General features: G+C 38.4%; 1 protein-coding gene across 1 annotated transcript; it reads left to right on the forward strand.

Annotated features, from left to right (window-relative positions):
- The first annotated feature begins 5,377 nt into the window (after window positions 1-5,377).
- Window positions 5,378-106,711, forward strand: tafa3a (TAFA chemokine like family member 3a). The gene is made up of 5 exons (XM_056270624.1): window positions 5,378-5,849; window positions 68,391-68,503; window positions 98,918-99,067; window positions 101,852-101,976; window positions 106,491-106,711. Exons 2-5 carry the CDS (start codon window positions 68,392-68,394, stop codon window positions 106,500-106,502), a joined length of 399 nt encoding a protein of 132 aa, XP_056126599.1. The 5' UTR covers window positions 5,378-5,849; window position 68,391; the 3' UTR covers window positions 106,503-106,711.
- Window positions 106,712-144,179: the final 37,468 nt, after the last annotated feature.

Genomic DNA, 144,179 nt, shown 5'->3' on the forward strand with positions numbered 1-144,179 from the left:
ATATAAAGTTTATGGCATGCCTGTTCTCATTTCATTTACAGTAATTTACGATATGTATAAATACAATTTTAAACTCAGGGTTGTGTGATTACAAAATAAAATAAAATAAAAAATAAAATAAAATTTAATAATGATATGAAATAAAATAAAATAATATAATATAAAATAAAAAGATTGATTTTCTACAATAAAAAAAAATCTATTTAAAACGATCTACTTTTCTTTCTACGTATATTTTGTTCAATAAGAGTTTATCAAATGTATCAAATAATACTCAGAAATTAGCAAACATTTTGTCCTAAATTTGTTTTGAGCATATTAACTCTTATTTGAATATTTGAATAAAATAAAATACAAATATTGATTTTCTACAATAAACTGAAGTAAATGATCTACTTTTCTTGCTATATATATTTTATGTTCAATAAGGATTTATTAAACGTATCAAATAGTTCTCGGAAAAATGACGTGTTTCAGTAAGTATACAAGGTTAGAGTTATTGGCCTTAAATCTTGCTCTATGTATTTCCACACACTCAAAAACACTATGTCCCAGTCAGCCTTCCACTTACAGTCACAATTGCTTCATGCCCTTGCGTCTCCACACAGTGATGGACCGCTTGGCCCTGAAACGAAGGAATCTCAGAAAAACTCTCTCAGAGGCTCGAGTTTCATGACTAAATGAGATATGCACCAAAAGTGCTATCTCCAAATAAGGACAAATGTGAGCAGTCCTTATCCTCAGCATCACGCAGATGTGAGCCGCTTGTCACTTAGTTCTCATGCGCCTTCACTATGTTTTGTAACCCGTTAGAATTCAGAATTTGTGCAAATGACCCAAGGGCATGGCATTACATCAGCTGTTATTTCACAATCATGTCATGTATTGCAACCTGGATATAGCGGCGTCCTGCCTCAATTTTGTTTTGATGCACTGCCATCAATTCTTTGGGAATATTACACGACCAGCGAAGATGAAGCACCTTCAGAGCAAAGGTTATATAACGCAGGCCCACAGACACACATCCATCATGATAATGAGGACAGATTACTCCAGAATTCAGCTCTTCTGTGCTACAACACCACAGCTGAGGACGGGAATATTGTGTTTCTGTTACTAGTCTTGGATCAGTTTTGCTTGTTAATTTCATATAGCACATATAGCAAAAAAAAAATCAGCTGTTCATCTGAGCATAAGAGCTGCAAATGTTGGTGGTTTTCTAAATCACATCATCACTTTACATGGCTAACATGTTCATTTATTTGGGTGAATCAAGAAAACTGTCAAGAACTATAAAATGTGAAAAGAGGGCTATATTAGGACCATATATTTTTTTAACATTATGACAGTATATAACACATTCCTCCTTATACCCCCCGCCCCCAATTCTCATTACTGTAATGCAAAAAAAAAACTTATTCAATTCCATCCATCCATCCATCCATCCATCCATCCATCCATCCATCCATCCATCCATCCATCCATCCATCAATATACTTAAACATGATTTATTGTTGTACTGCTACACTGTATATATATATATATATATATATATATATAGGGTTACACTTTATTTCGATAGTCACTTTAGACATTCTACTAACTATAAGTAACTTTTCAACAACATGTCAACTACCTGTCATTAGAGTATTGGTAGACTGTAGTAGACTGTCAGTAGACTGGTAGGTTATGGTTAGGTGTTAGGGTTCGGGTTAGAAGAACAAGTTGACTTGTAGTTGCTAAGTTACTTATAGTTAGTAGAGTGTCTGTTGGCGGACCAACAAAATAAAGTGTTAGCAGATATTAAGCAGACAGTCTACTAATCCTCTAATGACAGTTAGTTGAGATGTAGCTGCTAAGTTACTTATAGTTAGTAGAATGTCTAAAGTGGACTATCGAAATAAAGTGTTACCATATATAGTTATATATAGTTACATATAAACTCACCTAAAGGATTATTAGGAACACCTGTTCAATTTCTCATTAATGCAATTATCTAATCAACCAATCACATGGCAGTTGCTTCAATGCATTTAGGGGTGTGGTCCTGGTCAAGACAATCTCCTGAACTCCAAACTGAATGTCAGAATGGGAAAGAAAGGTGATTTAAGCAATTTTGAGCGTGGCATGGTTGTTGGTGCCAGACGGGCCGGTCTGAGTATTTCACAATCTGCTCAGTTACTGGGATTTTCACGCACAACCATTTCTAGGGTTTACAAAGAATGGTGTGAAAAGGGAAAAACATCCAGCATGCGGCAGTCCTGTGAGCGAAAATGCCTTGTTGATGCTAGAGGTCAGAGGAGAATGGGCCGACTGATTCAAGCTGATAGAAGAGCAACTTTGATTGAAATAACCACTCGTTACAACCGAGGTATGCAGCAAAGCATTTGTGAAGCCACAACACGCACAACCTTGAGGCGGATGGGCTACAACAGCAGAAGACCCCACCGGGTACCACTCATCTCCACTACAAATAGGAAAAAGAAGCTGCAATTGGCAAGAGCTCACCAAAATTGGACAGTTGAAGACTGGAAAAATGTGGTCTGATGAGTCTCGATTTCTGTTGAGACATTCAGATGGTAGAGTCAGAATTTGGCGTAAACAGAATGAGAACATGGAACCATCATGCCTTGTTACCACTGTGCAGGCTGGTGGTGGTGGTGTAATGGTGTGGGGGATGTTTTCTTGGCACACTTTAGGCCTCTTAGTGCCAATTGTGCATCGTTTAAATGCCACGGCCTACCTGAGCATTGTTTCTGACCATGTCCATCCCTTTATGGCCACCATGTACCCATCCTCTGATGGCTACTTCCAGCAGGATAATGCACCATGTCACAAAGCTTGAATCATTTCAAATTGGTTTCTTGAACATGACAATGAGTTCACTGTACTAAAATGGCTCCACAGTCACCAGATCTCAAACCAATAGAGCATCTTTGGGATGTGGTGGAACGCGAGCTTCGTGCCCTGGATGTGCATCCCACAAATCTCCATCAACTGCAAGATGCTATCCTATCAATATGGGCCAACATTTCTAAAGAATGCTTTCAGCACCTTGTTGAATCAATGCCACGTAGAATTAAGGCAGTTCTGAAGGCGAAAGGGGGTCAAACACAGTATTAGTATGGTGTTCCTAATAATCCTTTAGGCGAGTATAGTTACAGTAATTTGGACACATTGGACAAATAAATTGGATAAACACAGTAAATTAAGTTTCGTTTACTGAAATCAAAAAAGATTTTTACAGTGTAATTTAAGTAGATTTAAATAATAATAAATAAGAATCACCACCGTCAAGAACATGTTTTGCTATATTTCACTATACAATGTAAAATGAAGTCAATTGGACCATAAGGTTTCTTACATTATAAGGCTCTACCCAATTCTCATTACTGTAATGCAAAAAATGTCTGTTATGTGAAACAAAAATATATATCAATTTAGGTAATTATTTAACTGTGAAGTATTTCAACTTTATGGTATTATTGCTCATTTTAGCACCTCTAGATAATAATATAAAAAAAATCAGTTGTATTCCAATAAGGAATCACCTTGAAGAATAATGGACATTGCAAATAGACTCATTACGGTAATGACAATGTGTTGTCATGAAAATAGTGTCAAAAATCTTCATTGTCATAAACAGGCTTCATTTCTTTTATGCAGAATATATGTTATCTTTTCATTTTCATGTTTTTGTGAGAATAACCTATTTGATACTGACTTCATGTTGCATTTGGGTCATTAGATGACCTGATATATTGATTTATTTATTTGTTTTTAAAAATGTATATTTGTAAAAGTTATTCAAATGGACAAACCGTACAAAAGGCAACAACAACAACAGCAGCAATAAGCATTGATCGGTTTGTGCAGGGCACGAGCCATCAGCGGGAGGGTTTTGTTTATGATGCTGGTAGAGTGTCTATGGTCATTAAAGGTGAACACTAATGTACTGTGCATCATCCCTGAGCCAAAGCAATCACTGACCTCATTGATTATTCTTCCCATCTGCTTCTTATGGAAGTGGGAAGCCAGAGCAATCTGATGAAGTCATAATAGTACTGGAATTACCATATGGACCCATTTTATGAGTGAGACCTAATAGAGAATAACAGTAGGCCATATTCTGAGCAAAAACATACACGTGCAATGATGCACATTTCGTTTTGTGAAAACTGCGGCCATCTTTGCAACGCAGATTCATTCATGCAATATCAAACTCGCTTCTCAGTGCAAATCATGTTAGAATTGACTGAACAAATTAAATAAGTGAGGTTCATTATGTGTATTGATCTGTATTCCACTACTTTTGATTCCAAAAGTATTTTGCATTTTTAAACAAAAGTATTTTGCATTTTTAAACAAACTTAACTTCTTTGCATGTACAAAATCTCAAATCAAGTTACATCTGCAAACAAATTAAGCTAGAGTTTTTAAAAATGAATATGCTTGTTTTCATTTGACATTTTTCAATGATAATATTTCTTTTGAGCTAGACAAAATTGTAGCTATAATAGCACACAAGTTGTTATAAAATATGTTAATATTAAATATTTATCATAAGTATTATTATGAAAAGATATGCCTCTAAGCAAAGGTGTGGAAGCACATTTTCGCCACATAAGGAGAAAAAAGATCACGCTAATTAATAATTATGACATAAAAAGTCGAAACTATGACATACTAAGTCATATTTATGAGATGAAAAATCTAAATTATGACTTAAATCATAATAATGACATTAAAGTCAAAAGTATGAATTAAAAAGTCATAATCATTAATAAAATGTGGAAATTATTACATAAAATGAATAATTATACATACAAAGTGGAAATTATGACAAAAAGTCATAATTATGATATAAAAGTAAAAATAATGACTTTTTTTTATCTCAGTTATGTCATAATTTCGACTTTTTATCTAAAAAATTCGATATCTTTAAGAAATATATATTTTTAATCATAATTGATTATAAATTATTATGAAAAGATACGCCTGTAAACAAATGTATGGAAGCCCATTTCCACCACATAATGGGGGGTTGATGGGGGAAACGAAGTCATTATGACATAAAAAGTCAACATTTACATAGGCTACTAAGTCAAACTCATGAGATGACAAGTCAAAATTATGACTTAAAAAATCCTGATTATAAATAAAATGCCGAAATGATGACATAAAAAGTCATAATTATGACATAAAAGTGTCACATGTGGCGGAAATGGGCTTCCATACAGATGTCAATGATATTTTGTAATCCAAAGGCAATGACATTCATTTATCACGTGTAACGAGTCAGCAGCCACCAGGGGGCGCCATCTCTCCACAGCGCCGGGCGCGCACAGAATGATCTCCCATGGGTTCCTCCGGATGCTTGAAGTGCTGAACACTTGAGAGGCGAGTCGAGCACCTCACCATCCCTCTCCACACAACACAGCGAGCAGCCATCCTGAACACATGACTGCAGCAGCCCAAAGCCCTCACTTCACAACCACATGAGAAGCCTAGAATGGATATTTGAACCCTTCGTTATAATAACTGCAACTAAAGATCTCATCACCCATGCTTATTCAGATCCGTTCCAGCGCGCAAAGTTCAGACGCATCGGAAGGAACTTTGGAGAGTGGGAGTTTGAAGGACTCATTTGAGACTTTCTGAACTGGTGCAGGAATCGTTTTAATTTGATTTGCGTTCTTGTTTGAATCTGTAGGTGATGCTTTTCTCGGGATCGCTTTTGCGCAAAGGGAAATTATCAGTCTTTGGCACTGCTGGGGTTTTACTTCTGACAATGAAAAGCAAATGAGACCGTTATTATCCCTTCACTTTTATTGACGGCTCAACGACAGGTAAGTCCTAGATTATTTTATATTAGAAATTAGCTTTGAAATAAGAAAAAAATGCGTTGTAGGGCTGAGTTACTGACGGAGCATAAAGGATGTTGGAAATGGTATGAGATTTTATAATAATTGTTTATTTATTTTTAATATATACTATTGTTATAATTTTAGTTCCAAATTAAACAAATAATAAACACACACACACACACACACACACACACACACACACACACACACACACACACACACACACACACACACACACACACACACACACACACACACACACACACACAGCCTATATATAAATATATATGAACATAATTGACAGCTATTCTACCTATTCCTGATTTAAAGTGTAGTGATGCAGATTTACTATGTATTTATTTCATTATTTTGTTGAAATTTTGATTCATAAATGATATAGAGCTGTTGATATGAAGATGGTAATGAGAATACCAGAGCTGATGATGATATGATGTCGATGGATTGGGTAGTTAATAATAGAGAGATGATGATGGTGACCACTAAAGTTGGACATATGGTGGAACACACGAGGAACGTCCAGCCGACCGATGCGGAATCCTCTGTGCTGGTGGGTCTGAAAGTTAAATCGGCTTGTTTGGATCTGAATCATTGCTGACTGTTGTTGGGGTTGCAGATCAATGTCACATTACCCATAATTACTGAACAAGTATTATTATAGTCAGTCAGCATCTGTGCTGCAGGCCACAGTACAGGTGCACCTTCGCAAATAGATTCAATGACTGTGTTGGAAATCTTCAAAATGCTGCCTTGTCATTATCAGGCAGTACTGTAGGGAATAATCCATGTTGGAACCGCAAAGTTTGGCTGATGTTCCCTAACTTCTTCCCTTAAAAAGCAATCCAATCAAATCCCAAAGTCCCTCCCTACACTTTTTTTGGTTTATTTTACAGTATGTGCACTTGCAATGTACTTACAGTGTACTTACCCATACATGTGTACAGTACTGTAACTGCATGGGTTATGGGTTTTCCCCTAAAGTATGTCACACTTTACCGAAGTAAAATGCTTTTCGAACATTCCCTGTGTTCCATTCCGAAGGGCTCATCCCTGTGCCCTAATCCCTTCGAAGGGTTTACCTTTCAAAAATGAGAGCTTCGAAGGGATGAAGGGTGTATAGGGGACCAAAAAAAAAACTGTTCCTTTGAACGCACTTCTGCATCATCTTGAAGGCGCAGTGGTTGCACAATTGTGGATGTTGCTTGGCTGCTCAAAGAATCATGGGAGCGAAGTGTCCATCAGTAGTTCCCTTCGAAATCTGAAGGCTCCCATTGAAGTGGCCAGTTTTGAGCTTCAATATGCTGGCCATGATTGTTCTCACTCTGAAGTGCCCTTAAGAATTTATCTCAATTGAAACACAGCAATTGTTTCATGTTGATTTTAACATCATATTTACTGAAATTGCTCCATCTAGTGGTATTTAAAGTCATTAATATACTGTATACTGTATATATACTGTATATATATATATGTGTGTGTGTCTACTTCACTAACAGTGATTCCATAAGTTTGTGTGTGCAGTTCAGTGGTTGGTTCAAAGAATAAAAATGGCATCTGACGGAGCGGTTAAAAGTAAATTAATTTATGAATGCCACTTTTTCAGCTTGCATTGCGGTTGTTAAATATTCACTTGGTTGTCTAAAGCTCATTTTCATTTGTTCTAGATCATCAGAATTCAAAGCCTTATAAGAAATTTAGAGTTCTGATGTCGTAATTATGATACGTGACTTGATGCATGCGATGATTCACAAGTGATTTGGTTCATTTAAGAGATATTGTTTGGAAGTAAATGGACACAGTTAAGCACTCTCATATAACTTTAGCTCTTTCCACATCCTGACAAAGACAGGCTTTTTAGGAAGCCTTTTAGCGCTTAGTTCAACAAAGTGAACAGCAAAGGTTACACAACAGGAGTGTAAGTGTTTTATCTGTGTATTTTATTATTCACATGCTGCCGACAGAGAATGGTGAGAAATTAAGTTTGGTCACGAATGTTCCTCATGAACTGGCTAAATAAGTAGTGTTTTCTGGCATACCTTTTCACTATTATCCATCAACAGTGCACAAAATGCGTACAGATTTAAATAGTATAGTCAGCGGCTGTGTCTGAAAGCTGAAAAATGCTGCCTCTGCAGGCGGGATACAGAGAAGGCAACGAGGCACGTCCCGATCCAGTGTTGGTGCCACATTTCGTCTACACATCCTGAGATACTTTCATCTGATTCATTTTTGAAGGCAGCATAGATGTATCATGCGCTGCCTATGGTATCCCACAATCCTGTGTGCTCGATTCCATGATAGTTGAGTGGAAAAATAAATATGGCGCCTGAAAGTTGCAGTTGGTGGTCAGTTTGTGTGTAAATGTATACTTTTTCCACTTCTGATGTCATTTCCAGCAACAAATTACTATTGAAGTAATTAAATATTCGCATTGTTATCACCAACGCTCTTTCTAATTTGTTGTAGATCATTAAACCGTTATGCTGAATAAGTTTTGTCATTGCCTGATAGGGCAGCGAGGCAACAAGTCAGCAGCCTAAGCTTTCAGATGCAGTCAACATTTCCAAATGACAACTTAATTATTACCAATAGCAATTCGCTTCATGATTCTTTAACTGACACACCCACGACTCCCACTTAAAGGAGTGAACATTTTCACTCAAAAATGAAAATTAAATCATTTACTCACCCTGGTTTTCTTTCTTACGCAGAACACAAAAATAATATAATCTAATCATACAATGAAAGTCAGTGGGGTCCAAAGTCCTTTAAGAGGTGTCATCAAATAAACTACACTGTCAAATCACTGATTAGGCAAGTAAGCAGCTACATTTGGTTTCAGTAGTGATGGGAGAAATGAAGCTTTTTAAAACTCTGAATCAATTGAACCATTTGCTTTGCAAAATGATTCACTGGTTTAAAGCCCTTGCAACACCACACGGTAGTGGCACCTGCTGGTCAAAACAGTGTAAATGCCACGAAAACCCAGCCCAAATATACATAAAAACACCTTTTAAAAAGCACTTACATGTTTTCTTGAATTGTTAAAAGTAGGGTAGGCAATTTCAGAGAGGCTAGCAATAGCAAGCTAGCTTTGAAAACATGAGATCCCACCCTCCTACACGGGTCCAAAAATTCGTACCCGAACCCAAAGAGACCCGTAATGTGCTACACGGAACCGACCCGGACCAGTCTACTATTTCAAAAGCTGGACCCGGACCTGTGCAGATCCGAGAAATGCCATAAATGTACTACCCGGACCTGACCTGGACCCGTCTATTATTTGAAAGCTGGATCCGAACCCGGCGGGAAGACACAGACCCGACTGGACCCGATTGTCACACATTCCACACTTAATTGCTATTAACAAGTCAATAAACCAGTTGCGAAAAATACAACTTTTTGTCTTACCTAATTTTAGTAACGTTAGCCGTCGTCTCCCTTCCTTGTACCAGACTGATTGTGATGCATTACAATCCTCCGACAAGAAAGTTCTATCTATGTTATTCCTCTCGTTATTCCAAGCTCAATCCACTCATTATTTCAGCTTCAAAAGTCCACTTGATGTCACGGTGACGGATGACAAATGTGACGTTACAGATTTGCATTTCGACTCGAGTTAACTTGCACAATAACTTTAACTGATTGCCCTTTTGAACTATAATAACGATTGTTCGTTCAGTTAGCATTATTTATTTGCTATCATCTCTGTGCGCTGTGCGCCGAGTCTGATCACCAAAACTTTAAGATTAAACAAGACGGTTCATTCATATTATTATAAAAATGGGAGAAAGTGTAAAGCGTGGCTTGGCGGAATAAGTCCTGCCTTTCCAGTAAAAGAGCCAATCGTCAATTGGTAAAGTCATTGTGTAGCTCTGGTTGCCATAGAAACATGACGCGCTTGAGACTGCACATTCGCGTTAGCTGCCTGGAGCAACCTGAAATATGAGCTTTTTAGCGCAATTTGTCTGTTTTTTTAACCTTATTTCGGGCTCACACTTTTCTTATCCTAATTTTACAAGTTGCAAGTTACAAAAAACACACAAGCAGTGCTGACTAACTCTGATCCCGGCCGGATGTTCTCCGAGTCCGATCGACTCGGGTATTACACACAATGTTAAACAGACTCGGGACCCGAAGTAATAGATTGGGACACGACCCGGACCGGGCTGACCATTTGAAATAAAGACCCGAACCCGTACGGGACCCGGGTGCTCCGTGCAGACCTCTACACCCTCCCTTCAGAGCGTCTCCAAAGCCACTCCTCCTCCAAAACATGAATGCGTACAGCAGGGAGCAAACAGCTACATCATGTCTCAAAGCATATAACATTACAATAATAATGAACATAAAAAACTCGAAGAGCTCTGACTTATCAGCTGACTGCTGCAGATTCATTTTGGCGTTCATTCAGAGTCTGAGAACTTGAACAGTTCTGAGTTAAACATCTCTTAATCACCGTAATAACGACATGGCGTGAACGCAGCATGAGCTCGTTGTTTTGGTTCAGGAGGAACTGTATAAAAGGGGTGTTGTTTGTTTTCGGCACTCGTGACTGTCTGTCTACAACTCTGCATAGCCTCATAATGGAACACACTGATGATGAGCCGGTTGCTAAATACACTGGTTGACAGGCAGGTAAGCCATTCTGTCATTGCATTCGGAATGAATGCAGTGATTGGATGAAAATGTTTTGGTCCTGAGTCTTCCTCAGAAGATATATGCACATTTTTTATAGACCACTTCTATTATTGATTTCTCTGCAGGACGTGAAGAGAGTTTCAACCAGCAAAGTGTTTCTGGAAAAACATTTCCCTTTAATCTATTAAATGGAATCTAAAAATCATCAATACATTAAATATAAAGTGCCTGTATAATACTGTATGTGTTCTTTTATTAATTTCTAGGGCTTGTTTTTGCATTTTGGCTCGTCAGTCCAATAAGTGACAAGTAACTACTGCTCTTCCTTTTTTATTATACAAATGTGTCATTACAAATGTTTACAACTTTATAAAACTGATCGAACATCAGGTAAAAACCATGGTTCATGGGTTTACTGAGATCCGAAATTCTTACTATGTAGTAGGCGAAAAACAGTATGTGACAAAAGAAGTATGTCCGAATTCACAGAGCTCATAAAACAGTAGGTAAAAAGTACCCGGGTGACCTACTTCTTCCGGCGAGATTCTGAAGTGTGCATATGATGGACACTTTACTTTCCCATGAGGCAACGGGAGAGGATTTGTGAATGATTGTGAAGCGACGCAACTGACGCTGGTAGGTCCAGCCCGTTCTCATCCCAAGGCGTCATACATGTGACGCTCTTGACATTTCGTCGAAATCTTACGCACATGGCATCCTTAAGCGTCAATATGAGACGCAGATCCCAAGGCGTCATAACCGTAACCCTACCCAAGACCTAAACCTACCCATAACAGTGCGTGTTATATTGACGCTAAAGGATGCCATGTGCGTAAGATTTCCACCTATATGACGCCATAGGATGAGAATGTGTTGGTAGGTCACATGACAATAACAACATGGCGGATGTATAAGTCCAGATTACATGTACACGTGCATTCTATATAGAACATAATTTTTTTTTAGCGGTCGTGAAGTAATCACTTATTCAAAATAAGTGCCTACTCAAGAGAGTGTGTGATATCGGATGCAGCCAGAGTGTTAGTAATCAAGACCCATAGCTTATTCGCTTATAGCCTGTAATGAAATCCTAAGTGTCAAAACGAAAATGAACCATGCCGTAAAACAAGAGCAGAGCAGCAGAAATGAAAGCGAACACCCCTGCTTATCTTGTCAGCAGGGCCGTCCCTGACTTCGCCAACTCTCTGCACAACTTCTCCTCCTTTTACATCCGCTCCTTTTGTCTCCATCCTTTTCATCTGCCCTTCATCTTGCTTTCCGTGTCTCGTGTGCGGTCAGCTGTTTTTTGCAATTAGCGCTATCATCGCATTTCATCCAGCAGAACAGCGGCTGTAATAACCTTACGGCTTTTGTTGCATGCTGATACTATTCGCCCTTGATTAATTGCGCTCCCGGGAGAGCGACTGGAGAGCCGCCGTAGATCTTCCCTTTCACGCCCCATGACAAGTGACCCATTACTGTGCTTTATAGATCGCCGTCAGCAGCCTTTGAAAACGCCTGTGGGCCTGTTGGGCGATGATTTTATTGTGCCGTGTTATTTGTGGGAATTGCTGACAGACAGACCAAAGGGCAGCTGCGGAATTTCTTCCCCCCCCCGGTTTGTTTCTACTGCGAAACGTGGCGCTGCTCTGTTAAAGTCAATGTGTCTGCTGGGCAACTTAAATTGGTTACGCTTTCCGGGTCACGCAAAACAAAGGTCACAGCATCGCAATCTGTCTCGCATCTCAGAGCATCATTTGACAGTCTGATGACAGATCACAGTGCATTACAGAAACAGACGCTCGCTTTCACCCACATATTGGCGTTTCAGATCATTTTCTGCAGCGCCACAGAGAATTCGTTATCAAACAAGGCCCAAGAAAAATTCCTTGTGTGTGCAAGACAAGCACACTTTCTGATTCTGATTAATCCAATTGTTAAAGGAATTTAACACTCATAAATACAAATTCTGAAACTTCAGAATTCAATATTCATTATTTACTCACCATGTCATTGATTCAAAACCTGTATGAACTCAAAAAGAAGATCTTTTGCACAATGTCCTGGCTGCTTATTTCCATGCGTATAGTTTGAAACAATTTTCACTCAGAAATTGCTAATAAATTTCACAAATAATTTGAACAGCAACACAATGAATTAAATGGGAAATGTTGATGTTGAAAGGCTGGAATAGTAGTTTCTTGTAAAACATATTCAAGGTTTTTTTTGTTTTTTTTTTACAGTGCAACGAAGTATGACTAGATTTGAAATCTTCTGAAGGCATATTTTGAGGAAAATACCAAAAATGTAAGCTATTATTTAAGTCAAGTCACCTTTACTTACATAGCGCTTTATACAATAAAGATTGTTTCAAAGCAGCTTTACCGTGATGACATGAAAATTATGCATTTTGTCTGTTGTTCAGCTGAAGTCAGTTCAGTGTTGATTCAGTTCCGTTGAAAAGATCATCAATTATTAAATCAGTTCATTTTATAAAGCAGTTATGTCGTCGTCCAGCTCAGTTCAGTTCTCAGTCAACAGCGTCAGTACAGTCAGATCAATAATATTAAGTTTCTCCAACTAAGAAAACCAGAGGCGACAGTGGCAAGGAACCATTAGGTTACAGAATGGAGAAAAAAAACCTTGGGAGAAACCAGGATCAGCCGGAGAGCCAGTTCTCCTCCCGCCAACGAACACAGCGTGATTATGATTCAGACTGCATCACAAGTCAGAATTCAGATCGGGATCGGTAGCATTCACTGAAAATCTTTTTCAAACCTCATTCACTCCTGCATTCATGCAAAACTTGCACATCAAGAGGTGTCATTCTAGGTTTGATGATGACAGACATTTTATCTTTAGGGGAACCATTCCTTAACTAGAGGTTGCAGCAAAAGTAGCTTTCATATTTTCTCAGAATATTGCTCTTGACAAGATGAAAATAATCCCTGGCATTTCTCCTTCCTCTTACAAAGAACAATGTTGTTTTTCCACTAATGAACTTGATATCCTAAACTGAAAGTGACAGCATTTTAATGAAGAGTGCTTTTCTAAGCACTTCATCTGACAAGATGGTAAAGGCCAGTTAGATTTGAACAGATATTTCTCGTTTGTAGCCGTGGTCAAGCTCAGGTACTATCCGTTTGAGAGCGTGTGACCTTCTGATCTGTGAGATATAGATAGATGGCGGTCTAGCACGTAGGAAGAGCTCTCAGACTTCCTCTAAGGCAGGTCAATGCGGCAATCGTTAGCAGTAATAGGATGACAAGATACTTTTCTATACAGACATTTGCGCTAGCAATTATACAGGACTTAACATTTGCTTTTAAGGTCAGCAACATTAGAACAAGACTAATGGATCTGTGAACTACACATGAAGCATATCTTGATCACATTTAGTTTTCCTCTGCAAGTGTACATATGTGTAAGAAGCAGGTGCATGAATCACTATTGCACAATGATTTCAGGAATAGAAGCTTCTGGTAAGCAGGTGGTGTCTAGCTGCCTTTTTTTTTCCTACATCAGTTGTTCTCAAGTGCTGGTTCGCAAAACAGAAATGGCTTGCAGGTCTAATTCTAATGCAAATTCTAATACAATTATATATATATAAAATAATAATTAATATTTTATTATGATAATATTATAAATTTGTATTCATTTTATAATACATATAATTATATTTATTCATTATATTAATACATAATTAATAATGATATTTTATTAAAATTCATATGAATTATATTCATATATATATATACAATACATAATTACAATGCATAATAGATACATAATTAATATTAATGTTTATTATCATATTATTAATTATATCATTTTATATATATATAGCATATATATATAACAAAATTATTTGTTATATTAATACATAATTATTATTAATATTTTATTATAATATTATTAATAATATTTATTTTATATATAATATATATATATATAACCAAATTACACTTTTTCCCAAAAAATTATGTTATTGGTTGTTGGTAAATAATATATAAATATTAATTAGTAAATTGATTTTTTATATCCATACATATAAATAAACATAGATTTCCATCCATTGCCTCTTCAAATGGGTTGCATCCAGTTCTGGACATTTTATTTGTCTCGTATGTCCGACAATATGCAAAATTCATGTTTATGATAGTATTATTACATTTTACATCTTATTTTAATTTATTTTTTGTTTACTTCTGCCTCCTGATGTCTAATGTAAAATCATTGTCCTGAAGCGAAACCAGTCGAGAATGTCTCTGCATCTTCTATATTGATCCGACTTATATTTCTAGCCACACGAGCGATCATAGATCATCATTGTTTGGAGGGAGGGGTGTTTAAGATCACTCCGCATGCATGAGATGGCAGGTGATTTATTGCAGAGATGAGGCAGAAGTGCGAGAGGGCCGTCCAGCCTGTTTTGTTTCCTGGGGAACAGAACGCTCTAGTCGTGTCCTCTGCCTTTAGCCTGTCGAATTCTAGAGGCTGTAATTTGGAGATATTGCTTTGCATGCTTGTGAGAGGGAACTGCAACCGATGCGAGATAGATCTGCCATTGTCTTCCTGCCTCAGAAATGAGGCTCGGCTCGGTGCAATCACACTGTTGCTGTGTCAAATTGAAATCACGCAGCCAGTCTGGTCTCTGTTAGCAAGGAACGGATGAAACACAGGGAACTTGTAACAAGGGCTCAGCAACTAAGAGCTTTTTAGTCAAAAGACCAGTGTTTTATATGTTATCTAGGCCAGGGCATGACCAGATCTCGTGCAACGTGTTGGGTTAGGATGTTCAATAAAACCATATGATTACTTGCTTTTATTTGAACCAATTATTATTGCCTCTTTATTACATATGTATTTAAGTCATTTTAAATGCTATTGGTCATTTCACAGTTCTATTTTTTACCATAAAATGATCGACCGATAACTAAAATAATCACTAGTGACAGCTCTAGTTAAAACATTTCAAAATGCGTCTGCATTGTTTTGCATTTTGTGATGTTCAGTCGAATAAAAGATCATTATTCTAGTCAATGTATTTGAAATACTTTATGTATACTACAAATACTTTTGCATATTTATGTACTTAATATAAATACCCTGTAATTGTACTTTTAGTATAATAAATTGGTATACTTTAAGTCTGCTAAATTGGAACAACAAGCTCTAGTTATCCAGAAATAGTGCTGAAGTTCAACTAAAGATATACTTAAGTAGCCTATATTTGATTGTGCTAAAGTATAGTATAGTTGAAATATCTTGCATTTAAACACTGATATTATAAAAAATCATACTATCCTTTCTAATAGTGATATTAAAACACATTTATATGCTTAGTATTTAGAAATGTGCATTATGCGATAAAGAAATACTCCAAATAAAGTGTAATTATAATATTCATATTAGTAAGTCTAAAATGATAATGTCAGTAAAAATGTTAATGGATTTGTAGTACAGTATATTTTAAATACACTTTTTTTTCACTATGGTAAAAAGTTATAAAAACATAATTTTTTGATGAACGTCCAGTTTTTCTTGGTTACCGTTATTAAAGACCAGATAACTTTGAAAGGACGTTCTGTTAACATTATTCTGTTAACGTTATTCAAGGTTCTGAGAACATTCCTTGTTAGCTGGTATGACAACATGCCCATAACAAGAAGCCCCAGTCTTCCCATTTACTGTCTTCACTTAGCTTGTTTCCATTCATTTTAGCGCATCCACCTGGTTTTTACATTCTTGCAGAGCTAGCATGGATAATGAAGCAGCATTGGGGATTTTTCCTCCATCGAATCTTAATCTTTGGGTTTGTAATTAAAAGTACTAAAGCAGTCTCAAAACAGCATGCTTGAATTACCAATTCAGAGCCACTGCAGAGCATTGAATCTGCAAATATAGCAGCTATAGCACACATTGAGATGGATGTCACACTCCACGTAATGTGTCCAAAGCTCAGTTGCGTAGCCAATTGAGAAAGCTGTGATGGCTCATAGGAGCCGTGGCTTATCTCACTGTGTGTGTGTGTGCAAGAACAATGACAAAGCCTCTACAAAATAACAATAAAGTAACAGCACAGACCAAGAGGAAGAGAAGATGAAGCTGGTCCTAATGATGGCCACACAGATAAATGAATACTTGTATTCAGCAAGGATGCATTCAATTGATCAAACGCGACAGTGAAGACATTGATGTTACAAACGATTTATATATCAAATGAACCTTCTATTCATCAAAGAATCCTGAAAAAATGCATTATGGTTTCCACAAAAATATTAAGCAGCACAACTGTTTTCAACAGTGATAATAATTAGAAATGTTTTTTTTCGAGCAGCAAATCATCATATTAGAATGATTTCTGATGGATCATGTGACACTGAAGACTGGAGAAATGATGCTGAAAATTCAGCTTTGCATCACAGGAATACATGACATACTTTTGTATAAAAAATATGCATAAATGCATAAAAATAGAATTACAATTTAAAAAGTTATTTGTTTTAATTACCATATTTTTGATCAAATAAATGCATGCCTTGGACAGCATAAACATCTTACAGATCCCAACATTTTTAAATGGTATAGTGCATATTTATTCAATTTAATAATCATTATATTTTGATATAATATTATATATTATTAACAAAATGACTATGGCTGGCAATAGATGCACCTAATTATTATTATTCTAATGTTTAGTTTGGCATTAATGTGATAAAAATCCTATTATTCTAAAGATGTCACGGTAATGTTCCCAAAATTAACCCCCCACTATTGTAATGTTATGTTAGATATATAAACCATATATATGTCTGTCTAAACTCTAAAAAAAAAAAAAATGCGGGGTTGTTTCAACCCAACTTTGGGTCAAATATGGACAAGCCCAGCCTTGGAGAATTTTTTCAAATGACATTTTTAACCCAATGTTTGGGTTTGTCCATATTTGACCCAAAATTGGGTTAAAACAACCCAGCATTTTTAGTGTATAGAAAATCATTGTGATTAATCCCATGATTTTGTTTTTTAGACAGTCAATTATATTACCTTAAATGTGTAATGTAATGGATTACATTACTAACTGCAATTGTTTTCATGGAATTTGTAATCAGTAACAGACTACAATTTGTAAGTAATCTACCAAGCACTGACCATTCATAGGTCTATGATATCTCCTCATACTGTTTGCAGCCAGACATAGCAACCAACTCATCCAATGATGTGAGTTTGGGGGCGGAACTTTCTTTTTGTCCGACCAATAAGAAAACAGGTGAAATGATCTGGAAACCAATTCGAAAACGCTCATTGTTTTGCAATTCCGTTTGGTGACTCTATGGTGGTGCAGAAGTTACTTCACCTTTAAATTGTTAGTTGTTCACCACTTAGTAAGCACCTAGTTGGGAATCATTAGTCTAAAATCGCATAACATTGAGGATATTTTGCAAGTGCTCTTCCCTGTGCCGATGTGCTCTTTCTTGAATGCAGCTCCATGTGTGATGAGATTTAGCAGAGAGCAGGGCGGCTTTGTGAGCGCAGAGAATGTGAGTGGGCATCCTGGAAGCTTCTGTGCCACCACATAATGCCTGACTGATGTGACGAGTGAGAGACAAAGAGAGAGAGAGAGAGAGACCGAGATACTGGAAGAAACAGAAGGAGGGAATGAGAGAGAGAACGGATAAAGGGGCGGATAAAGAAAGGGGGATACAAAAACGACAGTGCATGAGAGAGGGATGAGGAAGACGGGCGACAGAGGCCGCATGTTTTATAGATGCCATTTAAAAGAGCGTGCTGGAGTGGAGGCAGACTGCAATGAACTGTGACCACGACAAAACACCAAGACAATAAACAAACAAATTGGTTGCCTTGGAGTCGTCGGCGTGCCATCCCGCCTCCCACCGGAGCGAGAGCATCCCCACATCTTGCACGGTGTGTTCCTTTGAGATTAAAACAGGAAACACATCTCTCTCTGTCTCCTTCTTTCTCTCTGGCCACCGGGTCTCGATTGCTCTTGTTTTTTTTTCCTTTTCTATCTCTCTCTCTCTAACTCCTTATGTCCCCGAAGGAAAATGTTATTGCTCAACGGTTGCTTTTTCATAGCTCATGAGATCTCAGTTATGTTTCATTCAAGTATCAACTTTAGATAAAAAAGTGAGACAATTGTTGATAACATTTCTTTTACAGTATGCTTTTAAAAGAACTCTCTTACGCTCACCAAGGCTGCATTAATTTGACCAAAATACATTAAAAACAGTGATATTGTAAAATATTTACATTTTCCCCCATTTTAATACATTTTAAAATGTCACCTTCAGAAATCATTGTAAAATGCTAATTTGGTGCTAAAAACATTTCTTATTATTATCAATTTTGAGAACAGTTGTGCTGAATAATATTTTGAGTAAACTTTTTTTTAAAGGATTCTTTGATGAATAGAAGTTCCTAATAACTGCATTTTGAAACATTGCAAATGCCTTTACTGTCACTTTTGAACAATGCATAGCATCTTTGCCGAATAGAATAATCTCTTATATATTATAATCAGGGCTTGACATGAACTTTTTTTTGCTCACCAGCCACTGTGGTTAGTGATTTTCCAAAGTTACTAACCACTCAGCATATTCACTGACCACTATTGTGACATTGATACCTTGGGGAAACACTGCCATATAGATATTTTTGATATCTCACAATTTGGCAGCAGCTATATTAGGCTGCTGTCACTTTAAGACCTGACGCATGGATCCATTATACTGTTACACATGGATTTTTTCCAACGGGTTACTTTCAAACATATTGTGTTTACATGAATACTCGTCAAGACTTGCATTTTAACATTGTTTTGTGTGTATTTGACTGTTTAAGTACTCAATTTAGTACTGAGAGATGGCTTTATGTGCACACACCGGTGAACAGATAAAATAGAAATAAAAACAGACAAAATGAGACTTAGTAGAGAGCTATAAAATGAATTGATTTCAGTCGCACAGTTAAGATTATTTTGTTGGATTGGATGAGAAATATTCGAGGTTACATTTAGAGGTTTATTTTTTCCTTGCACACTTTTTCTCAGGGGAAAAGTCTCCATTTAATCTCATTGCTCTGAGATCTCATTTGTAATTTTACTATGTATATCTCTACCTCTTGTTTTTATTCCTACTTGCAAATACACCAAATGTAATTGTAGTTGTGTTTTACTGCAGCATCTGTGTGTTGCTTGAGTCTCGAGTAAAATGCTGCCTTCATCGGAATTATCATAAATACGAGTTTCATAGTTCAAAATAGGACATGATCGCCCTCTCATGTTGTATTTACCACTGGGAATCTCTGGGATCATTTTGATACCCGAGTTCCCGAGTTGAGCGTGCCATAAACTATAAACATGACGGAGGGGAGAACGATTGCTGCTGTGACAGGTATGCTTTATTAGTTATTTCACAACAGCTACATCGCCTTGTCTTATCATTAGAGTAGTGCATATTTACATATATGAATAATCATTTGAAGCATATTGTAGAGCCAAAATTGGCTGTATTTGACCAAAATTCCAGAATCGTCAGCAAGCTGATTATCTAGACAGCGCTGTGAATGTTTATTTTGTGGTCAATGAATGGGACACTAAATATAATTTTGGCTTTAACAAGATTTTCCTCAAAATAGGGAAGAATAAACCCATCGTTTCCAAGATTCCTGTTCTTTCCGACAACAAACCACTTGTAATCACGACTTCAGAAGTGGAAGGATATTTCTGATGGCACACGAAGGCAGCATGATTCTTAAAGTCCGCGAGCTGGTCACTGTTTGTCCAGTGCTTGCCCTGGGCTCCATCAGGCTGAGTTTACGTGGCAGTCTTGTTGTGAGGCGCTGTGTAAACACAGTGAAATTGCTCAGGGCCATATTCCTCTCTCCGCACTCTCTTTTCGATCCCACCGGACTTATTTTCAATATGCCACTCTCAAAGCAAACCATATTACCATAAGCTCTCTCAATATAGCAGGGCTGTGCAGAAAAATATCGTCCCAGGCTGAAATTTTGATGAACAGCTTAGCGTGACTTTTTCAATTTTCCCGTGCCTACCTGATTTCAGATCGACCGCTCATTAGTTTTCTTTCACTTACAAGTTTGGGAAGCACAGGCGGACAAATTGAGATGCGCTTGGAATTTATGTATACATGATATTTCTGGTAGAGCCACATTGTTTCAGTCATTTGGTCTAACAGCAGTGTGGCGTACTGGCTTATTATTTTTCTCAAAGCCAGGGTGAGAACTTGTTAATTAAACTGTGAAGAACTTAGATTGAGGTCTATTCAAATCAAGAGAAAAAAAATACTTCTGTGATGGCAAAACTGAATTTTTAGCATCATTACTCCAGTTTTCAGTTTCACGTGATCCTTCTGAAATCATTCTAATATGATGATTTAGTGCTCAAGATTTTTTTTTAATTATAACCAATGTTGAAAACAGTTGTGCTGCTTAATATTTTTGTAGAAACCATAATGAATTTTTTCAGGATTCTTTGATGAATAGAAAAGAACGGCATTTATTTGATATAGAGATCTTTTGTAACATTATAAAAATGCCTTGTCACTTTAGACAACCCCACTTTACCTGGTGTTGGACATGCCTTACTATTTAACAAAACACAAGGGCTACGCTATAACACACTAAAAACAAATGAAACAAGAAACCAATACTCTTACACGCTACTGCTGACATCTGCCGCTTGACTGCTTCTCCAGTAATACTTTGTAATACTATACTATTCCCTTGATATGAAATTACTCACCTTGTTTTTGTTATACTTTTCACCTCTATTGTCAAATTTTAGCCTGAGGAGTTAAGCACGACAGCCATTAGGATCAGTATCTGACAAGAACATTTGGGTTGTATGAGGATTGTGTCCTTAAAATACCTGTAGAAATTCCTATAAATATACAATTTACAGACAACGGATTTATTGCTTCATTCATTGTATGTAATTAAACAGGACATATTTGTAATGACTATCTCATTTGTTTACAATGAGCACAACATATAATTGAGACATGAGGTGTTTGCAAATGGAGAGGATACGCAGTAGAGTTGTGCTCCACCATTACAAGTCACGGATGTACCGCCCACGTTCCTGACAGCATAATCATGGCAGTGCTGGAACTGGCCTCAGAGGCGTCCCACTTGCCCTCCCCTTCTGTGGGTTCCCGCTCCTGCCACACACCCATGCCACGTTTGTTGTAGCGTGTCGGCGTTTGGCAGCCCTTATTCCTTCTCCTTTCTGTTTTCCCAAATCTCCATTATCTCCAATGCCGCAGAACGTCCTGAGGCCTTTACTGTCAGTTCTCAACAGCTCTTAACGTTCGGTTTGGCTTTGCGGTTTCAGATAAAGCGTTGTGTTGTGACGGAACAGAAAAAAGTTGTAATTTGGTGTTTCTTCTACTATGGGAACTTTTGCCCTGTGGAAAATTAATTTTCTCAAAACACTTTTCGAGCTCTTCCCTAATTTTGTCTGCTAACATATCCAACAGTATGGGGAATTCTGTCGTTTTGCCATTTCTTATGAATGTCATATACAAATCACCATTAAATCTGTAAACGACGGCAGTGGAAATGGCATTTTATACATTTCTGGGGAAATGGTCTCGCTAAGGCTAATTTGATAACTTGCATTTTATGTATCTATCTAAATATACAGAATTATCCTAAATACACAGAAAAAAATCTCTATCCATCCATCCATCCATCCATCCATCCATCCATCCATCTATCTATCTATCTATCATCTCATCCCATCCAATCCCATCCATCCATCCATCCATCTAACCAAGTGATTTAAAAAAAACTTTATCATTGGCACAACTGATGGAAATGATCATGACGGAATTGTTTCAAAAAGAAAAAAAAAAATCGATACAATGAAATCGGCATATAGTTGAAGAGACTGCACTTTCTTTTCTCTGTTAATTCGCTCTGCACTTTTTACGTCATCTCCCTCTCTATCTCTCTCTTGCTCAAGCAGTATTCATGCATCCCAGCAACCTCTGCCAGGTCCGCCCCACGCCTGTAATCATTAGGCTGCAATTTGGGGCTGAAAATCGCAATTATAGGCTATGGCAAAACGGTTGTTATTTTTCTCTGATGCTTGTTATTTCTTTGTCTGGGCAGAAACGACCCCTCTCTGATTGTAATTAGGGGAATATGAGACAAAGCACACAATTATGTGAAAGGTTTCCATGTTTGTGCGCTTGTCAGGCAGGGCTGGGGGCGGGAGTCCCCGGGTGTAAACTGCAGCAGTGAAGAGTTGACAGATTGAAATGGGCGCCCCTGGCAGTTTTTGACCCTCTCATGTCTAATAAATAAGCTGGCAGAGCAGAGATCGAAAGATCGACAGAGGAAAGATTTCACTCTCTTTTTCTCTCCCTTTTCCACCACCTGCTAGGGCACTTTCTTCTGACCTAACATAGAAAGTCTTCAAGTTACTCATCATCAGACAATTCTTTGAAAGAACAGCGAGAACTTCAAAGGAGGTCTCTGATCATAAATTCATTCCACGTCGCCTTGTCTTGGCCTTGATCTATGACAAAGAATATGAAACAGATATCGGAATATTCGCTTTTTGTTATCTCTCCCCCTCCCCACCTCAAACCCCTCCCACCACTTGGACTTGGCTCAAGGGCAGCTTTGGGCCTTTTGATCAAGCCATTTTCTCTCATATGTATATGGGAATACGTAGAGATAAGACTAGATTGTCAGGACTCAAGATCGAAGCAATTCGCTAGTTGGAATGGAGCCGTTTGAAAACCTAACAAGCGATCACATAGAGATTCTGTATCGCTGGCACATTTTGCGGGGGAGGGAAGTCAAATCCTTCACGGTCCAATCGAGCCTGTCAGTTTTAGCAGTCATACGCAATATGTGCTTGTTTTAAGCGTTCTTATGACCATCGTGGCAGTCTAACACTGTGCTAAGATTAATTTTTTTTATTGAGCGCTGAAATTGAACGAACCTGGAACACAATCGTTCCAGGTCATTGGTTTAGGCTGTTAGTATAGTCTTCAGCTTGATAACTGTCAAGCCTAGCAAGTAAAGTCAAAGTTGGTTTGTGTCTTTTTAACAAAATGGAGGACAAATGCTTTTTTTTAATGCTTAAACTTTATTTCAGAGCCCCTAAAGGCACATGGGAATGGGCCAAAAATAAGACCGAAGGAAAAAATATATTTCAAAGCTTGCATTCTCGCCTGAGAAACTTTTGTTTGCCTTAATTCTCGATTTTCTTACAGATATTGTAGACATGGATAATGTCTAATGTTCAGCTGTGAATACATCTCTTAAATGATATAATAACTTGGTTCACATCATGTATGTGATATATTTTTATAGCAATAATGCAATGTACATGTTTTTAAAAAAAAATCCTGATGTTTTTAAAAAAGATTCCATAACAGGAAAACATTTAATGAGAATAACACAAAACTTGAAGTACTGGAGTAGTACTGTTGGAAACATAAGCAAACGCATACATACAATTCATGGTGATTTAAAAATTACTGTTCGAGAATGAATGACTTTTAAAACATTCTGACAGTGTCTCCTTCATATCTGTCATATCATACTACAAGGATTCAAGATAATGGAAAGACATTTTGTGCCCTTTTCTTATCTAATTTAAAGGTCTGAGGTTAGGTAGATATTTTTAGAAATGAGATATTCTGGAAATGAGCTTGCTGGAATTTCACAAATTTTTGCGCTGAAAGTATACATTTTACACATTCATCTCATCTCATCGATTTTCTATGGAGCCAAGAAGCTTACAAAACAGCATCAACCAGTCCAACAAACACTCTCTCCAAAAAAACTAATAATAACAATAAAAAATAGTTGTCACTAGGGCAGTTTTTCAGGCAATTCGAAAAAGGAATATTTGGCAAAACTGCAATGGAAACAGTTTTTGCGCATTCGTAGATGCATGACGTATGTTTTGGACAGAAAACAGAGTTCTTTATTAAATTCATAAAAGACAAAAAAATTGCAGGAATACTGGATTCTAAACCTCAAAGAAATGCCACAATCAAGAGCTTGAAGCTGATAGGAGGGAGAAACACCTCATATGTGCCGCTCACAAGGGGCTTTCCTTACCATTAATGCTTGGATAACACGCCTACGTCTCCTTCAATTAAAAATAATGACAATAGTGCGGTGGCTGGGATTTATATATATAAACCATATAAACCTACCAACATCCGTTGCCATGATTTTTGGAATGACTGATCGCGAAAGGAAAAAATGACGTTTTAGCATCGGTTAATGGAAACGCTGTCATTTTGCAATATTTTTTTATCGACATTTAGAAGAAAAAAAAAAAAATCGCAAAAGTTTTGCGCAAATCTGTAATGGAAACGCGCCTAATGATGTACAAAATACGGAAAAGTTTTTCCTTTGCGTTTTTCGCGTATAGACGACAACGTTGTCAAAATGATTCCTGTTCACACGGATACGCAAAAACGACTAAAAACGCTGTATTATGCTGCCAGGCCAGTAGTTGGCGATGTCACTTTGTAACGAAACACTATCCACCTATAGACTGAACCTGGACTAAACACGTAATACACATGCGCATGTCACAGTTTTCACAAATTCACGATTACAGTAAATAATGGTTTCGTTTTTAAACCCGTTTTCAAAAGTTTGCGTTTTCAGACCCCCAAAACGCCGTTGTCGTGTAAATTAACGAGAAAAGAAACGCATAAAAAAGTCAGTTTTTAGTTGAAACGGTGACGTGTAAACGGCCCCTTATTTCCCCCTAAAATGTTCATTGCAGTACCTTAAGGGTACCTTAAGTAAAACAAGGGTACCTTAAGGGCATATTACTACTCTGAGGTAGCAATATGCACCTTGTAGGGGTAGATATGGTACAAAGTTGTCCCAATGACAAGCTGCTGTACCTCTAAAGGTTTTTTTCTGACAGTAAAGAAATATACTGTACATATGGCTAATTGAGAAAAGGTGTAATATTACCTTTCCAGACTAATATTGACCTGGTGGAGGAAACTTTCCATAGACTTACATTGAAGGAGGTACAAGAATCATAGATCTATGCTAGAAAATAATATCATGAGACTGAAATGTTTGAATTGTTAACTTTGGACACTCATTGATAGATCACCAGGCAACCAAAAATGCTGCTCTTTACAAATTAAGCCCATTAGGCACATATGGTTGGACATCTTGAATATTTATGTCACAGTCACTCTGTGCAAAAAACAAAAAAACCTTTCAACCATTATTCTCCGGGTTTGCTTCTAACAATTTTAAGCACAGTCCCACGGATTTTACTCTCGATTCTCCTTTTCCACAAGGCATTGCCGTGGGTTGGATTCCGAAGAACACTTTGAGACAGTGTCAAGAATTACTATGTAAGGAGAGAGAAGACAATGGCTTATCTGCAGCGCCTCTGCATCTGTGGAGGTGACTAATTTCTCTGAGCTACGGAACCATCACTTAGAGTTCAGCGGGAAAAAAAAGGATAACGTGTGAGAGAAAGAGGCACGCCAAAATTGGATGAGCTCTGCTCTACTTTTCACAGGAAGGAAGAGCTGCCCACATCGCTGGAACCTGACATGCTCTCTTTTCCCACTCTATGGCCTCCTGTCTGTTTGACAGCCTGATCCATGTTTACTTCCTCTCAAAAGCTATACGGACAAATCATAGACGGCCATGAACGCCTCCTCTTCCTCTCCCTCAATCTTTTTTTTTTTCTGTGTGCGAATGTGTGTTCGAGATGCCAACCCTGATGTTTCCTCTCTCCTGCAGGTATTTCCACTTTCTCAATGCATGCCAGCCAAGTGGAAAAGACCTGTCAATCAAATAAAGCATGCACACAAGCCAGTATTTCCTAAATAATTATTTCTTTGCAGAAACCCTCCATGCAACCAGGTCCTAACTACATCCTTTATTTTTAACATTTGTTTATTTATAAGTACAATTAATGTTGTGAATTTAATTGATTAATTTAGAGGCATTAAAATAAAAAAATAATAATTAATATGCACCTTGACCACTACAGTACATGGCATAATAATAATGAATTTTTTTCTACCACTGGAGCAATTTGATTTCATGCTCATTACAAGTATTATTAGCTCATAAGAGTCATCTAGTTGTGTGCAGCTATCGAAGCCAATGCAATAGACATGTTGTCTAGAACATTTTTTTATGCCATCACATTCAATTCAGACTGCCAACTCACAACTCGGGAAAAACATAATTTCTTTTGTCATGGCGCTGTGTAGGAAACACTGGCACACACATAATTAAACGTCAAAGAACACATGCGGATCTTGCAGTAAAAGTAATTCTACACTTCCAAAATTACTCTGAATTTTGACAACAGACAGATGTTTCCATTGATTCATTCTTTCAACGGAACGTGTTCTCTTGAACTTACATAAAACTCATTACACAAAACTTTATAGATGGCTTTCCCAGAGGGCCACAATTAAATGTCAAATACCATTTAAAAGTTAAGTCTCTTATAAGAAGTCTCTTATGCTTAATAAGGCTGGATTTATTTGATATAAAAAAAAAAAAATACAGGGAAACAGTAATATTGTGGAAAATGATTACAATTTAAAACAACTTTTTTCTGTTTTAATATATTTTCAAACATAATTTATTCCCGTGATCAAAGCTGAATTTTCAGCATCATTACTCCAGTCTTCAGTGTCACATGATCCTTTAGAAATCATAATATCTAGTATGCTGACTTTCTCCACAAGAAACATTTATTTTTTATGTTTGTAGAAACCACGATACATTTTTTCAAGATGATTTGACTCCAAATTTTTGAACGATATATTCATGATCAGATCATCATCAAAATGAAAAACGTATTTATTTTATTAGCCTATACATAAAATGTTCAGACTTTATTGAAAATTAAAAATACACAGAGGTCTTTAACGACCACAGTGATGAATGTGTCTCTCAGAAATCTGGCCATAAAGTTGTACAATCCGCATAAGTGGGCACTTAGAGGGAAATCTTTCTTGGGCTAAATTAAGTTTTAAACAGGGCGCTGACCTACAATCCACATCTCCATAACTGAGATCTCTGCAATCATTTTGAAAGGATGCTCAGTTTCTCAGTGTCCAAACAGTTTGTGTTAGTGGTGTTTTTTTATTTGAACAAACCATTCTCATTCACTTCCATGCACTATATTTTGTTCACTGAACTCTCTCCCTTGTTAAGCAGATGGTTGCTTTGACCTTTTCTCACTTTAAAGTCTGACTATAGCACAGGGCTGTGAAGGAGCATATCATTGGTTGGACATACTGAATGAATATGCCCATTGGCCTTCTACTGAATGAGCAATAGCCTACTTTCCCTGCCGATCAGAATCAGAACACATCATTAATGAATGACTCTTTTGAGTCGGTTCACTCGTGTGAGTTGGGCAAACAACATAGCAACATTGTCTGAATCGGTTCTGTTCTATTAAGTTCAAATCTTTTAGACAGTTCATTCACGCACTGAATCATTTGGAGCGGTTTCTCGTTCCATAAAACAACGCAATAAACTGAATATTTACTTACAGTCTTTTGTCATCAAACATAGAAATCCATCCTGGTTAGAGTCGAAGAATTTTAGTTAAATCCCATCACATGTAGACTGTGAATGACGTTGACGTTGTATGATCAGGCATATCCAACCAGAAAATATATCACAAAGTAAAGTAAAAAAGGATATCATACAAATTAATTTAAAGAACCATTTTATTACAGTGTGTCTGTTGAATTCCGTCAGCTGTTTATTAGAATCAGAACGAGAGATTCACGATTCTGTTCTTTTCAATGACTTGATCAAGCGCTATAGAAACACGGTTGGAATCGGTTCATCATGAATCATGATTCAGTTCGAATCATTCCGTACAGCCTTCTGCTCTGACGCGGATTGTAGTCAGATATTTCCCCTACAATCCATGAAGTTCTTCACTGTGTCGCCACTCAATGACTCTCCAGGTAAATTAAAACTCGAATGTATGATTCACGCCATTACATTACCATGTTTTTTGGACATGTTGAATTACCTTAGTGTACTATGTAAATATCAGAGACAACTGAGAACGGGTAGGTTAGTCATTAGGCCTATGTACAAAATTGCATGGTAGACCTATTACCGTTTGAGTTCACTGTGCTATGGAAGGTTACCTCTGTTGTTTTAACAGTATAAACTGTATCGGGTGTGAGTAGTTTAGAGATAATTTGACTTTGACAGTTAGTGCACCTCGCATCTGGCTTGTTTGTTAACCACGCCTCACTTTCTCTCCTTATTAACACCAGCTGGCAACACAGGTTTTTTGTTTTAGTAGCCTACTTATTTTTTGACACGTAGGCCGATATACTCCTATGTAGTCGATAAAAACATGGTCACGAACAACTGGTGAAATTATGTAGGTTAGTTTATAGAAAGTGTCACTGAACAAATCGGTTAACAAATCAGAATGAATCTTTTTGGTGAACAGAGTCTAAAGATACAAATCTCGAAATCCCAAGTACTATTCTCCATTATTTATAGCCTTGTATTTCAGGCAAAAAATTCAGGGATGGTGTGTGTGTGTGTGTGTGTGTGTGTGTGTGTGTGTGTGCCTGTTGATGAAAGCAAGAGTGTGTGTGGATGGACATGTCGTTTTGGCCCCTCATTAATGACAGCGAGAGAGCATGAGGCCTCTCTAATGCATTCTCTTACCTTGTTCTCTCTCCTCCGTAAGCGGCCTTTGCCTTCCCCTGACAGGACAGAGCCGGTTCTCAAAACAGGTGTGATGTTCGACAGACAATTTTCTAGTGTTTTTTTCTTCAACCTCCTTTTTTACCTTCGTTCTCTCGGGTGGGAGCACCGCCTCTGTGAGATGGAGGGATGAAGTGGGAAGAGCAGGGACGAGAGTGGGCAGGAGAGTGGATAAAAAGGCTGCTGTTCTTTTTCATTTGTGTCTAATTTTTTTTCTCCTCCTCATTTTCTCTCTTCTCTCAGCCAGCTTTTTCTCTGGCTGTCCTGGTTTTTGGTTCTCCAGGGCCAGGGCCTATATTCGGCCGCCATCGTGTGGGGCTGAGGTTTCTCTCAGATTCTTTGGTTTAATCAACATTCAGCAGGCTGATAAAACAGAAAAATTCAAAGTGGAAATCCAGCTTTAGTTGCTCTCTCTTGTAGTGATGGACGATATGGCTGGTGCCGGTATCTAGAGCATATGGTGGCTTATTGCTGATATAATGCCAATGCAATGAGTTCATTTGCAACTAAAGCTACTTAGTCTATAGCAAATATTTATCATAAAGCTGTGCTGATTTTGATTGCAAAGTAAAATTATGCAACACTGTGATTACTGTAGTGATCTTAATGCACTTTTTATTTGGTCTTTAATTTTCCTGAGGAGCTTGTCATTAGACAGTTTTTGCGATCCTTTCTGATCTTCGTTTGAGAGCATATTTAATTAGTGTGCCTAATTAACACTTTTTCATTTAGTTGAATCAACCATTTTAGCTGTTGAGTTTCTGAAATGAGTTTCTTTGACTAGGGGGAAAAAAGCCCTTAGGCCACTCAAGTCAACCTGATGGCATTAGATAATGGTAAACTTAAATTTTTTTTATGGAAGTTAACAAAGCATGGGTGAATTTCATTTGAAAATGCGCATCACTATGTCCTATAGACCCCTTTTCAGTTGGTAAACATGGTGACGTTTTTCTGTGGGCGGAGCTTAGGTGGAGGCAGAACGATCCCTCTGGCCCGCTTCCCTAACGCTAGTTTGCAAGTTTTGTTAGCTTGTTTTTTACAATGACTGGAGAAAATCCAATTTTATCTTAATGTGTAGGGTCACTCACTGTCCAGGACCGCGATTGTTATTTGCAAAAATGAAATTTAACGGACGGAACCAGATTGGCTGACCCGTACTTTACACGCTGTCAATGGATGGACGATCTGACAGGATTATCGTTAACGCTACCTCCGGTTGAGTGGCCTGACTTCTACACCTAACGTTACCTGATAGAGAAACAGAGCGGAAAAAGAAACTGAGGGCATATAAATCTTTACATGCCTATAACTTAAATTGACTTTTGTATTTAAAGCCTTGCATGGTCTTGCTCCAGTTTATATCACAGACCTCATTTGTCCATACTCTCCACTAAGAACTCTTGGATCATCTTCTGAAAAATTATTAACTATGCCTCGCTCTCGCTTGAAATCGAAAGGTGATAGAGCTTTTTCCGTTTTGGGTCCGAGGCTGTGGAATTCGTTACCTCAATCTGTTAGGTTAACTTCCTCTTTATATGCATTCAAGTCAGCTTTGAAAACACAGCTTTTTTTCTCAGGCGTACTCATAACTGTGGTTATGTAGCCTTAGTGAGTTAAAATTTTATACTATGAAATTTATACGATGTTTATTTTTATTGTGTTTTTATTTGTGTTTTTGTGAAGCACCTTGGTCAGCAGAAATTCTGTTTTAAGGTGCTATATAAATAAAAGTGACCTTGACCTTGACCTATAACTATGTGCGGAATGGTCATGTACAAGACTTGTGTGGTACGATCCGCAGTTCTGCCTAGCCAGCGCAAAGAAGAAGACAATGTAAAGAGTGACATTACGGTGCAATTTTAATGATGTGAATATTTTCTAGAAATGAAATTTTCAAATACAGCATATTCATTTTTCATCGATTCTTGCACCCAACAACACAACAAGATGACATTTAATAATAATAATAATTTAAGCTCTTTATTATGTAGCCGAATCTGTGCTGGTTTGTATTGGCCGCCTCCAGTTTTCCCTTTGTTTTGCCTCCAGCTAACGCTATGACGTAACTAAGGTCGGCTCGAAATTGGTCTTTAAAGTCCCCATGAAATCAATTTAGTATGAATATGTTAGCCTTACTGTTATCTATATGCTAGTGTTCTCCAAAACAACGACAAATTCGCATTTAGAAGTTATAAGCATTCAAAACTTAGTCTCTCACTTTCACCAATATGGATCAAGCCTAAATTCAATCTGTTCATCATATAAAGCGATTGAGTGTCTTCAGAAAATTGGGACTAACTAGTCTGATTCATATGGATTAGCTTTACGATCTATTTATGAACTTTTTGAAGTGTAAAAGTAGTAGTTGTGTTGTCAATGGAGGGACAGAAAGCTCTCAGATTTCATCAAAAAGATCTTCATTTGTGTTCAAAAGATAAACGAATGTCTTACAGGTTTGGAACAACATGAGGGTGAGTAATTAATGACAGCAATGTCATTTTTGGGTGAACTATCCTTTTAAAATCCTTATGGAGAAATTTAATAAGAAAATTACTTTCTTTCAAGGCTGCTAAAAAGTGGGTTATGTTAATAAATGACCTCGCATTTCAAAATAAATTGTCAGGGATTATGTTGATCATAAACCGCACATTACTTCCTTGAAATGACTGTTACATTTCACTAATGGCCTTCGAATGCCTTTCCCTTCCTGCAGTGATTCCGAAACTGCCATTTATAATTCGTCCCATAACGTACAGAGTGAGCTAGTTAATTTAATAAATGTGGGGTGCAAGTAGTATAGATTACTGTTTACAGGGTGCAAATAGCATCTGCCAAACTTTATTTGTGATGTTTCATTTAAGGTTTTGTATTAAGAGCTGTATCTGTAAACAAACACAATGTACAGTTCCGTAGCTCATTCACAACGTGGCTGTTCTCTTTGCCACGATTATTTGCTAAATGACAATAAACGAACACAAGAGCAGAATGATCTCTTTCGCCATCGGATATTAATAAATTTCTCTTCCAGTCAGGCTGCTATAATGAGACTTATCCTTTGTAAATACCTGCAAGTATGTAAATGGCATACTGCACAATGGCTGTCAGCAGACTCTGCAGTGAGAACTGTATTAAACTTGCACAAGAAAATCAATTGGGAAAATATAGAGGCAATTATTTTGTCTCCCACACAGCCTGACAAAATAACTGCCAAGTGAAGCTGGGAGGAGAAATAAATAATGAAAGCGGGAGAATGAGAGCAAGCAGTGAAGAGACGTGACTACAGGAGACACATTAAGAATCTTGCAGCCGCACAAACACAAACCGAGGCTTTAACACGTTTATCGACATATGTAAATATTATTTAGGAACATACCTTTAAATGTAATGTTGCATTATTGTGTTTGTCCTACTAAATTATAAGTAACTAATTACGTCATAACTTATAGAATGTAAAGTTATTTTAGTATTACTGTCCTTAGGCTGAGAGTTAGTTTTTTTTAAATTTAAAGTCACCATGAAATAAAAATGTAGGCCTAGATCATTTTAAAAAATTTATGTGACCTTATAATCTTTTATCAAAATAACCTATCTCCTGCGTCTTGCAACAAAATTCTCTTGATTACTTTTTTTTGGCGCGAGGACAGGACCACCTGTCACTCACATGACATCACAGCAATCGATCAAGTCCCATCCTAAAAAATGTTTTCTTGTTCGAGAAGCCGTTTGTGCTTAGATATACGTCACAATATGGAAGAAAAGACTATTGCAACTTCGCAATATCGCATCTGATATTTTCCCCATAGTTTGCATGCAACAATTATGCCCCTACGAATACATTTTGGGGAATTAAAAAATAATAATTTGTCAACATGGAATCAAAACTGATCCCATTTGCTGTCGTAATGCGTGTTTCTGGTCTTCATCAAGATATTGTGATATGACAGTGGTCGACTGAATTTTTTGGCGACCATTGTGGCCAATACAATGTTTATAATACATGGGTGTCATTTTTTTTTTTTTTTTTTTTTGTGCCAGTTTCCCAAACATACAATTTTTTGACATCATGAAATGGTTTAGCTCATGAATATTTATGCACAATTAATTATTAACATCTTTGATAGATAAATACTCTATGGTCTTTTGACCTGTTAGTCTGCTGCTAACTTTTTTGCTTTGAGTGCAGGAGATTGGGGTTCAAATTATCCCAAATATTATTATTTATTTACTAAACCAAGATTGCATTCATATGTCATTGCATGTCAGAGAACACATTTGTTTGCTGCAGTTATCAACTGTTGTAAATGCCCTCTGAGGACTTACAGTGGTGTGAATAAGTTATTACCCCCATGCTAAAGTTGCCTAAAAAGAGGAATAAAAAATCATCTTTTGGAAATTGATCTTAATGCCTTAATTAGAAAAATGCGGAAAAATCCAACCTTTAAGGACACCAATTTTCTTTGTGTATGAATAATGTTTCATAAATAAATAAATGTTCTTCCTTAAAATACAGGGTGCATAAGTCAGGCCCCCCCTATGTTAAATTCCCATAGAGTCAGGCAGATTTTTATTTTTAAAGGCCAGTTATTTCATGGATCCAGGATAATATGCATCCTGATAAAGTTCCCTTGGCCTTTGGAATTAAAATATCCCCACATCATCACATTCCCTTCACCATACCTAGAGATTGGCATGGTGTTATTTCAGTTAGCCTAATAGCTGGTTTGATTTGCATTGAAAGATGATCTTATGGAAAGTACCCCATGCCAATCTCTAGGTGTGGTGAAGGGTGTGTGATGATGTGGGTCTATTTTAATTCCAAAGGCCAAGGGAACTTTATCAGGATGCATATTATCCTGGATCCATGAAATAACTGGCCTTTAAAAATAAAAATCTGCCTGACTCTATGGGAATTTAACATAGGGGGGGCCTGACTTATGCACCCTGTATTTTAAGGAAGAACATTTATTTATTTATGATACATTATTCATACACAAAGAAAATTGGTGTCCTTAAAGTTTGGATTTTTCCGCATTTTTCTAATTAAGGCATTAAGATCAATTTCCAAAAGATGATTTTTTATTGCTCTTTTTAGGCAACTTTAGCATGGGGGTAATAACTTATTCACACCACTGTATTTTATGGTGTGCATAAACCTTTTGATCTATACCTTGAGTCCACACAGTTTAAGCAAGAAAACAAAAATATAGTTTGAAAGCATAGGAGGAAATAGCCAAGCACCCATTGGAAAACACCAGATATTCTCCATTCATTTTATCCAATCAAAAAAACCGATTGAGATTCTGGAACCTCTCTGATTGGTGGATCTCACATCGGGTTGTGGCTAGTCGTAAATACACACAATTATACCCTTATATTTAGCATTACATGTAACCTGACACAAAAGCTTGTGCTTTGTTTTTTTGCACAATGATAAATTGCATTTTGCGTAATTAACTCCAAAATCATCGGGTATATCAGCAACAGAGCGACCTGTGACAGCAACACTCATTGAAAGAATGTGTGTTTAGTTTGGTTGGTAATCATAGGTGGAGACTAGTGAACCAACTCCAGGGTAAGTAGGGCTGTGTGTATCTGTGACAAAGTCACAATACGATACATATCCCGAAACAGAGGCCACGATACGATTTATATCACGATAGAGAACTCACTGCATACTATAAGGCCATTGCTAATTTTAGGCAAAGCAGGCAGTTGGCCTCTGTAGCAACTGTATAACAATGGTGAACGTGATTTCACCAAGTACCACATGTTCCTGGATCAACATGAATGAATTTGTTGATCCTGGATCAACTTTCCAACCAACCAATCAGATTTGTGGGACAAGTTTACAGTTTATGTCAAGTTTATGCTTAGAACCAGGGTGAAGTACTTAAACATCAGTGCTATTCACCTTTCATTACCCTCTGATTTTAGGGAAAAGTTATGGGTAGGGTTAGGTTTAGGGGTAGGGATTGGGTAAGGACTACATTTTGGGACAGGAATGTAGATCCAGGATCAACAAAATATGTTGTCTTACTTGGCAATATCACGGTGACCGTATAACAACAATATAGGTAATGGTGTAGGTTTCATGTTAACATTGGGCACTCCCCACCAGGGATATGATATATTACACAATATTCTGATTATCTCTTTTTTTAAGCACATAAATAATAATGTACTCATTCAAATAAATTGATATTGTAGTGTACTCAAATATGTATGAAGGTAGGGAGATTGTTTTTAATGTTGTAATGGGAATATTATTGTTACTGTAATCTTTGTTAATCTATATAATAAAATAATTTCAAATTACTGTAATTTTTCATGCCCATATATTTATTTAGTAAGTAACAAAATAATAAGTTGTTGTATTACTCCTCCAGAGTGCTGCTTGTTTTGAACTCTATACTCTATATGTTTCTATACTCTAAACAAGAAAAAACGGATCTGCTGTAACAGGAAATTTCACTGTTTAAGTTAAAGCATTTTGCATTTGGTTTAGTGGATTTAAAAATATCCCTACCCATGTTAAAACAGAACCCCACCTCTTTGGAATGAATTATGTTTCTGTAGAATTTCGTTTTTGACGGCATTGACAAGTATCGAGGAACTAAAAAGCATTTTGTTGAGTGCTGCACTTTTTGAAGAGCTGATGGAAATTACTTTGGACTGTCGTGTTGGACAGAGAATGAGCCAGATGAAGACTCGGGATCCATCAAGATGAACTCATTAACTCAAGCTCTACAGCGAGATGATGAATGGTTGGAAGTTTTGATTTTGGGGTGTGTCTAACTGACAGGCTCCTCCCATCTCCACAGGGTCTATCTATCTGTCTGTCTGCTGCTCTTTCTTTTTCCCTTTCTGCCTCCGTTTCTGGCCCTCTGGGTAGGCTGATGTAACCGTGTGACAGAATCGTGCAAATAGAGGAAAGAAAGAAGAGGATGGAGGGATGAATTTGTAAAAGAACGAGTGGGAGATTGTGAGGACAGGAAGACACTGTGGGAAGATCAGGTGATCTGAATCTGATTAGACCAGGAAAGCATGACTGTAGTTCTCAAGGGCTTGACTGTATTCTCAGATGGCTGATTATTTTTGCCTACATTTCAATTTGACCTCAGTGGTTAATGGTTATACAAGAATGGGAAACCGTTCATCCAAAGACAGTGAGGCGTATTGACTAAAGTGACATTTAGCGTAAAAAACAGCATTTTATTCACTAACCTTCAACAATTCAGCTTAACCAGTGACTTTATTTAGTCAATGAAGTAATAAATCAATGCAGATAGTGTCGGCAAATAAACTGGCTCATTTCATTCATGTTTAATTTTTCGCAAAAGTCGACATAACCACATTTTGTCCTCTTGTCCTCCCACATCTGCTGTAGGGGTTTTATTTTGACTGATTCAGGGGTGAATTTCTCTTTAAACTCAAATCATATGGTGTGTGTTTGTGAAGGTTGTTATTTGATTTAATAGCCAGTATGTCAGTGAGCTTTGAAATATTCATATTTTTGGGATATGACAGCTGTGAGAGCTGGAATGTGGGTATGCGTGTACACATGACAGCTGACGCAGAGATAATGATAAAGGTGACAGAAAGAGAGGTAAAGTCGGTCAGTTTTGTGCCACTGAGTGACTCTTTTATTGACTTATCAGTGTTTTTGAATATACAGTATCTGCTGTAAAACAGTTTTGATGTGAGTTACAGAACAACTTTTGATTGATACTAGAGCTGAGCAGTTTAGATAAGTCTTTCAAATATTTATATATTTTTTATTTCTATATCAAGATGTTTATTTATCTAAAGTGCTGGAGAGGTAGATTTATTGATGTATTATTGATTTGTTTTTTTCATTTATAACGGGAGGTAGACTTCCTTGAACATTTAGTGATAAATAAATGCAGATAAATCATTGAAACTATTTTGAATCAGTTCATTGCTGACAGCATCTTGCCTTCAACTGATTTGCAGAATCGAGTTTTCTAGTGCTGGTTTTGCTACTGAGCAAGGAAGATTCATTAAGCTAATCTAATAAGATGTTTTAACTTTATAGCTAAATAATAAGTGCTGTAAAATCATTGTAATATTTACAAAGTTGTTTAGATTTATATACAATATCATTATATTGAATATTCAATGTGTATCGTCCAGCCCTGAAAGATACAGTACTATATTTAATTTGATAGGAATGTAAATGTGGTTGTTAGGGATGAACATAGTTTGTGCTTTGGAAATATTTTGCAAAGATGTACAGTATTTTCATTGTTTCTTCTTTAACATACTCAAATATACTACACATCTGTCCATCACACCCATTTTTAAGTTCAATGGCTCATTGACAAACATTTAAACAGCATAATGTCATGAATTCCAATTCTAATGAATATTTAATAAATATATTAATCCTTAAAGTTACAAAAGTTATTCAGTCAAGAGCAGTGAGTGATTTTTTTTAATAGCCTCGTGGGCAGCGCACCGACATATAGTGTCGCTGATCCCGTCTACTTTCCCGATCCCGTCCCCCTCTCTCTCTCTCTCTCCAACTTCACTTCCTGTCAACTAACTGTCCTATCACAGTAAAAGGGAAAAACACCAAAAATATACACTACCGTTCAAAAGTTTGGGGTCAGTGAGAATTTTATTTTTATTTTTTGGAGGAAAGAAATCAATACTTTTATTTATCAAGGACAGTAAAGACATTTATAATGTTACAAAAGATTCTATTTCAAACAAATGCTGTTCTTTTGAACTTCCTATTCATCAAAGAATCCAAAAAAAAAAAAAAAAAACTGTACAACTGACAGACCAACAACTGTTTCAACATTGATAATAATAATAAATGTTTCTTGAGCATCAAATCCTCATATTATACTGATTTGTGAAGGATCATTTGACACTGAAGACACTGACACTGGTGATGCTGAAAATTCAGCTTTGATCACAGGAATAAATTACACTTTACTATATATTCACACAGAAAACAGCTGATTTACACTGGAATAATATTTAATACTATAACTGATTTTTGTTGTATTTTTAATCAAATAAGCGCAGCCATGGTTAGCAGAAGAGAATTCTTTTAAAAGTATTTAAAATCGTACCGACCCCAAACTTTTGAACGGTAGTGTATCTTAAAAAACAACAACATTAAAACAAAGACAGCAGCCTGTTTATAATAGGCTGCTGTCACTTTAAGAGCTGCACGAATCCAATATATAGATAGAAGATATCACTTAAGATATAACAGACTATGGCTACTAGGATACTCGTAAACTCGACCGGCATTTTTTGGCGTAATTTTGTGTGAATATGTCAGTTCAAGAAGACATGAAAGATAGCTCATTTTAGCATTCGCACGCTGTCTGAGAACTGGCTTTTTGGCACGGGCTTCGGATATGTGTGCACACAAAACTGACAAGACTTATAAACGTGCAAATGATAAACTTTCGTGATGCCTCACTGGCCCGATCAGGCAAGTGACAGTCAACTGTCCCGGTGGACGTTTACGCTGGCCCCAGGCCATCGGGTAGTCCTTATTGTCAAGCCCTGCTATCATGTCTTATGAATTATTTAGAACAGTGTTCACTATAAACTACTATTATCAGCACTTAGTAGTGAGCTGCATTTGTGTGACACAACAAATACTGAATCAGCTAAACCACACCTCAAGTAAAATATTAATACTCTCAAACTTTATGTGGGTTTGTAGGACTAGGCCATAAATACATTACATAGTATAATATTTTTTTTACCATTGCTGTATCAGGGATTTTTTTTATTTTAATGATGATAAATATATTTTGTACAAAATTGAAAGTATGCTGTGACAGAATACTGTATATCTTGGACTTTCATTTTAGCATTTAAATTAATCTTTAAAAAAAAAGTACTTCAAATGGCAAGATCTAGTGTGCAAATACAGTAAAACATCAAATGTGTTAAATTACCAACAGCAAAATGACCCTTAACACTACAGACCCTTAATTTAACTTCTGTTTAATTAGCACTAGCGATTACTCTGCAAATTTTGGTATTTATGGACATATGCTCAGCAGGCATTGCCAGAATCCACAAAAAGTGTGTTCATAACGGATATGATTCTGCACCATACTGTTGATCACCTCATCTAAAAATAGTCAATTGCGTAGTGTGGAGTTTCAATGTAGCATTTCTTTATTTTATTTTGTTTTATTTCCTCCGTTGTTTATCTTATATTTTAGTGTTGTCTAGGGACTTGATTTGATTTTAATGATGTGGCATCAGATTGTATAATGATGTGTTCATTCCTCCGTGCCACTTTCTTGTTTTTCTTCCTGTACTCTAGAAGAAGAGCACAAGAGAGGCCACCCGGTAAACAAGGCTAAAAAAAATGACTCCTAAGCAAGGTTTGATTCGGCCGTCTCTGTCTTCTTGTCCCACAGGAATTACTCTCTGAATGCACACGGCACCAGTTTTGCCTTGAATTTGCCTTTTCTCTGTCCTCAGAAACATACAAATGCCCATTCAATGGCTTTTTGTTTAATGAGTTAAGCATTTATTTGATAGTCCACTTATACATGGCAGTATTCCTCTCTCTTTACTGTGTGTGTGTACAGGCCAGGGTGCGCATGTTGTTTCTACAAATTTATTGCTCAAGTTGTTTTTTTTTGCACCCAACAAATCAATTTAGTAGCAAAGCAAAGGCCTTGTAGAGATGAAGATGCAGTATAGCAGGGCTTTGCATTATGGTGGTTTATACCATGTGACGGTAGAAATGATTTCAAATGGTAGATTTAGCTATGCTGTTTAGTGTTTCAGTGTGTACACTACCGTTCAAAAGTCTGAGGTCGGTAAGATTTTTTTTAGAACAGTAATATTGGAAAAGTATTTTTTCCTGTGATGGCAAAGCTGAATTTTCCGCATCATTACTCCAGTCTTCAGTGTAACATGATACTTCAGAAATCATTCTAATATGCTGATCTGCTGCTCAAGAAATAAATGTCGAAAGCTGTTGTGCTGCTTAATATTTTTGTGGAAACCATGAAAAATGTCTTTTTCAGGAAACTGAAAATAGAAAGTTCAAAAGAACAGCATTTATGTGAAATGGAAATCTTTTGTGACATGTTTGTTCAATTTGAAACATCTCTACTGGAAAAAAGTATACATTTATTTTAACTAAACTAACATTTTTGAACGGTAGTATGCGTTTCTTCACTAGGCAGGACTGTCTGTACAATCTGTATTGTTGGGATTGGATTGATACCAACTTTTGACGTCTGGTACTTCGGTGTCAGTACCTCGGCCAACGAATAAACAGTCTTGGGCGACTGATGAAATGAAACGTTTTAAGAAAAGACAACAAAATAACGTGTAAGCAATTCATTTAGATGACAGCTAAATACACTGTAAGTGCATATTAGACAGACCAGAGGTTTGTGCAAAACACAGTATTCCAAAGCTTCAATTTGAGCTTCAATGGTAATTTATATCCCTGATAAAAAGATTGCAAATTTCTGTTTTTGGAATTGGTTTATACAGTATATAAATTATATTGGTTTATATATAGTTATATTTGATAAATGAAGCGATATAGTTGAGTAAATGCATTAAAGCAATAGATTACCCAAAAATGATACTTCTGTCGTAATTTACTCAAACTCATGTTGTTACAAACCTGTAAGTCTTTCCTGTCCTTCTGTGGAACCAATTTCAACCAATTTAAATAACAGAAAAACATTCTTCAAAATATAATGTTTTGTGTTCCGGAGCAGAAAGAAATGCAAATGTTTTGGATAAACATGAGGGTGAGTAAATTCGCTGAATAGAAACGTTTGAAACGATTAGGCCTATATGAAAACGTGGTAAATGCTGGTACTCTGGTGCTACAAAAAAGCAGTAAATCCAAGCTTGCAACCTGCAGTTAGGCTCTATTACAGGGACACCATGGGTTGTGACATTTAGAATTATGATTCATAAGTGAGTACTACGCACAACTGTGTGGCTATAACTGTAGCTTTTGACTCAAGCTTTTAAGGGCCTTTCAAGTCTCAAGACATCCCAGAATTCTTACGGTAGACCGGCTAAAGCATTTCCTGTGATGTAAAAATGGAGCTGTAGGATGACAGAGTTTGCTTTTGTTGAAGTGACGCTCACCTCCCTGTAGGTTTGATCCATTTGAGAGCCTGTCTTGCTTGTGTTCTCCACCGTCAAATTGAAACTGCTTCGTTTCCCCAAAGCTGAGACATCCGGAGATCAAGCCGTCTCGCCCGTGTCTCTCCTGCCGGGCCTGGTCTCTCTCACAGCTCCAGCTGAAGACTTGACAATGGCGCGATGTTCTTCGCATACCTGCCGTGTCAAAAGATAAAAGCATCTCGTCTTCGTGGCGTCTGAATACAGATTGCGGTGCGGTGGCACTCTCCATTCTCTGACCTCCTGCCCAGGCATCTGCCGCGTTTTTGCGCTAATGAATTGCCTTTTCGTAATTACAAATGTCACGTTCTTCTCACAGACAGATAAGCCAAAATGACAGCTAATAAATAAAAGCCGGAGAAACAGAAAGTGCACTGGGTCTTCTGGATTAGAGAACAGATGCTAGGGCCGCTTGTGTCGTGCTGTATTTTTCCCGTGTTTGGCGGAAGCCCGTGAGGAACATTGCCAACCGATTAACAGCTTCGTTTGGCGGATTCGTTGTTTTCGCACCCTCTGATGTGAAACAAAAAGGAAGTATGACATCACAGAAAGCTTGACAGGAACATGCAGAACTGTGGCTGAAGGCTACTGTAGTTTCATCCTCTTTATTCGTGAGTTGCCCTTTCCAGCTTTGCGCCGTCTTATCCTCGCCCAAACTTTTGAGAAGAATGTCAAAGTTCATTGATCTCATTTCAGGTCTTATCCGAGTACAGCTGCACAACGTCTTGAAAGAAGAATCTGATCGTTAAAGTGATTCTATTCTAACTTGAGAGGTGCGCTCGGAGATCACCTCCAAACCTCTTCAAACCCTCAATATCATCTCGACTAGCATCACTGGTTAACATTCAGCTCACCGTCAGTTCCAGTCTGACAGGTCACAGCCTAACTGAGAATTAAAGATTTGTTTCCCTGAAAGGATGGAGTACTTTCTTTCAAGCTAATAAGAGGGGCTCAGGGCATTCCCGTTCTGAAAAATCCTTAGCATACTCATCCGGAGGGCTAGCAGTGCCTAAGGGGCGATGAACCGTATGTGGTTCCAGCTGAACTTCAAGGCTGTCGATAAATCCAAATCCAAATTTTCGTATCGTTTTTGAGAGCCTAATTACAAACTCAAAAGTTTCACCATTAAAAGCCATGCAACAAACACTTACACATAAATTATATACTGTACAGTAGCCTAGTTTGAACCAGTGTAAGTTTTAAAATTAATTACACTACTATGGCCAAATATATAAAACAATGCCTAAATAATGCAAACAAGTCATTGAACAAAATACTTGCGTATGAAGAATCAAAATGCATATGCAATGGATAAAATAAAAGAAGGCTTTAAGATATCAGACCATTTCTTATCGGACCGATAACTTTAAAAATGAACATATATCGGCCGATACCGATATGATGACCGATATATCGTGCATCACTAATCATGTTGCTTCATGGTATCTCAGTGCAAAACCTGTGTTCTTATTTACTTTAACTACAGTAGTGGCCAAAAGTGATGCCTGGAAGGGGATATTGGTTTATGTTCGATTAAACAATCAAAATATGTGGAAAATATTTGATATATTTTTTAAACATTTTAAATATGAAGGAAAAACAAAACTTTGAACATTTATTTTATGAACTAAATTGAATTGAAATCGTTTATCCAAAATGTAAATTCGGTCAATTTTACTCCAAATCCATATGACTTTCTTTCTTCAGAAGAAAGATAATGATTATCTTTTGTGTATTATTTTATCTGGTTGGGTAAATTACAGCATATCATTTACAGCAAATTGCAGCATATACTGTCACTTTGCAATCACATTTTCTACTACCTGATTTGCATAATTCCTGTTTTTTTTTTATTTGGGTGCTAAAACAGCATCAACGTGTGTGACTAAACAGTGCTGTCAGCCAACGCTGTGTTCTTGATGAATTCCCTTCTCAATGTTTGCCCATCATTCTATAATGTCCTGTAAGTTCAAAATCAAATCAAACTTCCTTTTCTAAAATGTGATAATTGCTGATGAATTAGTTGCTCAAAATGACAAATGTGCAGCTTTTCTTCAGAACAACAGAGCTGCAAAATACAAGAGAAATATTAATTATGCTAAAAATGAACCCACGGCACATAAACTGTTCACGGCGGGAGAATGCTAAATTTGCTGCAGTCTTTTGTTTATTTGATCCATCAGTTTCCCCTGTTGTTTGCAGATGCAGTTCTGGAGAAAAAAAAAAAAGAAGAAAAAAAACCTCAAATAGGTTGGGAATTTTGTTGCTGCGTGCAGCTACATTATGTTCTGCCTCCAATTCCAAAGAGTTAGATGTTATGCCTGATACATTCTAATGCTTGTATGCTAATATGCTTCGGGTTTGTTGCTGTCAGGAAATGAAAAACGGTTGGTCACACATTGAACTGTTTCCCTCACCTTATCTCTGAGCCCGGCCACAAAACAATAATGAAAACCGCAGGCTGTTCCTTTCAGAGTTTGACTTTCTTACGGTGATAAGGTAGATGTGTATACAATGTGAAAGGCTAATGGATGAAGATGTCCAACAGGTTCATGCTGTCATGCAACTGAATTAAATAATGCCATCATAAATCAAGGAACGCTGCCATAAAACTATAAGTCTTTGTCATTGTACTGACACACACACTATTGTGCAGGCTTTTTGTGTATTTCTCCATAATCATCTCCATGATTAATCATCTTCTTGATTAAAAAAACACAAGATGCTCCTAAAAATGTAATTATTAGTGAATTGGGCTAATATAAGCCTCACTATTATTTTTTGACATTTTAGCACAAACGGCGCGTTATGAGTTAAAGGAGTAGTTCACTTTTAAAAAAACTTTTGCTGATAATTTACTCACCCCCATGTCATCCAAGATGTCCATATCTTTCTTTCTTCAGTCGAAAAGAAATTAAGGTTTTTGATGAAAACATTCCAGGATTTTTCTCCATATAATGCACTTTACTGGGCACCAAACGGTTCAAGGTCCAAAAGACAGTTTCAGTGCAAACTGCAAACTGTTCAAAGGGCTTTAAACGATTCCAGCTGATGAATAAGGGTCTTATCAAGCGAAACGATCGCTCATTTAAAAAATAAATAACAAAGTTTAAGTTTTATAAGCTCAAATGCTCGCCTTGCTCTGTTCTGTGTGACTCTCCTGTCAAAATGAACGAATCTTTTTCCGAGTCAATTCGTTCGTTTCGTTCGTTAAATGAATCAAATGACTCGAAAAAAGATTCGTTCATTTTGATGAACGAGTTCGAACAGGAGAGTCACACAGAACAGAGCAAGGCGGGCATTTGAGCTTATAAAACTTAAACTTTGTTATTTTTTTTTTAAATGAGCGATCGTTTCGCTTGATAAGACCCTTATTCATTGTCTGGAATCGTTTAAAGCCATTTGAACAGTTTGCAGTTTGCACTGAAACTGTCTTTTGGACCTTGGACAGTTTGGTGCCCAGTAAAGTGCATTATATGGAGAAAAATCCTGGAATGTTTTCATCAAAAACCTTAATTTCTTTTCGACTGAAGAAAGAAAGACATGGACATCTTGGATGACATGGGGGTGAGTAAATTATCAGCAAAAGTTTTTTTAAAAGTGAACTAATCCTTTAAGTTACTGACATGAATGATACTTTAAATTGTATAGTTATTTGTGAAAAGAGTTGTGCTTTAACTGTACTTTAAGTGATCAGACTTACTTTTCTCATGGCTGACATTAAAATGTTAAATCCCTTAAACTTACATTGATAGAAAGCTTGTTTTTGGAGCATAATATTGCCACTCTAGCAACTGCAAAATAATAAAGTCAATGCTTTTTGCGCTCTCTCGCAAACTTTGTGTTTGCTCGCAAAGAGCTAGGAGTAATATATCAGTATATATCATCATTTACAATTATTTTTAAATCATTTACATAGTTTTAGATGCTTTAGAATTATAAAAGCACTAGTTCAGAAACTGTTCAGCTGATAAATTAGAAGTTTACCACTATCCAAGCAAAGTTTTTTTTTTTAGCTTTGACTATGGAAAGTTGGTGTGTATGATATGACCAAAATCTTATTTCACAATATGAAAATGTATTTTACAATAACGATATATAATATCAGGATGTATTTGTTTTGTTATTTTATTATATTTTTATTAAACATAAGAAAAGCAAAATACAAACTATAGGACAAATACAATATAACAAAAAAATACGTTTTTCAGGTACAATAGGTTTATTTTTTACATGTAGTTAGAAATAGTACAGAAATGTAATAATTAAATATAAAAAAAAAATACTGCATAGTCTTCACTGTATGAAATAAATATACATTTATTCTTATTTAAGAAAAGTTATTCAGTCAAGAGCAGTAAGATATTTTCTCTATTGTTTGCTTAACATTAATGACAGCTTGTATTAGGCTGCTGTCACTTTAAGACAAAACGCACGGATCATTATACTGATACACATCCGGTTCACAGTGTTTACTTTCACTTGAGACATAACCGACTGTGTTTACATGGATACTCCACGTGATGGGCATTTTGACACAATTGCGTGTGTGTTCGACCATTCAAGCGCAATAAAAGATGAAAGAGAACTGAATTTGCGACGGTATGTTGAGAGATGAGTTTTTCTGTGCGTGTGCTTCAGCAGTGTCTGACTGCTTTTTGTGCTTAACACTTTTTAACATCAAGCATGTCCTGCTCTTTATTGTCTTATTTATGCGTTTCATCACTCTTAAATACCGTGATACACACAATATAGCAAAATCTCTAACAATAGACATTTTATACAGTATATATCGCCCAGCATGCCGCCCAGCCCTAATGGAAAGTATTTCCGGTTTTGTGTTGTAATTGTAACAACTATAATTAAAGCTGTTGCACAAAATAATAAAATTGACTTTATCTAAGAATATTGTCCTGCTTTGCTTTATAGACGCAGCTGTATATGTCTCTTCTCATTGAGTTGAGGACATGGAGTATAGGAGGTTATTTGAGATCATGCAATTGGAGACTACATTTGTTTAGGGTTAGTGTAATTCTTGCATTTATGATAGTTGCAAAGTGAAATAAAGGGATGTTTGGGGGGGGTTTACTCATCAGTTTTGTTTTGTTTTCAGGCACTGCCTATCAGAGATTATGGATCTTAACTAGGTTTTTACTTTGTCAATAAGAATGATCTTGTGCTATTTTGAGCGTTTGCTTGACAAATGATTCGGGCATTCAATGAAATTAATTTGCTTTATCTTTTGGATGGAAGGGCTTATCGTCTTCACATTAAATGTAAAATCAGATAAGCCCTCTGGATATAAATCTGTAGAGAGCACATTATATTTATGGATTTTCAAAATACAATTTTATAGCTTCTGTCTGTACCGAAAGGTATTTATTTCAGTGTTTATTCTTGTAAATATTTGTCTGTATACTGTTTCATAGTAAGAGATCTGATGGAAGTAAAATGGACTTGCCATGTGTATCCATTTATTTATTTATTGCATTTAGGCCTGAAAGTTACTTTTTAAGTCTAGATGCACAAGCTCGATTTAACAACTCAATGGGACACAGAAGGAGTTATTTATAGCGCAAGTCCAAGCTGTTCTTTTCCACGCAACGAAAGTGAATGGTGGCCATGCAATGTTTTCAGTGAACAATGACTTGCCTATGCAATTTGATGCAAAGCTATCATTGTTTCAGAAGTCTTGAAATATAGCGCTGTAGCCATATGGACTGGAATTTGTTTTTTATGTTGCATTTTTGGAGCTTGACTGTCCCTGTCCCCATCCACTTTCATTGTAAAGTGCATTGTGGGCATCTTTTGAACATCTTTTTGTGTTCCACAGAAGAAAGAAAATCATAGTGGGGAGTTGGTAAATGATGACCATTTAAATTTTAGGGTGAACTAACACTTTAATGGCACTGACATTAACTTGATTGCCCCTGAAGTAATGAGGTTTACCACTATTAAGTATTAGCCAAGCATTTGTGTCTTTGTTTGTATATTTGCATAGAGCATGTTCTTAGACACTTTCTTACTAAATCTGCTTGCAGTTGCAATACAAGGCATGTTGCATTTAAGGCCTTAACCTCAGCAGCATGACATATTTGAGAACTCCTAAGAGCACTAAACTGTCTGTGCACAGGCACATTTTCAGTGCCACTATGGTGAAGTCTGTGTGATATTGAAAATGATGTCAAAGCTGCCTTGCAGGGGAGGGGAAAGGAACAAATGATGTGAGGAACATGTTTCAGGACCACGGACAGCAACCTAAATAGGCACTACACATTAGCAAGTGCTTAACGTCTAGAGACTCTGCTAGTTCTCCAGAATTATAGAATTGGGTGCAAATGGTTTATAATTTTTTAGTGTTCTTCAGTCTGCCGCTGGCACTTATGTTTAGTGCGGTAATGAGGCTCTGTTGACGGGACCTTGTAGTCGAGCTAATAGAGCGTGGGATAGATTTGACCAGCTCATCTCATTAATTGTGGCTGTGTGACATACCATTACCACTTCGACCCAGATTAAGTGGACTATATTTTAACATTCAGAGGTCAGTGGTGCTTGCTCACGTTCAGATTGTCCCGGTCACCGTGACTTTTTAAAGTCACTTTGAAATGTTTTTGCCTCGATAATATGACATGTTCCCAAGTAAAGAGGAAATTTAATGAAGAAAAATGTAGGTGATCAGGGCAGGGACTATAATGAAAACATTACATAATTGCGAAATATTCTGATTATTCTTTGAAATACTTGTGAATCATTGAGGTATTTGTATGAAGAAAATAAAGAGGGGCAATTTTGGTGTTTAAATCTGTCTCTCTTTCTGTTTTTGGCATGAGCTAGTGCCCCATTTTTGCATCTGGAGTGCTGAAAGGATTCCAGCCACAATATTGCCTTGAAGAGATAATTTATGTAGAGACAATCATGCAAATCAGTGTTTAACATACACACATTAATAATTGTTCTATATTAGGTTTAAAAGAATGTTCTGGGTTCAAAATAAGTTCTATCAGTAGCATCTCTGGCTTGCTGTGAATTACCACAGATCATGTTGACCTTCAGTTTGTTAAATACACTTGCACAATGGAGGGGCGAGGTGTTCTGAAATGGTTAAAGCAGTGTTTGCATTAGCATATTATTATTACAGGAATGTAAAAGACATGTTAACACTAATGCAATTGCAATTGAGGTCAATGGGCGGGGCATTCCATTGGGTTTGTGTCACAGCATGTTTATGAACTCTGTACAAAAATGATAATCGTATTTATGCTCAAAAAAGTGATATTTACTAGCCTGGGAAAACCCAGACAACTTCCGGCAAATTTAGATTTGCTCTGAAAGTTAGTCTGGCAAAGAGCTCATTCAAGCCCAAGCCCAAGCTAATGTTGTCTAAATTATTCTTTAGCTGCAATTGTTTCCTTAAAGTGTGATTTCTACCTCATTTAACTCATAAAAATGTTTTCTTGGTATAAATTAATGTAGGTTGGTTTAGTCATGTTAAATAATATTTTTGGCCTGAATAAAATCAGTTAACTCTTTCCCCACCAAACACGGAATTTTACGGGTTTCCGTGTTTTCACTGTTATACGGTAGGGGGCGCTATGACACATCTTCTGAAAGAGTACTGAATCTCCTGATCAAAACACATGCGAAGAAGTTGCAGAAACGAGCAATATCGTATGCATGTAAAATAATGTCATCACCGCTTTTTTAATGAAACTTACCTATATTCAAGTGTTGATAAAAAAAAGAATGCATGAAGCTAGAATAAAATATTTGTTTAAAAGTCTGTTCTTTCTGTTCTTTGTTTATTCTCACTCATGTCATTCCAAACCTGTGTAACTTTGTTTCTTCTGTAAAACACAACATGGTCTGAAGAATTGTACAGGTCAATGTCTCAAAAACACCATAACAGTAGCTATGTTTCCATATTTTTCTGTGCAATTTGGGATATTGCATAAAAATGAATGTAAACAGCAAGATGCACATGAATTCTAAAAATGCACATAAAAGTATCCGCTCAATAATTGCACGACGGGACATAATGACCGGACCAATCGCGTTACACAGCATCAGAAATTTTGTTTTGGTCATTCTGAAATGCCTTAGCCCAAAGTCTGTCGTCAAAGTGCTTCGGTATATAATCATCTCCCAGAACTGTCTTACACTACTGGATTCCCAAACAGCATGTATCCGCCCCTGAAAGCAACTTAAGCAAGATAACATGACACTATTTATTGTGTTTCGTCTGCACGCTCTGAGGCGCAAGTAATTTATTATGAAAAAAAAAGACCCGCAGTGGCTTCTCCTACTGCAGCGACTTCCATTTTTCTTAGTGATGTTTTGCTCTAGTTTATCAGGAAGTGACTGTTTTGTTTTACTCAACTCACTGGATGGAAACAGTGTTTTATTATGTTTTATATGATATTCCAATTTTGCGCATAAGTTAAATTTCCAACTTTGGATGGAAACATAGCTAGTGGTCCATATGACTACTTATGTGTCCAGACCCCATTTAATGTAATTGAATGCAAAACATGAACCAGTACATTATTCATAAACTGTTCCTGGAAGAAACTAAGTCACATGGGTTTGGAATGCCATCCAGAACATTCTTTTCACCGCAAACCAGTTCATTCTTTTGTGCATGTTCTTGTTCTAAAAAAGTTAAGTAAGATAGAGAGAGTGAGAGTTTGATATTGAGTGAAAGTGAGGGGACAGACAAGAGGAAAAATAATTATAAAAAAAGGAGTTGACATAAACTGAAATAAATAGACGTCTCTCCGTCACCTGGGTGGCCCCTGGGCTACGCCCCTGAACTCTGCGCTTTGGAACTGCAATTGTGGAGGCAGTGCCCTGCCCCAGGCTACCTGCAAGGGGTTAACTGGCAATTATGTCTGTTTAATGCAATGTCAAGAGCATCTATTCACAAGCGAAGAAAACGCTGTTCCCCTCCCAGCTCTTTCCTCTGTTCATTTTACACATAAGCAAGCACAGGCTCATGCAGATGGCTTGCCGACAGCACAATCTTTCCCGGAATCCCTCAGTTGTTCTCTGATATTCAAAAGGAATACATTTGTTAAAGGAGTATTAGCATTTTGAAGTCCATCAAAGGGCTCTTTGTTAGTAAAAATGAGCTGCATAGTGATGCCTTCTTTTAAAATGGCTGAGTATACAATGGCAGAAATTTGTCCAGTTCTCTCCAATACTAAATTGTTATTTAGAGAAGATAAACTACAGTGGCCTCTTTTGTGGGCAAATAGTTCAACCGTTCGTTTACTTGCTTACTTCCAGTGTGTGTACCGACTTTATTTCTTATTTTAACTCATGACTCATGCGTGGTATTCCAAGTTTCCTAAAACCATGCAGTAGTTTTGTGTGATGGGGAAAAATTGATCAATCGAAGTCATTATACACTGATAATCCTTTCCAGCGCTGCTTTCGTATCTCATTTGCATATATTCAAATATGGTAAATCAAAATGTGTCAAATGTCATGTGGTTCTCATGGGTCTCATAAGCAATCACAACATGCCTAATTTGAATATGCAGATATTTGCAGGAATAAGAGCTATGCCAGGATTTAAAAATTTTTTTTTCAGTCTGTTTGCATTTTGTCTCTCAACACAAAGCTACTGTTTTTCTTAGGTTTTTTTTGACACTTTTTTTATATTTAGCACCGTAAAAATTGTCCCTAACATCATCTTTTGTGTTTGACACTAGACAGAAACTCAGATTTGCAGTAAATAATGACAGAATTATCATTTGTGGTTGTACTGTTGTGCCTACTAAGCTGCTGTATGTTCAATCATATTTTTATTAATCTGCTATATGTTTTTATCTTTATTGACCACAGTTTCCTTGCAGCTGAATTATAGCCTATACGGTCTTAATTAAATTATGAATAATATATGGAAAGAGTGTTTATTTCTCTTGTAATGCGTTTCGAAATCATGTTGATAACAGCAAAACATTTTGTGCCATAAAAGCAGCTACCGATTTAGTGAAGCACTGCTAAACACACAGCTTTATGTAACGCGTTCGTTTATGATGATATCCAGTAATATTTTTCCATAATGCTGCGGGTGGATGTAAATTTGCTGCAAGACTGCTATAGGCAAAATAAATATTAAAATCTATGCATAGCATCAAGTCAAGACTATGTGCATACGAATAAATGGAAGGTGGAAATGTGCTTGTAAAATCGCAAAATTGCTTGTGTGAGATAAAAAAAGGAAACCAAAATCTTTACAAAAGGCCTTTAGAAAGAAGAAATGAAGCAATTAGGAAGGCAAACATGCCATTTTCTTTGTCTATCAGCTCTGGGAATTAAGAATGTCATATGCATGCATGCACAAATACTCCACTTATGGTACATAGTGACTCTATTTTCTTACAGGTCATAGCTTTATTCCTGTGGTTATCTGGCTGAGAATCTGATCTGTATGCATTTGGAGTGGCCTGCGTAATGATTTTAAAGAATTCAAGATTGTGGAACGTTAACAACTGAAATAAAGGAATAAAGGCTCAAAATTGCTCTGAGAATTAGCTTGTCTAAACATGCCAGAGAACTCAATTACATATCTAATTAATGTCAGCAGCGTCTCACAAGGCTAAGAGCTGTAGCGGTTTTTATTAGCTGCCCTTGAAAGGAATTTCACATTTTGCAAGCACATATGTTGTGCAGATTCAGTACAAATGAATGTCATCTGCAAGGCTTTGAAATTTAGTGCTGCTTGCTAAGGAACATATCATGATTACTAATGCTCATCTTAAAAAAAAAAGATTCTGAAAGTGTAACTCATCCTGTACCAGATGTGTTCCAGATGTGAATAATATCTCATATCATGTGGCATGTTGAGTAGAGGTGTGGTCTGACTTACAATTTTCACCTGGCAGGCAGATGATAAAATGGGTATAAAAAATTCCACAGGTTTACATTGAAGCAGGGACCTGAAGCAGGGACCCGAACCATATCTAGGGACTTGCGGACGGGTTCTTATGACTTTAATCGGTAAGCAACCACCCAAAACACACTAGCAATCACATAACAACATGCTAAAAAACTGTACTGTACATAGCTGTATCAATGCCATGGATGTAAATTTGATTTGAACATTTTTTAGCGCAAACTCATGCAGTCTATACTTTAGATGTATGAATGAAAATACAATTCTAGGGATATTGGTAATATTTAGTAGCCTATTCACACACACACGCGCGTGCGCTCATGCACAGAAACACATACAGTAGTACATGTGTATATACAGTATAGATAGATAGATAGCATTCTTGTTTTTGACTTTAGTGGTCATGGGTTGCATATACAGCTTGTAATAAACAAAATTGCTACTAAATGTTTTTTTGGGGGGGGGTCATGAATGGGTGCACATTTGTTTGCATTTTATTTCGTGACTTCGCCAGAACAGAGAGTGTGTTGCTGAGCGAGGTGGATCGTGCACTGCTCTAGAAAACCGTTTCAATTGAACCCTTTTGCATCCATAAACCAGCTTAAAGTATCAAAAAGAACTTGAACAAGACAAACACAAAAAGAAAATCCTTTCCCAGTTAAATGACTTGCTGATGCCAGCAATCGAATAATCGGAACATGGTGGCAAAAGTGTAGACCGTGGTAATTCTTCTGCGTTATTTTGTCATCCTATTATTCCTTGTGCTTACTCATCAAGTGGTGTTTTTCCCCATGGTAGAATGGTGCAAAAAGCGCCCCTTTAAACTCAGATTATCCTGCTAACCCTTTTGTGGACTCTCTTGCTCTCTCTCTCTCCCTTTCCCCTTTGCTCGCTGCATTGGTCAATAATGTAAGACTGCATGCTCGCTGCTTCTTGACAGCAGGGCAGCAAATGGAGCAGCCAAACCTGTCTGCTGGTACTGTGAATAATGCAAGGAGGCTGTTCACCAGGCAGTGCTGTTCCAGAGGCACACCGTCTTCTCTCCGCTTGCTGACTAAGACTAATGCAGAGAGAGAAAGATTCCTGATCCTGGATCAGCATTCTCACTCTGCAGACCTTCACAGCAGGTGTTTTAAAGAGGCCTATTACCACAGCCAAAGCAGGAGTTTGTGGTTTGCCTTTTCCTCTTTTGCTTAGCTTCAATTCCGCTGCTCTCAACCCATTAATGTGAATCATTTGTTTACTTACTAAAAGCTTAGTGCTTAATAAAACACAAGCTTATAGTAACGGCTGACCAGTTTCTGGAGAGCAAGGCAGCCGGTACATTTGAAATAATTGCACTATTGTAGTTTGACTTTAGTTTACATTAGTTACTTTGGTGCTATGGACTGAACTATAAAATGAAAAAATGTATTATTAAATATGGTCATTTTATTTTAGTGTAATTTGTAAATATTTAATTTTGTATTATTTATAATTATTTTCCATGTCCTGTTTTTTTCCAGTTAGTCTTTTGTACTATCACTTTAAAAATTGCCATTTCCTCAATTATTCTATTCTATTTATTCTATTCTATTCTACAGCATTTTCTTGCCAATAATCAAGTTAAAAATGTATAACGTTTCTGAATTTCTGAAAGTCTAGTCCTCGGTTTAGTTCAGAAGGTTCTGCATATCAGGAAGACCTGTGTGATACAATTTAATTAACTCTTTCTCCGCCAGTGTTTTTCTTTTTTAAAGTTGCCAGCCACGGCTTTTGATAATTTTCAAAAAACTTTCCTGGCCCCCAGAATATTTTGTTGTTTGATTTTGTTGCCTTTGCTTTTAAACAAAAATGAAACATCCTTTAATGTGGATGTTTCATAAAAAAAAAAACATTTTGAACAAAAAGATTTTTTAAGACTACAAGACGTGCATAAGCAATGCTAATATCGCTGGTTTCTGCTTCGTTTTAACCTGTGTTTAGATCCAGAGATTCTCTACTCTTTCTGACGTTACGTAATACCGTACCGTATAGCAGTGAAAAGACGGAAAGCTGGAAAATTAGGTCAGTGGCAGCGAATCGTTGTCTCATAAATGACGAAAAATTCTGTCAATGGCGGTAAAAGAGTTAAGTGAGACACTTAAAACATTTTTAAAAAGCTTGAACTCTTATTTTGCACAATACTCAAGAACAAGATAAACAAGAAAATGTGCATTATTGTGGTGATATTGACCATTTGCTCTGTGCGTCTGGAGTATTGGTCGACTGCTTCTTGTTAATAGAGCCTCCTGTACGGTTTTAATATTTCACGGATATGATTTGAATATACAGTATACAGACGTGTAGGCAGCTGAAACCTGGTTGTTGAAAAAAAGAATGTTTCAGACAATATATGTCATTTATTGCATCATTCTTTCATCTGTAGCTTACAGAAAAAAGTCTTGCTGTTATTGTCTGTACAGATGACAAGTGCAAGATTGAAGAAAACACAATTATCGATCAAACTCGCAGTCATAGAGTGAAATCACAACAGATCATTCTGTCGAGCACTTCTCTGATACACACTCTGCAGTGTCCAATGTTTCATGGTGGTCTGGTTGTGAAGGAAGAATATAGCTGTCTGATGTTAATTGACAGTAAAAAGTGTTTTGTGTGCGAGTCCAAGAAAGAGCCATGAGACGATTGACACTTGCAAGAACAGCACTATGATGTCAAATTATTCTCAGTTACTAAACCTCTCTGCAAAATCATGTGCTTATAATACACACACAACTTTTCATCTAAATTATTGGATGTGTACAACTGTAAGAAAACCTTTTCCGGTAGCACTTTATAATAAGTATACAGTAATAAAGTACTTACAAATCATTTGCCAACTATTAGTTTATAGTTAATATATTGTAGTCTCATTGTTAATAGGCTAAATAATTCTTCATTCATTATCACTGTAAGTAACCAAATTATTATTGTTTAATTGGCTCATATGTAAAGAGTTAGTTAATGTTTGTGATGCTTTAACAAGTTATTTACTGTAAATAGTTATTACTTTAGATTAGGTCACGAAAAATGGGAAGATTTCATCAAGTTGGTATTAGTATTAAGTGTTTCTTAAAATGTGTGTGTGTGATTTAATGTATTTTGTAAACTTTTTTAGGAACACTCATTATGGAGTGAATGGATTTTTTTCATTGTATGGTGGTTGTGTCCACACACTGCAAAGACACATTTATATGCAAACAACACATACAAGTGAATTTTGCATCCGATGACCCCTTTAATTAAATTTAGATTGGATTGTGTTGGTAATAGGCACTTACCTAACGCTTAAAGAAGTTTCGTGCCTCTAACAAGTGCTTTCGACCTTCTTTTTGATCTGAATGGTATGTGGAAAACACTTAGTTTTGCCACAGACTTGTCCCAATGCCTAGAATGCTTTTTTTAAGCGCCTCCATACTTGAAAACCGTGGAAAACTACTTTTAAACAGGAAATTGCGGACTATTTACGTACATATTTACAGCGGGTCTATTCGCACTAGATTAGCATAACCTGAGGTAATTTTTCTGGACCTTTTTACTGAGGGTAAAACTCGCCGTAATCTTTACTGACATTGTCCGTAATGACGGGACCAAAATCTCTGAGAAGCTCTGGTAATAATTTCTTTACCCCACGCTCCATGTTCAACTAATCCCGTCCGAATAGGGTTTTAGACACGTGCGTTTACTAGGTTGATGTCCTCTGATAATCTATTGATTAATAATGATACATTAAAGCTATAAGCCCCAAGAAGTGAATTTAGAACAGCTAAAGGGGGATTTTAATCCAAGAATGTCCATTTTATGGCTGTCTAGAATATCAGAGAAAACTGCAAAATAAAAAGAGCCCACTTGGATGAGTCACTTGGCACCTCTAAAGTGCCAAGCTCTTTAACTTATCTTGGCCTTGCGTATTTCTTTAAACAACACTGTAAAAATAAAGCCGTAATTTTTACGGTAAAAAAACAGCAACTGTGGTTGCCAGAACTTTACCGTTAAAAATACGGTAGGAACGTTAATGGTTTTACAAACTTAACTTAAAATTTACAGTAATAAACTGTATTTCATTTTCTGATAAAATGTTGATTGACCAACCGTTTTAAAAATGTATATCTGTTTTGTACCTGTAATACACTGGCATCCCACAATTATCACAGCAGTGATGAGAGTCACATGAGCAATCAAAGCTCATCACAAGCAATCTTCCATAAGAAGGCTAATACTTATAAAAAGAAGCTGCACTGTGTCATTCACACAAACATTAAACACCATCATGGTAACACACATGAAATTAAAAAAATGCAATAAACATAAATTTAACAACATTAAATGTAACATAAAACCCTAATGTACATAACTGATTAGAAAAAAAAACAAGAAAACTATGAGGAACCATAGTTATTTCAACAAAAATACATAAAATGTGAAGTGTCACACAGGGAATTATGGGAATGTCAATTTACGTTTTTTCACTGTAAATTATACAATGAGTTTTCACTTTCAAAAACTGTAAATTTAACGGTATTTTACAATAAAATTATATCACAGTTATTTACCGTATATAGTACGGAAACTTTCTGTTAACCAATTAACAGTTTTGCACTGTAGCATTTTTACAGTCTTTTACCGTTAAAATCATGATTATTTTTTACAGTCAACAGCATGCAAACTTGAATGCAATTAATCAGCTTTTTGACTTCATACACAACACTATAGTGCAAAGCTTCATTTTGTGCAATGAATTTCACTTCAAGACTTTTCTAATGCCTATAAGCAGGTACAGTATTTATTTCAACTCTTAAATCTAGCTCATGCCAATTTGTGGGTTCTGTCATCAGTATTAGAGCTTTCAGACTCCAGGGCTCACAGTTAGGAGGAGGAGGAGGATTTTCTTATGACTGACAAAAACAGAAGCATAATTTTCTGCTCAGGCAGACACAGTGTCAGCTGAAAAGCACTGGGGGAAGCCTGGAGATCCACTCAGCATGCCTTTGATCGCATTACGGCTCTTCTGGCCTTCAATATGCTTTCAATTTGTGTCAGATTTCCCCCTCGTGCTTTAGCATTAGCATTTAGCAATCATCTGCTTGAGTGAAATCTCAGTCGGTGGAGGAGAGAGCAGTTTGTGCTTTGGGGGAAAAATACTAGTAGTTTGGAAAGCGGGAGGGTTTTTAATAATCCAGAGCCCAATATTCAGATGAAAGAAACAGTTAAAAGCAGTCAGGGTTGCATACTGATCGCTCTGGTTATTCAGAATGCACTTCGCTGGGCTCCTAGAGACCTTTGCCTGGAAAATGCAATGGAAAATGACAGCTTCTAGCTGCATTTACATGTTTAAAGGTGTATCATTTCCTATCCTAGGTTCATGTGCAGAGACCATGACCTTAGACCATTCATAGGTTGATTTTCCCCTTTTCAACGTTGCTCTTAATCTGACATAGCCACAAGCGTTTCTTTATTTTTTTAATTCAAGAAACGGCTGAAGACGCATCTTTTTCGGCAACACTTGATCCATTAATACAAACACTTTATCTTCTATTCTATATCTACTATCATTAAGAAATAAATAAATGATAATAATAATACAGGTACTGTGTTAGATTAAACTGGGAAGGGTCATAGTAGCACTTGCATATGATTGTGCTATTGTTAGTTTAACTGCTTCTATTGTTCTCATTTGTAAGTCGCTTTGGATAAAAGCGTCTGCTAAATGAATGAATGTAAATTCCACAAATACTGTAGCAATAACAACACCTTTAAAATTAATGGGATATTTCAGTTCCTTTTGGATGTACATGCTTTCTATGATTTTTTTTTGTATTTACTCGATGGGCTTAATGTTACCTGTTGAATGTTTATGGATTGAATTCATGTGAATATGCTCTTTTAAATTTTTTGTTTTTGTAATATAATGTTAAAATAGAACGCAATGCCTGGTTGGTTTCACTGTGTGTGACATACGTGTGTTTACTGGTTTGATGTCATTTGATAATGATACATTAACCTTTTATTTTAAACTTTTTCTATTAAATAACAATACAAAAACTTGGCTAACAATTGAGTTTATACTTATAGAACATTGAATAAATAGAACAATATTATAGTGTCCTCCTTATCAAACATGACGTGATAAGGCATTAAAGGGATAGTTGACCCAAATTCTGTCATTAATTCCTCACCCTCATGTTGTTCCAAACCCGTAAGATTTTCGTTCATCTTCGGAACATAAATCTGAGAGTTTTCTGTACAAACACAACTAACACTTTGAAAAAGAGATTTAAAGAGATTGTAAATCTAATGAATTGAGCTGTTTAGTCCAAATTTTAATATCAGTCGTCATGTATGTTAATAATAGAATTATGAGGTGGTGCTGTGTAATTAGGGCCTGAGCACCAATGGAATTGGAATTGCTCCGTTTTTGTTGTTGTTGTAATTTTTTCATGTGATGTCTGGTCACAGTGTTAAGCAACTGTAAGAGATTGTGGCGGCTTTTGTGTCACTAAATACAATTATTTTGGGCTTCATAAGCGTGATTTATTTATTTATTTATTTGGGTACTGATAAAATCAGGTTGGAACATAATAAAAGTTATTTTCTTAATCCTTCTACCATTTTCATTTTTCACCATGCAACTGTTTTATTAAAAATACATTTCAGTATAACTGTTCCAAAAAAAGATGAAAGTGAATTTTTTTGTTCTCGTGTTTTTTTTTTCACCCAATGCCAAAAGAATGTCCTCTGATCTGACATTATATGTGACATATTCTTTACGTATCCTCTTTGGAGTTGTATGCTAGTCCAAGTCATTCTGAAATCTTTGACCTCTGTTCCTCAGCGGGACCAATATGGAGAGACCTGGAAAATGAGAGACACTTGCAGAATGAGTCGGGCACATCCTCAGGGCAGTCTGAGACAAGCAGAGCCAAGACAGGATGAGTGTGTGTTTGATTACATGCATGTACCATACGCGTGTGTCTGTAATCCAGGAGTTTTAAACAATGGGTCCACCGGTCAAATGTGTATTGAGTATTATTGGGATAGTTCGCGGACTTCGCACTCACTGTCATGTCATTCCAGATGACCTGCTTGCTTCTGTGAAACACAAAAGAAGAACATGAAGAGTGTTTCAAACAACATTAGACCCTTTGACTTGATTGTTTTTTTCAACTGTCCCTTTAATAATTAAGCCTTAAATCTGAATGTGCAAATCGATTTGAGCTTTTCCTTTCCTATAATCGCATAAAATGTTCTTTGGCAGCCTAGGTTAAGTAACATTGGCTTATTAAGATAAGATGACACTCAACTGGATTCTAACGTGTCTTTAGTTTTACGACTCTCCTTTGCACATCATTCCATGTTCCAACAGATGTTTGTAGACTAAAAACAGGTTTCCAGCGGCTCAGTTCGTGTTGTTGCGGAGTCTTTCATCTGGAAATGAAGAGCACAGGTGAATTTGTAAGGAGTTTCCAGTGTGCCAAAAAGTGGAAAGATCACCGGGAAAAAACAAAGAAAACCCATTGTATTCTCAGCCCGGTGAAATGCATGCAATCAGTGTGAGGTTTGACTTTTACAGAAGAGATATGCAAGACTTCGACTAGCTTCCCCCGTATTTCACAGCCGCTTCTTGAAAAGGCTGTCTTGAAGCTGCAAGGAAAATGAGGTTCAGCTCTCACATTCATACAGGTGTGTAATCTTGGAGAATTCTCTTTCTTGTACCTATATTGCATTCTCTTTCCTTTTTCTCTTCCCCCCCCCAGTCTTACAACAAATTGTTCCAGTCGTTCAAAGTTATGTGCGCCTGTCAGTAAACCATATAGCATCAGATATCGTCCTTTGAGTCGGAACCTGGTTGTAAATTAGGACTATTTTCAACGAGGACATTTTTATTAAGTCTAAGCTGTGAACCGAGACTGGCTACTTCCTACTGCCAAATCACAAGTTAGTCTGCATATTTTCATGTTGCACTAAAAATGCTCATTTACATTAGTTGAAAGGTAGTCTCGCGTAGCCAGACCTTCAGACTGACGGCTGAAGGTCTGGAATTCATAGCAGCTTTCTTTGGCCAAGGCCCGCCCATAAGGCCGTTTGACCGACATGTAAAACAACCAATTACAGTTCGTTTCGTTCAGCGTCACGTTTCGGTGCGTGGAAATGTCCCCACAACAACAGACCTGCGTGCAACAAGTCAGTCAGCATAGAAAATCAAAGAAGGAGAAGAAAACTTCAAGACTATATGCCGTGAACCTCGCATACTTTTGAGAATCCTACGTTTAGCTGATCTTGATAAATGCTCATTGTCACTCATGTAAACACAACAGTTTTTTTTTTTTTTTTATGCTTTATTGTCAACAACAGGTAGCATGTACAGTGTCAAATCTCATATAACAAAAAATATAATTCACATGCCTCAACAAGAAGAAAAACAAAACAAAATTATAATAAAAATAAAATGATGAGAGGGTACATAAGCATCAGTTTACAAATAGATATAGGTTATACATTTAACAATTCCAAAGGGTATTTAAATGCAATTTAAATACAGAAAATATACTTTACTGGTCAGCACCATTCATTATATTTGATATTTTTATATTATGTGAAAATGTTAAAGGAGGAGCATATATTAATCACTTTAATTGCTTTACTGTTTTTAGATTTTGACATCACATCTACATACATTTTAATCTCTTTCCCAAGCACCATAAACAGAGGTTTGCCTTTTGTAAACTTGCATTTGTGAATGTGAAATTTACATAGAAATAAAATTTATAATAAACACAACAGTTTTTCTTCCGCAATCACACGTCTGCGCTTTGTTTCCCGGCGGACCGAAAATTAACGCGACACTCGCGCCCCCCGGAAATCCGATAAAATTCAACCAATCAGATGACGACTTCGACACTCCTGAAGTGTTTCCAGTTAAGTGTACCATATGCATCAGACGTTTAGCCAACGTTCCGTGGGCGTGACGTCTGAGGCTGAGACTAGTTGAAAGGTAACTATAGCATCAGGATGCTTTGTTTTCTTTACCGCTCAAAACCCCAAGACTGTCATAATCATAGATACGTTTATTTATATACACTACCTAGTGTTGAAGTACTCAAGACCGTTCTTGGTCTCGAGACCATTTTTGAAGGTCTTGGTCTTGTCTCGGTCTCAGACTAAGTGGACTCTGTATTTTATTTCAAGACCGGGCAAAACACAACTGCAGGGATATCACTTGAGACATTTCCCAGGGATCTTTTAGATGAATTTAAGGAGTGTTGGCCTAGCTTTGGTCTTGGTCATATTACACTGATAATATGAAATGTTTCTTAAGCACCAAATCAGCATATTAGAATGATTTCTGAAGGATCATGTGACACTGAAGACTGGAGTAATGATGCTGAAAATTCAGCTTTGCTGCACAGGAATAAATTACATTTTAAAATATATATATAAAAAACCCAGATATTTTAAATTGATGATATTTCACAATACTTCTATAGTCTACAGTGTTTTTCATCAAATAAATGCAACCTTGGTGAGACTTTTCAAAACATTTTAAAAAATCTTACAGACTCCAAACTTTTGCATACAGATTGCTACGTTATTTATTTTGAAACAAGTTGGCTAACCATGTTAGGGACTTTTGAGACTAACCTTAAAAGATTGCTTATAGAAATTCCTTTAAAACATTGACAACTGAAAGTTATTGTTTTGCGCATCAGTCTAAACTCAAATGCAATAGAATCCATTTAAAAATCTGCATTTATTGCTATTGATTTCACCAACTGACTGCCATCAAACGCTGAGCTTTGAAGGATCCATATTGGCTGGCATTAGAAGTTTTCAAAGCGATTGAACCAAAAGGCTTGTCACACAAAGTGTTCTGCCCACCATATGTTGTCTTGTTAATTTCAACACAAATACATTTTGATAGAGTTTCTGATAAAAAAACTGCCGTATTGTTCTGTCAGTGATAACAATGCTGTCTGACAGTCTTCTATAGATAAATAGATTGTCTACATTCATTCATTTGTTCTTTTTTTTATAGATCATGAAATAAAAGATCTAGTGTTTAAATATTACTTGTTGTGGAAATCCTTTGAAGGAAAAAAAAATCACATTTGGTCGCAAGCCCCTTTGAAGTGAAAGATTTTATATGTAAATCAAAGTTTTAAATTGTATTTGTTTTTTAAAGTTTTAAATTGGCAACAGACTAATATATTATTTAGTTTGATGATCACCATGTTTTGAAGGCTAAGCACCTCCTTTGAGCATTTGTAGAAAAAGGAAACTAATACAGTACTTCAGACCCATTTTGAATCCTATTTGTGGAAAGTGCCTTGTGCCCAAACGTCTGTTTTCCCCTGCTGGCTCTTGCTTGTCAAGGCCCATCAATGGTGCTGTGGACCCGTAACTACACCTGAGGCCCTCATTTCTTCCTTTGAATACGTTCCTCTCTCTTTCCTTTCAGACATTCTCCATCTTTGATTCCCCACTTCACCCAGCAGATGTCTAGATCTTAACTTGCACTCCTGTGGTTGGCGAGCTGGCAGACGCGAGCCTCGCGTGCCCGGTTCCTTCAAGCCCTGTGGGGAAACTCGCCTACCTGGGCGGCTCTGTAATTTTGTTTTCTCTTCGCTTCTTTCATATGAGCGCACTTACATCCACGCAGCAAGGTCAAGCGAGTCTGGAGAACTTGAATGATTCTACATCTGCTGGACTAAATGCATTTACCGCCTCCGTTCGTACGAAGAGGGTGAGTTTGAGAACCAGAGAAAGGAGTGATTTGACGAGAAGGACCAAAATAAATATGTCAGACATCTTGCCATCTGCACGAGGGGCATTCCAAAGGGACTAATTAGCCAGCCGTGGTGGGCTGGATTGCTCGTTTGAAAGTGATTCGCTCTTCTAGGGGAGAACAGGTGGAGGAGTTGTTTTTTTTCCCCTTCACTCACTTTATTGCGTTTGAGTGGTTTGGCAATTGCACTTTTACTCTTAATGCCTGTTCTTCTTTGAATGTTTCATAAAATGCCTTCATTGGTGTCTTTAACGCTGCCAATCAGCTGCTGTTGTTGGTGTCCCTTAGGTGTATAGTGTTTTACACATATTGCAGCGAGATGACGAGTCTGGGGAGAAGATGCTTAATAACTTGTTGGTTCTTTCCTCCCTCTGGTTTATGTGTTTATGCGCTTTAAAAATGAGTCATACTGCCTCAGAGGGAGTGAAGAATTGTGGGTCCACAAAGGAAAAAGCAGGATTTGGAATAGCTTACTACTATTATTTCTTCAGTGTGTTGTGTTGTTTGCATTGTTTGCACATTTTATACCACTTATAAAGATGTGTGCAAAATGTGCATTTTGCAGCTAAGAATGCAAAACTGCAAGTTTTATTGCAACATATGTGACATTTATTCGAAATAGAAATCTTTTGTAATGTTTTATGCAAGTCGTTACACTCACTTTTGATCTTTGCTAGATACAAGTATTCATTTTAAAAGTAGTAGTATTAATATTAGAAGTATTCATATTTAATCCTACTGACCCCAAATTTTTCAACAGTAGTTTGTTTCTGCATTATGTAGTATGTATGTATACTGTGCACAGAATGCAAATGTTTGTACTACTGTTTGAAACGTTTACCGTTGCGAAATCACATATTATTTTAAAAACTTAGTATAGGCACTATACAGTTTATACTGGCCAAATTAATAATGAACTTATTGGATGCCTCTATCATACCCTGAATTAGATTGTGTTTTGAGAATTTGATTAGATCACATGAGGGCTTGTCAAAGGCTACATTGTTTGAATCTTAACACGTAAAAAACGCAATTGAATTGTTCTGCCCTTAAACCAAAACATGTCCGCTTAGGAAAGTGTTGTTGCATGCCCGGGTTTGTTAGGAAAAAAACATTCTGACCTCTTTGGCTCCTATTTACCAACGTCTCTCTTCAATCAATATGTGCAAGCCCTTTGGGTGCATGCAGGGCGACGTCAGCTATTTACAGTGTGTGTGTTTTCGATACTTCAACTCCAGTGACTTGTCAGCGACCTCATAAGCTTGTGAACCCCATCGGCTTTGTGCGGTTATTGCGGACAGAGAGTCTAATTGTGCTTATGGGTGGGAGAAAGAAGGCACGAGGGAAAGAGAGAAAGAAAAGACGCTGGGGTGATGAATGATACTTATGTGTGCAAAAACTTGAATTTTCTAATCAAGTTTTAAAAAGCACATATTTCATTTTTTAGTGTTGTTTGCTAAGGCAATCATCGCTGTTATTATTTCTTGTAGGATTTTGAAGTCTGTTGTAGTTTGTGTAATGGACATGAATAAAACCTCAGATTGTGTGGCTTCTTGAGGAGTGGTGTTATTACTTTTCTAGGTAATCAGACGTGACGTTTTCCACCTGGCGAATGATCAAAATGGAAAACTGTACAGTGAAACAAAAACTTAGCAACCACTTAGCAACTCCCTAGCAACAGCATTCTAAAATAAATATACTTTACCAACTGCATAACAACATCCTACCAACAACACTAATAGCATGCTTCAAACACTCAGAATACTTTTTCATCTGCATAACAATGTCTTTGAAGTATCCCAGTCAGAACATTCATAATCAAGCATCATCTTAGCTTGAAACACCTTACCAACTGCATAGGAACACACTGACAACCATTCAATTACACCATAGCAGCATCCTGCCAACACGATAAATCATTAAAAGACTGCAATCTCTATTCAAACACAGTCCATCCAGTAACGAAACACGTGAAGTATTTATGAGTGAGTCATTGAATCGTCCATTCAAACCGAGGTTTTTTAAATAATTCAGATTAATTAAACAATTTAAAGACACTGCAGCGATTAACATTTTGTCCAAAACTCTGGTAATTTGCGTTATTTTGTTTAGTTGTTTGTTCAGAATCGTGGGAGAATCGTGATCTCTGTTTGAAACAAAAAAAATGATTCCCACGTGCAGCTCTACTGGCAACCACTCAGAGCTTACTAGCATCCACATAGTGACATTGTAAAAGTCACTCTGAGCACTATCAGCAACACAGAAATGCCCTGACAACCACCAGTACACCTTGGCAACCGAATAACAAAGCCCTGGCAATCATCCAAAACACCCCAGAAACCGCATAGCAACACCCTGACAACCACCCTAGGAACCACTCATATGAAAAAACAATCCAAGGCACTCGAATATTAGTTAAAAATGTAAAAAGCCTTTATTATTTCATGGCTTAAATTTTAAAAACAGGTGACGGCACACCTACGCGTTGCGGTCAATAATCATTCATCAGGGTGTGAGTAACAAACGCAATCAGAGTTCTTTTAGCAATCAATTAGTCACACGACGATCACCTGGTCATGCGGCACAGGACAAACGGAAGGAACCACCTTTCTGAATAGAATCACACAAGCAACCACATAAAGTTGTACTAGAAGCAACTTGTATCACATTTCATACTGCAAACTGCATGATTTCCATTGCAACATACTACCCAGCTAACAAAAGTGTGTTCTGAACGCTTTGCCAACGTTCCTATTAAGTTATGAAAACGCTATTTTTTTAATGTATTCTGAACGTTCAAAACCAGTTTTTTAAAGTTTTTTTTTCTTGTTTATGTGAATGTTCCATTTTATAATTTTGAAAACATGATGAAAACGTTACTTTTGAATGTTCTCTGAATGTTCGGAAACAAGTAACATTTAAAAAACGTTACACGAAAATCCAACTAAATTTTTCGGGTAAAAACATTCCATGAACAATGTTTAAGTAATGTTTTTGTGCTAACATTTTGAGAACATTATTAACTCTTTCCCCACCATTGATGGAAATTTCCGGCTTTCCGTGTTTTCACTGTTTTACGGTAGGGGGCGCTATGACACATCTTCTGAAAGAGTACTGGATCTCCTGATCAAAACACATGCGAAGAAGATGCAGAAACAAGTGATTATCATATGTAAAATAACACGATCATCAAAATTAAACAGCATATACATCAAAACTGCCTAATGTTACTGAATGAAATGTCGACCCAGGATGAGCTACAGGACTGTGCAAGCATTAGGGGTGTTGATGGACTCGATCTACTCCATCTATGTTTTGATCATTGTTCTGAATCCGATCCAGATGTAGTCTTTGACAAAAAACGTGATTTTCTCAGCTTTTTGCTCAATGTTGCTTTTGCCACAACGTTAGCCATGGTTCTGAGAACGTTCCCTGTTAGCTTGGTAGCAACTTCATAGTAACATGGTGAAAACACCCTGACAACCACCAGAACACCCTGGCAACCGCATAGCAACTGAATAGCAAAGCCCCGGCAATCGTCTAGAAATCCCCAGCAACTGCATAGCCACACCCTGGCATCCAGTCAGAAGTCTATTAGCTGCATAGGAATGCCCTGGCAACCACCCAGAACACCCTACATTGTGGCAGTAAATTTTTCATGGGTAAGCACTACTGTAGAAATCTAGTTCTTTCTATATATATATACACATATTTATATCGATGTAGTGTTCATTAGCATGTTTAAGACTTTTTTTGGCTTGCAAAATGCAACTGAGGGCTTTTTCTCTAATCAAATAGTACTGATTCAGAAAACGTCTGCCTTAATCAAAACCTCAAATTGGGTTATTCGCATGCTTCTGCTGCGGCCATAAAAGCCAAACCAATGTTCTTTTAGTGTAGTGTAATGAGGGACAGGGAAACCTCCAGAGTCTGACTTACTGCTGAACATATGCAGAAAAGCCTCACAGTCTCTGCCAAACATGCAGGCTCACAGCCCCTCACATGGTGCCCGCCTTTGCTGTAATTTGAGGAGAGATGCTGGCAAAAGACATGAAAAGATGCCTGTGATACTGCTGTTGTCCCCGCTCCACAAGTATAAGACAAGCTTGGCATGTCGGCACGATGATTGCTTTTGTGTGTTCCGGTCTCTCCGGACCCCTCAAAGACAGAGAGGGAATTACTGGCCTGCAGCCTCTGATAGTATATCAAGATTACGGTGCTTTCCAGACAAGAGCGGACCACCACCAAAAAAGCTAGATTGTGTCACTCGCTAACACATTTGAAGGATGGCTGATATTTGAGGAAATGAATGGCTGTTTGGATTCGTGTCTGCTGCGTTCTAAACGATTTCGCATTTTGAGGATTTATGGGTCATGTTGTTTGTAGTTTGACTGACTGTATTTCAGAGTAAAATAGGATATTTGATCTGACATTTAAATGGTAAATGGGCTATTTTCTGGGTGTTTGAGGCAATTAAGGGGAATTGTAAAATTGTTTGTTTGCCAAATGGTGTGAAATGAGAATGTTTCCCTACAGAAAAGTAGCATGGTATTACATTATAATGAACAAGAAATTAAAATTGCCGTTTCATGTAAACATTTGTCACTTGTAGAAAATGATTGAAGTACCTTGCAGTGCTTGCACATACCTGATTTTTGGCTAGAAAAAGCTGTTGAACATTTCCACCCTTATTACCGAACACATCTTGACCCTTTGTGACAACATGCCCCAATAGTTTAGACAATATTGTGTTGTCAAAACGACAACAACAGGTTAGCAGGTTTTTCAGTTAAATTTAAAAAGAAAAACAATTGATAAACAATTATTAATATTACAACAAAATGTTTAATATATTATGCAAAAACATCAAACCACAGTTTTAGCTAATAGATATTGTAATCAATAAATTGAATTATGAAGTTATAACATTTAAATATATCTGACAGACTTACGGTTAAAATCTACCTCTATTATATTGTTGCCTAAATATGCTAGTGGCGTTAATGAGATATAGCCTGTGACAACTAGCCTCGTTATCTAAAATAAAAGTACTGTAGTATTACCTTTTGATAGCATTACTAAACCATAGTACTTTTATTTCCATGTGTTTGATGGTGTATTTAAGATAAATTAGCTGTTTACTGACTGTTATTTCCCATATGTCATTGAATCATATGTTGATAATTGCCTCAATGTATTGTGTGTGTGTTTGTAGGATGCGGGAGAGGGAACTGCAGCGTGTGGGCAGGAGATTGCTGCTGTTGGGCATCTGTCTGCTGTCTCTTTGGGGTCAGCTGAGCCTGGCCTCAACACATCGCAGCCATATTGGTGAGTTGCATGCAAACATATAAACATACACATTAACTTTAATGTGAAGCATTAGAGAAAACAAACTATCAACTCAGACGTTGCCCACTCAACTGCTGCATTTAGCGTAGAAAGAGCTTGATCCCCTGCTTCTGAAGTCCATTTTTCCTGGAAATTCATAGACAACTGTTGCCTTGTTGTACTTGGGTTTCAACAACCTTGCATCACTTGTTTTCGAAACCATCTGCTTGACCATGTTCAGAAATAATATGGCATTAGCTTGAATGAAAATTTTCTGTTGGCATTAGCTTGAATGAAAACAAACAAAGATCTAAGCTTAAATTTCTCATATTGGAGATGCAGGCTGCTGAATATTCAATGTGTTGGTCTTTCTAAGCTTTTGAGATGGATCTGAGATCGTGATTATGGTTCATTACAGTATCAACTTTGTCTCAGTTTGCTATAGGAGAAATAAAAGGACAGTTATTACTGTTGTTAAAGCTTCTCTTTAGTTGACAGCAGCTGATTTATAAGCAGCTCATTACAAATACAAGTTATAAGTGACCCAAATGCTTGTGTGTAAAAGAACACAGTGTCGCTCTTAACTCTGAAACATGCAGCGCATACCGGTATTCATGTAATTAAGTTGCAACCTTTGCTTTTTGATGAAAAAAAAAAATTGCTAGTAAATTTCACAAATAATAACAAAGAAATGTCAATTTATAAAAGTCTGAAATAGTAGTTTCTTGTAAAATGGATTTTTTTTATATTTACAACTATGAAATAAGCCACTAAGCATTACGGTTTTATTCCAATAGGCTAAATTGTGCAACCCTATATCTATTTTCCATTTACTCTCATTGCTCCTGTCTAGGAGAAACCATTTAGATGTAAAAGTGATAATTTTTGTGATTTCTCTTTCTGAAGTCTCTTGATGGGAGTGCAGCGTTAGGTCACTGGAGCCCAGTTGCATGCCAACAGGGGCGCCAGAAGAGAAGGTGTCAGGCTTGTCACTGAAATGTCATTGTAAGGAGAAAGCGACAACGTGAAGGAGAACCCTGGGCAAAAGGTGGAAGATGTGAATAAACATCGGAATAAGGAGACCCCGTCCACAGGGGCCGAGTGGCAAACCGTAGTTGACCAGGAGCGAAAAGAGAAAGTCGTGTTTGAGCACATACACACACAGACATTAGCTGCGTATATCCTGGTGAGGCTGTGTCTTCCTTTCTCTGTGTTCGCCGAAAGCCACAAAAAGCCATTGGGGAAAAGCCAAGCAACAGCGACAATTAATCTCCTGTTATCAAGTCAAAGGCCGACTCTAAATAAAATCATGCAGCTTTTCAGGCCCCGCGACAAAGATAGCAACAAGTTTAGGAGGCCCCATCCTTCTCACGTTGGATGTGTACGTGCGGGATGTCGGAGGTGGAAAGGATGATTGATTACAGAGCAAGTTGCCCAATCATTCACCCTGTGGTGGGGAGAGAGTGGCTTTCCACCCGATGCCGGCTCCTCAGCTCCAGGCTAGCACAGAACTAATCACAGAGTAACTCCCAGTGGCTCGGGGAGGTCAGGCCAAGGTGTTACCCAGTAAACAAACCTCTTTAGCCCCGCTATTTAAGAGAAGTGCGGGCCTCCTGCTGCTTTGGAGAGTCAACCTCTCAGAACACCCTTAAGAGAGCACAGATCAGCCCAATAACACCTCAGGGACAACAGCAATGCCAGGACTCATTAGTTAGTCATGAGAGAGAGAGAGACGGGGTAACATTGGGAGGAAGATATGGCATGAGATGAAAAAAACAGAGGCAGGGGAAATGAGGGAAAATCTGGCAACTTAAATAAATAAATAACTAAATAAAAAACTTGCAGAAATGCAATAAAGTCGTAGTTTTTGGAGTCTCCACAATAAGCATGGACAATTTAAATGTGTGCATATCTAGAGAAAATGTTGCTCAAAGGTAGGTCTTTTATATTTTAGGAAATATCTGAGACCTGTCTTTGTCTCAAATATTTGTTGAGAAGGGTACTTTGAAAATGCACTGCAAAATCCTTTTCCTTTTTGTTTGCTTTTGTCCCCAGTAAAAATATCTTAACATCATTAAAATAAAATAAAATCCCTCGAGAAGCAAAAATAAACAATTCACTTAAGAATATTCTTCAGACAATATGACTTGAATTACACTTTTCTTAACCCATTGGCAACCCATTTTGTTTTTAATGCCTAGACAATGTTCAATGGACTTGACTGAAAATTTGTTAGATAAAATACTAGTTATTGGAAAAAGCAATTTGATAATGGAAAAGCTATTTTGAAAAACCGTTGAGCTACTGTCATACTATTAAAAAAAAAAAGTTAAGTTAGCCATTGCTAATTGTGCTCCTTGTCAAGCTTATTTCCTTTCCATAGATACAAATGAGACAACTGTTGACAAGATTTGATCAAGTGGTATTCACCAGATGTCGCATAGGTCATACTAGATTGCTTAAAGGCGAGGACCCAACTCTATGTTCCCCTCTTTCTCTTAAACATATTTTATTGGACTGTCCCATGTTTCATGCAAGTAGACAACATTTTTATGTAGTAAGCTCATTTAAGGACTTTAGTAAGATTTTACCAGAAAAGATTTTAGAAAATTTTTTATCATGTGTAAACATCTTGTATAATATTAACTGCTGTATTTTTCTTTTCTTTTGGTTTGGTTTTTATTTTTACTGTATTTATTAAACTCTTCTATTTTTTTGGAACTCCATTTTTGCCATGAAGATCGCATCAGATGCTGACCTGGCATTCAAAAGCTATACTTCTACTACAGTAAGAGCTGTAAAATTTGGCATTGATATTGATAGCTTTTATCATTTGGTCTTGGAAGAATTGGTTGGGAAATAGTTTATATTGAAATTTCTGACTTTTTATTACAGACTTTGGTGTCTTGTCATGTCTGAACTCAGTTTGTGAAACTCAAAGCGAGAGAAATGTCCCATTCGCTCACCTCTTAATCTTATTGCTCTCTAAGAGAAACAATTGAGATTTTATTTATGTCATGTATTTCCCGTGTTGATTTTGAAGACGCTGATGCATCAATGTAAAATCTCTCCATAGAAATTCATAAAGCAATAAGATCATCTCTTGCTGTTGATTAGATGGAATGTTTCCCTCCTCTTCTCCTTAAATAGATGCGTCTCCATATTAATACGCAGCAATCAAGCATTTTCTGATTTGTTAGTCAGTAGCTGCAGGGGGAGATTCTGCAACGCACGCTGGAATAATGGAGGCGTGAAAACCACATTGCAAGAACTGATTATCAGATTTAATCTGACAGCTGGTTTCTTTTCTTCAGATATGGGGCTTGAAGTGATACACCATGCAGGTCATAAAGTTATAGATGTAACTGGTTTCTGGAATAATGTTCTGTTGATGTTGAGATTAAATATGGCCCCAAACTGAATTGAATTTATTGAAAAGTCAATGAGATCACCAAAACAAAAAGGTTAACTTGCACATACCCACTTACACTTTAACACTTGCACTTGTATAATACCTTCTTTGTCCAGAAAAAGAATGGTTGACCTTATTCATTAGCTTAGCCCCTGCTAGTAGATTTCATAGTTACACCATTCATATCTCACTCCAGGTATTATAGAGCTTCTTGGTGGTTGTTATAAATGTCACAAGGGTTCCTTGCTAGTATTGTTCAGGTAAATTTAATTTTAAACATTTTTAAATCTTTAAAGTTATTTCCATATTCGTTTACACGTTGGCTCGCTTGTCAAAGACTGCAGAATTTAGAGTGTGCTTGCATGTCTACAAGGGAAATTGTGCATGCCTCAGTGCACTTTGTGTAGAATACTGTAGCTAGCTTGTACCAGGAAAGAAAGGAGGAAGACATCGGTTTTTGGACTGTGACATTTTGGTGTCTGCAGGGCAGGTCATTGTTTCCTCCGGGACAATGGACCACATGGAACACATCTCACGGTATACTGGAGTTAAGACATGGTGGATGGATAGACAGACAGACAGATAGACGAATGCAAATGATACTATAGATAGATAGATAGATAGATAGATAGATAGATAGATAGATAGTAGGGGTGGCACGGTACATGAAAAAACACCCGAACCGTTCGGTTCGCTTGTCTCGGTTCGGAGCGTGTGTGTGTCTCACGGTTCGACTCATGCGCAATGTAGCCTCGTGCCCGTATGTGACCTCAGACTTGTGTTTCCTTTTCACGCGAAATAAGACGTGTGGACATACATATGAGGCTTGTTCGACTTGAACCGGCGCTGCACAGAGCGATCGGTGAATGACATCAAAGTACCGCGAGAGCGACGGCTCCGTATGCTTTTCAATCACTCTCACGGTACTCTGATGTCATAAACCGATCGCTCTGTGCAGCGCCAGTTCAAGTCGAACAAGCCAGTAAAGGTGGAGTATGGAGTGTTGCAGGTCACGTGACGTCACGCGTAGAAATGGCAAGTGGGAGAGATAAGGAAGGCTAACGAGAATGCGCCAGCGTCGTATAAGTCCGGTGTGTGGGAACATTTTGGATTGAAAAAATGTATCCTCACTCTCAGGGAATAGAAGCATTGTTGATACTGTTTTTGTGTTGAGGTTGAACTTATGTTTCACTTTATGATTATGGCCTTTGCTATTGCTATAGCCTAATTATAGGCAATTATGTTTCATGTATTTTGACTTATTTAAAAGACAGAGTTTTAAGAGTTCCTCTCTACACTTAAGTTGGCAGTTTGATAAATGCAAGTTAATATCAATCTTTGTGTGCTAAAAATGCACATAAGTTCCTGTAGAGATAGTGATACACATTCTCCTTTTTTGGCAAATAAACGAAAAGCATGTCATCAATATCTTCTGTCTTGCTGTATCAAAATCTCACCTAGCTTTCCTCGGAGATGGTCCCAATAATGTGCTTATAGTCAAGTCAAATTCAGTTTGTGCATGATATAACATTTTTTTTAATACTGTATCCTAAATTGTGGATAACTAAGCTATATATCATATGCTGAAGTACATTTCTGGAGTGTTAAAGATTAAAAAAAAAATAACAACAAGAACCGTAGAGAACCGAAAACCGTGACCCTAAAACCGTGATACAAACCAAACCGTGGGTTTTGTGAACCGTGCCACCCCTAATAGATAGATAGATGGAGTAGACAGACAGACATGGCATAAATGTCATCAAATCATTTTTATATAGTTTGACTTAAAGTACTGCATTTGACATTTAATGCAAGTAGTGATTGTTTCAGTTGTCATAGATGGCATTTGCGTTGGGTGAAGTTTGACCATTTGTTTGACACAACACTGAAAATGTGAATGAAGTAAGAGCAAGAGCAAGAGTCTGGCATATATGTGAAGTCCTTTTAATACCGTTTAAAAAGCATCCCAGTGCAGTAGCACCTCAATGCAGTACATGAGATCCATGGGGAGGAGTCGGATCAAGATCCAAGGGCTGGACATGGGTAGGATTAGGGGTGGGTTTAGGGATTAGGGGTGGGTTTAGGGATTAGGGGTGGGTTTAGGGATCAGGGGGCGGAGATGGGTAGGTTTAGGTATATGTAAGGTGGGAGGAGTTGGATCTTGGATCTGGTTCTGCAGTGAGGACCATCTCTCCCAGTGTGCAGAGCTCATCTACTGTAGATAGAGGGTACTTTTTAAGAAGCTCATAAATAGATATTTTTTGGCCTCTACATAATTAACTTCCATATTGTTATTTATTACCGCAATATATTTCTGCAAAGCTGCTTTTGAAACAATGTACATTGTAAAACGTGGTATGTAAATAGAATTGAATTAACGTTTCTTGGGATAGTTAACCCAAAAATGTAAATTCTGTTATTAATTACTCACCCTCATGTCGGTTGCGTAGCTGTCAATGGAGGGACAGAAAGCTCTCAGATTTCATCAAAAGGATCTTCATTTGTGTTACGAAGATGAACGGAAGTCTTACAGGTTTGTAATGACATAAGGGTGAGTAATTAATGACAGAATTTTCATTTTTGGGTGAACTAACCTTTTAAGTGTTGAATGGACGATAATAGTAGTAAGCGACAGCGTGGTGTGCCCAAACTGCACTGGAACTGTATCTAATTTTAAGCAAACATATAGCAACAGTAGTAATCAGTTTACGTTCAACATATTTCACTGTTCACATTTTCACTGTTTAAACAAGTTGTTGTTTCAAGTCATAGTCCATGTCATTATCGCCATCATTATAACTCATAATGATGAGTCTTACAAGTTAGACATACATTTATTTTCTTTAAGACTGTTCATAGCTTTTAAAAATCAGTTACATAAAAACGTAGATTTGCCTAATTTGATACCGAAAAGTAAGACTGACTGCCGCTGACTGACTGCTAGTGGGTCATACTAGAACTTAAAGACACTGTCTTAACATAATGGCTTTGTTTATGCAACCGGCCCCAGAGCTCATACGACAAGCCTTTACCCATGACTAGCATCTCATTAGTAGCCATTGAGACTTCCTGGCGGTCAGTCTTTGACTGAGCAACATGATTTTTTTCTATTTTGGGCAGAATAAAAGGGGATCATAATGGTTTTAACTGAGGGCGGCAATTAGCAGAGAAGTGCTGACAGCGGTCTAGCGGGCCTCGCTGAGAACAGTCGCCATCACGAAGACTTAAAAAAAAAAAAAATTAAACCTCACATGTTCTAGGACCCTGCAATTGTAGCCATCAATTTTTAAGATAAGTGTGACAGGTGCTTTTTTTTTTTGCTATTAAAGGACTGAATTAAATGCCTTAGCTTTGGATTTTTTAGATGAATTGTAACTTTTTCATTGGGTGTAACCTTTCCCTGCTTTATTGAAGTGCATGTAAGATACCTTTAATCTGGTAAAGATACCATCCACTATGTAGCCTGTCAATTATTATTACTATATTGAAAGCTATATTGCATAGTAAGGCTAAACAAGAAATCAAATGATTTTAATTGTGTCCATTGCTTTTAGATTTCACTCTGTTAACTGTGGTGCTACAATAACGCACAGTATTTTTTCCTCACGGTTTGTTTGCACACCTCCAGTAGAGTTGCATTGCATGATTTGAGCACAGTTACATTTTTACCCAGCTGAGGATATGTCAGGAAACTCAATATTTCTCTCTCAGCTCTAATAAGGAATTCCTTGCTGTTATTACTAGAACAGATTCATGGCCCCAGATCGTAAATTAAAGATATTTGCTTTAATAACTGTCCCTTTGAAACTACCCACTCAATAAGTGCACGTAATAATACGATATCAATCCTGGAAGACATTTACGAGCAGACATCCTTTGCAAAACAAGAGGTGAGAGAAGTATTGTAAGAGATGCTCCACAGGTTTTGTGGATTTCTTGGGTTGTTGGTTCCCTCCTCCCTAGCTAACTTAAACCTCTGATTTTACATAATGCATCAACATAGACTCCTGTGTTTGTGAAGTCAAATGTCTAAATATCTGCCTAAAGGGTTGTAACCCATGGATGCAGAATTTTCATCCATGCCTATTCGTTTACTCGGAAACCATCTGGATGCTAGTGTACTCCTAAAATAAAGCAGATATACAGTACGCATTTTAAATTTAAATGACTTTCTCTTCCCGGAAAATGGACCAAAAATTTTGATGACTCATCTTGTACACTGCAATTACATTTTATCCAGAATACAGGGGCCTTTTGAGTCAGATATACTTAGACATGTGAATTACCATAAATCTACATAATAGCACATGTTGGACTAACAATATTTCCTTGAAATTTGTACCAAGTGTAAAAAAAGATATATAATATTGAACAATGCAACTGATTGGTTCAGGGTCTGCAAGCTCCCAGCATGCATTATTGCAGATGGTTAGAGTTGTTGGATTATTGAGCTGTTTGCTGAATTACTATTAATTAGTCACTATTAGGTATTTGTTGTGTGGTATCTTTCGAAGTCCTAAAAAAACTAAATATAAGAAAGAAATTGACAACCCCATCATTCGCTCTCAAAAGTGGATGGTAATTTATTATGTAGCTGCGCATATCTGTTTTGCTGTGATTTAATTTAACATTCATATCGAACATGCAGTCTAATCCCTGTCTGGTGACCCACAGTGACCAGTGATACTACTAGAAAAGTGATGCTGGTTAAATTATGCAAAACAAAATGTTCAGTGTCAGGGAGCGATGTGGTGTTTTCAAATGTGAATTAATTATGACCAGCAGCTACCATTCAGTAAGTAAATGACTCTTGAACAGACCTCAGTTAAAGTAATTTAGACTATTAAGAATTCATAATTGTAATATTTCACCTCTGGCTAGCAGCAGCTTTGCTTAACACTCATTGTAATTTGACCGATTAACAATTAATGCTAGCAATATTTCACCTTGACCCGAAATGGCGCACTCGAATGAGTCAGAGCTAGTTTTTTTATGTCTTTTGCCATGGTGGTTTTGGTTGGAAATCTATTCTGGACCTTGGAAAATAACACCATACAGTATGTGTTTGGTATGAGTAATGTTTTTGGTGAACTATCCTAAAATATTGCCCTCAGAGATGAACAACCTTCAAATCAAAAGTTACATTTGAAAAATTGCACCATAATTGAACTAAAATGATTTTTTAATACAGTAATACAGTCCTGTTAATATAGCATTTGTTTTTTTTGGAGCATGCACTATATTTTATACGATTTACATACTGTACACGACAGCACAGGAAGCTGATTGGTGTTGTTTGTTACCACGGCAGCATGTGTGATGACATCTCTCCTGTCAGTCATGTTTTGCAGACTCAGAGGAGAGTGTATGTGTGCATATGTGAGATATAAAACACTACTGACACTTTGAGGGTGGGGACAGCATGCTATTTAGAGCAAACATGACTGTAGTGAGAGACAGGATGCATTCGGAATGAACAAACACACGGGAAAACAAACACCGAATTTCCTGCTAATGGAGGTATTAGGCTGAATGTGGCTCCAAAAATGAAAATGCGCCATTATAGTAGTCCACATAAGTAGCCTTTGAGCATATTTTGATAAATCAGTATGTTTCATGTGATATTACATCATGATTTCATATATTTTATCAGCTTTGGGAATTGTGGACTATAGAATGTGTTGTTAAAAGCCATAAAGTAATATCAAACCTGAGCCTTTATAAAGAACTTTGTTGTGTTGCACACATATTTCTGTCATTTTTTCATCCCTTTATTTTGCAGTAGAGTCAGGTGCTTTGATGTGAATGGTATGCAAGCTTTTAACCTCGGATGCTCCTCTAATGGATGAGGAAAGTAACTAAATATTGAAGCTATTGTCTTGAAAGCTAGACAAGACAAGAACACGCAGACAGGCAGGTGTAATAAAAGTCTCAGAAGTGAGAAAAGTAGAATTCACCCCTCAGTTCCCTACAGAGCTAGAACTACAAAGCAACCAGGGCACAATTTAACTATGGATGGATATATTTTTAGAATATATATATACACTCACCTAAAGGATTATTAGGAACACCATACTAATACTGTGTTTGACCCCCTTTCGCCTTCAGAACTGCCTTAATTCTACGTGGCATTGATTCAACAAGGTGCTGAAAGCATTCTTTAGAAATGTTGGCCTATATTGATAGGATAGCATCTTGCAGTTGATGGAGATTTGTGGGATGCACATCCAGGGCACGAAGCTCCCGTTCCACCACATCCCAAAGATGCTCTATTGGGTTAAGATCTGGTGACTGTGGGGGCCATTTTAGTACAGTGAACTCATTGTGATGTTCAAGAAACCAATTTGAAATGATTCGTGCTTTGTGACATGGTGCATTATCCTGCTGGAAGTAGCCATCAGAGGATGGGTACATGGTGGCCATAAAGGGATGGACATGGTCAGAAACAATGCTCAGGTAGGCTGTGGCATTTAAACGATGCCCAATTGGCACTAAGGGGCCTAAAGTGTGCCAAGAAAACATCCCCCACACCATTACACCACCACCACCAGCCTGGACAGTGGTTACAAGGCATGATGGATCCATGTTCTAATTCTGTTTACGCCAAATTCTGACTCTACCATCTGAATTTCTCAACAGAAATCGAGACTCATCAGACCAGGCAACATTTTTCCAGTCTTCAACTGTCCAATTTTGGTAAGCTCTTGCAAATTGTAGCCTCTTTTTCCTATTTGTAGTGGAGATGAGTGGTACCCGGTGGGGTCTTCTGCTGTTGTAGCCCATCCACCTCAAGGTTGTGCGTGTTGTGGCTTCACAAATGCTTTGCTGCATACCTCGGTTGTAACGAGTGGTTATTTCAGTCAAAGTTGCTCTTCTATCAGCTTGAATCAGTCGGCCCATTCTCCTCTGACCTCTAGCATCAACAAGGCATTTTCGCTCACAGGACTGCCGCATACTGGATGTTTTTCCCTTTTCACACCATGCTTTGTAAACCCTAGAAATGGTTGTGCGTGAAAATCCCAGTAACTGAGCAGATTGTGAAATACTCAGACCGGCCCGTCTGGCACCAACAACCATGCCACGCTCAAAATTGCTTAACCCTCTGGGGACCAAGGGTTTTTTGAGGCCCTTGGGATGTTTTGACATGCACTGACATTTGTGCTTTTTTCAGTTATTTATAAACATGTTAATGGCAAAGGTGTAAATTCACTCTATATAGCACAAACGGGGCTACCATAATCTGTGAACAACATGTATGTACATGTTTGTATTTTTGAGAGAATATTATTTATGCATGGTTATTGAAAAACTTAAAAATAAAAGTTTCTGAAATAAGGCCACAAAACACATATTGATTATTTCTTCACAAGACTTTTGAAAATTGTATCACATAGTCTAGAATATTTGCTTTAAAACTATGTGAGAATCATCCTGACTACTCATTCAGATAAGTCAATAAAGTCTTTTATAATGTGTATGACGTGTTTTGTTTGAGAAAGCTTTATGCAAGGAGGCGTGATCTCTCATTATTATGTATGGAATTTCACACCTGAGAAAGACAAAGACCCTCCCATAATGGCCCTATTAGGTGCTATCAGGCCATATCATTAGAGGAGCCTTGCACAAAGAATGAGGAGATTTAAAAAAGAATGGCTTTTAGATTGTTTGGATTTATTTACAACACAACATAATCCAAAGATACACAACAAAGGACAAAAAAGCACATTAGTAAACACACTGATCTAAATACAGAGGCTTACACAGTCACACAGCATTGTCCCATTCCTGAAACATAGTACATACCTGTCATTTCCAAGGTGTTTAATTTTTCATTACAGTCTCCTGTGAATGTTGAAGTCAGCAGGACTGATATCAAGAGAAACTATATGGCTGCACGACTTTGGGCATGCATTGTAGATTTTTCTGGTTAAAATAGCTTTTTAATTATAGGCTATATATATATATATATATATACACACACACACTGCTTAGAATTAGAAGAGAACACACCCATGCTAAAGTTGACTAAAAAGAGGAATAAAAAAATCTTAATGCCTTAATTAAAAAATTAGGAAAACTCTAACCTTTAGGGACGTGAATAATGTCCCTGAATTCTTTGTGAATGAATAATGTATCGCAAATAATTAAATGTTCTTCTTTAAAATACAGGGTGCATACGTCTGGACACTTCTATCCCCAGAAACTCCTAACAAAAGCTGATGTCTTTATTTTGAAGCTTATTTGAAGCTTATTTGATGCTTATTTGATTTGAAAAACTTTATCCAAAACTAGTCAACGAAATTTTGTCTTTTATTTCGTCTGTAACAGTGCGTATCTGTGCGTTCATTCATTCATTTACACACACACACAGAGAGAAACATGATTCACAGTATGCTATTTTTCCGTTTACAGACACTAACGTTATTCTATATCGCGATTAGAACAAAGCACAGCCATAAAACACTTACAGTTCTCAGCTGAATCTGTTGCTCCTCCTCGAAGTGAAAATAAACCAGCACTTCTGTATTAAATGTCCCAGGATTATTCCTCATAGCCGCGCAAGACGAATCTTAATCTGACAAAAAAATATAGTGCGTTTACAGCATTTGCCTGGGGGCGTTTATCTATTTTGCAAATGGCCTCAACACATTATCTTATGAATAGCGCGCTCTGCGAGTGGGTGTGAACAAATTAACGATAATGAGCTGAGACAGGAGAAACTGTACTTCTCTTTAGTTTCAGACAGATTACATTACAGGAGAATATTTGTTTTAAATGTGAATTGTTTTATTTAAAAGTAGAAATTTAAAGCGTTCTTTAGACGTATGTTTCATGTTTGTGTGATAAGTATTAGCGGAGTTTCCGTTCATTTTCCAGACATGTTTCAGAAAGATTTTTGCGGAGACAGAGTGAGCTGAAAGCGCACCCTGTTTATTTTATTTATTAAAAAAAAAACACAAGGTTTTGATGTTAATGTGAGTGTACACAAAAAAAGAAGACCCTCTATAGTTTATAATCATGTATTGATTTTATTTATATGACCATAAATGACAGAGTATTTTAAGTCTATGTTGCTGCTATGTGAAAAAAAAACAGCAAAACGTGCGGGCGCGTTCTTGGTCCCCAGAGGGTTAAATCACCTTTCTTTCCCATTCTGACATTCAGTTTGGAGTTCAGGAGATTGTCTTGACCAGGACCACACCCCTAAATGCATTGAAGCAACTGCCATGTGATTGGTTGATTAGATAATTGCATTAATGAGAAATTGAACAGGTGTTCCTAATAATCCTTTAGGTGAGTGTATATATATATATATATATATATATATATATATATATATATATATATATATATATATATATGTGTATATGTGTGTATGTATATAAACATAATGGAACTTTTGTATTACAGCACAACTTACTAACTTAGATAGATAGATAGATAGATAGATAGATAGATAGATAGATAGATAGATAGATAGATAGATAGATAGATAGATAGATAGATATCTTTATTGTAATTGTACAATTTACATGCAACGACATTTTTAGACTTTCTAACATATACAGGTTAAGAATAGTTAAGTACATATTGCAATCGAAGGCCATATTGCCCATTAATAAAGTAAAGTGCTCATAGTGTTATTGCACATAAATTTACTTGTATGTCAAGAATGTGTTGTGATTTGGGGGTGTATTTTCAGTTCAGAGTACAGTATAGTGATAGCTTTGGAATAGAAGCTGTTCATGAATCTCGTGGTGCGTGTGTTGATTGGCCTGTAGCGTTTTCCTGATGGCAGCAGTTCAAATAAATGATGGGCTGGGTGATATGGGTCCTTCAGAATGTTGTGTGTTTTCTGTAGACAACGAGAGGTGGAAATGTCATCCAGTGCAGGTAGCTGTTGATTTGTACTGTTCTGTGCGGTCTTTAGTACTCCCTGCAAAGCCTTTTTATCAGCTGCCGAGCTGCCTCCATACCCCACCAGCATACCATATGTGAGGACACTTTCAATAGAACAGCGGTAGAAGGACACCGAGAGCCGTTGTGACAGGTTTATCCTCTTGAGTATTCTTAGGAAGAAGCAATAGCAAAACACAACCATCCAGTCATTTACCAATGGACAAAATCAAGTCCCACCCTACATTTTTTCTTGTTCGAGAAGCAGTTTCACTCGGATATACGTCACAATAGGGAAGAAAAGATGATCACAACTTCTGTTTAATGCCGACTTGAGTTGTCTTAATTCTTTTTGGGGCCATTGTATATATTGAAATTATAGTTGCCATTGTTCATTTTGCTAGTTCACTAGTTATCGGCATCCATTGAAAAGCCCATAAACACAATATGGCTGCTCATAATTAAATGCCAGTGTCATTAAATTGGCTAAATTATTATAAATTAAAAAATGTACCTGCTAAATGTAAACATACTTGTACAGTTGTGCTCAAACGTTTATATACCCCTTGCAGAATCTGTGAAAATGTTAATAATTTTAACAAAATAAGAGGAATCATAAAAATTGCATGTTATTTTTCATTTACTGTAGTACTGCCCTGCAAGACAGAAGTAAATTTTTACACTGATCATCCAATTGAAAAAGTTAATTCTTAATGCATCGTGTTTCCTCCTTGAGCATCAGTGAATGTTTTCAGCGTTTGTAGTAGTTGTGTGTGAGTCCCTCAGTTGACCTGTGTGCGTGAAAAGATGGATCTCAAAATCATACAGTTAGGAAAGGGTTGAAATATGCAAAAGATGCTGGAAAACCAAAGATTGTGCAGGTCTTGGAGGATTTTTCTGAAGAACATTGGGCGGTTTAACTGCTCAGGACAAACAAGGGACTCATGAACAACCATCATATAAAAAGTAAGAAAGAAACAGTCGTGGATCATCCAGGAAAAATCTTTTTTTGTGGACCATGTAAACATCTGTTCTGTGAAACAGTGTATTCAGGACAGTATTGAACAAAAAAATAACATGCAATTTTTATGATTTATTAACATTTTCACATGGGTATGTAAACCTTGAGTACAACTATGTATCTGCACAAAAAAAAATCCTGTATTTCAAATCTCACAGCTCTTTTTCTCTACACTCAATGCCATTTCTGAAATGCTGGAATAGCCGTATTCTTCACCTTTACTTTCATCCACCATTTGCCAAGTGTGTGTCAAACAGTGACAGCGACTCTATTAGTTTCAGGGTGTTGCTCTTTTTCACAACAACTGAAATGTAATAACATTCAGAGACCATTGACTGAGATAGGTGCGTGATTCCTCAAGGGAGGACCATTGATCAGGGGCAGCCATTAATGGTGCAATGTAGAGATGGATGGTGTTGGACAGAGGTTCATTTGAGCCCTTGGCCGATGTGTTCTGAATCTGTCAGCTACTGCAATCTGTCACCAAACCTTTGGCTTGACCACTATGTGCACTCTGGTGTCTGGGAAAGGATACAGCAGGGGAAGGAAAGAGAGCCAGAGAGATCTTTCAAATGGATACCGCTATGATGAATGATATTTACAGAGGGAGAATGGTAAGCAATGATCTGTAGAGTATTTTGGAATCACTATCCCTGCCTCATTAAGCTGTGTGCTTATGTGTTGACCCAGAATGCGAAAATAATATTTCTCAAACTGTTTAAGCATTCATGTAAATGCAGATTTGTTGGTAATCACATTATGGTTAATGCGATAATTAGGAAAAAATCACTCATTCGTCTTTAAAAAGAAATAATGCCAACGGAAAACTTGGGTTGTGTTAAATGATAATGATGCCGCTGGTGATGTCTCAAGGCATCATCAGCGAAATGGAATTATTAATAATGTTGACTTGTGCTTAAAGGGTTGTAATGTTTATTTGCAGAATGCTGTCTGGAAAATAAAATGAATGTACCTTTAGAATTTGTTATTAGATTTTGTGTTTGCACAATAGAGGGTCAATCGAAAACCATAGTATTTCTGAAGAATAAATTTGATATGTTAAGGACATTTATTTAGATAGATAAAGGAAATTCAACAATATTTGTATGGAAGATTTTAGTCTGTTTTCAAATAGTGTTTCTTTACAATTTGTATTGTATAACTCAAGATATGAGCTCAGATCAATTATACAATTTTGTTGCATATTTTATATTGTAAAAAAAAAAAGAGGCATAATAGAAGCACTTTCAATAACTTGGCACAAATGGATATTTTGCCCCTATATACTGTAGGCTATATATTTTTTTTACTCTTTCTACTTTTCTACTTAATTGTTAATATAGTGAAATTCATATATTTAAACAAATTATATATTTGTTTATTTAAATGTATTTATATTTATATATATATACACACATATATATATATATATATATATACATATATATAAATAAATAAAAAATCTTAAATAATACATTTAAATATATAAATAAATAAATCCCACATGTCAGGGGAAAAATATATATTTAAATTTGGGCCAACAACTCCCAGACTAGACCGCTACCTTACAGTACCATCAAAATCAAGCCTTTTTCATTTACAGGTATTCATGTGTGATGCTACTGTGTGCTTTTCAGTTTCTGTTTACACCAGCGTAAGGCTTTGGACCTCTGCCCAGACTCACTCCTGTTTTGGGAGTGTTGACTTCATATTAGCCTTTGCCAACCACAGAGGTATACTTTAGCCGTGTATGTGTGTTGTTCCTCAGCAGAACCTGAACGGCCATATCTTGCAGGCGAAAATTTGCTGTCAGTGCCCCGGCCCGGGCTTTCCACGGCTCGTTGGTTATCACAGTGCGTCTTGTGTCAGGGAAAAACACAGCGTATTTCTGTCAAAGCTCTGACCCGGCAAAGAACATTTGATGTGACATCTATTCATTTAGAGTTTTTAGAGACCATCTCACCCCTCCTCACACCCAAACACCTCTGATCAGGTAACCAGTGCGGCGTCGAGACGGAACGTTTGATCTTCCATTTCTGCTGAACGCAGATGGCTTGCTCTCCTATCGCCTCATAACAATTTCATAAGTGACTTGCTGTAAATTGCCATGGTGATGGTATGGTAATTGGGTTGCCACTCTGCTTCACTTGCTCTCTCTGGTCAAAGAAAAAAAAAAAGAGAGAACCATTTCTCTTTCTTTTCACTGCAGTCACACTGAGTAATAAGTGTTAGGACAGACGGAGTGAAAGTGAGCTTGATCATGAAGTCGAGGAAAAAGAGTGCACTTATTTCCTGGAGCGCAACTTGGAATGTGCTAGTAATGTGCAACTCAATGTAGTTGAAGAGCATTTCCTTTACTGCCTCTACTGACCACCACCCATGCTGTCTAAAAATGTAGCTGCACAATTTTATTGTTATTTATTTTTGGTTGTTGAAGTTTGTAGCTTTGTTTCTTGGCATAAAAATGTGGTCTACAGACATAGGTTAGTAAGGAAATTTACTTAGGCAGAAAAATGTGTGTCGGTAAAATGCCAGTAAGATTTTTTGTTATTTTTTTTGAAACGGAGCATGTTAGCGAAGCTCATGTACCACTCACGCTCACCGGTAAAACAACGTTCGCTCAAATCCTGCTCCGACATGAAATTTCTCTGTACATATATTTCTGTTTGTAATGAATTTCTTGAATAAATGTCTCAATTACAGTAGGCCTATAGATAACAGTAATGAATATGTGTGGCTTTAAAGCAATATTGTGGTATAAATAAGTGACGTGATTTGACTGGATAATGCCGAATTGCAGAGCTTGTGCAAACATATCCACATTGCTATGATCAGATGCTTTCCTCTAAGCAAAGAACGACAAAGAACTTCGCTGAGTAAATCACAAAATGAATCTTTGCTAACGCAGTTTCTCCACACTCCCTTTCAATTTCTTCTCCTTCTTCGTTCTTAACTTGTGTTTGCTGTGAATTTATAGGTCTATGAGGTGTGCAACTACAATAAAACAATCTGAATTCGCGTAACCTTAGACATTGCTTATTTCACGTATTCTTGAACCAGCATAAAAGGGCATTCTGGGTTGAGTGGGCGGCCCTGAGCGGAATTAGCGAGTTGAGCGAAATCATTCCTTCAGAAATCATTCTAATATGCTGATTTTCTACTCAAGAAATATTTCTTATTATCAATGTTGAAAACAGTTGTGCTGCTTCATATGTTTGTGGAAACTGTGATGCATTTCTTTCAGGAACTACAAGGTTCAAAAGACCGGTATTTATTTGAAATAGATTTTTTGTAACATTGTAAAAATTGTACTGACCCCAAACTTAAGAACAGTAGTGTACATGTAGATAAATATTTTATATAATTTTTTTTATTTGCTATATACTGTGTGTATATATATATATATATATATATATATATATATATACACTCACCTAAAGGATTACTAGGAACACCTGTTCAATTTCTCATTAATGCAATTATCTAATCAACCAATCACATGGCAGTTGCTTCAATGCATTTAGGGGTGTGGTCCTGGTCAAGACAATCTCCTGAACTCCAAACTGAATGTCAGAATGGGAAAGAAAGGTGATTTAAGCAATTTTGAGCGTGGCATGGTTGTTGGTTTCACAATCTGCTCAGTTACTGGGATTTTCACGCACAACCATTTCTATGGTTTACAAAGAATGGTGTGAAAAGGGAAAAACATCCAGTATGCGGCAGTCCTGTGAGCGAAAATGGCTTTTTGATGCTAGAGGTCAGAGGAGAATGGGCCGACTGATTCAAGCTGATAGAAGAGCAACTTTGACTGAAATAACCACTCGTTACAACCGAGGTATTCAGCAAAGCATTTGTGAAGCCACAACACGCACAACCTTGAGGCGGATGGGCTACAACAGCAGAAGACCCCACCGGGTACCACTCATCTCCACTACAAATAGGAAAAAGAGGCTACAATTTGCAAGAGCTCACCAAAATTGGACAGTTGAAGACTGGAAAAATGTTGCCTGGTCTGATGAGTCTTGATTTCTGTTGAGACATTCAGATGGTAGAGTCAGAATTTGGCGTAAACAGAATGAGAACATGGATCCATCATGCCTTGTTACCACTGTGCAGGCTGGTGGTGGTGGTGTAATGGAGTGGGGGATGTTTTCTTGGCACACTTTAGGCCCCTTAGTACCAATTGGGCATCGTTTAAATGCCACGGCCTACCTGAGCATTGTTTCTGACCAAGTCCATCCCTTTATGGCCACCATGTACCCATCCTCTGATGGCTACTTCCAGCAGGATAATGCACCATGTCACAAAGCACGAATCATTTTAAATTGGTTTCTTGAACATGACAATGAGTTCACTGTACTAAAATGGCCCCCACAGTCACCAGATCTCAACCCAATAGAGCATCTTCGGGATGTGGTGGAACGGGAGCTTTGTGTCCTGGATGTGCATCCCACAAATCTCCATCAACTGCAAGATGCTATCCTATCAATATGGGCCAACATTTCTAAAGAATGCTTTCAGCACCTTGTTGAATCAATGCCACGTAGAATTAAGGCAGTTCTGAAGGCGAAAGGGGGTCAAACACAGTATTAGTATGGTGTTCCTAATAATCCTTTAGGTGAGTGTATATACAGTATCTCACAAAAGTGAGTACACCCCTCACATTTCATATATAGGGTTTATTAACAAAGGCAATATATGGTGTTTTTTTTTTAAAGAAGGCAGCAGTAAAATATAGCTCAAAAACATAAAATACATTTTAAAAACAGAAATTTGCCACTATTTAGATTCCATAGATGATGATTGTATGCTATTATATATTATTTATATATATATATATATATATATATAATTGTATCAATTGTACATTTGTGTAACAAAACTTTAGATTTTTTTTTAACATTGTTGTGCATTGCTGTTTTTTTTACTACTAAGCACAGTGCACGTGCGAAAAGTGAGACTTATGTTTTCTTCTTTTTAAGGAAGGTGTTCTGTGCATGTGCCAGTGTGCTCTGGTCAGTGCACCATTAATGAATACTTCATGATGTTATTTAACTCTCGGATGACTAAATCAATAATACCCTTCCTTCTTCATTGAGCATAGAACATTGATGAAGAAACAGATGGTTCTTTTCTGCCATGAAGAGTCAGTCCATCTCGGACGTATCAGACTCCTTCCATCATAACACACACACACACACACACACACCATCTCTGCTCCATTGAACCGGTGAGGCTGATATTGTCTGTCAAGTGCCTTGGGATGGAGAGACTACCAAGACTCTAGCGATGAATGTGTGTTTGGTTCCAGGATGAACCTGCCGACTTTGTGAATTCTTTAATGAATTTTTTTAAGCATATTGCATTAGGCATGTGTCAGGCCAGTGGTGTAGTGTGTAATATACGTGTAGCCGTTTGTGAACATAAAAGCTCTGCAAAATTATTCCAAAAGTTAGTGTCTCCCAAAAGAAAAAAACAATTCTTCCTGAAACGAGTTGTCAGTAATTCTTCCTGCACAAGCCTGTTTAGGTTTGTAACAGATTTGCATAATGCCAGTCTGGTCTTCATTGGCTGCCGGCGAACAATGTCTCAACCCAACTTGTAGTTGTATCTGAGGCAATGAAGAGTTGTGGACATGTCGAGAAGATGCTGTTTTCTGCACTGCGAAAGCAAATCCACTTTGGAATGCACTTCCAAAGAATGAGGACTCGGGCTGGGATTGAAATGGAAAAACCGACGGCATTGTTGACGTTCGTATCACTGCGTATTAAGTGCAGAGGAAGATCCAGAGCTGAAATTCAGATATGGTGATGGGTGTTTCGTTTCTGACACGCACTGTAAGCAGTAGACCAATCACAACAGACTGGGCCAACTGACCAATCAGAGCAGAGTAGGCTCTCGGAAAAGAGGGGTTTAGAGAGACGGATTCCTTTATCAAACCATTTTAGACACTGTAAGAAAGGAGTTGATGTTGCAGGGTTAATTATGAGAAAATGGAAGGGTTTTTTTTCTTCTTTTTTTTGCATGTATGCATGTAAGCTAATTGCAGGAGACCTCTAAAAGAAAACTAGGAACCTTTAAAATAGCAAAATGGGGCACTTTAAAAATGACTGAATATCTTTGCATTAGAAAGAAGTTTGATTTTATGAGAAATCTGCGTTAGTTTATACAATTATATAGTGCAATGACATTTTTTTACGTGAGATTTAAGTGTCAGAATGTTTTGTGTGATACAGAATCCAATCCGGTCTGCAATGGTTTATTTTTGCTCTTTGTTAAGCAAACTGTCCCTGTAGTTATTAGCTTTGAGGCTGCAAACAGAGCTTTGGAGGAGTTAACAGATATGAAGAGGCTTTGTTATTGCTCATGGGTAATTGTTGCCTGTCACATGAAACGAAAGCAGATTGTACCTTTAAGGACATCCCTTTATGCTTTTGTTCAGCATGGCAACATAATAGCTGTTTTGATGCGTCCTCGGCTAATGATGGTTTAATCATTTGTTTACTACATTCATTTGAGGTATATGGTTGTATTTTGTCAGCCTTTGCTTTAACGGTTTAGCAGCTTGCACTCATATTTTCGTCCAGCGTCTCCGTCACAGTGTTTCTAGGTGGAAAAAACAACCTTTGAATAGCAATTTTGTGAACACAAAGTCTGTCATCTCTCTCTCTTGCACCAAAGCAGAGGGTGGCTGTGTTATGCTAATTCAATAGGAGCTTAGCAGGAACATTTTATGTATTTTCCCCCCTTTTTTGTTATTTGTCAATATGCTCGCTGACTGTTTGTGGTAAAAGAGCCGCTCTGCTCCAAAAAAGCTCATCAATGACAGACTGGAAAAGCACAAAAGTAAGGCATAAGTGGAAAAAATGCCTGCTTAATGCTCATACTTGCATCTGAGGCAGCAATCTGTTCTGTTTTATTTTTAAAATGGCCTTTACCCTTGTGGAGAATGTCACACATCCCAATGTTAGATGATTTTACCCTTCAACTCACATTAATGAGAAACTGCATGGAGACTCTTAGATCCTAACCACATCTGACAAGTGCCAGCAACATTTGCAAATCCTGTGAAATAACCATATGTTTGTCATTGCTTGAAAGACTTTTTTGGGTGATTGGAATATTTTTTTTTTTATATATATATACATGTGTATATATAAACTATTGTTTTTGGAAAGGTATTTGATATTTGTAAATCATAGTATCCGGACACTTTAGCCACACTTAAAATATTATGGGCTGGTTTCACAGACAGGGTTTAGATCAAGTCAGGATTAGACCTTAGTTCAATTAGAACTTTGAAGTAGCTTGCATTAGAAAAAAACATTGTGCTGATGTGCAACTTGTGACAAAACAATGGCGCTGACATTTTTAAGATATGTCAGTTCAAGTTTCTTTCAGTTAAAACGTACTCGGTTACTAACGTAACCTCGGTTCTCTCTAGAGAGGGAATGAGTACTGCGTAATAGCTTTACGCTAGGGGAAAAACTCTTTTCCACGAGATATTGAAGCCAAAAATTATCCTTAATTTTTTATTAATGTAAAACGCTTTGCAGCAGCAAGCAGACATAGGCGAAACAGCTCGCGCGCCTATTGGTTGCTCTTGCGGCAAATGCAGCAGCCTATCGAGAGAGACTCTGCGTGACGTAATGACCAATGGGGGCAATTCGCGCCCATATCGTCACGTCCCGCCAGAAAGGGCGTGGTCTCACCCTATAAATATGCTCGTTAGGCTGGTACAAGCTGATTTTTACCTCTTCAGCGACGCACACGCATCGCTGGATCCGGAGTGAGAAGCCGCGCCGTTGAAGCAAGCCTTTCAGCGGGACGAGCTCTGGAGTCGCTGGCCTCGCCGCCTTCAACTGCCGTACCTGCTGCGCTTTCCGGCATGCTATATCCTTTTTATACTCTGTGTATCTTTACTCTGTTGAGAGTGTTTGCTCGCTTACTTGACGCGACTCACACTACTCTTCACAAAAGAGCTGCGTCTTTTTAAAGATGCCATCCTGTGGCTCGTGCCGCGCCCCGCTCAGCGACGGAGACCGGCACGTCATCTGTGTTTCCTGCCTGGGTGAGGATCACGCGGCTCTCGCGCTCGCTGACGGCGGATGCCCTCATTGCGAGCTTTTGCCTATGGTGACTCTGAGGACTCGCCTGGCATCATTCTCCGAGCCTTCACCACAGCCCGCCGTGGTGCCGCGCCGCAAGAAGCGCCGCGCCCAGCGCGCTCCCGAGCTTTCTCCAGCCCGCCAAAGCTCGCCGGTTCGCCCGCCAGCTTCGCCGGCTTCGCTCGAGTCGCTCACTGACGGACAACGGCCGCCGCCTGCCGCCGCGTCCGTCCACGAGTTCGACGAACCCACCGAGGCGTGTTCTCTTCTGGCATCCGATAGCGAGGATTGGGCGAGCTCCGTGGACCTCCCCTCCGCTAGCGTTTCCCGCCAGAAAATATGCTTTTCCTCCTGTCTCGCTCCTGCCTGCACGCATGGGCCATCAGTGGGTACCCGCTAGCCTCCCAGAAGGAGTGTTAAACACGATCACGCAGGCTAAAGCTCCGTCTACCAGGCTGAACCCTCCCAGGCCCCCTTCAGTCCCGACGTGGGACCTTTCCACGGTCCTGGAGGCCATGAAAGGCGCCCCGTTCGAGCCAATCCAGCTGGTGGACATGAAACACCTGTCGTTCAAAACAGTGTTTCTCATGGCTCTCGCTTCAGTGAAGCGCATAGGGGACTTGCAGGCGCTTTCAGTAAGCGCGTCGTGTATGGAGTTTGGGCCTAATGACTCGAAGGTCATTCTCAAACCTAAGCACGGGTATGTCCCGAAATCCCTCAATACACCGTTTAGGGCCCAGGTAATTTCCCTGTCCGCCCTTCCGGTTCTCAGTGAGGAGGAGGACCCGAGTCTCCTTTGCCCCGTCAGGGCATTGAGAGCTTATGTGTCACGCTCGTCTGTTTTCAGACAGACGGAGCAGCTTTTCGTTTTGTTTGGCGGGCGTTCCAAGGGACTCGCCGCCTCAAAACAGAGCCTATCCAGATGGATAGTGGATGCCATTGCGCTCGCTTACTCTGCAAAGGGCCTACAGTGCCCCTTGGGTGTCAGAGCGCACTCCACGAGAGGCGTGGCCTCTTCGTGGGCTTGGTCGAGCGGGGTTTCCCTGCAGGATATCTGTACGGCCGCGGGCTGGGCCTCGCCGTCTACATTTATAAAATACTATAACCTGGAGGTACCCGCCTTACAAGCTAAGCTTTTGGCGGTCTAAAATTCAGTGCTATCTGCCCCGCTGTGCGGCCCAGATGCTGAGTTTACTGCAGCCCCATGAGTGTTGACACACGTATGGCCACCCAGATCAGGCTGAAAGCTTTCACCCTGGCTGCGCGTTTTATTGTCATATGATAGCCCCGCTGGGTGCTTTTTTATAGGGAATGACGCTTCCAGCCTCTCTTCCTCCACTCTATGTGAGTTTATGGTGATTATGCACTACATGAGCCCTGGGCTTCAGCCCTTGGGACTTTGGTGTTGGATCCCTGTACGCACGGCGTGTTGCATTGTGTTCCCCTAGCGTAAAGCTATTACGCAGTACGAGAGATACTCTCATAAGAGAACGTACTCGGTTACTAACGTAGTGCATAATCACCATAAACTCACATAGAGTGGAGGAAGAGAGGCTGGAAGCGTCATTCCCTATAAAAAAGCACCCAGCGGGGCTATCATATGACAATAAAACGCGCAGCCAGGGTGAAAGCTTTCAGCCTGATCTGGGTGGCCATACGTGTGTCAACACTCATGGGGCTGCAGTAAACTCAGCATCTGGGCCGCACAGCGGGGCAGATAGCACTGAATTTTAGACCGCCAAAAGCTTAGCTTGTAAGGCGGGTACCTCCAGGTTATAGTATTTTATAAATGTAGACGGCGAGGCCCAGCCCGCGGCCGTACAGATATCCTGCAGGGAAACCCCGCTCGACCAAGCCCACGAAGAGGCCACGCCTCTCGTGGAGTGCGCTCTGACACCCAAGGGGCACTGTAGGCCCTTTGCAGAGTAAGCGAGCGCAATGGCATCCACTATCCATCTGGATAGGCTCTGTTTTGAGGCGGCGAGTCCCTTGGAACGCCCGCCAAACAAAACGAAAAGCTGCTCCGTCTGTCTGAAAACAGACGAGCGTGACACATAAGCTCTCAATGCCCTGACGGGGCAAAGGAGACTCGGGTCCTCCTCCTCACTGAGAACCGGAAGGGCGGACAGGGAAATTACCTGGGCCCTAAACGGTGTATTGAGGGATTTCGGGACATACCCGTGCTTAGGTTTGAGAATGACCTTCGAGTCATTAGGCCCAAACTCCATACACGACGCGCTTACTGAAAGCGCCTGCAAGTCCCCTATGCGCTTCACTGAAGCGAGAGCCATGAGAAACACTGTTTTGAACGACAGGTGTTTCATGTCCACCAGCTGGATTGGCTCGAACGGGGCGCCTTTCATGGCCTCCAGGACCGTGGAAAGGTCCCACGTCGGGACTGAAGGGGGCCTGGGAGGGTTCAGCCTGGTAGACGGAGCTTTAGCCTGCGTGATCGTGTTTAACACTCCTTCTGGGAGGCTAGCGGGTACCCACTGATGGCCCATGCGTGCAGGCAGGAGCGAGACAGGAGGAAAAGCATATTTTCTGGCGGGAAACGCTAGCGGAGGGGAGGTCCACGGAGCTCGCCCAATCCTCGCTATCGGATGCCAGAAGAGAACACGCCTCGGTGGGTTCGTCGAACTCGTGGACGGACGCGGCGGCAGGCGGCGGCCGTTGTCCGTCAGTGAGCGACTCGAGCGAAGCCGGCGAAGCTGGCGGGCGAACCGGCGAGCTTTGGCGGGCTGGAGAAAGCTCGGGAGCGCGCTGGGCGCGGCGCTTCTTGCGGCGCGGCACCACGGCGGGCTGTGGTGAAGGCTCGGAGAATGATGCCAGGCGAGTCCTCAGAGTCACCATAGGCAAAAGCTCGCAATGAGGGCATCCGCCGTCAGCGAGCGCGAGAGCCGCGTGATCCTCACCCAGGCAGGAAACACAGATGACGTGCCGGTCTCCGTCGCTGAGCGGGGCGCGGCACGAGCCACAGGATGGCATCTTTAAAAAGACGCAGCTCTTTTGTGAAGAGAAGTGTGAGTCGCGTCAAGTAAGCGAGCAAACACTCTCAACAGAGTAAAGATACACAGAGTATAAAAAGGATATAGCATGCCGGAAAGCGCAGCAGGTACGGCAGTTGAAGGCGGCGAGGCCAGCGACTCCAGAGCTCGTCCCGCTGAAAGGCTTGCTTCAACGGCGCGGCTTCTCACTCCGGATCCAGCGATGCGTGTGCGTCGCTGAAGAGGTAAAAATCAGCTTGTACCAGCCTAACGAGCATATTTATAGGGTGAGACCACGCCCTTTCTGGCGGGACGTGACGATATGGGCGCGAATTGCCCCCATTGGTCATTACGTCACGCAGAGTCTCTCTCGATAGGCTGCTGCATTTGCCGCAAGAGCAACCAATAGGCGCGCGAGCTGTTTCGCCTATGTCTGCTTGCTGCTGCAAAGCGTTTTACATTAATAAAAAATTAAGGATAATTTTTGGCTTCAATATCTCGTGGAAAAGAGTTTTTCCCCTAGCGTAAAGCTATTACGCAGTACGAGAGATACTCTCGTAAGAGAACAGCTCAAACATTCAAACATACATTTTAGTCTATTAAGTCAAAAGAAAGTTATTATATTTGAAATACTACCGTTCAAATGTTTTGGGGCAGTACAGAGTTTTTTTTTTGTTTTTTTTTAATACTTTTATTCAGCAAGGAATCATTAAATTGATCAAAAGTGACAGTAAAGGCATTACAAAAGATTTCTATTTCAAATAAATTATGTTCTTTTGAACTTTACAGTCATCAAAGAATCCTGAAAAAAATTGTATCACAGTTTTCACAAAAATATTAAGCAGCTCAACCGTGTGTTTTTTAAGTGCCAAATCAGCATATAAGATTGATTTCTGGAGGATCATGTGATGCTGAAGATTGGAGGAATGGCTGCAGTATTTACTTTTTAAATTTATTAAAACGGGCTGTTAAGCGATTATTATTTTTTCTTAAAGATAATTTAAAGTCATTATTGTGTTAAATGAGAAAAGCATCAAATAGACATCAGAAAAAGTAGCTTTAGAATTTTTTTTTTTTTTTTTTGATTCAACAAATAATTTTTTACATAAGCTTTTAGGCTTCAACTGCCATGAGGGTGAGTAAATAATGAGACATTTTTTGGGTAAACTATACCTTTTAATGTTTTTTTTATTATGAAAATATGAAATATGAAATTAAATGATACTCTAAAGAAGAAATTAAAACTGCCAGTAGGTGCTGGTAAATGTCTAAATTGAGTCATTCATTCATTCATTCGATTAGTTCAAACGACTGCACTCTTGTGATATTGCGCTCATTACTCGTGTGATATTGCTTAACTTCATCATGATATAAATATAAGACAAAAACTGTTACAGGTGCATTTTTGTCCTGATATCTTGAATTGTACAGGCATTCTAACTGCATTCAGGCTACATCACACAGTGAGTTGTTGCCCTGCTTCGTGTTCGTCACCAATCAACATTATGAAATGTAAGATGAACTTCATAGGTCTGTGGGCGGGGTGCGTCAAATGAGTTAATAATTTCAACACGTTATTTTTCCCCATAACTACCGTATTTTCCAGACTATAAGTCACACTTTTTTTCATGGTTTGGCTGGTCCTGCGACTTATAGCCTATATCAAAATGAATTCAGATTGAGATGAACCAAGAGAAAACATTACCGTCTACAGCCGTGGTGAGAGGGCGCTCTAGTTGGCGGAGTTGTTCAGAAGCGACAGCGATATGAGATCGCGGGAGCTTGGTGAACTTGCTTACCGGTAACTTGCTTGTTGGACTCGCTGGCTTATGTTAATTTAGCCTATTCAGCCTCCCAGGTATATATTCTTTATGCTATTGTGTAGCTGAATAACTGTTAATGTGTTACGTTAACATACCGGACACCTATTCAGCCTGTTGTTCTGTGTGCTATTGTGTAGTTGAATAACTTCCCTTTTCAGATTAAATGTCTGTTCTTGGTCTTGGATTTTGTGAAATAAATTTCTAAATAAATGCGACTTATAGTCCAGTGTGACTTATATAGCCTATGTTTTTTACCTCTTCTTGACGCATTTTTTTTGACTGATGCGACTTATACTCCGGAGCGACATATAGTCCGGAAAATACGGTAATTAATTAAATTAGCGCGTTAAATTGACAGTTTTTAAAAAAAATATATATATATTTCACTATATTACTGTTTTTACTGTATTTGTGATCAAATAAATGTATAATAATAACAATTTATATCAAATATAGCTTCTCATTTATTTTGGCTTTTGTCAAATAGCATAAACTTCGTTTATCATCCATTCCTCACCTTCCTCAGTGCTTGTCGATGTGGGATCAATGGATGTGATTGTGATGTTGAAAGCAGTGGCTATAAGAGCTATGCCAGCTCCCATTACTGTTAGCGCCCCGATCGTGCCCCCTCCTGCTGCTGAGGCAGACGCTCCCTGACTCTGCCAGACGACCAGCCTGCACACCTTAAGTGAAACATATCGATCGCAGCTATTGCAAGTCCATGGAAATTTTGCACAGATGTCCAGAGAAAGACACAACACCTTCTTAGAAAAGGTCTCACATCAGTCGAGTTTACGGAGCCAAGAAGTAACTGTTTAATTCTCTTTGTTGGTCCTCGGGCACCTTGCTGAACACTGGCCACTTAATCTTCACAGGAGCCGATTGCTCACGTACACACACATACTGCCTATAGATTTGGTTGGCTTGTTTATGACCTTGTTGAAAGGGTTATGGTTTAATCAGTAGTTTGCACTGTTTCTCTAGGCCCCGCCAACCCATTCCTGCAGTGTAATGAAGGTAGCTATTCTGAGAGAGGGTTCCCACAGTAGGTTGAGGGCTGATCCGGGATCAGGTGCTCCTGTGTCAGTGCTGATCTCTGTGGCGCTGCCAAAAACATTCTGTTCCAGGAACACAACACTTTCTTTGTTTTGCAAATTTGATTCAATTTCAGTGTGACCTTGAGTTAAGGAACACATTTTGATCAGTGCCAAACATAGAAACTGTTAATTTTCACTGCCAAAATGAAAAGCTTTTGAGTTTTCACTGAAGCTCATGAGCACACAGATAATATCATTTACATTTATGCATTTTGCATACAATTTTTTTTTAACCAAAGGCAACTTACGGTTCACTCAAAATATTTAAATGTGTGTGCTCTTAAGGATTGCACCCATGACATTGGTGTTGGTAGTGCCATGCTCGTCCACATGGGTGTCAAACTAATTAAGAATGCTAATGAAGAAAATGTAATTTTACGCTGCTAGTTTTTTTTTTTCTAAACTTGCTGTACCCATTATTTACCTAGTTTTTAAGAGCAGATTTTTAAAAAGAATTTAAAATTCTTAATACGTCATGTTACTTTCAAAAGGTGATTTACTCTATATTTGACCTATGAACTTTTATCCCATTACTTCTGTGATAATTTGAATTATTGTAACACTTAGATACTGTGTGGTTGAAAAGACTGTTTGTGAATCAGTTTCATTGATGACAACTGCTCTCTCTGGCTCAGCAGCAGCGCAAACACAGGTTTGAATCGGTGTGATCGTTCTTGTCAAAGGTTTAATAGATACTGTAGCCGAATCGTCGTCATTTAGGAATAAGATTGTGTGGGTGTTTGAATCGAGATTGCGATCTTTTAACGATTATTATTGCAGCTCTATAGTGTCAATATTCTGTTTTAAATGGCTTATTAAAGTTAGTCATCCAGCTAAGAGCAGTGAACAGCTTCCTCTGTTTCAATATTTCCCGTTTTATTATAATTGTATATTTGCTTATGATCATTTAACAGTGAATTTTTACATAGCTGAAATAGAATATTCTTAATATATCATGCCAATAAATGAATGCAAAAGTTATTTAGCATGTTTTAACTTGACTATTTACACTCAAAACATATTTCACGTCATTGCTAGCAGTTATGCGAAAGTAACTTAAAAAATTCAAAAGGTAACTCAAAATTCCCCCAAAGCCCCAGCTTGGAGTAACCCAGCCCAGTTTGTTTTTCTTATAGATTTTTTAAGCACTGTTGAAGGTACACAAATAAATAAAGGCGGTAATGCACATTGAATGAGTCAAAGCAATCATTTTCTATAAGCTGTAGGAACAAACTCCCACCATTGAATATTCAATTTGTATCCGCTCAAACTTTTTGAAATTAACTTTGGCCCTGCAGTGTGTTCAGGCTGAAAGATAATCACACAAAGGGGGTTCAGCCCTTCACCCGCCAGCGTTTGCATCGGTAAATCTCTGTTTTTCTTTTCCAAGCCCACAATCGGCCTGCCGCTCGACAGACTCTTTTGTGCGCACGTTAAAGGCTCTTTATTGATTGGAGGCAAAATGTTTTTAATGTTGTTGATGAGATTTTGAGATTGGCCAGCTAATGGGAAAATGGAGGCCCGTTTTTCAATCAATTTTAAACTCAAGTCTTAAATTGAAAATCTTTACCAATGCAATTAAGGCTGATTTGAAAGGTACACTAAAACTTTCAAAATGTTTTTTAACTCCTCAATTTAGATCTTCAGATTGATGTGTGAATACACACTTTCAGATGCTAAGTAATGTTCCTCCCCGCTGTTGTTCAGTCATAGGTGAAAGATAAACAAAACAAAAAAATGAATACATTTCCTGCAGACCCTTCTAGATGCTTGAAGGCCTGTGATTGTCAATTAACCGTTTTACTTGTAATTACTAAAGTGAATCGTAAAACCCACCCTGATGATCACAGAGACCATTTTCTTCTGATTTCTGACCTGGGACAAATAAAACTGCTTGCATTAGCATTAATTAAATTATACGCTGCCTCCATGTCAAATTCATTTCCATTGCAGCCAACGGCAGCAACAGAATATGCATTAGTGCCTCATCGTTTTCCTTTGTCGGCAAGGGGAGTTTGAAACAGCTGGTTGATTTTAATAGACTCTGTGTCCTTGTTGTTTTTCCTCAGTGCACGTCAAAGCGGGAACCTGTGAGGTCATTGCAGCCCACCGCTGCTGTAACAAGAACAAAATCGAGGAGCGCTCCCAAACTGTCAAGTGTTCTTGCTTCCCTGGGCAAGTTGCAGGGACAACAAGAGCAGCTCCTTCCTGTGTGGACGGTGAGACTGTTTTTATTTGTTGTGTGTGTATTCTTGTTTTGTGTGTGTCTGCTGTTTGATTCTATTAAGCTATAATTATATTAGCACACACGCATACGTCAACATATCAAATTAGTGAACATAATTTTAACCTGAAAATGATTTTTTACGAAATACTACATAACTAAGTTATGATGTAAAAAGAAGAACTAATGTACAACCATTCAACTTTTCACTCAAATTGGACTTCTGTAAATACTGATGAGCCAAAACATTATGACCAGTCAGAGGTGAAGCAAATATCAATAATAATCTCCTAACAAGGCCACATATTAAGGTCTGGTAGATAGTAAGCAAACAATCTAGTGATTGTTCTCGTAATCAACGTGTTTGATGCAGGAGAAATGGGCAGGAATAAAGATCTGAGCGACTTTGTCAAGGGCCAAATTGTTATGGCAAGGCGACTGGGTCAGAGTATCTCTGAAACGGCAAGGCTTGTGGGTTGCTCCCGGTCAGCAGGGGTGAGAATTTACCAAAAGTGGTCCGAGGACGAGCAAAACACAAACCAGCGACAGGGTGTTGGGCGCCCAAGGCTCATCGATGCGCCGAGCCAACAGAAGGTCTACTGTGGCACAAGCCACATCAAATTTTAATAATGGTAATGGGAGGAATATGTCACAACACACAAGTGCATCGTAGTCTTCTGCGTATGGAGCTGCGTAGCCACAGACCAATCAGAGAGCCTGTGATGACCTACAATGGACACGTGAACTGGACCTGGGTTCCATTTTCTTTTACATCAAGTGGATGGCCGTGTAGGTGTGCGCCGTTTACCTGGGGAAGTGATAACACCAGGAAGCACTGTTGGACAATGACAAGCTGGTGGAGGGAGTGTGATCCTCTGGGCAATGTTCTGCTGGGAAACACTGGGTTCAGCTATTCATGCGGATGTCAATTTGACACATGCCACCTACTTAAACACTGTTGCAGACCGGGTGCGCCCCTTCATGCCAATGGTGTTCCCCTGGTAGAAGTGGCCTCTTTCAACAGGATAATGCCACACTGCACACATTGTTCAGGAATGGTTTGATGAAGAGTTCAAGGTCTTCTAAATTCCCCAGATCTCAATCCAATTGAATATCTGTGGGATGTGCTGGACCAACAAGATGGATCAATCTACAGGACTCGAGGGATCTGCTGCTAATGTCTTGGTGCCAGATACCACAGGACACCTTCAGGGGTCTTGTAGAGTCCATGACTTTGTGGGTCGGCACTGTTTTGGTATCACGAGGAGGACCAACAGCATATTAGGCAGGTGGTCATAATGTTTTGTCTCAACAGTGTTTACATGGAAAGAACGTACTGCTACGTTCCATGTCTAAAAAACATGGTAATATCATGGTACAAAAGAACACAGTAGAAAATGTGCAAGAAATAGCCAGCTGCTTTTGTCTGTCTGTTTTATTATTTTAATTATTAATGCTTCTAAATTAAACTGTCAATTTAACGTTGGCTGTCTTTTTTTTAAAGTCTAGCTGCCCCACTTTATCTCAGTCTCATCTCTCTGGGCTGTCACATCAGAGTCAGGGTCCGTTTGAGTGTGACACCGTCATCCTCCTGTTCGCTCAAGTGCAGCGTGGGCTGCTTGTCTAATAACATGTCAACGGCCCCCTCACTGGACAGGTCAATCGATCTTGATCTTCTTTTCTGCCCTCTAATGCATCTGACAGGTGCTGCCACCCCCTGCTGAGCACCGAGACCACAGCGCATGATTCTACCTGCTGTACGAGGACAAAAGCCACTGCGCTTATGACTAAAAGACATTTGACCTCTCTGAGACCACTGAAAACTGAGACCACATTGGAAATCATGTTTTTTTCATGCCCCCAACCCCCCAAAAGACCAGTTTTCAAAGTGCCTGTAGAAAGCTGCAGAAAGTAGCATTTGCTATTGAAATGACCATAAAAATGACCATTAATTATAATTACACTTTGCTTACTGTTATTACTGTAAAATTGTAAATTAATGTGGGATTTCCTTCAAATAGTGTAAGAATATCAGTGGTGGGCAAGTGTCCAAATTATGACCATCATAATGTTTTTGTTCTCATTTTGAAAGTTGGGATGGAAGATATTAAAGGGCTGGTGCTGGTGTTATTTAGAACTGGTGTTATTTGGAACATTTTACTGCACACAACATTTGCATACATCCCTACATTCAAGGTCATGCATATTTGTGTCTGTTTTACAAAAAATATATCTGGTAAAAGTTTCAACACAAGAATTGTATCTTGTATTTGGATTTAAACCCAATAGATGTAGACTCAAAGGCAAACAAACTTTTTTTTAAACAGTCAGTCAAACCATCTTCCTCTCTCCTCTGAATTAAAAATTAAGGCCCAAAGCTTGACAATGTCTCCCCTTTACTTCTCAATTCCTCTTAACCCTCAACAATCATGCCAGCTCCCCCAACCGCAACCCTTGTCATCTTGACATGAAGGTTGAACTTTTTCTGGAAAGACATAGTGAGCCCACTGAATTGATGGATTCAAACCGTCAGCTTTGAATCAAAGACCACCTCCTTTACTAGCCTCATTGTTTTAGGGAGAAAGAGATAGAATGAGGTAGTTTCATTTCTTTGTGGACGTGACTGAGATCTTCTGAGGTTTTCTCCTCTCAATCTTCTTTGATTCATCCTTTAAAATATTGGAAACCATGGTGATTTGGGGATGTGCCTTTCCCATTTTGGCAGTTCCCACAGAGTGAGCCGAGTGTTGAGATTCTGTCTTTCTCTCTGTCTGCACAGCTTCAATAGTAGCACAGAAGTGGTGGTGTCAGATGCAGCCGTGTATGGACGGCGAGGAGTGTAAGGTGTTGCCAGATCTAAAAGGTTGGAGCTGCAGCACGGGAAACAAAGTCAAGACGACCAAGGTGAGAGGGAGCCCATCAAATCACAGTAGCCTACTATATCCATCAGAATAATATCAATACCAGAAAACACCTCCGAACCCAGAGGGTTAAGAAATGTTTCAAAATATCTGCAACAACAGTCAGACCATACAACAGAAATAAAGTGGGCCAATGAATATATATATATATATATATATATATATATATATTAATTAATATTTAAAATGAATCGTATTTAAATTCATACACAAAACTGAATATTATATACTCTTTAATTATTATTATCATTATTAATACTAATTCATATATTTTTTAAATTGGTCAAGTATTATCTGTTTTACTGTTGATTTGATTTAAAAGAAAAAAGCCTTTTGCTAACTAGTGTTATGGCCCGTTCACACAAAGAACGGTATTTATTCTAAGCTCGCGCTGCAGTTTTGTCGTCTGCCACTTTAAATGCTCAAGCTCTTCAAAGCAGGATGGATTCTGATTGGCTGTCAATGTTTTCACCAGCTGGAAAAAAACAACATTCTGAAAGTGATTCCAATGACATTGTTTCTCTGTGCCGTTATCGTTATAGTTGCCTGTGGACTCTATTCTTTTATATTCACTACGGTTTTTAGAACTATATCTTTATCATTATTGTTAGAGTTATCGTCCTTGGTGTGAACAGGCCTTTAGTCATCGCTTCCATTCTTCCACAGAATGCACTAGTTTTCTGCTTTCCTCGACTGTCATGCTTTCAGCTTGTTAGTGGTCCTTGCATTTGACATCGACTTTAAATAAAACACAATCTGGGACCCTAGACAACTTTAATGTGCTAAAAAAATCCCAGACCAAAGAAACACAATGTGGCATTGCATTTAGGAAAGTCAGCGCAGGGCAATGATGCACTTCCGCAGGCTAATGCGAGTTATTGTTTTTATGTTTGCCGGCGTGTGTTTTGCGAGCCACTGTGTATGTACGGTTGACACGCTGGGCTTGTAACCATCCATCAGACTGAGAAGTTTGACTCACCAAATGCTTGCGCTTGAGTCGAGCCCTCCATTATTCATGGGGCAGAGGGGCCTGCGTGAGGCAGACCTTTTTTTACTTTAGCCATGTTAATAATTCATGCCACTGCACTCACACGTCAACAGAAGGCAGACCTCTGAGGTGTTGGGAGCTTCTCTCAAACCTGGGCTTAATTTTGGGGCCCTCCAGGCCACCGTCCTTGCACATGGATATGCAATAAAACCGCAAGAAGAAACCCCAGAAACGATGAGAGCATGATGGGTTTGTTTAATCTGTTAAGGTCTGAACACTCTGATCATTACTTTTAAACTTTTGCAGGAGGTCCATTGACCGAATGATGTTCAATTGGACATTTGATGCATTTAAAAATTATTTAGCCATGTTCTGGTTTTAGCATTTTGTGCTAATTTTGAAGTTTTCGTTTATGTACTCAATATTATACATTTTACAGTCACTAGAATGGGGGTTATGTGCAACAAACTTTCGTATGCTCTATTCTGTAAAACAGGGTGCATCGCTTTCGGTTCTGGGCTGCGTTTCCCGATAACGTTGTCTCTTAGTGCGCTACAAAGACTCTTAAGGTACAACTTAACTAGGCGTGTTCCCCGAACCGTACCTTAGGAAGCTGCTTAAGAAATACCTTCTTACGTCCGACGTTACCAGGTGCTGTCCGTGGCGATGGTGCTGAATTGGTTGATATCGATGGCTCGAGAATCAATTCTTCACTTGTGCAGGGGCTGCTTCACTGCGTTATGTGAGAAAGCGGTGTTCTTTATAAAAGAAGCACTTCAGAAATAGTTGTTATTAGGACTCATGGTATATTATAACAAATATTCCAAACTGTAATAGCCTATAATAGGATATTATAGGCCTAAAATAAGCCTTAAATTACCACACAACCTGTTTGTCAAAAAACTGTAGGTAATTTGGCCAGGGATTTTTACACGGGTTGGGTGAGAAAAAACACTGACATTATGGATTCGCACGGCAATAAAATCACAGACTTGCACCTGTAAATGTTTAAAATACCGTACGAGCCCATGAGAAACAATTAGCGTCAGTATGACAGTATGCTTTCACTGGCCTTTGAAAGCGCTCCGCAGACGGCGCCGTCTTTTAGCACAACTATTCGCTGTATCGCTGCCATAGTTTGAGCAAACTCCCCACTACAATCATTCCCTTTAAATAGACTATTAAGCCTTTAATTGTTTGCCAGCTGATGTACCTTTGGATAATATAATTAAAAATCTAACAACAATCAGTGTAATGACTATTTTATTCTTTGCATGAAAACACTTGAATTAGTCTAATTGAACACTGTCTGGGTGTATTAAAACTTCAGAATTATATTCGTATAGACCTGCAACAGTGATAATATAAAGCTAAGAGTGTTCCAGCCCAACCTTCTGAACATATGACTTACATAAGGTATACTTAACTAAGAACGTTTCGGGAAACACGTATTAACGATAAGGTACAGCTTAAGGTGTAATTTAAGAAGGTTTTGGGAAACCCAGCCCAGGTCTATTGTGTGCTTTGTTAAATAGAGAGCCGTTTTACTCCATATACCTTCAAAGAAGGGAGCAAAGATGAGCATATGCAAGTTGATATCTAAAAGGTTTTATTTTTCTTCTTCTTCACACTAACATTTAGATATTTAAATCTAATAAAATGGCAACAATAAAAATAACTAGCTGATTACCTTAAAAGTCTATTGATATTGCCGTCAGTTCATACTGCCGTTAACACTTTCTCCGACAAGCGAATGCAATGAGATCTGTTTTCCTTTTTGCTCATGTGACAAAGACAAGAAAGCCTATTTTGACGATAGCAAATTTTAAATGTTCTATAACAATAAATATGAAAACACCACAGCAAAAATGAATATATAAACTAATTTGTAATTGGGGAAAAAAGTGGAAAGTTATCAAATGTTGCATACACCACTGTATTTTGGGGGTCAGTATCATTTTTTGTTGTTTGTTTTAGGAAAAAGTACTTTTATTCATCAGAGGTGCATTAAATTGATCAAAAGTGACAGTTAAGACATTTATAACAACAAGAATTTTATTTCAAACAAATGCTGTTCTTTTGAACTTTCTAAACTTCAAGGAATCTTTAAAAAAAATGCATCACATTTTTCCACAAAAAATATTAAGCACCAAAACTATTTTCAACATTGATAAAAATCAGAAATGTTTCTTGAGCAGCAAATCAGCATGTTAGACTGATTTCTGAAGGATCATGTGACACTGAAGACTGGAGGAATGATGCTGAAAATTCAGCTTTACATCACAGTAATAAAATATATTTGACAGTATACTAAAGTACAAAACAGTTACTTTAAATTGTAAATATATTTCACAATATTACTGTATTCTCTATACATAAAAGACTAACATTCAAAAATACTTACGACCCCAAATTGAACAGGAGTGTAATGGAATTTAAATTGGCTGATATATGGCTGAAAAATACAAACTAGAATATAGTGTTGAGCAATAAGTCAAATATGAACAGTTCTCAGTAGCTGAGTCTGATCTCGCCCACCCAAATTTCTGTTGAATTGCCTGTCAAGTGAATCCACCAAATCTCATGTCTGAACCAGAGAGGAAGGCAGGAAGTGAAGGAGACTGTGACCAGCACACCTTCCTCTTCCTCTGTGTGTCCTCCGGCTGCCTGCTGGCTGTGACCTGAAGGTGTAGATTACACTGGGCTTCCCTTAGCAGCCTGCCAGTCTGGCCTCATCCACAGCTATAGAGACCTGCCCCACCCTGGCCTCTGAACCCAGAGCCGTGCTTTTGTGTTACAGAGCTGGAACAGGACCAGACTTGCATGCTAAACCCTCTCAGATCCAGAGGAACTAACGGCTCCAATCCCTCAGTGTGTGTCTATTTCAGGCCGCTACCGCTGAGCTCATGCTGGTGGTGTGGTTAATGACACTTGTAGGTGACAGTACAATGTGCCTGTGTGAGCATGTGTCAGTCCCTTACTAACACCTCATGCCTTCGAGGAATAATTCTAATAGTAGAAATTTTCAATTTTATAGTGCTGGAGGCCCTCTGATATTCAAGAGGTAATTAGTTAACAGTCTGTGATTGTTGTTGTTACGTTATGATGATATAAACTGAAGTGTTGTAATGTGTACTCCAGCGCTGACACCTCACATTTAACATTTCAGACAGACTGAAAAGTAGGAGTGGGCTGTATATATATATATATATATATATATATATATATATATATATATATATACATACACATACACATACACATACACACACACACACACACACACACACACACACACACACACCTGTGATTCAATTGAATATTAAAGCTGCATGTTTATTAATAATATACATTTATTTATTAAGAAATAATAGTTTTTTTCCCCAGCTGTGTAGCCCATGCAAATGGATCTTCTGGTATAAATGGTTGACTGATTTTGATCCAATCCAGCCCTACTGAAATCAAATGCAGACATTTACAAAATGATAACTTGGACTCCTCTTTTTCAGGTCACACGATAGTTTGGGACCAATATACATTTGGGACTAGCAGCATTTTTTTCTTTTCTTTTTTTGATCAAAGCAATGGAAATGAAGATACATGGACTTCAAACTACTTCACAACTATTGGGATCAAGTTGTTGGACTTCTGAATACTAATTTCACTTGGAATGGACCATTTAAACACATGGAGTATTCCCCCCCCCCCCCCCTCCCCCCCCCCCCCCTCCCCCCCCCCCCCCTCCCTCTTCTACTGTATTTTCGCTTTGCCAAACTCCCATTTTTTGTTTTATAACAGTGTTGGACAAGATCATACACCATGTAAAGTAAATATTCCATAAAAATCAAGATGTGGACCAGTTCAGAGACAATTCTGCTATTTCGGAACAGTGGATTACATTTTTGAAGCGAATGTGGACTTGAAAGGTTCACTTATTACTTGAATCATATGTTCCAGAGGCACTAATATTCAGTCCCCTATCCTTTGGTGCCAATATTTTCTTTCTTCTATCTACTATGGACAGACTTTTTGATCCGTGTGAGGAGTGTGATTTTTGGGTATGGTTTTGGGGGCACTCTTCTCCATTTTGAAACGGACTTGAGCAAGAGGCGAGTATAAAGATAGGAATTACAGATATTAATAATGGATGAAAAGTTGAAGTGGTCTACGGGAGCAGCGGAAAAGAAGATAGCAAAAAGATTTATTGTTTGTTTTTAAAAGCCTTGGTGGCCAATATTGAGTCAAAGTGTCAGTATTATCTCAAATAAAAGTATCTCTATGGGAAATCTCGTCCAGTTGTAACTTTGAAGAATGATTACTTTGCCATCATAAAAGAGAAAGTGCATTTAAATGTAACATCCACCCACCAACAGAACAAAAAGAATAAACAATCAGACACCTTTCATTATCCATTACACATTCGCCAACTTTGATGAAATCTTCAAGAACATCGAGATGTCACATGACTGTGCTAATGTTCGCATTGCAATTGACATGTAGCCTCTTTCTTTGATGTACAGATTTGTGTGTAGATGCCACTTTATTAGCATTCAGTCTGTGAATCACGTAGCGCTTATGCAGCTGTCACAGAACACTTCAGACTGACTTGCATAGGGCAGGGCTAATGCTATTAGCATAATACCATTTGCCAGCGATTTTGTCTGGCTAATTTACCATTAACAGTATCAACAGTAAAACAAGGAGAGGCACTGTGAGGTTAGTCAAGATGTCATTTACTTTGACAAGTAAGTCACACAAAGGATAGCTCCGAACATGTCATAAACATAACGTTCAGGCGTTCATAATGATGGACTAATGTACTAATGTGTTTAGCTAATTGCAGACAGTGTGCAAGCTTTCAAATGAAAGAATGCGTCATTAGCCAAGACTAGGAGATAAAAGCATTTAGGAATGTGTGTGTCTGTGTGTGTTGTGGCAGTTTTGAGTGCTTTGACTGTGTTTTCAGGACATTGTGCTGCAGGTCATGGCATTAGGATGAAGATCTGTCCTCTGAAACGGAGTAGTCAAAGACCTTTCTTGCCCTTGAATCCCGGTAGGTGTTTGAAATATTCATGACAGTGTTGTGGAGTAATAACTAGAAGTATCAAGGCTAGAAACTTTTACTTCAAGACTAAAAACATATTAAGTAGTGGGACAATAATAAAGTACTTTTCCATCCAAATTTAGGCATCCAAAAAAAATATTTTCTGTAGGTGTGGCACCAATTCATGTGCAGCATTTTATGATTTTTTTATTAGTAGTGAAATGTTTCAAAAAAAATTGCGACTCAATAAAATGTAAATACAAGTTTAGTGTAAAAAAAGAGTAGCGATATTCGCGATTCATGAACAAATTGTTCTTTTGAGTCAGACCTTTTTAGTGAATGATTTGTTCACAAAATGGACTGCACAAAGTTTATTTTAAGATAGCGTAGTTACGTTGTACGTTGTTATAAGTACTGAGTAATATTAATTAACTATGTGTACTTACTATAGAGTTATGTTAGGGTTTGGTTTAGGGTTAGTTACTTGTATTTATGCATAATTTATTGTTATTACTTTAGTTAGTGCATGTAGTAACGTGTAACTACGTCACCCTAAAATAGTTTAAAGAATTTTGTCTTGTCATTTCCTGGGTTTGTTGAGTACTGGCTGAAGAACCTTTTGGACAATACAGTCCAATTTGTGAATTAATTGTTCAGTCCTGATTCATCAAAATGATCCAAAGCAAAAGTACTATTTGTTCATGAGTCATGCTTCGTCCGAAATCACATTCTGTATAGTAGGTACTACATTTGGTTTGAAACTTACTTTGCTGCCATTCTATATTGCCTAATACATCCGCCATGTTGTCATTGTCATGTGACCTACGGCGTCAGTTGTATCGCTTCACCTCCATTCACAAATCCTCTCCCGAGGCCTCATAGGATAGTAAAGTGTTCATTGAATGTGTACTTTAGTATCTCGCCTGGAAGTAGCAGGTCATCCGGATACTTTTCGCCTACTGTTTTATACTATGAATTCAGACATACTACTCTGCCCACATACTGTTTTTTGCCTACTATATAGTATGGAAGTATGGTGAGTATTTTTTGTTCTTGAATGTGCACAAATTGTAAAAAATAAATATTTTTTGATAGTGATACATTTATAAATCTTCTTAAATGGCTTCCATGTACTTAAGTATTTCTTTGTTAGTTGCTTATCCAACTTCATCTAACTCTTGCTTTCTGGAAATGGTACCTTGACTAAACTTCAGTGAATTATGTGGGGTTTGCGAAGCTTCACCAACATCTACAATTAGTATTTTTAACAATTTAGCATTTGTTGTTGTATGTGCGCATATAGGCAGCATGTTTGGAGATCTTTCAGGCTGCCTTGACTCTTTATCTCATTTTAGAAAACTGTAGGTGTGTCTGCATGTTTCAAATATACACAGTTAGCAGAGAGTGTAGTTCAGAGTGCCATGTTATACAAGCCAGCTGTGGAGTCTAATGAGTGGTATCAGGCTGAGGACAGTACCAGATATGGGACAGTGATGATAGAGAGTGACCAGGATTAAGCAGACTTTGCCATGCTGGGTCTCTCAGCTGTTAATCCATCTGGGCCAAGGGCAGTCGCAGCAGCTCCAGAATTCACAAGGCTTTCCCGAAGATCCTGAATGAACCCTTATGAATTATCACTCCTAGCATCCTTATCTACATGCGGAGCGCGCTCGGTCGCTATAGAGCAAGCTGTGAGGGGGATTGAGTCTACGGGCGTCCGGGCTCATTAGGGTGCAGGGAAGACACAGGTAGGAATCGGTTTGTTTGCCTCATGTCGCATCACCTAACACCAACCACTGCTACCATCACCTGCATCGGAATGGTAATGGGGACATTAGGAACACAGTCACATTACAAAAGGTATTGGAATTGGAGGAATGCCAGAGCATGTGCTATGAGAGTGCAAAAATGCCAGGTTTTATTTAGATTCATTTGAAATGTTTGTCGCTTCTGAGGATTTCTAGTAATTGAGACAAAGATTTGCATAATGATCAAACAACCTCAATGAGGTTAATGGATGGTGTGGAAAGGCCAGTTATGTATGGACACTTGCTGTGTTTTTCCCCCTCCTTGACCTCTGTATGATGCCAGATGAGAGGGATGAATGTGAAACTGGAGAGAAAGAGATTTATGTAAATGAAGATTATCATATTCCATGTTTATAAAGTAGCATCCAGACCTTCCCATCAATTCCGAAATCCCGGGAAAGGATTGCATTCATGCGCATTGTGTGGCTTAAGTATGGGGTTTTGGCACTAACTGGACATGAATTAGGTATGTAGCACGCATCGATGCATGTTGTTCAGTTGGTACATGGAAGATTTTAAAGGAGTAATCCTCCCAAAAAAGAACCTTGTGTCATACTGTCATTATTTACGCACCCTCTTGTTGTCATAAACTTGAACGGCTAACTTTCAGCTATGAAGCGCAAAAGAACCTACACCCAACGTTTTGGCACAATGAATATAGTTTATAGTCACCACATCTGACCAAAAAAACACAAGTAATTCATACAATTAAAACAGTTTTTGTTTGTGTACTTTGTGCAAGTATTTTCCCCGCTGTAAACGTCACTATTATTGAGTTGCAGTAGAGTTGCAAAATGTGCCAACAATTCGTTTTTTTTTTTGTGTCATTTTGCGAAGTACAACTAATTTACATAATATTAACTTTTTGATGTCAGTTGGTGCATTGATGGATCCATAATCAAAAGGTGAAGAAAGTAAACAACGTGCATGTCATCTGCACCCTAAGTGGACACACATATGGCACAGAAGGGCCAAAGCAAGGTTCTCCAAAAAGCCATTAGATCAAGGAGACACTGTAGTGGCATGAGTGTTGCAGTTCGACTTTAATATGAACGCTGTCTGTTGGCATTTCCTTCTGAGCATGACAGCGCATTGATAAGCATATCAGCATTATGCTTTGAATATGAAATCACGCATTAGAATGAATGCTACACGCTGGATGTTTCATAATCCTTGGACATCCTGATTGAAATGCACAAGCTGTCATTTGAAGGATACATGAAGAGGCAGCTAATATAATCTATTGGAGCTGTCATGTCAGTGTAGTTTTATAGTCCAAATTAACCCGTCCTCATCTATAGCATTTCTGCCCACATGCAAATTGTTATCCAAATCCCCTAATAATCCTCAGATTTATACATTATATCACGTTTATGGAGATAAGCAGTGTTGCTGCCGCCTTTTGATGTGCGCTTTGAAGTGAATCGTGTACGCAATTATATGTAAAAGCTTCGATAATGTTTCTCTTATCAATGGAATGACTCATGCTCAGTAAATCACAGCTCTCATTTAGGTCCTGTGCTGAAGCAGCCCTATGTGCAGAAGAGTTCTTCACAGAGTAATAAATAGATACTTCAGCTCACTCGGTCAATAGCAAACTTTCAGAATCTCTCTATGAGTGCACTCGTAAAGGCTTTCTTTTGTATTGTTATGTCAGTTTTCCCATCGTAATTGACTCCACGCTCCCACCACAGGGTAGTCGTGATAACGAACATAATTAATTAAGTAGAAATTAAGGAGACATCCTCCCAAAGATCAGACCCTTGAGATGCAAGGGAGGAGGATTCGGGTTACGCTTAGTAATCTAGACCGCAGTCTTGTTTGGTTTAAAGTCATTAAATTACAGTAATGACTAATTTCTTATTCGTGCGCGCAACTCGCCAGAGACCGCCACAAGTTTTTAATAAAGGAACGCGACTGAATGAGAAACATTGCGGTGCGTGCGCGAGAGAAGGAGAGGGAGCTTTGTAATTGTGCGAAGTAATTCAAAAGCACATTAATAAAACAATACAGAAACATTCTGAAATCGCTTGAGATAACTTACATTTGCATAATTCATTAAGATTAATCAGACCGCAATACATTCAGCTGCTTTGTGGTGGAGAGGGCAAACATGAGAAGACCATTCCCTGGAAAGCCCTCTTTAATCTACAAACAATGATGTAAATCTTGGTTTGGATACTGGAATTAACCTCTCTGCACCTCGTAACCCCATTAGTACTGAAACAAAGCTTCTGTGGTTCACCTTACATCTATAATAATGCGTTAATATTAAACACTTTATTCATCTGAATCCTCAGAGCGTTCCCTTATGTTCTTTGTAGGCTAATGTAGTTGAAAAAGTTGTGCAATTTACTGTATAAAGGTGTTAGACATCTGTTGATTGGGTGTTTGATACTTAAATGGTCTCAACAGTTGAGTACGTTCATGGAAATATGGCTGCTTATGTGCCTTTTTCACAGAACTCATTGCTATTTCTAAACAAATTTTTGTATTTTAATTTACACTTATTTCAATTAGTTGCCAAGGCTACATTTCTAATTTTTGAAATGTTTAGGTTTTTCATTTAATATTCATATTTGGGTTACACTTTATTTTGATAGTCCACTTTAGGCATTCTACTAACTATAAGTAACTTTGCAGCTGCGTTAATCAAGCATACGTTAGTATTTACTTGCAAAGTTATAGTCAGAATGTCTGTTGAGGGACCATCAAAATAAAGTGTTAACAGATATTAAGCAGACAGTTCACTAATACTCTAAAAACTATAGTTGACATGCAGATGCAAAGTTACTTATAGTTAGTAGTAGAATGTCTAAGTGTTATCTTATATTTTATTTAATTTCAGCTGCATTTCAATTACCGAAAACTGTTTTAATTGCTTTAGTTCTAGGTAACAGTAACAACACTAGTTTGTGTACATTTTCTAGTGATTAATCATGATCACTGGACGGAGAAGTTACAACAGGCCTGTGGACCATAAAGCATGTTACCCATCTCCCCATCTCCCCATCCCCTCATCCCCCCATCCCCTCATCCCCCTCATCCCCTCATCCCCTCATCCCCCCATCCCCCCATCCCCTCATCCCCTCATCCCCTCATCCCCCCATCCCCTCATCCCCTCACCCCCTCACCCCCTCATCCCCTCATCCCATATTTGCATTGGAGAAGGGCCCTGGGACCATAATAGAAACTTGAATGGGCTTTTTTGACCTACTCACCCTACTCCGAGCGGGACTCGAACCTGCGTCTCCGGCATGGGAAGCAGATGTGCTTACAAAGAAGCTAAAGACTGCAGTCGCTAGTGTGCCTCTTGATATCAGGGAAGTGAGGTTTACCTGCACAGCTCTCACTAGCCCACTCTGTTACACTCACCCCTAAACTTCACTCCCATCCGGGTCACGGCACCAATGTAACCCCTCCGGTCCAACACGCCCCACTCCGAGCGGGACTCGAACCAGCATCTCTGGCATGGGAGGCAGACATGCTAACAATTCGCTAATGCGTTTCTTGAGATCAGGGAAGTGAGGTTTACCTGCACAGCTCTCACTAGCTGACCTCCGTTACACCAGTAAGTAACCATCTAGAACACCCTAGCAACTGTATTATATTAATGTATGAATGAAAAACTATTCGGAACACCTTAGCAACCACTAACAACACTTGAGTGGTGACTTTTACACGGACAAGCACTATTGAACTTGGCTGCCATCTTGGCTTTATGCCACTGCTATATATAACTGGATCTCACAAACCTTCTCTTTCAGTTAAATAAATGGTACATGGTGTATTTTGAGATATCTAGAACAATCCAACAACACTTATGTTTGTTTTTCTTCTTCTGGCATCAGTGAAGCAGAGAAGATTTGCTTTGAGGCATGAAATGAGACGAGGAGACGAATGTAAAGAGGAGGCAATGGCAATCTCAAAGAGGTAATGGTGCCCTTTAAGAACCTGGTGGGCAAGTAGCAGGGTTTCATCTTACACAAACACCATCTGGTGGGCTTGTCGAGCCTGCACCTTGACAAGATGAATTAGTTTGAAATACTGTCAGATACACAGAATGAAATTAGATTTTCCAGTTAGTAATGAAACCTGACGGAGCTTAATAAAAAAGCATTGGATCCGGAAAATACTCGAGTCAAACTGGGTAAAAAGTCGCACCTGAGAACTTTGGCGTCACATTGATCTAATTGCTCAATATCCAGATAGCTTTCATCTTCACATTGTATGTTGTAACTTGGTTATGGGTGAATTTATTTTTGAGCAATTTAGTTGCATGTGCTGTTTGTCGTGAAGAGGGCTGTTTCAAGGGCTACTTTGCTATGACTTCAAGCAAAATATGATTCTCTAGAGAGAGACAGAACTTTTATTAAAGTTTTCGTCTCCACCTGAAACCTCATCTGACGACTCTGCGTGTTATTTTGCAGTAACTCAGAGAGGTTGTTTTAAAACAGGTTGTTTTTTTCCTCTCAGACTTCTCTCAGAAATCTCTTAAACCAAATGCAACTTTTTATTGTTTTACAGCCTTTAGAAAATCTAGTAAAGGACTTATTTTCTTTGTTGGGGGAAAAAAACCCAGAAAGGATTTTGTAACCTCTCTGCTTTTGCACAGGTCAGCCTTGAGGACTAATCGATTAAAGCAGCACAGTGCAACATAGAAAAGGGCATTACGTGGTTTGTTGTCAATACAAATACAATAACTCATGAACTGGGGTCTGTACCATGATGGTAGATGAACACACTCAGGGTCGCAGGAAGTTGACAAAACCAAACCATTTCAATCAGGCTTTGTTGGTACCATGATTCTGATCATCAACTTTCTCTGTCAACCCAGGCTTTGATCCTGAGTTCATGGAGCACGTGCACATGATAGTGTGTCATCAGTAGCAAACTGCCAATTGCATGCCTTGAAATATAGAGAAATGTCTTGCAAGTGCAAGTTGTGAAGTTTGATTATATAGTTGATAATATATATATATAGGAATACAGAGACTTGGACAAATGTATAGTCGCTCAAAGCCGAGTCACTTTTCATGGTGCCTAAAGCCTAGGGTTGGTGCAAACTAACCTGAAACATACCTGGCTATCTACCTAAACTGGCTTCATGGTATAAGTTACTTACAGAACGATACTTTGGACCATACAGTATTGATAAATCAGCTACGTTATGAATTAGGTTTTTCTGGCTCTGTGCTAAAATGGTTCACCTCTTATGATAGATCTTTTTGTGTGTCTGTAAATAACATTTTGTCAGAAACGACCCCTCTTACATATGGAGTTCCTCAGGGTTCGGTTTTAGGTCCTATTTTATTTTTATTGTATATTAGCCCTCTTGGTGATATAATTCGTAATTTGAATAATGTGTCTTATCACTTTTATGCGCAGCGGATGACATTCAGTTGTACTGCTCATTCAAAGAGTCGGAGTTAGGTAAATTAACTGATTTATTGGAATGCCTGTCATGCATTAAGACTTGGTTATACAACAATTATTTACAACTAAATACAAAAAAAACTGAAACTTTGATCATTGCTCCAGAACAAAAAATACCCCAAATTAAACAACACCTCGGTTCCTTGGACTCATCCGTCCAGTTGAGCCTAAGAAACCTTGGTGTTCTGTTCGACCAATCAATGTCTTTGGATGGTCATTCTAGACAGTTGGTCAGAAACTGCTTTTATCATTTGAGAAATATCTCTAAATTGAGAACAATACTGCCCAAAGCTACCATGGAGTTGATCATTCATGCTTTTATTTCTTCACGGTTAGACTACTGTAATTCTCTTTTTATGTGTTTTAACAAATTTTCTCTGAGCCGTCTCCAATTGGTGCAAAACGCAGCAGCCAGGCTATTAACAGGAACAAACAGAAGGGCTCACATTACTCCGATCTTATTTAATCTCCACTGGCTTCCAGTAAAATTTTGAATCGGCTATAAAATATTAGTTTGAACTTTTAGAGCACTACACGGACAGACCCCTAAATATATTGCAGACATGTTGACCCCTTACTCTTCCTTTCGCACTCTTCGTTCCTCAGGTCAAAATCTCCTGATGGTCCCCAAAACCCGCCTTAAAACTCGGGGAGACCGCTCTTTTCAGGCAGTTGCTCCCAAACTGTGGAATGCCCTGCCCTTGTCGTTGCGTGTGGCTGATTGTGTTGATTCTTTTAAAAAACAGCTGAAGACACTTCTATTCAGACAATCTTTTAGTTTTGTTGTATGTTTTGTATAATGTTTTTTAACTGTTCAAATTGCTACTTTGCTACATGTAAAGCACTTTGTGATTTTATCTGTGAAAGGTGCTATATAAATAAAGCTTACTTACTTACTTACTTAGGCCCCTGGTCCACGGTCAGTTTAAGGGTTATGAAAGGGGTTCTTGTTTTATAAAAACATTTGAGACACCCTGCTTTAAATAAAAAGCAGCTTGTAGCTTGGCAAACAGCAGTGCACTGTTTCCCGTCAGGTGTGCAGGTTTAGTGTCCTACGAGCAAGCAGCCAGTCTCTAATCAGATGTACATTTTTGCCCCGTTTATGCGCTCGCCACACCAGCTGTCAAATATTGTTTGCGAACATAACCCTCGCATGCCTCCAAATACCCTTTCTCCTCGATTCGTTCCTATCAGGCTTTTTCCGTCGGTAATGAATGCAGTGTTTTGTGAGGTCTGCCTGAGGAAGTTATCCTCAGAACCTCATTCTCCACTCCCTCTCTGCATCGCCTCAATGCCCAGGGGTCAGCTGAGGGGGCCGCAGTCATTTGAAAAGGAAATTATCTTTTGTGATTCTTACCAAAAGAGATGGAGAGCGAGAACGCGAACGAGGAGGAGAGATGGAGCGTCTGAGAGGGGGGGAGAAAAAACGCCTCCTTTCTTTTGCAACCTGTGAACAGGTTAATGGGAGGTGGTGCTGGAACGAGTTGATACCTATCTGCTCAGAGAGAGAGAGAGAGACAGAGAGAGATTTGATGGCTTCCTAACAGCTTCTTTCTCCTTGGCCCCATTTCTTGATATGTGCGCATTTATTTATTTATTTATTTATTTATTTCTTCTGCTGTGGTAAATAGCTTCTTGGGGAGAGAGACAATTTTGCCTAATGGGCAAGTTTCCATAAGGTGGGTCAGAACATTGATAGCAAGGCTGATGAGTTGGCAGGAAAGGTGAGTGCTCTCTTTCAACAACTCTCTCATTATAAAGCTCCCTCAAGAGAGGATGTTGATGCGAGGAAGGACGAAATGCTGGGATGAGAGTACTTTTTGATGACTGTCAAACATGTAAAGTTTACATTATCCTTAATGACACCCATCTCTGCATCTTATTTTTCAATGCATGTACACACACACACACACACACACACATACACATACGTATATATATATATATATATATATATATATATATATATATATATATATATATATATATATATATCTTGCGTTTGATTTGTCTTTGAGTGTCTGCTCCATCAATATACCAATGATATAACCTACTGAGACAATATTTGCAGAGTGCAGTGTGTGGCATTCAGAATTTAATTGAAAATGCCATTTTAGATTCCATATCAGTTTCTGGATTTGAAATGAGATAGCAAACATGATGCAGAACTGCAATTTGAAATAGAATATAAGGAAGTAGAATACAAATAATTAAATTAATAGAAATGGAATCTCTAATTTTTCAAGACAAACCTTCAATGTTGGCCTGAAAAATGCCTGAAAAGCCTTTGAAGGATTAAAGCACTTAACAGAGATTTGTGGATGGATAGGATTTTTTCTCAGATTTAGCAAAAATAACTGCTTTATTAATTTTCTTAATATATATTTGGTTTACATAAATATGCACTATATTTTTTATGTTCAAAATGATGGATGGATGAATGAAATAAAATATTGTTCAAATTATCCAAATGTATTCTTAATGTGCAATCATTTTTATACATAAAGAATCTACTTTTTTTTCCGAAGAGAGATGGGTGGATAAATAGATAATCTGTTGACAATTTAGCAACAAAACTGCTTTATTCATTCTTTTTAATATATTTATTTATATAAATTTGTACTATTACAAAATAATGAAAATTAATTTTTGTTTGAAAATATAAAAAAAATGGTCTTAAATTTACATTTAGATAAACAATTTATGTGCTATAATTTTTATACATAACATTTTTTATAGATTGGTACATTAATTTACAAGAATACTTTACCTGTGTTAGATTTCTTTTCTATTCTATTCTATTCTATTCTATTCTATTCTATTCTATTCTATTCTATTCTATTCTATTCTATTCTTCTTCGCTCTGGATCATTCATATCTAAAATTCTTTTGTTAGTTCTGCTGAGATGCACAACACACGGACACTGAATCAAACCCCTTTCGATTCGTGCCTCACTTTCACTCAGCATAATGCAAGTGTCGCAACATACTGCAGAACATACTTGATCTGTATTCGTTACCATAATCACCGTTAAGTCCCTCAACAGGCAACACGCCGCAATTCATCATCCAAAGCAATAAAGGCTACGGCACCCACCGAAGGCCAGAGGCTTACTCAAGCTCTCCGAACCCTCTGAGTTTGGAGGAACCTTCTAGAACAGATGCTCCTCACTAATTATGTGTTGTAGTGCAGTACCCAAATGCCCACTGCTGCCTTCTTGCGAGAGACCTGGTCATCCATGTCTCATATGCTGTCTCCAGTTACCAGAGGGCACACCCCTCCATCTGTGCGGGACCAGACGAGTGCCAGCAGAGGTACGGAGAGCAGGGTTTCTCCTTAAGCCCAGGGCCCTTGGTGCAGGGAAGGGGATGGCTGTTAACATTCATGGGTAATTAGCAGATGAGATCCCCGTGCCTGGAGCGGCAGACACTGCTGGCACCTCCTCCTCATCAACATCATGTTTGTCTTGTTGTGACATTGGGTTTGTGTCATTACAGGATCTTTCCTCTGCCATCTACTGCACCACAAAACCTCAATACTATTATTGCAGACTTGATGTTGTCATGACGTAGACTTATATTAGTACCAGTTTGCCACTAATTGGGGATATTAAAAACACAGTGCAATCAAAATTGAGCTCTAATGAATTATCACCCAACATGTTAGTCAATTGAAATCAATTACACCAATATCTGCGACATCTGGCACATCTGGTTTCTGGTCTACTCCTGCCTAGAAAATGTAAAAATAAAAAACAACCCAATCTTCCAGTTTAGCAATGAAAACTGCTTTATTATGAATCGTTTTTTGAAATAAATATTGTATGTAAATTATAGTGGTAACACTTTACAAGGTAGTGTTTGTTAAGATTAGTAAATGCATCAACAAACTAACAATAATAAATAAATGCTTTAAAAGTATATTGAAAATACAATTGTTCATGTTCACTGTGGATTAATTAATGTTAACAAATACCGCTTTGATTTAAAAAATGTATTAGTAAATGTTTAAATTAACATTTAGAAAAATTAGTAAGTCATAGATTTCGTTCATTTGTTATGTTAACAAGTGAAACCTTATTGTTAAGTGTTACCATTATATTTAATATGTATTTATATATATATTCTATAAAAGTGAAATAAATTTAAATATTTATATAAATGCATATATTAATATGCAATTATTTTTTTCTCTTTCTCTCATGTTTAAAATCACATAGGATAACAATCATGTATCATGACCTAAACTATGCTGCTTTATGGATCAGGTTTCATTTCTGTAAATGTAAATAATAATAATAAATAAAACCTAAATAATAAATCTAATCTTTTCAATTGAGAAAATTTTTAGGTAGTTTTGCCATGGTCATTATAAAGTCATGAAAATGTGTCATGTCTTGATCTATCCATCTTGAAATAAATAGACCAATTTAATCAGATTTAGCAAATTCTGCTTAGTTTTTAACAATTTTTGAAATATGCATTTTATATTTATATAAAATTATATATATATATATATTTTATATATATAGCTATGTCTTAATAGATTTTAAAAAAAAGTAAATTTAAATATTTATCTAAATGCATATAATATGCAATAATGTTTTTCTCCATAAAACAAATACACCTTTTAAAAATCATTTAAAGTCTCTCTATTATGCTATTTTAAAGGTTCATAATTTTTTGGAAGTAATCTACAATAGGTTTACATGCATCCAAGGTCAAAAAACACTTTATTTTTCTCATAATATACATTGCACAATTTCTCAAAGAGTCTGAAAACCGTTCTTTCAAATGTTCGGTCTCTATAAACCGCTCTTTTCCGAGAGCCTACTCTGCTCTGATTTGTCAAATGGCCCAGTCTGTTGTAATTGGTCAGCACTTACAGAACGTGTCCGAAACTAAACATCCAGTGCCGGCGCTATGGTGGGGCATTCGAGGGCCGTGCCCCCCCTAGCGGTCATTGATGCCCCTCCTACCACAGTTGCTAAATCAGAAATCAGATGTAGGCTATACAATACCGATGTCCAGCAATCTATTTAAATAGTACATTGTGTTTAATTTGTCGTTTAATGAGATCTAATATGTGTTGGTGCCGAAAAATTTCACGTGAAGAAATAGATATATCTAAACCGACTTTTTTTGCATGTGCTTTAATGGTCCAGTGGCAGGACTTTAGACAACCGTGTCAGAGGTTCTGGGTTCTAATCCGCACTCGTACAGTTTTTTTTCCCTCATTAAAACCGATTATGTTTATCAGTGGTTGTATATCAAGCAGGGACACGTGACGTTTGTGTGCATTTTACTTTGTGATTTCACCGGAACGAATAGAGATTTCTCCGCAACGGATTAAAACGCGCATCCGTGTGAAGACTGTGCGCGGCAGCGCGAGCCACAAGAGAACACTTTATCAGCACCACTGTATCAGCACCACTGATCGCAGTCAACGAGCACTTTGATCACTTGATTTCAAAAACAATACATTTCAGCGTGCTAGATCGCCTCTTATTTAATAAATGAATGCTCTGCTAGTTAACTGGTGATGTTTTATTTATTTGTATTGGTACATCCGTGCCGCGAGATGTTTAAAAGTGGTGGGGACAATATCGACCCTGGCAAAATGTAGTGGGGATATTCACTAACAATAATAATTAATAATAATAATAATAAAATTTATTTTGTTTTTGAGACTGTAATCGCTGATGACTCGTTTCAGCACTTCAGAATCAATTATTTGTTTTTGGAAACAATAACTTTACTTGTCGTGGACTTTGATCTTTGAAACTTTGCAGACCTTTTTATATTCACAAACATCTGTATTACACACTGCATGAAAGGTAAAATTGAAAAAGCATAATATGGGGCACTTTAAAATCATATAGTATAACTTAATGAAGACTCATGTCAGTGATCTAAACTAAGCTGTTTAATGTTAGACAGGGCGGGTCACATTACTGTAAATAAAAATGAAAGATCTTAAAAAATCGAAAAAAAATTAATCTAATCTGTTAATTTTTTAGGGACTTTTGTTGCAAAATCATTCAAAACTGCATGGGCTATTTCTTATTTTTTGTATGTAAATTTACATTAGGAGCCCCATCGAGTTTATGTTCCTAGCAAACTGTTAAGTGCCACCGGCATTATAAAGTCAGCAAGAAAATGTGTCATGTTTTGACAGATCTCCCTCTATGTGTGCTTTATTTTTTACATGATTATCTAAATGGAAGCACACGATTCCAATTTGACAACAAAGCAAAAGTGGCGCACTAGCTTCACAACGACAACCATAGACGCCGCTGACATGGCTTTGTCAGTTTGAAGCTGCCTGCTAAATGAAACAAAACTAAATGTGTATCGTGGTCCCAGAGCTCTCTAAGAATAGGCATCTGGATTTAAACCGAACACCAGTTTTCTCTGCTCTTATCACTGCACTCTCTGCTGAGGTTGTTAGCTCATTTAGGGATGTGAATAATTCAAGGAAAAGGCATTTTCATCCCCGGCAGCTTGAAAGAGCTAGTGGGCTCATATGCATATGTGTGTTTAACCCAAAAAAAAAAAAAAAGATAATAAGAGAAAAGGGGGTGGGTGGGTGGTGGGGGGGAAAACTGTGGACTGTGTCCGTTAGTATGTGTGTTCATGCATGTGTAAAAGTCCAAAGCTAATGCACATGGCATGAAGGCACAGGTTAAATAAGGGTGAGAAGAATTCACAATGCCACCTAACGCTGCATAAAATGGCAGTGAAAACTCAGTGGACACAATGTCAGATGTTCTCCTTTTCAGTGAGGCAGTAATATAGTGGTCAGAGGTGGTGAGAGAGCCAGTTGACAGGTTTTTGTGATGACGTAAGGAGAAATGTTGGACACACTTGCTCTGTGCTGTTTGAAACTGTAGCCTTGTTGTTGGTGGTGTGTGTCAGTGTTTGTGTGATTTGTCCTGGTAAACTCTATTATGGGGACAAAATGCCCCCACAAATATGGGATATTTTTGGTCCGAGGAAAACAGCTTATAAATCATAAGTGATGTTTTGTTGTTGTTGTTTTTTAATGTAAAAATGCAGTTTTCTGTGATGGTAGGTGGGGTTAGTGTAATGGGATAGAATATACAGTTTGTACAAAAAAAAAAAAAAAAAACGTGTGTGTGTGTGGCACACAGGATACAGGCTTGAGGGGCATAATTTTAATGAAAGGATTTTCTTGACCTTCAGATAATTGAGTTTGACCAATTTTGGAGGACAAAACTAAATATTGCAAGATCTTCATTCTAATTTCTATTCATTCCATGCACAATTTTGCTACTCTTTTTAAACCTTCAGTTGTGCAATTTTGTCAACAGATATATGGATGCATGTATATATTCAGTAAGATTTTTTCAAAGAAAGTTTTAATTCAGCGAGGACAATTTATCAAAAGTGACAGTAAAACGTTTATAATGTTACAAACGCTTTCTGTTCCAAATAAATCAGTTCTTTTGAACTTTCTGTTCATCAAAGATTCCTGAAAAAAAGCATTCCACAAAAAAATTGAACCATTTTCAACATTGATAATAATAAGAAATGTTTCTTGAGCAGCAAATCGACATGATTTCTGAAGTATCATGCACTGAAGACTGGAGGAATGATGCTGAAAATTCAACTTTGCACCTAAATTACATTTTAAAAGATATTAAAATAGAAAACATTTATTTGAAATAGTAATACTATTTCATAATATTACTGTCTTTACTGTATTTTTGATTTAAAAAAATGCAGCCTAGTTGAGCAAGAGATTTCTTTCACAAAGTTATTTATCCAATCAGTTTTTTTTCTAACAATAACTTTTGTAACAGGGATGATTGATTCCCCTCAGAAGAACACAATATGAAATCTGTCATCTTTTCAGTGCTTTAAAAACCCGCTGAAAACAATATCATACATTAATGGCATGTTTTTGGACATTAAAACATTTATTTGTTCTTCAATGACATATTAAGGGGCGTTCTGATATTTGACGCATTTTAAAATGGAATAGTTTGTCATTTTGTACCCTCTTTGTATAAAATGTGTGTGAGAGGGAAAGAGAGAAGTAGCAGAAATAGAATTGCCTCATTTTTGCCTTACCTCACACTGCCTCAATTCAGCCTAACACATTCTCAGCATGACAGTGTCCTTGCACTGTCAGTTGTTAGTGAGGAATCGAACGCAGACAGGATATCCTGCGAGTCACAATGCAAAACTGCCAGTAAACATGTTGCGTGACATACCTACATTTGGCATTTTGTAGAATACCTATCACAAAGTCAATTTTCAGGTGTGCTATTCTTCTTGTTCATGACCGCCCGGACTCCCAGAAGCCCCCTCATCCTTCTTTTCTTTTCTATAATGACTCAATCACTCATTAAATCAGATATTTGCTCATAATGTCAAATATCAACGTGATCCAAATGATGATTACTAGTATATGTGGATTGTGTTTTCACCGTACCCATGTGACATTCAGTTTATCAGACTGAAGCATATGACAGGGGCTCTATAATGACTGGAGGCCAGGGCTGTGGAGGCCTGCAGGAAAAATGATATATGTGCCTTCAAAGTCTCAAATCTATGTGACCAGACTAGGATCCCACACTGCCGAATGGCTTCTGCTGTATCTAATCACATCCTGTGGGACGACATAGACAGAAGAAAAGAGTAAGTGTGTGTATGTCTGTGTGTAAAAAAGATAGAGAGAGGAGAACGAGGTGTTTTTTAGTGTGTGTGTGTGTGTGTGTGTGTGTGGGTGGGGGGTGTATTTGTGTGTCTTTGTGGTTTTCTGAAAATGGCTGTGGCAGCAGCTCACTCTTGCTTGGCACGATTCAGTATCGGTAACCATTTTTAATTTCCCATTAGACCCTTTGCGGAGATCGATTTGCGCTCACAACGTAACTCATTAATTAGCTGTGATGCATTTCTGACTATGAGGAAAGGCCAAATGGTGGTTTGCACAAATATATGTATATTCACAGCAGAACAGATGGACACAGAAAAAGGAAAAAAAAAAACTTTTTATCAGAGGTAGTGTGAGGGGGTGTGTGTATGGCAGTGGTGACCGGGACACTGAGGAACACCTTGCATCATATTATGTGGTATCAAGACTAAATCTATGCAAAGGAATCAGTGAAAACAGTTTAAATGTCACCTTATGAAAGTTGAACAAAACTTGTGTGTGTGTATATATATATATATATATATATATACATGTAGCTTAGCAACAGTGTAGGCCTTTGTGTAACCCACTGCATCGTAGCTACTTACCGCACTCTTGGCATACTATAGTCATTAAAACGCCACCTGTCACATGACAACTAACAGTGGCTCTCAACTTAGGGGCCTCAGGATAACTTCAATATATTATATATTATATTTTTTAATATTTTTTTTTTTACATTTCTCAATTTCTGGAATTACAAAATGAATTGTAGTTAATATATCAACACTGTTTCAATTAATAAATCACAGCCAATCATAAACTGATGTTTTGTATACAGTTACCTAGAGCAGTTAACTTTAAACCAATGTGGTTTTACTGTAGGCGGAGCTACGCAGCAGCACCACAGAAACCGAAGGCAGTAGGTCTCATTTACTAATAATTGCGTACACTGCTCATATTTATACGTACATTTGAACTTCTCAAGAAAACTTTCCACCTAATTCACAACACGTGTGTACGCACATGAATTTGTTCTTAACCTCATTCTAATGTTGATGACTTCAGAGTATTCTAAATGAGCGTGCCTGAGGTACGAAATGTACATTAAACACGCCCAAGTGATGTCCATATAAGGGCATTCTGCACACCCTTTTCTTTCGACGCTCTCTAAAGACTCTCTCAGATTAGCCAGCTCTATGCGTTTATATGTGTCTTTATGCAGAGCTACCTCACAACTTGAGCTATAACATACCTTTTTACTCTTTTACTGATAGGCCTATATATGATGAAATATAGCCTATTTAATATCTATATGTTTAAAATCTCATCTTAACATGTTTATAAGGCCATAGGCCTATGTAGTTATAGTAGTTTGAAAGCGCGTGATTATAAACACAACGAGGCTGTGAAAGTGCACTAGCGAGTAGATGAGTTTACCTGTTCAGCTGATGACGTTTAAAGCAACACCAACTAACTTTTCCTCTGCGGTCGCCCTACAGGTTGGAAGCGGAATTGTTCACTACCGCTGTCGTAAATAATTTAGCCTACCGCAGCCTACTGTCACACGGACGCTCGCTGTTTATCCAGCACCGGCTTTGGAATGAACGATGTCCACAGACAAGGTAGAGTATGTTGCATGATTTCATGAAAGTATGATGTATTGCGACATCAGAAACGAAGAAAAACTAAATAATGACTATTGTAACGCTTGGCGTAAAGCAAGTCAAATTTGTAGTTTTCTTATGTCTCATTAGAACTACAGAAACGCGACCTGATCTGGCAATCTTACATAGCGTGGTTATAGCAGATATAGGACCGCAAAGCGAATCCAGAAGTGCCTTTCACCCTGTTACGACTTAATGAACCACTGAAACGATTTTGGAAACATTATTTTAAGGTAAAAAATCTTACTTAGTGTTGCTTTAAAGCTGCAGTCCGTAGCTTTTCCTCTTTGTCGCCATCTCTCTGTTCGAAATCTGTAACTGCAGTGATTCGCGGTATTATCATCTTTACGTGGGTTGTAAATCGGCATGAAACAGCGCGGATGAACACAGTGTTTTGAGGCGAGTGGTGCTGTCAGTCACCGCGCTGTGTGGATACTGTCATACAGAATCACAGATTCACTTTTTGAAAGTTTGACCAACATAAGAATTTTCATAAGAAAATGTCTTCTGAACAAGTAAGTAACATCCATTTTTGTTCTGACCAACTAAGGGGGAAAAGCATTCGACATGATAAGCTTCGTTAGATTTAATTAACGCGATTTACAGAAACCGTGCAAATTATAGCCTACTTTGTTCTCAAATTGTTCATGTTAACAACATCACATCAGCATTGCGTGACTAATGTTAAATTTAATGTGTTTTATGGTTACCTGTGTAGATCAGAATTCATATTCTCCATAATAGCAAAACGAGAAAGGCACAACAAAGGAAACTCCATAACTGTGTGAATTAAGAAAACGTACTGTTACACGATTGAAATGTCTTACTTGTTCAGCAGAAAAAAGCCGTCTCTTCTGCCGTTTTGAACCCCTTCAAAAGACGGAGTTCACGCACTTTTCAAAAGCCCCGCCGATGTTTAAATCCTTGTGTTCGCATGAGACGGTTTCTTTCTCTTTCTCTAGCCACCTTAAATCCGAAGTACGAAGTCTTTTGGGTTTTATAACTGCTGAATCTCCAGTTGACACTGATGATTGTTGTTTGGATCTTTCTGGATGCCATAAGTTTAATTATGTAAAGTGCTGCGAGAAAAGCCTATACATCTAAACACCTCGGCATGCCCAGTATAGCCGGCTAGCCGAAACTCCTTCTTTATGTGTACGGGTGTGACGTCATGACGCAAAGACATGCTCGAATTTCCCGCGGAAACCCACCAGTACCACTGGAATTAAAATCATTATTACAAGCTAACCGTTTTGAATCTAGCTATGGCAAGCAGATAGTTTTGACCACTGGCAGAATACGTTTTTTTTTTATATAATTATTTTGGATTATTTTTAACTTAAAAACTTGCGGACTGCAGCTTTAATGTCCCAGAATGCCTTTGCAGTTCCATTTAGCCACTTGAAAGCAAACGCATTTTACAAGACAAGTAAAAGGTTAAAAAAAAAAAGAGGGTATTACTTGTGTATTTTATATCATTGAATAAAAGTGAAAATATCTTAAACTTGTGTTAACTACAGTTCTTATTTCAAGCATTTACCCAAAAACCCATTCAAAAAACCAATTAACTTCAGGACGATGCATTCGGAAGTGCTAAAATGTGAACTAGTTTCTGGGTTTTCATCTAAATGCATCATCCCTGTTTGCAAAGGCTATTTTCAGTAGCTCTGCCCACCATTTCTCAGAAATGTTACCTATTTTGCAAAGAGCATAGTACTTCTATTTCATTTTTATTCATTTATTTTTATACACATAGCCTCTGCCAAAATGGAAACCATGTAACAAAATGTCCTCATTGGTACCAGATACAGTAACTAGAAAACAAATTCAGGTTTATGCGGGAAGAATTTTTTTTTTTTTTGCTTTATCACGTCATATCTGGTTATGACACCAGGCACACATGGTTAGGCTATGTTTTTTTTTTGTTGCTTTAAGCACTTACTTACTAATTTCGGCACATAGAGGACCCCTGACAGAATTAAGTTCCTTTAGTCTGATCCTCAAAAACCAGCACAACTTCACCTGAAAGGAGGGTCGCAAGATGAGCTGCATGCATTACAAACCAGACCTCTTCAATGTGAGGCTCAACACCACTAACAATTATGTTGACTATTGACTTTTCTCTCCGAAGGTGTGATCAATTGCCGTGAAAGTAATGACATCGCTTGTTGTTGTGACCCGTTCAGTGAGCAGGCAATTTATTTTTGGTGACAGAGGACTCATGAGAGACGACAGGTCGTCAGAGGTTTGGCAGCGATCAGAGAGCAGAGAAATCTCTCGGGCCGAGCGACGAGGCGCACCTATTAGACGCAATTACTTCTTCTGATTGACTTGCTGAAGTACGCTCTTCCAAAGCACAGCCATTAAACTCAAGACTATTCACATATCTGTGTAAATGGACAGTGTGGCATTGCAGCATAAAAGTGTTTCGAAAGCACTGACAATTTGGATGTCAATGTAACATGCTGATTTTGTGTGATTGAATATAGAAAAAAATGCTAAATATATGCTATATGCACCCTAACCATTACATTACATGCAAAAAAAATTCACATTTTCTGCAAGACTTCGATAACAAAAATGAGAGAACATAGAAGAGATTAAAGGGACTCGTACGGCAATGCAGCCTTCATGCGTGACATGGAAAAGGTTGAGTGGGCAGAAAAGACTTTTTTTTTTTTATTTCATCAGGAGATTGTATTTCTCCGATAACCGGCTCGGAGTAAGCAGGATAATAGATTAGATTGATGAGCTCTGAGATTCAGAGTTTCCTCGCCGAGAGCCGCTTAAAATGAACTCTTTTCTCTCTTTTCCCCTCTCACATCTGCGTCGGGCTGTGACACAGATGAATAGGCCAGTTGAGGACAGGGGAAAAAAGTCTCCTTTAGTTCTCATGCAGCTCCGGAGAACAGAAAACAATCCGTCTCCGTTCCCAATCCCGACGTCCCCTTTGCTCAGACAACCACTTGATTCCTCCATTTTCTGTCTTTTTACTCCTTTCCCCTGTTGCTCTTTGCACACTTGTGCAGTGGCAGCAACTTTCTGAACTTTATATTGGGCTGTATATGCAGTGATGTGACACCTTGAGTGCCTTTAGTTTAATGTGTATGGCTGTATACCAGTTTGCACACTTAAAGGCCCTGATATACTTCAAGCGAAATCGAAGAACAAACTGATGTGACGTAATTTCGAACAAATTCAGGCCAAAAGAAGTTAGTTTGGAGTTTGTTTTGGGAGTTCGAAACAACTTGCCAAAGTGTGGAGAATACGTAATAGGTTGGTGTATGCAGAGGCTCCGCCTTCTTTCACGTGGAAATCTTCTCCGGTTCATTTCTTCTGTTCAGTCAGTCGAGGTCGGATGTCTGCGAGTAAAAATACATGGACACACTTGAGAGCTGCTTTAAAGTAGAAAATGAAGTTGTAATTCCAATCGAAAGAGACACTGACACTATCAGGGATAAACTATATTTCAAAAAAATTTATCCAAATAGAAAAGTTATTTTAAACTGTAATAATATTTCACAGTTTTACTGTTTTTACTGTATCTTTAATCAAATAAATGCAGCCTTGGTGAGCTTAAGAGACATTTTCTTTCAAATATATATTTTGAATGATGGCGTACATATATCTAAGTGGGAAAACTGTGCTCAATGTAAATTATAAAATGCAACTAACCAGCAAAATGAATGTTTTATTATATAAGAGGGATTTTCCTCCTATTAAAAAGGAAGGAGAAAATGCTTCCCATATCTTTTAGGTGTTGATGTCATATTCCCTGTGTCCATTCCAAGTATGTTGGTGTAAATTCATCATCCTTCGTTTTGTAAAATCTGGCCAATACAAGTAGATGCCAACATGAACAGGTTGCAAAACATCCTTAAACCACAAACAAATAACAAAAAGCAGACAGAAATGTGTAATGCAATGAGTTATTGGCTTCAAGTGTGTGAAATGAGACATTTAGAAAACAAACACTCAACGTATATGGACAATGTAAAATGTTAGGCTTGTGTAGTTTCAGTGATTTTAAGGACATTTTTGTTTACTTTCATTCAGTACCCTAAGTCAAGTCAAGTAGAGTCACCTTTATTTATATTGTTTATATGCTTTATACAGTTCAGATTGTTTGCTAACAGGAAAATTATGCATTTCAGCTGAAGTCAGTTCAGTGTTGATTCAGTTCCATTGTAAAGATCATCAATTATTAAATCAGTTCGTTTTATCTATAAAGCAGTTATGTCGTCGTCCAGCTCAGTTCAGTTCTCAGTCAACAGCGTCAGTAGAGTCAGATCAATAATGCTGTTGAATATTAAGTCTCCCCAACTAAGAAAACCAGAGGCGACAATGGCAAGGAACCCAAACTCCATTAGGTTACAGATTGGAGAAAAAAACCTTGGGATAAACCAGGATCAGCCGAGGAGCCAGTTCTCCTCTGGCCAACGAGCGAACAAACACAGTTTGATTACGATTCGGACTGCATCACAAGTCAGAATTCAGATCGGTAGCATTCAAACATTCATCCAGTTTGATATTGTGTGGTCTTGATATTGTGAGTCTTGAAGCAAATCCACTTGAAGAGCACAAAGGCTTAAACACTCTTAGTATAATCACACTTTTTTTCACATATAGCATCTTCATTCATGTGACATAATGTGTGTTCTCCTCATCAGCTACAGTAAGTAACGCAGGAAAGAGTGAAGTCTCACCGTGTAGAGTTTTTGTTTTAATTAGATACCAGAAAGGCAAAATATGCGAGACGTAAGCGGACAAAAGATGGGGGCTGGCGTTCAGAAAGTGTAGAGGGGTGAAAACAGGAGGTATTGTTAATTCCATAGCTGTCTGCTTACATTTTTTTCCTCATTACTCTGTGTGAGAATACGTGCACGCGCACTCTGTTGTGTTCACGAGCTGACAGGGAATGTTTCGGGTGAGAACGCAATGGTTTGTGTGGCACTGCAGAAATTGCAGATGCCGTGGTGGTGGGTGAGAGAACGAGAAAGTGAGTGAGAGGAGAGGAGAGCGCCACGCTCCTGGAATGCTAACGACACCTCGCCTCACCCTCCGAACGAATGTTTCAAAACAAAAAAGAGGAGTATGCGGCACTTTGGAACACTGGCAAAGGAATTGAAATGAATGGTTTGCCCCAGAGCTCTTAAGCTTGTGACCTTCAGTGTTCTGTCATGTACTTTTCACATGAGATGTGCTTTTGAATCCTAATATTTGAGAATAAAGTATCGCGCCCTCTGAATAAAAATTAGGATGGGGGAAAAATGCTGGAGCTGATGATTTATTTATTTATTTGTTTATTTTTTAAGAGGTTGCCTGACCTTGTTGTACTGGTTAAAATGCATTTCCAAAAACATTGATCCAAATTTGATTTAGGCTTGGTAATGTATACTGTTCAAAAGTTTGGGGTCAGTAAGATTTTTAATGCTTTTGAAAGAAGTCTAGTCTGCTCACCAAGGCTGCATTTATTTGATTAAAAATACAGTAACAACTGTAATATTGTGAAATATTACAATTTAAAAATGAGCTGTTTCCATTGTTATATATTACAATAATTTCAAATGTAATTTATTCCTGTGATGCAAAGCTGAATTTTCAGCATCATCACTCCAGTCTTCATTTTCACATGATCCTTCAGATATCATTCTTATATGCTGATTTGCTGCTCAAGAAACATTTCTTATCTTTATCAATGTTGAAAATATCAGTTGTGCGGCTGGAAACTATAATGCATTATTTGTGTGATTTTTTTAAAATAAAAGTTCAAAGAATAGCATTTATTTGAATGTATTTTTTGCACCAATGTATACTGTCACGATTGATCAGTTTTAATGCATCCTTGCTAATTAAACGCATTCATTTCCTTAAATAAAAATCTTACTGACCCAAACTTTTGAATGGCATATATACCTTATAGCACAGAATCAACTTTAATTGTGCTTTTCTTGGTCATTTTGAAGCTTGATGAACTTTCATTTTATGGAAAAGAGCGACCATTGGATTCTTCAACCTCTCTAGAATTAAAGTCATATGGGGTTGGAACCATGTGAGGGTGAATAAATTACATAACTTCATTTTTTGATGAACTCATTACCTGGACCACCTGACCTGCCCACACAAGAGCAGTACCAGCGCAGGACACCACTGGCTCTGCCAGGGTCACCGTGACATTCCAGTCTGAAAATTTTGTCCTAACCTTATCCTTACCTCTAAACCTAACCCTACCCATAAGTTATCCCTTAAATCAGAGGGAAATGATAGGGGAATTACACTAATGTAGAAGGTTGTAAGCCTAAACTTGACACAAACCGTAAACTTCCCCTAAAATCTGATTGGTTGATTGGAACGTTGTTCCAACAAAGATGTTGATCCAGGAACATGTTAGACTTGGTGAAATCATGTTCATCCTCTGCCAGCCAGGAGATGGCCCAATCTACAGGTCTTGGAGCTGTCAATCCAGGAACGCACAATAAAGTCACAGAAAGCATCTACCTCTCGAAGAACTGTCGATACATCACACACACATGCCCAGACACTGCCTGCCCGAGGGGATGGCCACAGCGCCGGACCCAGCTGTCACCTCTCCACCATTAATCCACTGCTCTGGCCGACAAAATCCATCTCCCTCTAGCAGGGGTTTGACAGAGGGTAAAAGTGCCGCTGAGATAGCCAGGTTCGGATCAATCGCTTCGATCCCAGCTCCTATGCCAAGACCCATTCATCAGCCTCTGGTTGTTATTGTTTGTTTCTTGCTTTCCTCAACAACCCGTCTCTCGAGTTTTAGAAGCAGCAGGTTCAGCGTTGGGAGCAGGGATGTGGAAAAACTGTGGCATGAAGTCAAGAACTCGAGGAACCCTTGAGCTTTCACTTCCTTTACTGTCTTGTAAGGGATGTTTGAGAGATGGGAGATAGGGGAATTACCAGAGATGTGTATAACGCTCAACAGGTATGGGTTTGTCATTGTGCGACTGCTGATGTCTAGAGAGCAGAAATTTGTTTCTTTAGTGATCTAGAAAAAAGGCGAAGAATATTTCTTTATTTTACTTCAGAACTTTTCTTTTCAAAATTCTGAAATTTACTCTTTAATTCCAGGCTTACAGTAAAGGGTTTTAATCAAATTTTTAATGCAATCTCAGGGGCTCTTTACACGACACTGCTTTCAACTAAAAACGTAAAACTTTATGTGCTTTGGCTGTTCATTTACAAGACAATGGCATATTGGGGGCCTTTCATTTGATCCGGATGATTATTGTTGGAGTTACAGGGTTTGAATTTCGGCATGGGATTGCGCGTATTGAGCATAATTTTACTCATTCCCGCAGATTTTGTGCTCACACCCAAAGTATATTGGCTATATAAAACATATAGTATAATGGGTCTGTGTGTCAGGTCTTAAAGAGAAAGCAGCCTAATATACCAGCTGCCAAATTATGAGATAATATTAAAAATATAGATTTGGAAGTTCCCTTTCGAGGGAACTCGCGATGCGTCACTTGACGCTTTGGGAACGCCCCCAGCGTGCATGCGTCTGAGCATCAATGTCAACTAGTCCAATGGAAAGAATGAGCGTCACGGGCGGGTGACGTCATGACCAGGAAGGGATAAAGGCTCACCCGGTGAAACGCGGCATTAGCTTCTGTGTCTCAGCAAGCGATCTGTGTCATTTTGTCTCTGTCTATTTACTGTTGTCTGTTGCGGAAAAGGATGGAAACTAAACAAGTGTACAAACAGTGTGCTTCTCCCTGCCCGCGTTATTTAACGGGTGGGGACACACACGAGCTTTGTGTCGTTTGTTTGGGAGTGGAGCATGCGGTCTCAGCCTTCGAGGGGGCTGAGTGCCAGCATTGTGAGATGTTACCGCTTCGCATGCTCCGCTCTCGCCTGTCACTCTTTGATAAAGAGAGTGGGCAGGCTCGCGATCCACAGGGATCAGGACCCGCGTCTGCTGAGGCAGCGCGGAGAATGCATTCCTGGGGATCGCAAAAGGATCTTTCGGAGGGGTTGGAGACGGGTCCGAGGGCTCTTTCTCCTTCCTTACCCGAGAGATCCAGTGCTCTCTCCCCGGTGTCGGAAGCACGCTCTGCGGTTTCTTCCGCCCGGGGAGAGAGCCCTCCATTACTTTATTGCTCTTCCTCCGAGGAGGTTGATGCGATGAGTGTGGAGAGTGTAAGCACACACATGGGGGAAAGAGATTCACAATTTATTTCCCCAGCATATGATGAGCTGGTGGATGTTATGTCGCGGGCTGTAGAGAAGTTAAATATTGAATGGCCATCTGAGAAGAAGGGCGCTCGTCCCAAAAGCAAATTAGATGAGCGCTTTTTATCTTCCACCACATTATCTCCACCACGAGGGCTTCCATTTTTTCCCGATTTGCACAAAGAAATTTCTAAATCGTGGGATAAACCATATTCATCACGTCTTTTCAGCCCTCATGTTAACACTTATTCGAGAATAAGAGGGCTGAAAGAGTATGGTTATGAGGCGATGCCCCAGGCGGAAGAGAATTTAGCCAGTTATCTTTCCCCTGGTCCTGCATCGTCTCTGAAAGCCTCGGCTTTGCCCACTAGACCGCTTAAAGCCACTTCGGTGTTAGTGGGCAAAGCTTATACGGCAGCAGGTCAAGCTGGAGCATGTCTGCATACTATGGCAGTGCTCCAGGCTTATCAAGCTGACCTGCTGGGGGATCTGGATAGTAGTGAGGGAGTCAGTCATGACGATATTCGTGAACTTCGTCGGGCTACCGATCTTTCTCTCAGGGCTACTAAGGAGACCGCCAGAGCAATTGGGCGGTCTATGGCAGCCTTGGTAGCTACTGAGAGACATTTATGGTTAAATCTGTCTGATATTAAAGAAAAAGATCGAGCTTTTTTATTAGATGCTCCGCTTGAACCTTCTGGTCTCTTCGGCGACGCAGTCCACGCGGTCGTCGAGAGATTTCAGGAGTCAAAGAAGCAAGCGGACGTTTTTAAAAAGTTTCTCCCTCGCCGGGTCCAGCCCCCTGGGACTGCTGGGCGTGAGCAGCCCCAGCCGTCGAGCTCATCATATCGTGTGCATCAGAAAGAGAGTGTTGCGTCTCGTGCACCTCCGCGTAGAGACTGGAGACGGACGCAACCCTCTCAACCGAAGTCTTCTAAGTCGAAGCCGGATCTGAGGACCGTTCTTCAGGCGAAGAAGACTTCGGTTCAAAAAAAAAAAAGGTCCTGATGTTCATGCATCAGGCCTGTGAGGACAGCCCCGACCGAAGTGGAGCGGTGTACACCTCATTATACGGTGCCCGTTCCATTTCGGGGTCCTCACGAGACCGTTCTGCCAACCCTGCCACCCTTGGTGCTTCAGGGCGCAGCGGTCTCCAGCGAGTCGCTGATGCTATGCTGCGGCACAGCATCGGTTTCGCGCCCTCTGAGGGGGGCCTTAGAGCGGCCAGTTCAGGTAGTTCCTGCCATTATGTTTCAGGCTCCGGAATTGGCTGTCTCGATAACACCAGAGACCAGCCTCGAGAGGCTGGTTCCCTTAGTAAATTTTCTGGCAGCGTGGAAGCTTCTGCCGAATATTTCTCATTGGGTCCTGCAGATTGTAGAGAAAGGATACAGAATCCAGTTTGGTTCTCGTCCTCCTCGTTACAACGGGGTGCTGCCCACAGTGGTGCATCCCGAGCAGGCTCTGGTAATGGAGCAAGAGGTAAAGGCCCTGTTAGCAAAGGAAGCTATAGAACAGGTGTACTCACCCGACAGAGAGTCGGGTTTTTACAGCCGTTATTTCATTGTTCCAAAAAAGGATGGGGGGTTGCGTCCCATTTTAGATCTTCGTCTGTTGAATCGTTCAGTACAGAAACTCAAGTTCAAGATGCTAACACTCAAACAGATCGTGACTCAAATCAGATCCGAGGACTGGTTTGTCACGATAGATCTGAAGGACGCCTACTTCCATGTCTCCATCCTCCCTCAGCACAGGAAGTTCCTAAGGTTTTCTTTCGGGGGCAAAGAATACCAATATCGGGTTCTTCCTTTCGGTCTAGCTTTATCACCCCGCACGTTCACGAAATGCGTGGATGCAGCTCTAGCCCCTCTCAGGCTTCAGGGCATACGTATTCTGAACTACATCGACGACTGGCTGATTCTGGCGGAATCAGAGCAGTTGGCGGTTCGGCACCGAGGTGTCGTTCTCGCCCATATGCAGATGTTGGGGTTGAGGCTCAACGCCAAGAAGAGTGTTCTTTCTCCAGTACAGAGAACCACTTTCCTTGGTGTGGTATGGGATTCAGTGACGATGCGGGCCACTCTATCGCCCGTTCGTGTAGCTGCTATCCTGACAGCCACCAAAGAGCTAAAGCTAGGCCAGTCACGCACTGTGAAACAGTTCGAGAGACTGTTGGGTCTCTTGGCGGCAGCGTCCAACGTGATTCCTTTTGGCCTGCTGTACATGAGACCTTTGCAGTGGTGGCTCAGGACCAGGGGGTTCTCCCCGAGGGGAAACCCACTTCGTATGATCAAGATCACGCGGCGATGCCTTCGTGCCTTGGTTATATGGAAAAAACACTGGTTCTTAACCCAGGGTCCGGTGTTGGGAGCTCTCTGCCATCGAGTTACGATCTCGACAGATGCTTCCCTCACCGGCTGGGGAGCGGTAATGGAAGGCCGCTCGGTTCAGGGTCTGTGGAAAAGTCATCATCTTTCGTGGCACATCAATTGCCTGGAGATGATGGCTGTCTTCAATGCGTTGAGACAGTTTCTCCCAGACCTGAGGGGCCATCATGTGCTTGTACGAACAGACAACACATCAGTGGTCTCTTATCTGAACCGTCAGGGGGGTCTGCGGTCGCGTCCGCTCTGCAAACTGGCGCACCAGATCCTCCTGTGGTCTCTGGGGAAGGTACTCTCCCTGAGGGCAGTGTATATTCCTGGGGACCAGAATGTGGGGGCAGACATCCTGTCGAGGCAGGAGCTGAGGCCAGGGGACTGGAGACTCCACCCCGAGGCGGTGGAAAAAATTTGGGAGTTTTACGGCCAAGCAGAGGTGGATCTGTTTGCGTCTCAGCACACGACGCACTGTCCACTTTGGTTCTCCCTTACTCACCCAGCCCCCCTGGGGCTGGATGCTATGGTGCAGACGTGGCCGAGGCTACGTCTGTACGCATTTCCCCCTGTTGCTCTGCTCCCAGGAGTTCTGGAACGAGTCCGCCAGTACGGAATAAGCCTACTGCTTGTAGCACCACGCTGGCCGAGTCGGATCTGGTTTGCGGACCTGATCCATCTCTTAGACGGTCCTCCCTTGGAGATCCCGATCAGGAGAGACCTTCTGTCTCAGGCCGGGGGCACAATATTTCACCCTCGACCAGAGATTTGGAACCTGTGGGTTTGGCCTCTGAGGGGGCCCAACTCATAGAGAGTGGTCTCTCAGCTGAGGCTGCTGAGACCATCCTAAGCTCCAGAGCTCCAGCTACTAGGAAACTATATGCGCTGAAATGGAAAGTTTTTTCTGTATGGTGTCACCGACATCAGTGGGATCCGGTTAACTGTTCTGTGAACACAGTACTCGAGTTCTTGCAGGAGCGCTTTACGTCAGGTTTATGTCCTTCCACACTTAAGGTTTACGTGGCGGCCATTGCGGCTTACCACGCCCTGGTTGGGGGTACATCGTTGGGTCGAGACCCCCTGATTACACGTTTCCTTCGTGGCACATTGAGGCTGAGGCCTGCAACTCGCACTAGGGTGCCAGCTTGGGATTTGGCAATAGTACTAGAAGGCCTGTCTAGGGCTCCATTCGAGCCCTTAGATTCGGTTTCAGAGAAATTTCTTACCCTTAAGACTATCTTTCTGCTAGCTATTTCGTCCCTTAAGAGAGTTGGAGACCTTCAGGCCCTTTCGGTTTCCCCCACTTGCCTTGAATTTGCACCGGGGATGGTCAAGGCGTTCTTATATCCAAAACAGGGATACGTCCCTAAGGTGCCGACCTTGATTCCGAGGCCTATCGTGCTGCAGGCTTTCTGTCCTCCTCCTTTTACATCTGCGGACCAGGAAAGGCTGAACCTCTTGTGTCCAGTGCGAGCACTGGATACTTATGTTCATCGGACATCGTCTATGAGGAAGTCCGACCAGTTATTTATTTGCTTTGGATCACCTAAGAAGGGTCTTCCTGCTTCTAAACAGACGGTTAGCAAGTGGATAGTCGAGGCTATTGCACTTGCATACGAGTACTCTGACCATCCGTGTCCCTTGGTGGTCAGAGCTCACTCAACGAGGGGTATGGCGGCCTCTAAAGCCTTGTTATTTGGGGTTTCCCTCCAAGACGTTTGTGATGCGGCAGGCTGGTCCTCACCGCTCACATTCGTCAGGTTTTACAGTTTGGACCTGGATGCTGCCCCAGGTTCTCAGGTGCTTAGTGCTTAGTTCCAACAGACTGACACTCAGGTACTTGGAATTCTGGCGGTTTGGGTATTCTCGTTCCCAAAGCGTCAAGTGACGCATCGCGAGTTCCCTCGAAAGGGAACGTCTCAGGTTACTACTGTAACCATAGTTCCCTGAGAAAGGGAACGAGACGATGCGTCACCCTGCCATACTTCCTGCTTCCCTGTGATCGGCTTGCTTCGACTTTTTGAAGCTAATGCCGCGTTTCACCGGGTGAGCCTTTATCCCTTCCTGGTCATGACGTCACCCGCCCGTGACGCTCATTCTTTCCATTGGACTAGTTGACATTGATGCTCAGACGCATGCACGCTGGGGGCGTTCCCAAAGCGTCAAGTGACGCATCGTCTCGTTCCCTTTCTCAGGGAACTATGGTTACAGTAGTAACCTGAGACGTTTTTCCCTTTGGTATCGATGTCAAAATTGTGGCCAGTGAAAATGTTGAGTGGCTAGTAACTTTGGAAAACCACTAGCCCCAGTGGCTGGTGAGCAAAAAAGTTAATGTCAAGCCCTGTATATGAATATAATATTATTTAGTAAGAGTAAAATGAGATATACATTTATACATATATTTGTAAATATATTTGATTTCAATTAAAAATAAATTCTTTCTTTTTAAATGTCATTTATTCCTGTGATTGCAAAGCTGAATAGATTTAATTATACTGTAGTGTCCAAAAGTCTTAAAACCACATTACTAATCTGGGATTCATAATCTGATGTAGGCCTGTATAATATAAACTACCATTCAAAAGTCTGTAAAAAGAGTAATATTGCCAACTATTATTTCATTTTAAAATAACTGTATTCTATTTTAATATATGTAAAGAAAATATCCCAGAGGCAACGCTGAATTTTCAGCATCATTACTCTGGGAATCATTCTAATATGCTGATTTGTTGCTCAAGAAACATTTATTATTATCATCAATTATTCATTTAAAAGAAAGTTGCAGTGCTAATTTGAAATGCTTAGATCCAATGAAGATGAAGATAGTATAATAGGTTTAATAGATAAATCCAAATAGACTGCAAACACGAACAATATCTGAACAGAACACAGACAGGAACTTAAATACACCGTGATGATTAACTAAAGGACGAACAGCTGTGATGATAGTGTTAGTGTCCATGGTGACTGATGAGTGGCGGGAAGGAACACGTGATGAATGAAAACAAACAGAAAGTCCAAGAAAACTGAAACAAACTGGACACGACTGTGCATTACTATTGACATTACAGTTTTGGGGGATTCTTGTGACGAATAGAAAGTTCAAAAGATTTGAAATAAAAATAATTTGTAATATTATAAAGATATGTCAGATTCAAAAACCAAAACAAAGATCTGACCTTAAACATGAATATCAGACTATCAGAAGTTGTAACTAATACTAAAGAGAACTTTTGGCAGAGATAAAGATCGGAACCCTTCAATGTTGCCCTCAAGAATGTGTTAGTTTGATCTCACAGCTGAACCCTCACATCTACTGTATTCTGTCTGTCAGATGAAGTGTTTGCGAGTTTGTTTGGACTGATGTGTGGGCTTCAACGGGATCATTCTTTGCTGTTTTCCTCTTCCTGATCCGAGCTCTGTGTGTGCTGCAGTCTTGGCAATTGGAAGCAGAGCTGATGAGAGCTGAAGTCTTGGCGGAAGACTTTGGCAGTGGATTGTATGCTGGGGATCATCTGACGTGCCAATTCAGTGCTGAACAATGAACTAGCGTAGCCACTGTGAACAAGGTGAACATTACTTATGGTTAATGAGGAATTCAAAAACAACTGCTGCAAAATGAGCGATTTAGTGGCATCTGTTCATAGTTTAGCTAACATGAAAAACATCTTAAGTGCTTGAGAGATGCCTTGAGAGGTCTGATTCCTCCAAGGACGAACTGTTGATATCACTTGAAGATATTGTCAATCGATTAAAAAATGTTGGTACATTTTGGTACTTTTAAAAAATAGGATAGTTCTCCTAAAAAGTAAAATGCTGTCATTAATTTCTCACCCTCATGTCGTTCCAAACCCGTAAGACTTTCGTTGAAGAAATCTGAGAGCTTTCTGGCCCTCCATTGACAGTTACGCAACTACCACTTTGGCGCTTCAAAAAGTTCATAAAGAGATTGTAAAACTAATCCATATGTTCAGCCGAAGAAAGAAAATCCTACAAGTTTGGAACAACCTGAGGGTGAGTAAATGATGACAGTTTTTTTTCATTTTTGGGTAAACTGTCCCTTTAACTTTATTATTAAATTATTTTACCATATACTGTATTTTACCTTATTAAATTGACAGTCCTGGTAAAGACACAAAAATCTACATAGAAACTAAAATAAATCTCATCAAACTATTTTTTTTTAAAAGCATCCGACACTTGCCTGCCATGTGTCTGTATGGGATTATAAACCATAACTTTATAAACCTCCATAAAAGAGAGAATATTACAGATAAGAAAAGAAAATGGAGAATATATATTGTTGGCCAGATAAGAGTGATGATCAGTGTTTGATATGAATGTGGGAGCTGGTGATAAGTGAACAATGACTGCCGGTCACACGGGCCAGAGGAAGTACAGTCAGGCTGTATAGGATGCACAAGTTGGAGAGAAGTTTCCTTTTCTCTCGTTCATTTATATGCTAAATGTGTTCCCCAGGGGTTCTGTCTTCCCTTTTTAATTTGACTTATCTTTTTTTAATCAATTTTTCTTTTATCTCAAAACATATTTGAATGCTGCTGTCTTATTTCTTTCTCAGCAAGAGTGCATGGGATATCAATTATTCAATGTAGGTAGAGTGTAGTGTAGAACGACTGAGGTGTTCCCTTCTGCGTCTATCGCTCCGTTTCAAAACCGAGTGAGCTAGAGGGCTTTTAAAGCAATAGTTCTATCAAAAATGAAAATTCAATCCTTTATTTACTACAACCTGCTGTTATCCTTTTTTTCTGTCAGCATTGTTAAGCATTGCTTCACCTAAGTTTATAATTAGCCTAGACTAGTAAACAGTCAAAACTGAAATAAGGAACGATGAAAATGAAATGTTTTCAGCAAACAGCATATTCAAGTAAACATTCAGGAAAAAGAAAAAAAAAGTATGGTAATAAAATGTTTCGGATCATCTTGACTGCATTATTATTAGATGTAATACATTAATACTGTTTTGATTGCGGTTGGAGCTAAATAAAACACAACTGTCTATGTTAACACTTGGGCAAAATGCTTAGCATACATGTATTTTGGCATATAAAACACATATATGTGGCGTTTAAAAGCTGCCACTCAGGCACCGAATTGAACACCTTATACGTTTATGTTTTTTGTATCAGCTTTGTACCAAAGTAAAGTGTGTGTGTGTGTCATGGATTTTTTTCTTTTTTTTACAGCACCTCTGGGTTACTCTCATTTCTAAAATATTTAATTCCTCTTTGTAAAAGTCTATAAAATGGTTTTTAAAAACATTTTCTTGAACCTTTTCAAAAAACAGCTGAAAAGACATGCAAATTCATAGTTGAAAAGCTGTGGGAACCATGGTGTAAAGGAAGTTAAAGGAAGCCTGCAATGGTGGCCTTCTTTCATTTATGTTTTCTCTATCAAGAAAGACATAAGCCCTTTGAAGTCTCCTCTGCAATTAGTCTGGCATTATGAGACTTTATTGGTTGTTTTCTCTGTTTGTTTGATGGAGGTCTAATCACTCTTAATGACAGTACACAGGGGGCCAATACTGCAGGCCTCAGGGACACGCCGTCTTCTCCAGAAAGCTCTCATCAGCCTAGAGGCCACCTTCTTTTATGTTCTCTCTCTCTCTCTCTGGACATCTCCCCAATCAACATTATTTATTTAGCTCAATTCATTTCATTTATTTATCATAACATATGCTCACCCCTGCAGCGATAGAATCAGTTTCATTAATAATCCTGTCTTTCCTGTTTTTGCCCGTCTCTCAAAGCCTGCTCACACAGACCTGGGGTTCAAATACTGTACTGAACGTGTACGCACACACGCACACACGCACGTAAGGCCATTAGATGTGGCATGTTGCCACTGAGGCAGCAGTTTCCTGTGGTGCGATGTATGCTGTAATTCATCTAAAGCTTCTTTAAACAGCACTTTTAAATGATTTCGCAATTATTATGCATACAACAAACATACTGTATATTAATTAAGAGACTACATCGAATAGTTGTCCTCGAAAAAAGTTTGCCCATTCAAAAATATAAACTGGGAAATTTCAGCATTAGGTGAAAAGTCGTTTTCTTTGATTTTTTTCCCCCTAAGAAAATGTGTTGTGTATCTAGTGCTTGCATTTATCTGTATAAATGTGTATCTGAGTGGTTGCAGGCAGTGTTGGCTAAGTTACTCTAAAAAGTAATAATTACTAGCTACTAATTACATCTTCAGTAGTGAAATAAGATTACTGTAATTACTCTCTTTAAAAAGTATTGCAATACTTAATTACATTCTAAATCCAATATCAAGCTTGACCAGTTGAACAATAAAAGGAAAGACATGAAACTGCTCTTTCAATTCTTTTAAATAAATAATATAAAATTGCATAAATTGTTCTTGAACTGACCAAATTATTTAAAGGAAAAAAGGTTACATTAAAAACGTACATTTGATCATTAGACGTTAAATTGTGATGTTAAATCCACTATAGCATTGTATTTAATCCAGTTAGATTAATAACTGTAAATAAATTACAGAACGATTAACAGGAGCTAGGTTGAGTTGCAAGAAGCCAGGTTGATCTAAATGGATTTTTTATGGTTGCTAAGTGTTTTCTATGTGTTTGCTTACTGACCCCATTTATTTTTCTTTAGATATTGCTAGACTTTATAGATATTTGTTCCATTCTTCAATATAAGTCTTCGAAGTATTTTTTCTTTTTTTTACTCTTATTGTGGCTGCAAATTGAAAATCAGAAGTCTAATCTCTTTGAAAAGTTCTATCACATCTCTCCTCAATAAGCTGCACAATCATATACTGTAGTTGTCCATATTCTGATATAAAGAAAGAGTGACAATAGACCAAGATACGCAGTGTGACTTCCAGCCAGACAGGGTTTGAAGCGCACGCTTCATTAGAGCTACACTGACGAAACACTCTGTGTTCTGTCAAAGCTCGGGGCAAGCTTATTAAAGAGAGAGAGTCCTGCAATGACAGTCAGAATGAAGTGTATGAAAACTCTAATGACTCTGAAATGACAGCTGCACTTGTGAATAAGTTTCAATCGTGTGTTCGTAACCAGTGCGCTTGATTTCTTACATCAGCAGTTCACAGCATGGCTCAAATTAAGAAGGCCTAGAGCTGTAAAAAATAAAAATAAAAAAATAAATGGAGATGTCGCTCCAACACAAGGATCTCACACTCAAGCTTTTGTTATGCAGTGGTGGAAGGGATTCACTGACCCCAAAGCAGTTGCTCCAGCAGGAAGGAGACTAACACTTCCTCTGAGGTGAATACAGATCACACCATCATGAATCCAGGGCCTGTCTACAAATACTAAACCAGACAACCTCACTCTGGCTTCAGATGCGTCGCAATCTTCTCGCTCACCTGCTTTTTTTGTTGTTGTTGTTGCTCTCTATCTCTCTTTGTCTACATATTTGTTTCTATCATTTCTATGAAAATGCATTCCAATCACTCTCCATCCATAGTGACAGCATGTTTTATTTTGAAGTGGTTCTGTGTTTGGGGTCAGGTGGAACCACTTTCTGCTGGCTGTATTCCTACACACACACAACTGGAAATAAATGGTATACTGTGGTTTTACATATATGTTACATACAAAGAGATGAAAATTAAACAAATGATAAATACTATCTGTTTTATACATATTTTATTGGTCCAATTCAATTACTTAGTTAAAAATAAATTGAAATGCTTGTATTTTGTTTGTCACATCCTTTTTGTCAGGCAGTACTCGCTTTACACTTTTCTGATTCATTCAGTTCTGAGGGAATGTTTTGATGTTATTTTGGGCAATTTAGCCTTTCCATCTACTACTTCTCTGTATTTTGCCTTTTCTTTGATAGTTTATTTTTCATTTTTCTGGAGTCTGACATTTAGAAAGTTTAAATGTGGTGGGTTCTTCAGCAGGCTAGCCTGAAGGCTAGATACTTACATTTCTGTGTCAGGTGGTTGAAGGGCAAAAATTCACAAATTTTATAATTTATTACC

This window comes from Rhinichthys klamathensis, unplaced genomic scaffold (assembly GCF_029890125.1).
Source record: "Rhinichthys klamathensis goyatoka isolate OS25496 unplaced genomic scaffold, OSU_Roscu_1.1 h1tg000303l_1, whole genome shotgun sequence".
Lineage (NCBI taxonomy): Eukaryota > Metazoa > Chordata > Actinopteri > Cypriniformes > Leuciscidae > Rhinichthys > Rhinichthys klamathensis.

What these genes read in the sequence shown, in the direction of transcription:
- tafa3a (XM_056270624.1), top strand. Translation starts at nt 68,392, where the DNA reads ATGCGGGAGAGGGAACTGCAGCGTGTGGGCAGGAGATTGCTGCTGTTG. An exon ending in AACACATCGCAGCCATATTG is followed by an intron (nt 68,504 to 98,917) that starts GTGAGTTGCATG and finishes GTTTTTCCTCAG; the next exon opens with TGCACGTCAAAGCGGGAACC. An exon ending in AGCTCCTTCCTGTGTGGACG is followed by an intron (nt 99,068 to 101,851) that starts GTGAGACTGTTT and finishes CTGTCTGCACAG; the next exon opens with CTTCAATAGTAGCACAGAAG.